The 144,179-nt window shown below is 35.7% G+C and overlaps 3 protein-coding genes across 5 annotated transcripts in view; 1 reads left to right on the top strand and 2 right to left on the bottom strand.

The window, feature by feature from the left end:
• The first annotated feature begins 28,928 nt into the window (after nucleotides 1-28,928).
• Nucleotides 28,929-135,333, top strand: Ipk2 (Inositol phosphate kinase 2). 3 transcript variants are annotated; one of them, XM_069826770.1, is made up of 6 exons: nucleotides 28,929-29,087; nucleotides 111,266-111,458; nucleotides 111,991-112,167; nucleotides 115,820-115,944; nucleotides 120,009-120,144; nucleotides 123,819-135,333. In XM_069826770.1, the coding sequence occupies exons 2-6, from the start codon at nucleotides 111,281-111,283 to the stop codon at nucleotides 124,583-124,585; spliced, it is 1,383 nt and encodes a 460-aa protein (XP_069682871.1). In that variant the 5' UTR covers nucleotides 28,929-29,087; nucleotides 111,266-111,280; the 3' UTR covers nucleotides 124,586-135,333. The 3 variants fall into 3 exon arrangements, with proteins under 3 accessions (XP_069682871.1, XP_069682869.1, XP_069682870.1); XM_069826768.1 differs by lacking the exon at nucleotides 28,929-29,087 and adding an exon at nucleotides 71,984-72,092; XM_069826769.1 differs by lacking the exon at nucleotides 28,929-29,087 and adding an exon at nucleotides 110,997-111,159.
• Nucleotides 42,658-44,915, bottom strand: LOC138700448 (high mobility group nucleosome-binding domain-containing protein 5-like). Its single transcript, XM_069827062.1, has 4 exons — nucleotides 44,541-44,915; nucleotides 43,787-44,492; nucleotides 43,058-43,662; nucleotides 42,658-42,909 (listed from the first exon to the last, which is right to left on the bottom strand). The coding sequence occupies exons 1-4, from the start codon at nucleotides 44,913-44,915 to the stop codon at nucleotides 42,658-42,660; spliced, it is 1,938 nt and encodes a 645-aa protein (XP_069683163.1).
• Nucleotides 135,334-140,486: 5,153 nt separating the features above from the next.
• The window catches only part of LOC138700267 (AN1-type zinc finger protein 4-like), a 9,766-nt gene continuing 6,073 nt past the window's right edge, over nucleotides 140,487-144,179 (bottom strand). Inside the window, exon 5 of the mRNA XM_069826767.1 lies at nucleotides 140,487-142,344. Coding sequence (XP_069682868.1) covers nucleotides 140,803-142,344 — 1,542 coding nt within the window. The 3' untranslated portion in view covers nucleotides 140,487-140,802. The remainder of the gene's footprint in view (nucleotides 142,345-144,179) is intronic.

The following is a 144,179-nucleotide window of genomic DNA, read 5'->3' as shown; positions in this document are numbered from 1 at the left end:
AATGTTTCATATAAAACAATTTTTATGTCGAAAAATTAGCGAAAACAAGCAAAATTGTATTAAACATTTTTGTTTAAAATATCTCAAAGAATAACCCCCTGAAATTAATGACATTACTTACGGTTCAATCTGTATTATCACATTAGGCTGGATGCTGGTAAGAGAGTTACAAATGATCATGTTATTTATTTTTTATACTTCATAGTAAAATATGACGCATTGAATTGTCTGTTATTTTGGTTTTCTTCCGTTCACTTATAAGCAGAAAGGGAGATGGGAGGTAGTTCACTAAGGCGGACAGACATGAATTCGTAGACCTTTTACATCTGTATTCCGAGAAGAAAGAGACGGCGATGTTGTCAGACTGCTTAAACTTGCAACTCAATTTTCTAATTAACCGTACATTGAAACACAAAACGTAATACAGGTTTCCTATTCATTTAAATGTACTCTATCGTCCCTTTCAATCTCCAGGATTATTTCACTTCCACCCCGTAGGCTACAATATTATTCTAAATGAGGGACAGAACAATGAGAGATTATTCAGAAGAAATTTAGCTTGGACTTTTTCCAGTGCTAGTGATAATCTACGAGTATATCAAGGTCCCATACATTTTCCTTTATCCCTTCGTTAATTTCAAACCTAAAACTTATTCAATCTCATAAATCTGAGGAGTTTTTTATTTCACTCGCAATGGAAAAAGCCCAGACTACGTCTGTGGGAGTATACAACAACAGCTAAGTAAGAAAAATTACTTTCGAGACAGGAATATTGCAAATGTGACTTCACTTTAAAGTTACAACGAAGACTAGAAAAATCCGGTTTAAAATAGTTAGCCTTGCCACAGGGACAAGAACATTTGTCACTATGACACTCGACACAGAGGAGGAATACAGAAACTTCTTATGTTATTTGCTTCATAACGCTTTCCATTTCAACCGTTGTTCAGCGCCATTAAGATGGTAAGTTGATCATAATCTAATGATTGTGAAGAGGGCAGTACAAAAAGTATAGATTGGATGAGTCAAATGGATCTAGTTATGTGTAACGACCTTGAGAATAGGATACCCTTGTTGCGATTTGTTTATCTAATATAAATTTATCCAGCCTTGGACACGTTGTGAGTTTTTGCACATTTAATCATCAACGGAAAAAGTACAAACAACACTTATTTTGAAGAAAACTATGCAAATATATAATCCGAAATTTACTATTTACATTTAAAACCTGTTGAGCAAAGGGTTAGAATGAAAAAAAAGAACGTAACATATATAGTAAATGTGCACCTACTTTCAAAGATAAGTCATTCCGCATCCACTGTCTAATTATATGTGATCACTGATCAGGGACATTTCTTAACTCTATGAGGGTCATTCATAACTTTACAACAGGGGAAAATGTGCCAAGAGATCTAAATCTTAAAAATTGTTATGATTATGATAACGACGAGGTAGCCAAGAATGACAACGTAGTGATGACGTCAAGGACGAAGGTAATGATAATCATCGCTAATATGTTTTCGCGGGATATCAGCCGAGTTAAGATTTTGGAATGCTCCAAGCTTTCGACTGCTATCTCTGCAGCCATCTTCAGGGAAGTGATGTCCGAACAGAAAGTCGAAAGGTTATATAGATGTTAGGCTGTCTCAGGTGAAACGGGATTGGTTGGCGGATCGGCCAATCCGGGGCCGGGAATTGTCATCGCTCGTAAGCTCCGCCCCTCCCGGGATTCCTGCGTGAAGTTTGGCGGGCGGCGAGCCCTGTTCCGCCGGTTGGAATCGGTTGCCGTCCTCGGTCCGTGATCTTCATGACCTTGATTGTAAGAGGGCCTGAGTTGGTCTAAGGCCGGTGTCCATGCCTGACTGAGCTGGAGTCCACTGTCTCTGTTAAAGTTGTTTTTCTCCAGCTTGATCTCTATGGCCTCCTTGATTGTACGATCCCAGTAGTGGCTTGATTTGTTAATGACCTTGGTGTGGTCAAACAGTATTTTATGCTCCTTTTCTATGCTGTGTTGCGCCACTGCAGATTTTTCCGGGTAATACAGCCTCAGGTTCCTCTTATGTTCTTTGATTCTGTCTTCTATTGTGCGGCCAGTCTGCCCTATGTATACTTCGCCACACTCGCATGGAATCTTGTAAATCCCTGGAGTCTTTAAGCCCTGACTGTCTTTAACCTGACGTAGATGACTTTCTGTTCGGACATCACTTCCCTGAAGATTGCTGCAGAGATAGGAGTCGAAAGCTTGGAGCATTCCAAAATCTTAACTCGGCTGATATCCCGCGAAAACATATTAGCGAACCAACGCCGAGAAAGCCTCAAATCATACAATGATAATCATGATATTGATAATGAGATGAATAGAAATCATTTCGTAACAAAGGTGTTGTCAACGAAGATGATGACGAAGAAGAAGAGTGGCGTTACAACTTGGTATTTATTTAACTATCATTTCAACCGCTCGTGTTACTTGACATGAATGAGATGATAGAATGAAAGTGACGTTAGTGACGAATAAATTTAAAGGAAACGATCATGGAATATTTTACGTTGATATGAAATTATCTTCAAGTACAGTCGAAACCGTTTATTGCGACATCGCTTTGAACGACGTATTGGATATAACGTCGAAATCTAACGGTCCCGTCTGAATCCTATATAAACACTGTATTTAAAAATAGCTTAGTACGACATCGCGTATTACGACTCATCGTATAAAACGACATATTTTTATCACATTTTCGGATAAATTTATCGGGTATTATATAGCGTGCAGTGTTGATTTTTGTTTGTTACGTATTTGGGGATTACTGACAACAATGCAACGCTATTTTCAAACTCTTCTTTTCAGTTAGATTGTAGATTTCAAAGCGGTATGTCTGTTAAACAGTCAAGGCAAGCATCACTGGGAAAATGTCGCGAAAGAAAAGATAGCCATTTGGTCGTAATTTTATCCCAAATACCTTCGTTTCTTGTGTACCCGACGGATAATTTTCTCAGACAATAATGACTTTAATGACAAAACCTAGCGGTACCACCATCATTTTGCATTACGCGAGATAGCGAATCACTTTCTATCTATCCATCTAACTACGAAAAAGCGCATAATAAAGCATACCAAAAGCTGAACAAACCAAATCTAACCTGTCACTGATCCTCAACCTTAAGAAAACTCGCGGCTTGTAACCTTCACACAAAGCAGGCCACTTCTTAGATAGCCACTCGTCTGTTCACCTTTAAATTTCAGTGTCTTATCTGGGCTCATATTGTAAAACAAGCCAGTTTCATCTGAGTTGAATATATCATGTGTTCGAAAAGAGACTGTATTTTCTCTATTTCCTTCCAAATTGTAGAAATCATTGAGTGTGTTACACCCAACTCCTTCGCGATGCTGACGTTTGTTTCCCTATTTTATAATTGCCATATTATGTGTGACTTTTCATTAGCCATGTAAATATGCAGCCTAAAATTTACAGATATTAAATTTTTAGAAAAAAAAAAAAACAAACACACAAACAAAAACTCAGTTTGTGTGACTATCGGCTACGGTATGGCATAGTTGCGCCCCGCGGTCAATTGGGAGGTCTAGACATGGCATAGTTGCGCCCCGCGGTCAATTGGGAGGTCTAGACATGGCATAGTTGCGCCCCGCGGTCAATTGGGAGGTCTAGACATGGCATAGTTGCGCCCCGAAGAAATCAGGTAGCAGAATAGACATGGCATAGTTGCGCCCCGAACAAATCAGGTAGCAGAATAGACATGGCATAGTTGCGCCCCGAACAAATCAGGTAGCAGAATAGACATGGCATAGTTGCGCCCCGAACAAATCAGGTAGCAGAATAGACATGGCATAGTTGCGCCCCGAACAAATCAGGTAGCAGAATAGTCATGGCATAGTTGCGCCCCGAACAAATCAGGTAGCAGAATAGACATGGCATAGTTGCGCCCCGAAGAAATCAGGTAGCAGAATAGACATGGCATAGTTGCGCCCCGAAGAAATCAGGTAGCAGAATAGACATGGCATAGTTGCGCCCGAACAAATCAGGTAGCAGAATAGACATGGCATAGTTGCGCCCCGAAGAAATGAGGTAGCAGAATAGACATGGCATAGTTGCGCCCCGAACAAATCAGGTTCCTGAACGGACATGGCATAGTTGCGCCCTATGGGCATAGTATACACGAAAGTGATTGTCATAAAATAAATAAATTACTTTAAAATGTTATAAAAATATTGTAGTGGTAGCTGCATTGAAATCAGGTAGCATAATGGAGAGGGCATAGTACACGCGTAAGTGGTTGCCATAAAATACGATACAGGGTTTCGCAAATCGAAACTTAAAACCATTGTGAATTATTAACTCTTTATCCTTTTCACTAAACATAACATTCATTTTAAATTAACCTCACTATACGCCGCAGACTGTGTGGAAATCACTAATAAAAATGTCAAGATTTCTAAAGTTCCATATTCCAACGACTCACTCATTTGAATATGTCAGTACTGCCAACTTCATGGTGTTCACTTTTACGGTAGGCTATCGATAATCAGTGCATAAACAGTAGAAAAACAGCTAATAAAGTACTGCCAACTTCATGGTGTTCATTTTTACGGTAGGTTATCGATAATCAGTGCATAAACAGTAGAAAAACAGTTAATAAAGTACTGCCAACTTCATGGTGTTCATTTTAACGGTATCGATAATGAATATTAAGTCTATTAAGAAATCAGTAAGGTTGGTTGATTACGAGGCTCGAGTTCCCGTAATGTCTTTTTCTCTACCTATTTCATCGGGGTACAACTATGCCATGCCCCTTTTCTCTACCTGATGGGAACGGGGCGCAACTATGCCCACAAAACAGAGACACTTTTTTTATCTTCTGCATCTTACCTGACCGTGGGGCGCAACTATGCCCTGCCCATCGGCTATAATTACCGTAAACTGGCGGTCCCTTCGGAGTCGTTATAACCGGTTTCGACTGTATTTCTATATGAAATTAAAGAAAATCACTAGACATCAGTCAATTGGTGGTTTCGATATTTCATTACGATTCACTGAACATTAATTCACGACACTGACTACCATACTCCTTGTAAATCGTCAAAAACTGTATATTGTTTGATGAAATCCCGTACGTTACTGGAATGGTGGCCATTAGGAAGGGTGTGCCTGATCTTATCGCTGTCGTATCTGTGGCGTTAAAATCCAAGCAGTCCTTTCCTGTCAACCTTTTCTCCAGGTTGTAAGCACAATAGATCTACCAATAGTGGTGGTGTAAAAGGACTTCCGTTAGTCTTTCCGACCGTGAAAAGGACGTAATATTATATAAAATGAACAAATTGCTGGGAAGACCTATTCATCACATTGTACTCGTACACGGAACGTGCGACAGGAATGTGGCATGAAATTACAACTGCAAGAGAGGAAATCCTGTGGTCAAACATAAAGGTAACCACGCCTCTGCAGTATGCAATATCCGTACTCTTCTCATAGCAAGGGCACAATTGGTTTTTAATGAATTATTAATGTCATAATATGACACACACTGATGGTGTCACTAGAGGCATCAGAATTTTATGTTTCCTTTATTATACACCATAACTCTATATTATGCTTATTTTATGGAAGCAGTGAAGTCACGGTAGTATTTTTTTTACTTGGTTATTTAACGACGCTGTATCAACTACGAGGTTATTTAGCGTCGATTGAATTGGTGATAGAGAGATGAGGCCGAGGATTCGCCATAGATTACCTCAGTTATCATACATTCCCGAGAGGAGACACTAACTTACATTCTACATAATTTGTAATCGAAAGCTCACGAACTATCTTCAAATACATCTAGGTTTCTTGCAATCGATACCATTTCTAGGCATGTAGAACAAAAGTTTAGGTCAAGCATACCAATTAATGTCTCCAAATATCTCTTCACTGATTGCGTATTCCTTCCGTTTTGTAAATTCCTAGTCAGATCGGTAGATAGCAGCAATCATCCTATGTACCTATTACACACATTTTAAAATAAATTATTCTATCCCTCTTACATTAAATGCTGATATACTTTGACGTTTTATCTAACAAGATTATCCTTCAATTTTTGAAATCTATCTTCATTCTTTAATCCCTATGTTTAGACTACTCCTATAATTATTTATTCTCTGCGACCCTCTAGTGATCTTCGTTCCTTTACCTATATAAGTAGAAATATCTGTCAAGCTATTGGCGGTTGATGAAGAGGGGGCTTGTCTTGTAATAATTAGTGAAATGAATGGATTTATTTTGAAGGCCTCCTTTCACCCGGAGGTAGTGTACTTAGCTCGTCCTCTTGCTTCAATACGTCTATTATAATATCATACATATTACATACGATTCGCTGTATGGCATTAATCTTTCTTTTTCCTAATAATGCATGATAACCCAATACTTTATACATATATTAAATTCATATCAATGATTTTATCCAGTTATTCCCATTAGTTAAAAAATTAATGGCATTGGTAGGTGTTCACATCCACATTCTAAAATTGAAATATAGGGAAAGTCGCCTAAATCTTACCACAGTAAATCAGCCCTTAGATATAATGTTAACGAATAAATCAAATGGCAAACTGCAGTTTTAATAGAGTCTGCATGTGATACAATAACATAATCTCATTTCCATTTCTAGTAACTCGTGTATTATATATTCATATAGATTTTTAAGTACGCTTCGGCTTACAATCAAAGCACATTAACTCAAAAATGTTACTTCTGACAAGAAGGCGTGTATTATTATGTACATAATTGTATGTTTATAAACGTAGAATTGGAAAAATAAATAGAAACAACTAACAGAAAAATAATATTTTGAGGGTTCAAGTTTTTCATTCCTTACAGTATATTACCGTTTTAATTTTGCTATTGCTCTGATAGATGTCTCTGTAATTTCGAAAATTCTGTGCTTGGGAGTTCCTATAGAATTTGTCTCCTGGTAATAGGAGTATAGTATAATGAGAAAGGAGGTATTAGAATTTAGTTTCTTAACGGAACCAAACATGAAATTCTCCATAGTTTGCAATCGATAACATTTCTAGGCTGGTAGAACACATGTGTAGGTCGAGTACACCAATTGCCTACAAATACATCCTCAGTTACCATACATTCCCGATAGGAGACACTAACTTACATTCTACATACTTTGTAATCGAAAACTCACGAACTATCTTCAAATACATCTTTTCTCAGTCTAGGTTCCTTGCAATCGATACCATTTCTAGACATGTAAAGCAAAATTTTAGGTCAAACATACCAATTAATGTCTCCAAATACCTCTTCACTGATTGCGTAGTCCTTCCGTTTTCTAGATTCTCTGTGAGAACGGTAGATAGCAGCAATCGTCCTATATACCTATTACACATATTTTAAAATAAATTACTCTATCTCTCTTACCTTAAATGCTGATATACATTGGCGTTTTATCTAACAAAATTATCCTTCCATTTTTTAAATCTATCTTCATTCTTTAATCCCTATGTTTAGACTACCCCTATAATTATTTATTCTCTGGGACCCTCTAGTGATCTTCGTTCCTTTACCTATATAAGTAGAAATACCTATCAAGCTATTGGCGGAGGGGAGATTTATTTTGCATAGTAATTAGTGAAATGAGTGGGTTTATTGTGAAGGTCTCCTGTCTCATGGTTGTAGAAAGGAGGCAGTGCACTTAGCCCGTCCGAAAAGAGAATTAAGCATTCCTCTTTCTTCAATAAATTTATTATATCATACACTTCACGTACGTTTCGCTCGCTGTATTACATTAATCTTACTTTTTCCTAATAATGCATGATAATCCAATACTTTATACCAGCGGTGGCGAAAATATAATCATGCGCCGAGCCACTGTGTAACCTGCAACGTGCATAGCACCTATGGAGGAAGGCGGACATCCGAAGGGGAAGTCAAGCAACTGACGGATTTTCATTTTCCTTACGTCAAGCACTTAAATATAATTTTATATAGTACAAGGCTACAAACTAATGTTTAGTACATGTAACGAAGAAAAGAAATGAACAATAAATGAACAATATCACAACCTAAAATTAACTGTCTTCAGAATGTCACTGCGACAAAGTTTCAAAATAAGGAATTATGTCACTTACTGCTAGTCGTAGTTGATCACGAAGGTATTTGTCTGTCAGTCGTGATTTAAATTTGGTTTTTACTATTTGAATTGTTGAAAATAATTTTTCACAAACGTAAGTTGTAGCGAACATGGCTTCAGCAGAGCAAGCGAAAGAACGAAGCTTCGGATATTTATTTTTTGGCAAAGATTTGAAATTCAACATTTGTCAAGTCCTTACATCTAGCTTTCATTTGACATCACATAGTAAATCAGTGAGTTCAAATTGAAGAGCTAACCGTATTATTCGTACATCTGTTGAAAAATGGTCGACGTACAGAGATGATGATGATGATGATGACGATGATAACAACAACAATAACACTTAACCTTTTAATGATTCATCAGAAACATGTAGTATAATGCCGTTTTATGTTATGCAACCGTTTTCCTCGTAATACTTGTGAACAAATCATACATTTAATATTCTCATCATATTGACAGCACAAAAATGCGTCCTCCCATCCTACTTGGAACTTTCGTACATGGTTTCGAGAGAGACATATGCCACTCGCAGGTCAGAGACAAATACAAATGGAACGGAGTTTGACTCCAGTGAGTGAGAGGGTGGAGGTTGGCGGAGGTTAGAAGCAAGCGAAATGCACAGCTATCACTGCGAGCCACAATGTCTCGCGAGTCACGTTCTCGACACGGCTGCTTTATACATTTATTAAATTCATATCAATGTTGATATTCAATGTTATGTTTTATTTAACAAGCTCGCAACTGCAGAGGTTATATCAGCGTCGCCGGATGTGCCGGAATTTTGTCACGCATGAGTTCTTTTAATTCATTTCTCTTTCTTTAAGGGGTTAGGTATTGCTTACAGCAGTACAATTTTTGGAAATATTCAACAGGTAAAAGGGAGTGAGGGAAGAAGAATGAAGAAGGAAATAAAAAGAGAAAATAAACATTATTACGAGATACGAGATTCTTCATGAAGTAGCAACCATTTTGCTAACGTCATTAAGACTACATATAGTGTTTAATGCAGAAATTTGAGTTCGGCGCCAGTGTTCACGGCGGCATCGTGACTGTGACAGGATTGTAAAGCAGGTGCATGTCTACATTAATGTTTGCTGTCGCTCCTGATGATTGATGAATCTTGTGGCTGCAAATGCTGTAATGATTTACAATGGGCATGCTGTCATGGACACAAGGTAAATTAATGTCCTAGTTTTAATTTGTGGAAATCCCTGTATCGTTTGTCAGTGCCTGGACATATCTTAATTTCTCAGAGAAGAGTACTACTTGACCTCTCTAGATAATCGTTTGCTTTTTAGTTATCTTCCGTAAGTTACATATTTGTCACTTTATTGTGATAAATTGATAACAAATATATTTCTAATGAACTGGAAAACTTTGATGTATAGGCCTACAAATGTGAGATACTCTTATTTCTTTAATGATAATGCTTCAGAGAATTTACAGCAACAAATGAAGGTTAAGAGCCATAGTGGGCCAAGCGCCATTTATCAAAAACGGAGAAAACAATGGTTAAAGTTAAGTGAATACCATAGTTTAATGAAGATTGACATATCATTTAGTTTTAATGTGTATACTTGCTATATGTTTCCATTGAATTATGGTAATAACTTCATTTTAACCCTTGTTTTCTACGGTTTTAATAAATGGCGCTTGGCCCACTGTGGTTCTGAACCCTTCAGATAATCATACTCGATCTCAATCTCCGACAGACGAGTGAAGATTCATCTCGCTTTCTTCTGTGTGCGTAGCTTATTTTTGTCCGATATGGTTTCAAGCAAAGATCTTGCGTTATGATGGTCAAATGACCAAGACGTCTGGTACAGATGTTGCATTATATCTCTGCCGGTCACTTAGTGGCTTATCTTGGTCATGGGCGTCTGTGTACTATACCTGGTAAGGTTAATCTTGTCTCAGTAGCAATAAAACCAAGTCCCTTCAAATCAGGGTGGAGATTATAGGAGGGTTGTAAATTTTCAGGATTCCTTTCAAAATCTTGTTATTGTACAGGCTGCCGGAACTCAGTTTCTTGAAAGACAAACTCAGTGACGGAACTACACAGTACGAAGAGAGATATTTTGTTATTTTATTTTGTGCTACAGAATGTATCAACTAGTTCCTTCCGTCACTGGATAGATGGACGGCACCGCTCCACTCCCCCATCGCCATAACGACACAGACGAAGTAAGACATATCTCCTTTCTCTCTCTTTTCACAATGAGACAAGACACATCACACAGCCTTTAAAAAACAAAATAAAGATATGTGGTTGCTTTCATATCAATGCTCTGGTCACTGCTTGTCTAAGTGTAAGGTGAGAAGTTCAGACAGATTTTGTTTCTCACAGATTAATACAACATTTTGCTATCTTTCTTCCCCCTCACCGCAAACTGTGACGTTGCACAAAGTAAAATATATATGTGGAGGGTTTCCGAAAAAGAATGACATTATTTTGTGCTTTTATAACTTTTAATTGTATTCAGCTAGGAAGTTGACTTTGTTCCATATATTCTCACACAGTATGTAGCCTAAGTTTTTTACCTTTATTAATGAGTTTCTATATGAGCATCATTTGTAGCACGGCACTCCAAACTTTCACTTTGGGGGAATCTTGAACAAATTCCACTATTTCATTTGGTTGCTCAGATCCCCAAATTCGGCAGTTATGCCGATTTACGCAACTATTGACGCGAAACGTCGCCTCGTCTGTGAACAGAACACGTAAAAAAAAAAAAAGAAATTTTCATCATCATCATCTACCTTGTCTAGAATAACATTTGCAAACTTGACACGTTTTGGACGATCAGTTGGTTTGATTTCGTGTCTTAGTTGAATTTTGTATGCGTGTAATCGTAATCTCTTTCGCATAACATCATGTAAACTCTCCATCTTTTGTTCGGCCTTTGTTTCTGTGTCCTTTTGGTCTGTAATCTAATGCTCTTCTAGGTAATATCTCAACTGGCATTCGATGTACGTAGTCTAGCCATTTTTCTGTAATTGTCTGTTCTTTCGATTATGCTACATACCCCTAGTTCTTATCTTCTAATTGTAATCGTATCACTCTTAATTCTTTTAATCTCGTTAACCCTATTACTGACCTAAGTAATCTCGTCTCAGTTGCTTGCAATCTACTTCCATCTCTTTTCCTTAGAAACCAACATTCACTCCAATAGTCGGCCTGGGTAGTGTAGTCGGTATAACGCTGGCCTTCTGTGCTCGAGATTGTGCAGGTTGATGACACTTAAGTGTGTTAAATGCGACAGGCTCATGTCAGTAAATTTACTGGCATATAAAAGAACTCCTGCGGGACAAAATTCCGGCACACCGGCGACGCTGATATAACCACTGCAGTTGCGAGCGTCGTTAAATAAACCACAATTTAAATTTACATAATTTCAAATTTCACTCCCATATTGGTGTGACCATAGTTTTGTAAAATTTTATCATTATCATTATTTTGCTTTATTTTTCAACGTTATTTTTATTGTCCCAGGTCATCTGACGTTTCGTTCAATATTATGTTGGAAATAAATTTTTCTTAAGTAGGATGTCTTGCAACCGAGAAAACAGAAGCTACTAACTTCTTAAAACTATTTATTCTTCTATGTATATATTTTTGTTCTTACTGGTGTATCTTCTATAAATGTTCTTAATTTAGTTTTATTTACAACTGTTGACATAACTTATTATATTTTTTCCTATTTTATTTAATTCATGAATTCCTTTCTGTAATGTATCTTCATTATCGGTAATGATATCCCCCGTTCGTCTGATTGACTGGTTTCTTCCGAGGTTTTCCCCAACCATAAGACAAATGCCAGGTAATCTGTTGGCGAATTCTCGGCCTCACCTTATCTCACTATATCTCGCCAAAAAATTGTAAAAAATTGAAATTGTAAAAATTGTAATTGTAATCTTGTAAAATTTTGACTTGTTCCACACCTTAAAGCTTCATTGCTAATGTAAGATCCATGGAATACAATAAATGAAATAAAAAAATGAAAATTATCTCTTGATTATCTGCATACATGAATGATAGGATAAAATTATTTTTATTTAAATTAACTTGAACGTTTACAATTATCAATTTCTGTTTTCATTTCCGGAGAATGTTGTAAATATATACGTAAATTAAATAAAAGAAGGAAGAGCCCACGACCTTGTCTTACACCAGCCGTGGCGAGAACGTGACTCGCGAGACATTGTGGCTCGTAGTGATAGCTGTGCATTTCACTTGCTTCTAATCTCCGCCAACCCCCACCCTCTCACTCACTGGAGTCAAACTCCGTTCCATTTGTATTTGTCTCTGACCTGCGAGTGGCATATGTCTCTCTCGAAACCATGTACGAAAGTTCCAAGTAGGATGGGAGGACGCATTTTTTTGCTATCAATATGATGAGAATATTAAATGTATGATTTATTCACAAGTAGCTATTACGAGGAAAACGATTGTATAACATAAAACGGCATTATACTACATGAAACATTAAAAGGTTAAGTGTTATCGTCATCGTCATCATCATCATCATCATCATCGTCGTCGTCATCATCGTCGTCATCATCATCAGCTCTTCAATTCGAACTCACTGATTTAATATGTGATGTCAAATGAAAGCTAGATGTAAGGACTTGATAAATGTTGAACTTTAGAATCTTTGCCAAACAATAAATATCCGAAGCTTCGTTCTTTCGCTTGCTCTTTTGAAGCCATGTTCGCTACAACTTACGTTTGTGAAAAATTATTTTCAACAATGAAAATAGTAAAAACCAAATTTAGATCACGACTGACAGACAAATACCTTCGTGATCAACTATGACTGGCAGTATGTGACATAATTCCTGATTTTGAAACTTTGTCGCAGAGACATTCTGAAGACAGTTAATTTTAGGTTGTGATATTGTTCATTTATTGTTCATTTCTTTCTTCGTTACACGTACTAAACATTAGTTTGTAGCCTTGTACTGTATAAAATTATATTTAAGTGCTTGACGTAAGGAAAATGAAAATCCGTTAATAAGTCAGACAGTTGCTTCACTTCCCCTTCGGGTGTCCGCCTCCCTCAATAGGTGCTATGCAAGTTGCAGGTTTCACAGTGGCTGGGCGCACGATTACATTTTCGCCACCGCTGTCTTACACTCACGTTAATGTTTCCTCTGTGATTTAACCAGATGCTTGCTTCATACAAATTTTAATATTTTTGTAAATATTTTCCAATACTCGAATGAGGTGTCGAGGAATACCTTTTTATCGAATATTTCCCATAGCTTACTTCTGATTACTTTATCAAACGCCTTGGAATAATCAACAAATAAAATATGTGTTTCACTATTATTTCTATTTGTTTTCGTTAACCAACCATTAAGTACATTACAAGTGAACACGGTTACTATGATGTGAGCTTTTAATAATAACTGATTAAGCTAAACGAGAATTTTGTCATTGAACATGTATCTGTTAAGTAATTTCAGGTGTATGTCCTTGGTTCGAGATCTTTGCAAATACTTGACGGAGACTGCTACTGTGAAGTGTCTTATTACATAAATACCAAAATTATATGGTTATATATAATAATAATAATAATAATAATAATAATAATAATAATAATAATAATAATAACTTCCTCCCATTGGAGCTAGCCCAGAAGGACTCAGTATACTCTCCTACATGAATTTTACAATATTAAATGTTTACATAAATTTTGGAGAAAGAAAATTAAAATAAACATATATGAATTAGGGGAGAGTCGGGTAGTATCGGACAGTGCGTTTCTTTCATCTACCACCATATGGTAGTACCTGAATGACATGGTTACGTTTCTCTATGCGACATCACAGAAACGTAACCATGTCAATCAGGTACTATCATCGTGTGGTAGATGAAAGAAACTCACTGTCCGATATTACCCGATGTCCGATACTACCCGACTCTCCCCTATAAAGTGAAGAAAAAAAAATAATCATAATGAATATGATGACTCAGAATTTGGCAAGAGCGTTTCGAAACTGAAGTTATGATGTCAGCAGTAAGTGTCTGTGGTAGTTCAAATGTCTTCCTGCAGCTTTCAAAGAACTTGGGAATCACACCACGAGCTCCAATAAGAAGATCAATCACCTCAATGTCTTCAAGCTGGTATTTTGCTTTGAAGAAATCAACTGTTGGCAGATAAATGTTGATCTTTTCTTTATTGACATCCTCCGGCTGGCTACTCCCCGTTTCAATCCTCATGGTAGGATCAATTATATATCCTTTCTTGGTAGTCTGGGAATACGCTATGATGTCAATACGTCTAGAGGAGCATTAGTAGCAAGACAAAAAACTTTCTCTTCTACTATCCAAGATTTTTTTCTTAAAGCAGTTGCAATTAAGGATCTAACATGATGGTGTCTGGCATTTCGGAGGAGTAAACCTCTGTTACACTGACCTTGGACGTGGGCAAGGGTTTCAGTCTCCGAGCAGCCATGTCTGCACCGGGATCCGTCCAAAGAGCGACCAGGTACTCCTCTAACTGCTGCTAAATTGTCATTCATTTTGAGGCAGTTTACCCATTCAGATGTAGATAGTCCAGACTTATTAAAAATCCAGGCGTTGGCTTTAGGTACTTGGCTGTACAATTCTACACCTCTGCCTCTTCCAGGCATTACTTTCCATGATTCGAAATTAATAGGCCTATAATTTCTAAACAAATTGAGCAATCAAGATTACTAAGCTCTGTACGATAGAGTGGACGTCAGTTTGTTGACATCTAGCATGAAAACAAACCGCTGGCTATGTTGTCGCCAGTGGCGTATTTAGAAGCTAGTTTGTAAGTAACACAATGCAATACAGAACATTGTAATAATATAATAGAGGCAGTCGCATAATATTATTCGTGTTGAACATGTTCTGAAGAGGAACGCCGATACCTTCTAGGTTTCACCGATTTGTCAATAATATTTCTGGTTGTTTTAGAGATCAAGACAAAATAGTAACTTATACCAAATTTTTTTAAAGTCGTAACGCTTGTGGAGATATCCAAAATTTAATTTCAAAATTGCAAAAAATTATTGGGCAAAAGTGGACTTGAATGGTTATTGATCTCACAGCTTCAATTATTTGTAGGCCTAATATCTCACAACGTCAACGAACTACTTCATCACATTTATCCACTTTTAAACATTTTACTAGAACAAGTGATTATTCTCCATCAAATCATTCATAGTCCGCTTGGTGTTTCAACTCGTAATGCCGTTTTATATTGTACAGGAACATCATTTTATTTTTACTTCAATTTTTATTTTACCTGAGTTTTTGAATGTACTTCACTCCCACCCCTTCTACTAATGAAGTCCAACCGTCCTGCACAAAAGATCCAAGACCGCATATACAGTCATAGTAGCCTTACGGTCATAGTAAACAGTATGTTCCAAAAATATGTTCGCGTTTTCCAGTGACGAAAGAGCTTTCAATATTGAATCATTTTCGCACAGGTACTGTCGTCCATTTGCCTACGTCGTATCCCGGTTTCCCCCACCTGCTTTTATTCGCCAGCTAGTGGCTGGGTTGTCGTCTTAGCTCTTTTGTGAGACCATTAATTTCTGTTAGGAATTTGACGTCTGCGTAATATTATACAACTGTTTAGAATAACTTAACGTCCACACCTGTGGAGTAACGGTCAGCGCGTCTGGCCGCGAAACCAGGTGGCCCGGGTTCGAATCCCGGTCGGGACAAGTTCCTAGTTGAAGTTTTTTCCGGGGTTTTCCCTCAACCCAATATGAGAAAATGCTGGGTAACTTTCGGTGCTGGACCCCGGACTCATTTCACCGGCATTATCGCCTTCATTTCATTCAGATGCTAAATAACCTAGATGCTGATACAGCGTCGTAAAATAACCCAATAAAAATAACTTAAATAAAAGGGCCTCGTTAAGTAATTAACTGTCACGTGATTTCCTCCCTTTCTACGACCCTACGACATAACCACTTGGACGGACACTAATTTTATCTTTTCGGATCGTGCAGAAGTGAAGATTGAATTTACAGTACGTAAGGTACTCTTTTATAGAGTAGGTACAGAATTATTTCAACATGAGCTACTAGTTACGAAGGACATTTTTTTATTTTATTGGGTTATTTTACCACGCTGTGTCAACATATAGGTTATTTAGCGTCTGAATGATATGAAGGTGATAATGCCGGTGAAATGAGTCCGGGGTCCAACACCGAAAGTTACCCAGCATTTGCTTGTATTGGGTTGAGGGAAAACCCCGGAAAAAACCTCAAGCAGGTAACTTGCCCCGACCGGGATTCGAACCCGGGCCACCTGGTTTCGCAGCCAGACGCGCTGACCGTTACTCCACAGGTGTGGACACGAAGGACGAAACTGGTAATTGGGATTAGGTACAATAGTCTATAGTGCGATGATATGCACATTAGAACTGAAGCCTGTATCGAAATGAACGGCCACCATTTTCAAAAATGTGTTTAAATATCTATATTGTGATTATTTTTCAATTTAACTTTATTCTCTATATTGTACGCTAATGTGTTGTAGACACTGCATAATGAATACGTCCACATGGACAGCTCAGTTCATGAGTAAAAACACTCATTGTTAATACTATACTGTATTTTGATTAAACAAAAACCTAATGAAAATTATCAAACTCAAAAGCGCCATATTTTCTAGTTTGCGTAAGTGGATGAACTACTTTTCTTCCCTCCTATTCCTAGTAAAGTGATTTGTTTATATATTAAGAGATTATCATCGAACTCCAGTCGTGGATGGGGGTAGCAAACGACGTTGATACAAAGGTATAGCCAGGTTAATATTAAAAATGTTAGTAAAAATAAAATGATGTCCCTGTACTTTCTTATAAATAAGTACTGTTTCTATACTAAGCACTGTATATGAATTGCTACAAGCCTACATAAGAACAGATTCTCCAATTCTACGTATATATTAAAGTAGGGGATTCACCGCTGATTATGTCTATGGGTTTTCTTGGACGTCTCGCTAGCAGTTCGGACAACGAGAGGCCCTGGGCCAGAGCTCGTGGCAAACCTGTGGCAGCTGCCACCAGTGTGGCCGAGCTTGACATGACTGTCTTACATATGAACTCCAGTCATTGGCATAGAAATGCGGAAGCACTACGTCATTCGGCTAACGTATGCACCAGTTAAGTTAATAACACATCCAGTTATGGTAAACTAACAGCTTTCTGTTCTCTGCTAGTGTAGCGGTGTGGGCAATTCCATTTCTCAGCTGGAAGCATCTGTAAAGGTACGGTCACACGTCGCTACTTTTGCTGCGCAACTTTTGTACTGCAGCTGCAAAAGTTGCGTGTCGTGTTCACACGTAAGCCAAAAGTAGCGCGCTGCACGCTACTTTTCGTGCTGCGCAACCCGAGTACAGCAAAAGTTGCAACTGGAGGTTGCGAGTCTGTCCACACTGAAGGCGCCACTTTTGCAGCCGCAGTAGTGCTGCAGGTTTCCATCTCCGTGTTGACTTCTCAATATACATTTTGTGGTTATGTTCGCATTACTAATAAACTCATGCGAAAGCTTACTTATCTATTACTTGCTTTTCTGTCCTAACTAGTATTCAGAAATTGGCATTATTTTTACTATACAGCTTTTAAAAACGCCTATATACTTAAATGATAACCAACAGCATATTCACGTAATCAATGTTGGCAACCATCCTGTTTGAAACTACGCTACAGAAAATTAAAAAAGTGAATTATATCGTCAGCAAATATGCTCAGACTGTGTTGTGCAAATGCACAAAGTTAAAATTGAATAGATTAGGAAATAAATAATTCATATATTTTCTCCAATATTTACAGCTACTAACATTCACCTTATATGATTAATTGAAGAATATGTTAAAATTTTTCGGATTGAAATTTGATTTAATCCAATAACTGTTACAAATAATTTATTTATGCTCGACCATACCGAAATGTAGTAATTATACACCTGGTAGCAGTCCTTTAATGCATGTCATTAAAGTACACCTACTCATTAAAGTACAGGTCTCCAGCCAATCACAAGTCAGCTTTGTACCGTTATATCGATTATTCTCGGATATGCAATTGACAGACAATTAGCGAAAAGTCACGGAGGCTGAAAATCCAATACTGTCGCAGAAGGTTATGTTCTGTTACTATAATAATTAGCGTTAATTGTGAATAATATTCAAATAAATTCAATTTGTCATCTCGTTTTTCAATTCTAAATCAATTTCCAGGTTATATCAGACTAATGTTCATTCTTATTCTGTGCCAAGGTCAATAACATTCGGCCTCGGAAAAAATCAATACTTTCGCGTCTGCGCACATCTCACAATTCAGGTCAGTTCGCACATAACCATAAAAAGACCTAATTTTCAATACTTTCAAGTTAGAAATATGGTCGAGCATAAAAAGTCGTATGAAACTTGCCTATAATTTTCATACGAGCGTCTTAATTACTACCATTATAGGCTCGTTTCATAATGTAGTGTTTCATCACATCTAACATTAAAATACATCCAAAAAATAAGAGTATCATTGGCACATTTGGATGGCAACACTGGTCGCAACCGCAGCAAAAGTTTCAACAAAACCGATATCAAAAATGCTGCGGCTGCAACCCTGAGAACCCTGTTCACACGTCGCTACTTTTAAGCTGCGAGCAGCAGGTTCGTCAGCCGCTACTTTTCGGGTTGCACCGTTGTTCACACGTCGCAGTACGAGAGTTGCGCAGTTTTTTGTGCTGCATTGCTGCAAAAGTAGCGACGTGTGACCGTACCTTAAGACGGAATTCATTACCTCCGATGATACAATAGCTTTGTTCCAGCACGGTTCAGAATCGATTGTGAGCTGTCTGTTCATGCGCAGTAGATCAATGTGCATTCCAACAAGACTGGAACTGATTCCAAACCGATAGTGAACTCCCAGTTGCCTGTTCCAACGTGCTTTAGAACTCATTCGGAACGAGTGAAATTGGTTCTCGATTAAGAGCTGGAACTGGGAATTCCGAACTGCTGACGCATGCGCAGATGGTTTAATCTGAAGTTATGGTTAAAATACTTCGAGACTAGACAGGTTAAAATAAAAAAAGAATTGTCCATCATGAGTGATTTGGAAGGTGATAGCGATATATTTTACGAAGAATTAAGTTTGGAAGATGAATATAATTTGACATGAGACGAAACTCCGAAGGCCGTGAAAGAAGAGTTCAAGAAATGTTCCAACAACGTAAATTTCCGAACAATGGAGGCTATATTTTATAACAATCCATATGTCTCTGTATTAAATAATCATAACCAGTGTTGCCACTTCAGCGGTTTTCCCCCTAGATCTAGCGTTTTACGGCGTTAGTTTAGCGGGTAAAATTTATGAAATTTGTATTGTTGATATAGGGATTTAGCGGGTATTTTTAGCACTCACAGAGGCAAAATAATATAATTTTACATTGACAATATAGCAATTTAGCGGTTTGTGCACGACTTCACAGCGGATTTTTAAGAATCGAGTTGGGAACACTGATCACAACCCTCATTTTCAAGATGTAGGACAGTGTAGTGAAACATAAGCGTTCAGCTAAAGATAATCTTGTTTATCAAGAGCAAAACATTGAAAACGATGATGATTTTGATAGTGATAACAGCTTAACAGATCCTGATTACTGGAAAACTTCAGTTGGTATAAATAATTCATCAGAAGAAAGTATACAGGTTAGTGTATAGCTATGTGTACCGCATGGTTTCTGATGTGGGTTGTAATTATTTACATGCCAAATGATTATAAAAATACTATTGTGTTATATATTAGCATGACTATTGTTCAAATTATTAATAATACGTATCTCTTTATAATTTCAACACTACACCAGTGAATAGGGATTATAAAGAAAGGACACTGAGCGAATTTTCCTGTGTTTTGTTTTTCTGTGCGCCGGCGTCTAGTTCCACTTTCAAGAGCTAGAGGTTAATGTAATCGAGCAGACGCTAAGATAATAGTTGAACATACAGTTGAGACACAGGATCCAAACATCGCCTACCTTATTGCATAATCCAGTAACGCCTTGCTTCAAATAAATTCAAGTTAACAGTTTTTCCTTATTTCTCAGTGACATACTAGTTGTAATAATATATTTTTTTTTTAATTTCAGATATAATAAATTATATCATAAAATAATATAATACATTATACAATTATGTGTCAAATTCGTTTAATATTTTGTATATAATATAATATAGGTATATGGTTTTACTTCTCATAAGAGTTTTGTTTTTCCATTTTCAGTGCTATCAAATCATTACATATTTTAATTGTTGTTGGAGTCAACATCTCAACTCTCATTATAAAGGAACTCTATAGTCTAGACATTACAGTTAATGCCGGATTTATTATTTTATGGATACAAATTATTTTATTTGAGTACATAATGTACCTACATGTATTAATTATGTGTGTTATATTTCCGCTGTGTCGACTGCCAGCTGGTGTGATGTCAGCGCCAACTGTAGGGAGGAAGCAGAATCTCACGCTCTAGCTGGCTTGAAGGTCATTGAAATCAGTCCGGCTACATCAAAGGTACCGACGCGAAGTGTCCATTATGTATAATATATATACGCTGACTACACCACATTCATTGCTCATTTTATAAATGGGATATGTGGCTTGTCATTTTTTACATTTTAGCATAGAATTCAAGTATAGGTAATGAGATTTTATATCAGTTATTTAAATGAAAAATAATGAGGTACATGGCTACTTAATTACGGTATGTAAAACATATGACCTATTTTTTAATTTGGCCTACTTTTATAGAGAGCATGGTCTCCAACAAAGCCTTTGTGAATGTTTTCAAGGATTTCACTTCCGCCAGTATTTCAACGGTCTCTGAGCAAAGAAAAGGACATTAAAGAAAGAGAGGAGAACGCCAGGCGATGATTTAATGGCAAGCAAAAAAAATTCCGGAGAGTGTTATAAACAGTATCGTGGGAAACGAGCTGAAATGACGTCCACAATTAAAAGCATTGAATTTCATCATTAGTAATGTATTATTAGATCTTAAACCGCTGTAAGACATTCTGTTTGTATTAATTTTTTTAGTAGGTTATTTTACAACGCTTTATCAACAGCTTAGGTTGAGATGAAGGTGAAGCACCGAAAGTTACCCAGCATTTTCTCATATTGGGTTGAGGGAAAACCCCGTAAATAACTTCAATCAGGTAACTTGCCCCGATCGGGAATCGAATCCCGGCCACCTGGTTTCGCGGCTAGACTCGCTAACCGTTACTCCACAGGTGTGGACTGTTTGTATTAATAGTTGTCCACTACTTGTACCATTATTTAATGTAAACAGTTATAACCCTCATATACAGGGACATCATTTTATTTTTACTTCAATTTTTATTGTACCTGAGTTTTTTAATGTACTTCACTCCCGCCCCTTCTACTAAGGAAGTTCCAACTCCACACAGAACCAAGACCGCAGATAGTAAGCAGTACTGAGTTACTGAGTATAGTACGTTCCAGAAATATGTTCGCGTTTTCCAGTGACGAAAGAGCTTTCAATATTGAATCATATTTTCGCACAGGTACTGTCCGTTTGCCTACCTCGCATCCCGATTTCCCCCACCTGCTTCTGCTCGCCCCTCTGTAATAGCTGGGCTGTCTTAGCTCTTTTCTGAAAACATTAATTTCTCTTAGGAATTGGACGTTTACGTAATATTATACAGCTGTTTAATTTAACTTAAATAAAAGGGCCTCGTTAAGTAACTAACTGTTCATATTTTATTTATTTATTTATTTAAATTCAAATATACAGAATAAAGAAATATAATTACAAAACAAACAAAGAGAAATACAAATAAAATAATACAAGCAATATAAAAGGACGATTCAGTAGTATTAACAAAATTTGAGACCGAATGAGCAGCGCTCGTGCTCGGTCGCAGTTCAGATGTCACAGATCACTGTCACGTGATTTCCTCCCTTTCTACAATCCTGCGGCATAACCACTTGGACGGACAGTAGATAGCATGTCTGAGTAATTTTATATTTTCGGGTCGGGCAGAAGTGAAGATTGAATTTACAGTACGTAGAGTAGGTACAGAATTATTTCAACATGAGTTACTAGTACGAAGGACGAAACTGGCAATTGGAATTAGATGCAATAGTCTATAGTTCGATAATATGCACAAAAGAACTGAAGCCTGTATCGAAATGAACGGCCACTATTTTCAAAATTGTGTTTAAATATTCATATTATGATTATTTTTCAATTTAACTTCTTTCTCTATATTGTACCCTAATGTGCTGTAGACAGTATAATATAGCCTACACTGCATAATGAATACGTTCGCATGGATAACTTACTTCGCGAGTAAAAACACTTATTCTTAATACAGTACTGTACTTTGATTAAAGAAAAACCTAATGAAAATGATCAAACTCAAAATCGCGATATTTCCTAGTTTACGTAAATGGATGAACTACTTTTCTTCCTTCCTATACCTAGTAGAGTGATTTGTATTTTACGCCTGTATCATCGAACTCCAGTCTTGGAGGGGGGAGCAAGCGGTATTTCCGGTTCTCTAAAGGTATAGACACGTTAATATTAAAAATGTTAGTAAAAATAAAATGATGTCCCTCTATAAGCACATCTAATGTTGAATATGTTAAAATGTCAATAAATTGATTGTATGTGAACTTTTATGATTTATTTTGCAAATGAGAGTCATATGTAGACTACAATTATATTCAGCAGTAAGATTCCAATATTGAAACTTGTAATAGTAGATATTTTTTGAAAATACAATTCCTCATATCTCTCAACTTTATAAATGTGGATTAACATTTTTTACTCCGGAGGTCTTCAATTAATTCTATTCTAAACTTTTCTTTTGACTCTTCAACACTTTAAGATAGTGCATTGCAGACATATATAAATAGTGAAGCTGCTTTTTTGTAACACCTGATACTAACAGAAGGTAATGGAGATTTGATTTGTGTCTTGTTTTAAAATTGAAGGGTTCAGAGCCATAGTGGGCCAAGCGCCATTTATTAAAAACGGAGAAAGCAAGGGTTAAAGTTAAGTGAATACCATAGTTTAATGAAGATTGACATATCATTTAGTTTTAATGTGTATACTTTATATTACTTGCTATATTTTTCCATTGAATTATGGTCATAACTTCATTTTAACCCTTGTATTCTACGGTTTTTAGTAAATGGCGCTTGGCCCACTATTGTTCGGAACCTTTCAATTATGAATATCCTAAGAAATATTGGAAATGTCTTGATTTTTAACATAAAATATTATTACGGAAAGAATGTACTCACAAATTATTTCTAAATTTTGGAAAATATTTTCACAAGATTTCCTTTTATGCACACCTCTCATTGTTATTATTAAGGTTTTCTTTCGTAAAACAAAGATATGTTTAGCTTCAGATGATTTCGTCCAGATTACTATACTATATTTCATTACGCATGAATGCATGCAAAATATGCCATTTTACGGGTGTTTATATCGCCAATAGAGGATGAAGATCTTAATGCATAACAGGCAGAGCTAAATTCAGGCGTAATATATTCTAAACATATTTGCCAGCTAAAGTGATGATCCAATTTCAAACCAAGAAACTTTGTGCTCACAGACTCTTTGAGATCAATTCCTTTTTATCTAAAAATTAAGTAAAAGTGAGCACTGTAAACTTTTGAGAACAGCGGGGTTAGTCACACAGTCGTCTCTGAATACAATTTTTTGTTTAAGTGTTTTAGTGCCTCGGTTACAAATTGTCTGCAACCTTACAGGTTCTATATTTTTATCTTGGTAGAATTATAAACGAGGTACTGTCGCGAAACTTTGAGGTCAAGGCTGTCAACTTGCTATCTGGAATTGTATACAAAAGGAAATTTCGCATCTCAACAAGCCTTTAAGAATGTTCTCTGTGAGGGCGTGTACTAATCTGTTATATTCTGTGTGTGATGCAACTAGCTATCATTTCGATTATTTATTTGACTTTCATTTTAAGCCACAGAAGCTACCTAAAAAAATTGAAGAAGATACGGCAATTTTTTTTTTGCATATCCTTTAATTCATAGTTCGAGTACCTTCCAGTTAAAACTGAAAACATTGTAATCGTCATTTTCGAGCTCTTCCTTGGTACCTTCTTCCTAATGTTTAACATTTTAGAGCTTGATTTGATATGCGTATGTTGCACCTCTTCAACCTGAAACTTAATTTTAGTTACCGAAGTATTATCGATTTATTAATTTGTCATACAGAATAATATATGTGATATTGACAATTAATATTTGAGGAGAAAAATTCGCTCCGGCACCGGGGATCGAACCCGGGTCCTTGGTTCTATGTACCAAGGGCTCTAACCACTGAGCTACGCCGAATTCAATCCACAGCACCGGACCGAATCCCTCTCCTTCGTTGTTTCCCTTTTTGGCCTGACTCCAAGTTAGACATACATGTTAACGCATATATCCAATGTCAACTGTCATTATACTAGGAGCGCACTCAGCTGAGTGACTTGTTTGGCCGGGATTCCGCAGTTACGTGCACAGTAATCTGTACAAATATATGCACTGCAGCTATGAGAATATTATCGATTTATTAATTTGTCCTGCAGAATAATATCTGTGATATTGACAATTAATATTTGAGTCAGGAGTCAGGCCAAAAAGGGAAACAACGAAGGAGAGGGGTTCGGTCCGGTGCTGTGGTTTGAATTCGGCGTAGCTCAGTGGTTAGAGCGCTTGGTACGTAGAACCAAGGACCCGGGTTCGATCCCCAGCGCCGGAGCGAATTTTTCTCCTCAAATATTAATTTTAAAGTAGCCAGTTGGACTAGTTTCCAACCAGCGTTCGTACTGATTACACTGGTCAACAAAATTAAACATATTTTATGTTGAAAGATAAAGAAAGGGTCATTCATATAGCGTTTTTCGTGCTGATTTCAAATATGTTTTAAAAATGTTTCTATCACGTAGGGTTTTTGAGTAATTATATGAAATGCAATTAAACTTTTTCTAGTATTGATACCCTGTAACATTTTACCTAGAATGTGTGTGAAATAGATTTTAGGCTACACTTCGCTTGGAAAACCTCTTTTGAGTGTTCAGCAGTAGTCTGCCAGAATATTTGGGCTCCATTTTTCCTGGTAGTGCCTCTCTATTTGAGAAAAATCCTGATGAAAACGCACCCCTCGTTTGTAGTTCACTACCCGAAGATTTTGAGGAAAGAAAAATAGATAAGAACCCAAGAAGTTATTTTGAGAGACATAGTATACCCCATCACGTTATAGTTCTGAATCAGCTCGCTGACAAATTCTCTGTAATCTTCTGATATGCGGTTCGTAGAAAGTAACAGTCTGTTGAATGATCCTTAGGTTCCCGGCATATCACTGGAACTGGAAAAGGCATATGACGGAATCCTTTTAGCCAACCAGTTAATAGAATTACATGGAGCACAACAGATTTCAGGGGCCCAGTTCCTGTCCTCATCTATTTTTCAATCAAAATAACACTCGTAAGCTCTTTTAACTAGTTTAGTAAAAATTCGTATGTATGCTTTCAGAGTTAACTAACCAGAAACGTACCGGAAAACAAAAATTGTTTATGTGATTTACACAATATCGTGAGATATGTTTCACTTTATAAGATACTTTTACCATGCTTAAAATTAGGATAAAGAAAACATAGGTTAATGAAACTTGTTTCATGAATGTGAGTTCCAACTCAACTCACAGTCTTACGAGGAATAAAATTTATGTTTATGAATACTGACTTTACAGGCAACAATGATCTAAATTTATAGGTCAATTGCTTTTTTAGTAGATTATTTTACGAAGCTTTATCAACATCTTAGGTTATTTAGCGTCTGAATGAGATGAAGGTGATAATGCCGGTGAAATGAGTCCGAGGTCCATCACCGAAAGTTACCGAGCATTTGTTCATATTGGGCTGAGGGAAGACCCCGGGAAAACGCTCAACAGATAACTTGTCCCGACCAGGAATAGAACCCGGGCCACCTGGTGGTCAATTGTTAAGCAATAAAATTATATTATAGTTGAAATATTTTCTTTCCATTAGCATATTAAGGACTGTATATAGTAATAAGAATAAATGCATTTTTATAAAATTATAAAATAATGGTGGGTGATAGAAAAATTCTGACTTCACTTTTGGAATCAGCGGATGAAATTACATAAGAAACAGCAGAAATTTTACATTTAACAAAATCACTGTTGGCCAGTGTTATTATCCGGTTAGATTTTATCCGAGCATTCTCTAACTGTAGGGCAATGTCAAGTACTGTTCAGATTTCACGAGAAGACCCCTATGAGAGGACTATGGTCCTTGCGGGATAAGAGGAAAGGGTAAGCTAGTAACTGAGCATCTCTGAAGGAGCAGGTGAATGGGGTGGTGTCATTGGCCGTCTGGAACAAAGAAAGCTCAGTCGTTGGCCGGCCGGTTCCGTGTCGAGGATGGTTATAAGAGTGGGAGAAAAACTCGTATTTCTTGCTTGGATTTTCTCCTGAAATGTGAAGGCTAGAACTCATTTCCCCAAAATGCCTCGATGTCACCCAATCCACCAAAATTGTGTCGTTAATAGGCGGTTCAATAAGTAATGCACACATTTTTTTTTTTTCATTCAAAGTTTGTTTTATTACAAATATACCACATTATTCGCCAATGAATTGGCTACAAATACTCATTTTTCCATTTAGACTCCAATGAAATGTATGGCTCTATGCCAACTAGATGTTAGAGCCTTTATGTCATCTCGGTACCATTCAGCTGGTCTTCCTCTCAACCACGTTCTGACGTTCCTAGGACTTGCTCATCGTCGTCATATCGCTTCCCACGGATCGCATCCTTCAAGGAACCAAACAAATGAAATCCAGCTGGTGCGAGATCCGGACTGTAGGGAGGCTGAAGAAGGACAGTCTACCCAAATTTTGTGATTTCTTGACGAGTGCGTACGCTTTTGTACGACCTCTCATTATAATGGAGAAGGAGAATTTTGTTGACATCTTTATGGGGACGAACACGCCTAAATCGTCTCCTTCAAATTTCAAATTATGGTTTATTTAACGGCGCTCGCAACTGCCGAGGTTATATCAGCTTCGCCGGTGTGCCGGAATTTTGTCCCGCAGGAGTTCTTTTACATGCCAGTAAATCTACTGACATGATCCTGTTGCATTTAAGCACACTTAAATGCCATCGACCTGGGCCCCGAAGTGGGTTATGCATAAGCTAACTGCTAGGAAAGAAGACCAGAAACGTCTAAAGACAAGCTGGTGACAGTGGAGGGGGAGAAATTATTATAATTTTATTAAAGAGTGGAGCCAAACTCTAGCCTATGTCCATCTCACAGAACAATTACCCAGGGCTCTAGTTAGGCACGTTCCCAAATTACACGCTGACTACGCTAAGTTTCGTTGAGTATCCAGGTTACAGTGCAGGCAACCGCGCTCCTCCGGCGTTCAGAGAATGAAACCTGGAATGATGATGATGATGATGATGATGATGATGATGATGATGCTTAACGTGGATAAACGAGAGAACTCCGAAAAAGACAGCAAAAGAGATCGTTCGCCAGTGAATATCCCAGACTCGGACCGCCTGTGTGATGGGCTGACAGTCTATACCAAAGGTCGTCAGCACATAGCACCCTGGGGCTAGCATCTCTTATCCGCGGAGAATACAGTGCACCATGGTTATTATTCGGTTGAGAAGCTTTTGTCATCTAGTCTGCTGTCAAAAAATCTGAAAGAATTTATAAAACAGTTGTATTACCGGTTGTTCTTTATGGCTGTGAAACTTGGACTCTCTAGGAACAGAGATTAAGGGTGTTTGAGAATAAGGTTCTTAGGAAAATATTTGGGGCTAAGAGGGATGAAGTTACAGGAGAATGGAGAAAGTTACACAACACAGAACTGCATGCATTGTATTCTTCACATGACATAATTAGGAACATTAAATTCAGACGTTTGAGATGGGCAGGGCATGTAGCGAATCGAGAAATGCATATAGAGTGTTAGTTGGGAGACCGGAGAGAAAAAGACCTTTGTGGAGGTCAAGATGTGGATGGGAATTAATGTTAAAATGGATTTGAAGGAGGTGGGATATGATGATAGAGATTGGATTAATCTTGCACAAGATAAGGACCAATGACGAGCTTATGTGATGGCGGCAATAAATCTTCGGGTTCCTTAAAAGCCATTTGTAAGTAAGTTGTAAGTAAGTCAATTCACAAGTTAGTCTTCTCTCATACATAGTGAGAAGAAAGATTTAGTTCTACGCCAGAATTATGCTGCAGTCGTCCCTTCAGCATCTGCTGGTGCTCGAAATCAGCCCCTTCAATTAAAAGCCGTCAACTAAGTTTATTCACAGCCTTGTAACACAAGCGTTATGAACTAAGATAAGCCACCTCGCGACATTTAAAAGATTTATGAATGCTACGCAGTCGGAAGGCAACCTGAATTTTACTCCAGTTCAGCCCCAGAGCGGGTTAAAAGGCCAGGGGCAGCCGTCCTATCTGCCCCACCTACGTTCAAAGGAGAATGACGCGCCTGTGGAAAGAATTATATCTACTGCGGAATTGGTCGACTCTCCGATGTTGCACACAACAAGAACGAGGGGACAACTACGAAGAGGGATTGAATGCAAAGAAAAAAATAACACACTGAAAATTGTTTTTATATAGTTTTAGAAACATGAGAGGATTGCTATCATCGCTGTATTACGCAGAGGTAGCGAGTTACCTGCAGGCGTCGGCATGGGCTATGTGTTGTACGTGGCTACGTCACGTCGGAGCCAAGGTCGCGCGTGGTTTGTTAGTTTCGCTCGGAGAAGAGGAGATACACGATGAGGAGGGTGTTCCGTTCAGTCGCGTCTTGAGAATCATCGTGTGTCACGAGGAATATCGGTATCTGCGTTTTATTATCAGAACGTAAGTACGAATGTGTACAGGAACATTACTTTAACAACCAATAAGATTGCTGTGATAACGTGCACGTTTTATTACGTTGACATTTGTGCGTACAATACATAAAATGTATACTCTGTGAACGTGAGTTTTGTCCAATTATTGCTGTGTTTTCGTTGTTAAAATTTGCTATTCAAAATGTTTTTTTTTGTAGAATATGAAAACGAATATACCGGTAACTCTGTTTATTAATTATATGGCTTTCTATAGCACGCGACACTGAAGGTTTTTTGATGAAAAAGTGGAAAAATGGTCTAATTTTCAGAGGAAAGGTAGTTTTAAATGTGAAAAATCCATATAGGACGTTAGTTGACTTGAAAGCTTATTAGTACAGCCCGAATGTTTGGTAAAATGCCTTTTTTACTGGGTGAAAATAAATCATTATTTGCATAGATATAAATGTGATTTGGCGTAAACCAAAGTGATAGGGCCAATTTTTATTTTGTGTATTTTGCCTTTTGAAGGTGTTTCTTACTAATAAATGCCTTTATTGTCATTTTAAAGCAATATTTCTTGTTTATTTGCAATTTTCTAATTAATTTCAATGTAATGTGTATGCAATTTAAATATTTGGAACAATAACCAACTTTACTAACAATAGTAAATAAAAGTAGTTTATTTCGGTGCTTAATCTGCTAATAATCGTGCTTTAACAGTATTGGTGTAATATGGATAATGATCTGCAATCCACAGATACAAATATAGTGTTGTTATGTCTTCACGGTACCAATAATCAGCTTTATAATTTTAAATATTAATCTTGTTCTCATAGAAGTTGTCACGTAGCATTTCCAATTGAAGAGTCCACTGCAAGAATGATGGATGTCATTTGGAATACATTTTGCAGGAGAAGCAATTGAAAGTTTGAAATGCTTAGCGCTCAAAGCTTAACTGTGATTTTCCGATCATTACTGGACAATGACTATCAGTGTTAATGCCATATAACTCAGTATGTACATTCTATATGTCTTAAGCTATGCATTGACAGTCTTGGTTATTTTCGACAAGAAAGTGACATCCATCATTCTTGCAGTGGACTCTTCAAATGGCTTTCTATAGCACGCGACCCTGATGGTTTTTTGATGAAAAAAGTGTAAAAATGATCTAATTTTCAGAGGAAAAGTAGTTTGAAATGTGAAAAATTCATATAGGACGTCATTTGACTTGAAAACTTACTAGTATAGCCCTGATGTTTGGCAAAATGCCCTTTTTTTACTAGGTGGAAGTAAATCATTACTTGCATAAACACAAACGTGATTTGGAGTAAATCGAAGTGATAGGGCCAATTTTTATTTACCTATTTATTGTGTTTCTTACTAATAAATACTTTCCTTGTCATTTTAAAGCAATATTTCTTGTTTATTTGCAATTTTCTAATTAATAATTGTAATGTACTTAATCTGCTAATAATCGTGCTTTAATACTAGTGGTGTAGTATGAATAATGATCGACAGTCCACAGTTACAAATATAGTATTGTCATGTCTTCACGATACCAATAATCAGCTTTATAATTTTAAATATTAAGCTCGTTCTCATAGAAGTTGTCACGTAGCATTTCCAATAAAATTGTTTGCGTTCAAATTTTCAAATCTTACTGTTACAGTTTTGTGCTACACGTGTTTATTATTGTCGGATGACAGAAGGTATAAGATCGGTTAGCTAGAATGCCTAAATTCAGTAAAGCATTGAAAAGTAAACTTCATGCTTACGTTAGTGAATTTGGTGCCCATGTGTTTTCAATCGATGGAACAGTTTTGTTATGTAAGGTTTGTGAAAAGACAGTTAATCACGAAAAAAGAGTATTTTATAAGTCAACATATGTCACCTACGAAGTAAATATGTGAGTTATATTGATATAATTTAAATTTATTGCTAAAATATATTATGCTTTTTTAAAGTTTATAATGTATTTTTAAAAGATTATTGTGCCTTTTTTTTACGTTTATACTGCCTTTTTTTTCCTGCCTATTTTAACTGTTATAAGTATCTAAACATCCGGGTTCTACAGTTATTAGAAAATGGGTAAAAATGGGCAAGAATTGAACGTTGTAGGTAACTTAAAAGTGATTATTTTACTCGTGAAATAAAGAGGTAGAACACTTCGAAATGAACGCGAAACGCACATTTCACTTCATTTAGTATAGGCTATGCAAGGCATATTGGAAGTCTAAACTAACCTAACCTGTAACAAATTCGTATTTATGTAAGGCGTATCAAAAGCCTAAATTAACCTAACATTTCATAGATTCGTATATGTAAAGCACACGAAAAGCCTAAACTAACCTAACCTGTTACAGATTCTCGCACCGTAGAACTTAAGAAAAATGCAAGTTAGAAATTTCAGTGTTGTGTGCTATAAAAAGGCCAAATATAGGGTAAGGCGGGTGAATAAGACCACTAAATGGAAAATTGTCTGGAACGCAAACCAATTAAGTTACTCAGTTTCAACTATACTCTAGTTAGGTAGCCTGTTTCTCACTCTATCTCCCATATTAAACTTAAATTCGTTGCTTTCAAATATTAAATGCTCTTTTGAAACAAGTCAACGTACTGCCGACGTCGTGCGGGTGAATAGCTCCACATAAATGAGTGAAAGAGACCGCTTCGAGGAATATGGAATGACTGAACACGCTGTATTTATACCTAGCGGACATATTTAGTATTTTTTTTATAACTTGTTTCAATAATTTTACAATAATTAACATTATTACAATCACTAGGTATGACATGTAAAAGAAACGACAATTTTTGCGTAAAAATAATAGATTTTATATTCTACAAAATTTAAGATAATATTACAGTCTAGTATATACAGTCACGAAGCTTGTGTTGTGAGGGTGCTAGGAACAATAGACTGTGCCGGTACTATTTCGCATTGTCTGTAATGAGGCGATATTAGCGATCCTAGTGGTTAGCAACTATCTATAGATGCATATTTACTACGTATTGAGCTTCGTGACTGCATATACTACACTGTGCTATTACATTAATTCACAGAGGTAATAGATCAAGTTAATCCGAACAAGTTTTGTCCAATATATCCCTCTGAAATTCCCATCTTCCACATTTCATTTCTCGTTGGTTGGGAAGTCTGGTAATTAGATGATCTCTGTGATTGTCAAGAATTAAGGTTGAGTTACGAAACATCAACATCACGGACTGGCATCGTCACCGTCACGTCCAATGGCAACACATTCACATTTAACGGCAAGTGACCGTCAATTTGCCGGCGCCATCAAGAATAGAGAAATGTGCTCCCAAACAATATCGTAGCTCCTATGAGAGACAATCAATTGCACTGTAATTTTTAGGATTCATAGATAAATGTCTAAGGAGAGCATAGAATAAATTTGGAATCAAAATCTTTTTTGGATAGTGAGAAAAAAATTACTAACTTCGAAATCATCCATTCAAAATAGACATTGACACTCTCAAAATTGATAAACAACAAACTTTTTTTATTTTTCACGTTAGATGGGGGTCAAAGCGAGAGAAATGTTTAGAAATAATGGAAATTACTTTTAAAAGTGGCTGATACTCAAAATCTATACCGGTTTGCGAGTTACAGTGAGTTAAATGCGGAGATTTGCATGGCGGACTTTCTTATACAGAGTAACAACTTTTGTCTGTTAGAACTGAGGATTCTCATAGAACTCATCGCTCTGATTTCAAAATGTTTCAATTGCTTAAGGTTTTCGAGTTAATAGTGAGTTTTTAAATGTAATTACTAGACTATATTTCTAGTATATAAATAACATCTATGCTGATTAAACACTAGTATGACATACTTTGAAACTGAGAAAAATGGAAAAGAATGAATTTATTATTATTATTATTATTATTATTATTATTATTATTATTATTATTATTATTAGTGGTGGTGGTGGTGGTGGTGGTAGTAAGAGAAGACAACAAACACCTAATTTATTTGATTTTTATCTGACCGTTATTACTCATCATTATTATTATTATTATTATTATTATTATTATTATTATTATTATTGGTGGTGGTGGTGGTAGTAAGAGAAGACAACAAACACCTAATTTATTTGATTTTTATCTGACCGTTATTACTCATTATTATTATTATTATTATTATTATTATTATTATTATTATTATTATTATTATTATTATTGGTGGTGGTGGTGGTAGTAAGAGAAGACAACAAACACCTAATTTATTTGATTTTATCTGACAGCGTTATTACTCATTATTATTATTATTATTATTATTATTATTATTATTATTATTATTGGTGGTGGTGGTGGTGGTAGTAAGAGAAGACAACAAACACCTAATTTATTTGATTTTTATCTGACCGTTATTACTCATCATTATTATTATTATTATTATTATTATTATTATTATTATTATTATTATTATTATTATTATTGGTGGTGGTGGTGGTGGTGGTGGTGGTGGTGGTAGTAAGAGAAGACAACAAACACCTAATTTATTTGATTTTTATCTGACCGTTATTACTCATCATTATCATTATCATTATTATTATTATTATTATTATTATTATTATTATTATTATTGGTGGTGGTGGTGGTGGTGGTGGTGGTAGTAAGAGAAGACAACAAACACCTAATTTATTTGATTTTATCTGACAGCGTTATTACTCATTATTATTATTATTATTATTATTATTATTATTATTATTATTATTATTATTATTATTATTATTTTGAACAGTATTCAACTCGCCGTAACTTGCAAACCGGTACTTTTAAAAGTAATTTCCATTCTTTCTAAACATTTCTCTCTCTCTAACGTGAAAAATAAAAAAGTTTGTCGCTTATCAATTTAGAGTGTGTCTATGTTTGAACGGCTGACTTCGAAGTTAGTAATTGACTTGTTTTCTTCACTGTCCAAAAAAGATTTTGATTTCAAATTTTTTCTGTACTTTTCTTTGATAGTTATCTGTGAATCCTAAAAATTACAGTGCAATTATTTTTTTCACAGTAGCTGTTAATGTTTAACGGTGCTGCTAGAGTCTAGCTATAGCAGAACAAACCGTCCAAGTACAGGTTCCGTCACGACAAAACATTCACCTCGAAAATCCCAGACTGCTCATGACGTTGCCTGTATATGTGAACGCTACCATACAAAACGCGTTTTGCAATATTTTGATGTAACGTAACCGGTCCGTGACGTGACGTGACGTTGACGTCCCGTATAATGTGAATCGACCTTAACATAAGATGTTTAGTTCAATATTTCGCCAATGCGCAGGTCTGGTAATTAGATGCGCTCTATGATCGTCAAGAATGACGTAAGTCATAAGATGTTTATTTCAACGTTTCGCCAATGCGGCTGGAAACTTGGCCACATTATACATAGCATCAATATCTTTGTTTCCAAATTGCTATAAATATACGTCTTAGCGGTTGTTGAAATGTATTCCATATTTCTACATATACTGAATTTTCGATATCGCTACGCACCATACGTCCCGTAAAATAGGCTTTCCGTCCCGTATTTTAGAGTTATAAATTGAGAAAGAAACGAAAAAGTTAAAATGTCTATTCTATATTACAAATTATTAACATCGCACTTCATGATTGCAGGTGACTGTAGATGAACTATTATGAAACAATTATTGTAAGTTATTAATTTCTCAAGGCGAGTTATGGCAACACCAAACGTTTAGATGAAGTCTGGGTGGATATTTTTAAAAGTACTGAAGGAGAACTCTCAAATTGAAGAGGGTAGTGGAGTTCATTATGTGTATCCCTGGAACAAATGCGTGTGTCGAAAGATTATTTTCTCGCATGAACGCTTTATGGACTGATGAGAAAAATAAATTATCTGTAAAAACAGTAAAAACAATGATTGTTGTAAAATGATTCTTCAGTGAGGATTGTGTTGTTTTTCATGACATGATTCTTCAAAATAAACAATTGGAGACATTATTACAAAAAACAACCCTTGTCACAATTGCTATTTTTCAGGAGAACAATAAAAATAAATAGACCAACACATGTCAGCTGTTTCCGTACATCTGGTGTTTAACCTTGTGGCTGTTGCAACTGACATGTGTCATTTTTGGAGTCTAACTTATAAACATTTGAAATAGTAGTAAGTGTGTCCTTAACTCAATTGCATTAAAAATGACTAGGGTTGTTTTTGTAATAATATCTTAATATTAAGTTAAATTCCTTCTTCAGAGAAATATTGCAAGGCCAAGGCGGATTGATTTATAAGAATGTTGTCATGTGGGTATAGAGTATTTTGTAGCTATTTCTGTAATAACTTAGTAAAAGCAATTTGAAGTCAATTTACATAAAGAACCTTAAATTTAATGCAGAAATGCTCCCTAAGAATTTTGTTTACTATTTGTTTACTAACCCTTAGTAAAGTGTTTATGTAGTAAAGTTTACTACATACACACTTTGAAAGATTGGCATATTTGATGGATGCGCATACTAAACATACTCAGTGATAACTGATAAGTGTCCCGTATTTTTTCCAATATGTCTGGGAAAACTAGACTGGCGTATAATTTATGTTGCATTATTTCATGATGAAATAAAACTGAGAGATTATATAACTTTACAAATATAAATAAATATATCTGAAAAAATAAATGAACTAGTTTTCGTAAGGTCGAGGATTAGTGACATGTTGGGTTCGGCTTGTTCGTGCTTTTGGTATGTCTTGCACATACGCTTTTTGGTAGATAGTTGTCGGTACACAGATTGATTTACCCTGGATCGAAGGAAGAAGTAGGGCAACATAATGGTGTTACTACTGGGTTGCGTGATGATTTTATGTGGAAATGTCTGATAAAATCATGTCAGACGATCCATAACGTAGGTAGATCTACTGTATTTGGAGCAAGTTGGGTGGATTATAACTATAACAATGATCACATCTTGTTTTTAGAGTGGCGTGCTATAATTTTGAGGTTTTTCAATGATTTAAGTAGTTTTTTTTTTCCTTGTAGGCTATTGTGCGTAGCGGGATCGAATGTTCACCCGTATATTTGTTCTCCAACCAGGAGATAAACCGTGAACGGAATGTGCTTACTATTGCGTCACCTAGTGGAGCGAAGTAGATAGATAATATTACCGTTATAACGTCAGCTTAAAACCCATGCGCTCTCCTGGATATGTTATTTCCTGTATGGAGGGATTAAAAGACCAGATTAACCGTGATATAATTTTATAACTAGGGTAGTATAAATATGTGTATCAATGTTATCATTTGTGCTGTGAGAGCTAGCCAATAGAGAGACGAGTACCCACTGTGTGACCTTATGACATCTTATGACACCAACATTCATTCACAGCATTACCCCGCTTCGTCTCATTCCCCAGAGACTTTCTCGTGGTTGGAGTACAGTATTATCTCTTATTCGTTTACAGTGTTCTTTTTAACTAAACGACATTTTATTACTTACTGAAATTGCATTTATCATGAATTTAAAAAAAGACGTTTCGTGTGTAAATAAGTTATATAGATATGCCTTTTTATGCTTTCACGACGAATGTGGTTAGCATTAAGCTCATGGGTATCCCTGGATGCGGAATATTCACAAACTTAATGCTGAAGGTCTGATTGGTTGATTTCTTCCGAGGTTTTCTCCATTCGTGAGGCGGATGCCGGGTGGTCTATGGCGAGTCCTCGGCCTCACCTCACTTCATCCCCGTTTGGCCTGATTACATGTTTGGTTTTTATCTGTGGTTTTCCCCAACCATAAGGCAAATACCAGGTAATCTGTGGCGAATTTTCGGCCTCATCTCACTACATCTCTCCAAAAAATTGTAATGTTGTCAAATTTTGACTTTTTCCACAGCTTAAAGTTTCAATGCTAATGTAAGATCTATGGAATACAATAAATGAAATGGAATACAAGACATTTGAGATATTATAGGTCTATGTGTGCATTTTAATAGATTTCAGAGAAATGTCTGTTTTAGAGCATAGTTTGCAATATACTAAATTTAATAAAGCCTTAATGTATACATTGTAATTATTCTAGATGTACTTATGTTTTGTATTTACACAAGACGTTAATGTCTAGAAGTGTGTGGTTCGGAAAAACTGAGGCAAGCGCTGTTAACATTATGCACTTTGCTCTATTTAAGTATAATTTCACATTGAAAACTGTTATCTAACGAAGCTATATCAACTAATAGGTCATTTAGCATCGATTTTGTGATGGCGAGATGGTATTTGGCGAGATAAGGCTGAGGATTCGTCATAGATTACTTAACATTCGCCTTACATTTGGAGAAAACCTTTGAAGAAGCCAAACCATATAATTAATCCACGCGGGAGTTGAGCCCACTCCAGAACGCAGACTCTGATCAGAAACAAACGCGCTACCGCGTGAGCTGTTATTTCTGTTACTAACTTTTGGAAATACAATTATATATATATGGGTTTATTAACGTCGAAGTTACTTACCAAGAACAATCATTAAAGTCATTAAATTATGACATAAGGTAATACATAGTGAAAGATGAACGTTTTCGCCATAAGTATGGCATTGGCATAGTATTGGTTACCATTTTAACTTTGTCCAGACATGTACTCCAATGACTGTATACATACCGGAGATATAAGTGTTCATCTTGTGTTTCCGTCGCCAAGAGTATAGTCTACTTATGGCGAAAACGCTCGTCTTCCACTGTGTATTACCTCATACCATAATTTAATGACTTGAATAATTGTTAACTTTGACGGTAATAAACCCATATATATTTGAAATTGTATTAATTTTACTTATCGGACCCAACGTGCCTTTGAAACTTTTTGAAAGTCATGACCTTTTTCATATACATTAATGGAGGGTCATTTACATACTGTAATTTACGTTGCTTCAATTTTATCTATTTACAATTATTGATGTTCATGAATTTAACGAGAACTGTTACTAGGTATAATATTTGAAAATATTTTCAGTATTTGAAAATTGTGTCGTTTCGTCTATATAATACAGCTAATTTCTTTTGATGCCATTCTATAATAAGTTCCATTGAAGTAGTGTATACATGCATACATAAGCTACACATACAGGACAGTATATACAAGCAAGTTTTGTAGCTCCCCTGTTTTCTGCTTCGTATTTTCCAGACGATCCAATCTAACTAATCAAATGTTGCGTCCAAATAGTCCGCCACTTTATTTTAGTGCTTTTGCTCGTTCTTCAGAATGAACTCCAGCCTTTTAGGGTCATATTTTCTGTCCCGTCCTCTAAAAATGTATTTTTCATATGTAGAGGATTCATAACAGGGTTTTCCAATTCATATTTGTTTTGAATTTTCTTTGGTATATGTTGCTGTTCATGTATTATGTTTTGGTAAATCGTTGAATTTATTTATTAAAATCTAGTGGGTACGAAGAGCCTCCTTAAAGTATCCATTTGTATAGTCCGGATCAGCTTACTTAATACCGTAAGGGTGAAACCTAACCATTTTTCCCTCAGTACTACATATGCTAGTGGATTGTGATGATTTTCTAGTTTCATGATTGAATTTCCTTTTGCCAACTTCGTTTCGAATTTCGATACTGTGAAATACTACAATTGGTAGTGATTTTCTAACTGTTATGTTGGCAGCAGGAACAGCTGTTGTCGGTAGTACAAATTCTGAAAATTCAAATTGTTCTAGATTTCTGAACCGATTTCTCGAAGCTAGTGAAATTCGAATATAGTAATAATTAATATCGGTATTATATCAATACATAATAGTTATTTTATGTGTTGCATTGTGTCGTGGTTACAATTCAAGATTATAGTGAGATAAGTGTACATAAATATCACATGATGTGATACGTGCATTTGAGTGACAGCAATGCGCATGGGGACAGCAATTATGACTAGAATAGCAAAATTTGCTGGGTAACTTTCGGTGCTGGACCCCGGACTCATTTCACCGGCATTATCACCTTCATCTCATTCAGACGCTAAATAACCTAAGATGTTGATAAAGCTAAATAACCTAAGATGTTGATAAAGCGTCGTAAAATAACCTACTAAAATAAAAAATAGCAAAATTATTTGGAGTAAGTAAGTATTCTTAAGTATATATTTCAAAATGGCATTCGGTTTTCGGAGTTTCTATTAATCATTTCACGTGATCAAACATAATACATTTTTAGGTTAGGTCTCGTGAATCGTGAATTGTTTAGTCAAAGCAATGAATTTCATGTTGTCAGACAAAATAGTACATTTTAATATTAGATCATATTAACCTATTAATTACAAATATAATTTACCATATGTCCAGGAGGAAAATATACTCTTTCACAAATTATTGAATTATTTAGAAAACGCCTCCCAACATAAAGGTGAGATGTAGTAAATAAGTAAATAAGCAAGACATCGTTATTGTTCATAGTATATTATTATTATTATTATTATTATTATTATTATTATTATTATTATTGTACGTGGCGTTGTGATTTTACCCTCTTGGTGAAATCTGGTATTAGTTGGCAACACTGAAGAGACTGCCAAATTAGCCTTTTAGGAACTTCTCTTACGTGATTCTCACTATATTCGTAATACATTCACTTCCTTCTTTTTGTTTGTAGTATTTATCAAGGAAGGAACTCGTATGCAATAATTTCAAGTAAACGAGTGTGTGAGTCGAAACAGTCGACGTATATAATAGGAAGGAGGCAATTTGTCTGCAAATATAGGTGTGGACTTGTAAAGCAGAGAGATTCTCTAATCGGGAGACGTTGTATTATCAGTGACGTATGAAGATTAAAGTACTTTCATTGGCATTCAGATAAGTACATCGTTCTCTAATTCCATGTTGGAATTTTATCTTTTCTCTTTAAATATGCTGGATAAAAAACAGACTTGCATATTGACAGTAAGCGCATTTATGTTTGCAGAGATTTCGAAATGAGCAATTAAGAAGTTTCCAACTAAGGAATTTATGGTTTTCTTAATGAGAAGTGTTTCTTTAAAGTAACAAGTCTGCAAGTAATGAAAGCAGCAAATCCCAACAAATTAGCGGAGACTGTCCATACTCGTTAAAATCATTGCGTTTAATGAATCTGGAGCTCGCATAGTCAAGGATTTAGATCTGGTATTCGTACTCTTTTTCAATCGGTTGTAAATGTACTTAATTGGTGTATGTTACAGTTTTTGATTAGGTGGCACCATAGAGACAGAAGTGTAAAATGTTTTGTTTCATAGAAATGCAAATTTATTTGAGAATTGTTTTTTTTTTATATAACCATAGGTCATATCCAGGCTTCGAGACTTTGGACCCGATACAATAAGTTTACTGTGCATGCACTATAGGTTGTTGACTCGCTGCAAGTAGATAGAGATGTGTTGAGGTAACAACGTTGCTATTTAGAGTAGAGTACGGTAGTATGGGGAAACACACATATGTACATTCTGAAAGTAAATATACGTTACACAATGATAATATCAAAAGAATGTGAAAAACATTTATTCTCCTATCTTTTATAAGCATTTGTGTTTAATTATACATAGTGTTAATGGTGGAAATAAGCATGTAGCAATTTTAATTTTTTCATTTATCCTATTTGTCGTCTTTAGGAAATGCAGTTACAGTACCGAATTGCAATGTACCTACTACAAGATACATTCCCAGTGTCTCAAACGTAAATCTTTTTGGTTATCTACCAAAGTTTGTACTGTAGAAAGCTGCGCTCTACGTCGCATGACGTGATAGGAGCAAAACTAAAAAACCTAACATCATTGCAGTCTCTAAGAGACAGTCCTTTATTCTCGGGTAACTCTATGTCCACTAATTTGCTGTTTATATTACACAATGTTCCATATCCGTTATTTCTACATAAAATTGATTTCCACTTCTGTTTTACACGTTAAGTAACCGGTGTACTTGATGTCTCATTAATTCTCTGTGTCATTTTCTAAATTAATTTGAGGGCTTCCAGCATTTCTTGCTCTGACTTCTCTAACCGTGTAATAGTTTCAAACACAGTTTGTATGAAAACCAAATTATTCGTCAGAACCTTCAAATCCAGAGCGTTTTCCTTTGCGTATTTGTTGGCATTCATTCTACAATACCCCCACCCACTGTACGCTTTACCACTATACTCAGTATGCAATTATGCGTTCAGTTCCCACTGAACTGCTCTATTCGGTCCGAAGTCTCGAAGCCTGGTCATATCATATAATAGAACCAGAATATTTTGATAACTAAGATACTGTTCTGGTTTGTCTTTTTGTCTCATTTAAACATTTATGCTATTAATTTCAATGATGTATGTTATACAAAGTTACGAAATCTTTCCACGCCGACCAAATGCTATTTCGAGAATGACGACCGAGACTCGAAGCGCAGCGAGAACGATGAGCCGAGACTCGAAAGACAAATGCAGCGAACACAGCGAGCGAGAGCGGCAGTTAGTTTTGTTCATCTCTAATGTAATATGCTTTGATACTATAGTTCCAAATTTTGTTCCTTCTGCGTCAAAATTGTAGGTATTTATTCAAACTCCAAATGAGTAAATACCCGGTGGTATTGGTATCTAATTACACTCAATAATGACAATTAATAATAAATTACAATTACTAGTAGTAGTAGTAGTAGTAGTAGTAGTAGTAGTAGTAGTAGTAGTAGTAGTAGTAGTAGTAGTAGTAGTAGTAGTAGAACAAGGAGCATCAAGGTCACATGTGACGCCGTATTCTTTCGGTAGCCGTTGCAGATTAGACCACGAAGTTAATAGTAGTTGGTTGGTGACATGGCGAGTGAGGAGTAATCGTTCCTTTTCTGGGGAAAATGTTGCGTTGCAACGCGTTCTTCATATCTGCACGTTCCCACGGCCACGTTAGGACTAGCTACACGCCGCACTGAACTTTCATTTCGCCACCGACAAGTCGAGCAAGTGATCTAATTTCCGACATCCGCTGGTACTGATGAGGATGCACGGAGAATCGCAAATTCCAGCCTTCGGTGTGGAAAGACAAGCGAGAGTGAGCGCAGGCGCACGAGTGAATGACCGAGTCGGAGGTTGAACACCGAGCTACAGATGCTGTGGTGAGGCTCTTCGGTTCAAATTTTTTTTCCCAAACCGCATACCGGCATTTCATTTTTACTAAAATTGCATATTTTGTTTTCAGTGCTATTTTTCGCAGTTTTCCATAAGTAATTGCGGACTGTTTTAATGATATTGCTCACTCATATGCACACGTCGTGCAGACATAATATTTATTAACTTCGGCATTAAATGAAGCCGTTTACTTCACGTCTCGAGACGAAACTTGCTCGTTTCCTCTCCTTCTCTTTCTTCTCCTCGTCCTTCTCTTCATCATCCTCATCTTTCTCGTCCTCATTTTTATCTTTCCCGTCATTCTCATCTTTCCCGTCGTCATTCTCCTCTTTCCTGTCATTCTCATACCATCCTCTTCCAACTAATCTTTCTCATCCTCATCACCTTTCTCAACCTCATCTTTCCCGACCTCATCCTCCTCATCTTTTCCGTCCTCATCCTTCTCATCTTTTCCGTCCTCATCCTTCTCATCTTTTCCGTCCTCATCCTTCTCATCTTTTCCGTCCTCATCCTTCTAATCTGCCCCGTCCTCACCGTTCTCATCTTTCTCGTCCTCATCCTCATCTTTCTCGTCCTCATTCACCTCATCTTTCTTGTCCTCATTCACCTCATCTTTCTCGTTCTCATTCTCATCCTCATCTTTTTCGTCCTCATTCTCATCCTCATCATCTTTCTCATCCTCATCTTTCTCGTCCTCATTCACCTCATCTTTCTCGTCCTCATTCACCTCATCTTTCTTGTCCTCATTCACCTCATCTTTCTCGTCCTCATTCACCTCATCTTGTCCTCATTCACCTAATCTTTCTCGTTCTCATTCTCATTTTTTCGTCCTCATTCTCATCCTCATCTTTTTCGTCCTCATTCTCATCCCCATCTTCATCTTTCTCGTCCTCATCTTTCTTGTCCTCATTCACCTCATCTTTCTCGTTCTCATCCTCATCTTTTTCGTCCTCATTCTCATCCTCATCTTCATCTTTCTCGTCCTTATCTTTCTCGTCCTCATCCTCATCTTTCTTGTCATTCACCTCATCTTTCTCGTCCTCATCCTCATCTTTCTTGTCACTCACCTCATCTTTCTCGTCCTCATTCACCTCATCTTTCTCGTTCTCATTCTCATCCTCATCTTTCTCGTCCTCATCTTTTTCGTCCTCATCCTCATCTTCATCTTTCTCGTCCTTATCATCTTTCTTGTCCTCATTCACCTCATCTTTCTCGTCCCCATTCACCTCACCTTTCTCGTCCTCATTCACCTCATCTTTCTCGTTCTCATTCTCATTCTCATCTTTTTCGTCCTCATTCTCATCCTCATTTTCGTTCTCATTCTCATCTTTCTCAGCCTCATTCTCATATTTCCCGTAGTCATTCTCATTTTTCCCAGCCTCATCCACCTCATCTTCGTCCTCATTCTCATCTTTCCCGCCTTCATCCTCCTCAACTTTCACTTTCTCAATCTTTCTATCTTCTCTTTTGTTTGATGTCCAAAATTCCGTGTCGTACAATAATTCGCGAACCGCCATCACTTCGTAAAATTGTAACTTGGTTTCTTTCCGAGTGTTTTTAACACGGTTTATTTTACTCCTCATCCTTCTCGTTATCTTCATATTTCTCGTTTTCGTCTTCATCTTTCTCGTCCTCATCCACCTAATTTTTCTTGTCCTCATCCACCTCATTTTTCTTGTCCTCATCAACCTCATTTTTCTCGTCCTCATCCACCTCATTTTTCTTGTCCTCATCCACATTTTTCTCGTCCTCATCCACCTCATTTTTCTCATCCTCATCCACCTCATTTTTCTTGTCCTCATCCACCTCATTTTTCTCGTCTTCATCCACCTCATTTTTCTCGTCCTCATCCACCTCATTTTTCTCGTCCTCATCCACCTTAATTTTCTCGTCCTCATCCACCTCATTTTTATCGTCCTCATCCACCTCATTTTTCTCGTCCTCATCCACCTCATTTTTCTCGTCCTCATCCACCTCATTTTTCTTATCCGTATACTCCTCACCTTTCTCGTCCTCATACTCCTCACCTTTCTCGTCCTCGTACTCATCTTTCTCGTCCTCGTACTCATCTTTCTCGTCCTCATCCACCTCATTTTTATCGTCCTCATCCACCTCATTTTTATCGTCCTCATCCAACTCATTTTTCTCGTCCTCATCCAACTCATTTTTCTCGTCCTCATCCACCTCATTTTTCTTATCCTCATACTCCTCACCTTTCTCGTCCTCATACTCCTCACCTTTCTCGTCCTCGTACTCATCTTTCTCGTCCTCATCCACCTCATCTTTCTCGTCCTCATCCACCTCATCTTTCTCGTCCTCATCCACCTCATCTTTCTCGTCCTCATCCACCTCATTTTTCTTATGCTCGTACTCCTAATTTTTCTTGTCCTCACCCACCTCATTTTTCTCGTCGTCACCCACCTCATTTTTCTCGTCCTCCTCTACCTCATTTTTCTCGTCCTCATCCACCTCATTTTTCTCGTCCTCATCCACCTCATTTTTCTCGTCCTCATCCACCTCATTTTTCTCGTCCTCATCCACCTCATTTTTATCGTCCTCATCCATTTTCTCGTCCTCATCCACCTCATTTTTATCGTCCTCATCCATTTTCTCGTCCTCATCCACCTCATTTTTATCGTCCTCATCCATTTTATCGTCCTCACCTTTCTCGTCCTTATACTCCTCACCTTTCTCGTCCTCATCTTCATCCTCATTCTCATCTTTCTCATCCCGATCCTCATCTTCATCCCTCGTTCCGATCCTCATCTTCATCTCTCGTCCCGATTCTTCATATCTTTTCTTAATGGTTTTATATGAATTGGCGTAAAATAGTTTATAAATAAGTAGCCTATATTATACACGTGACATACAGTATGATAGGTCTAGCCCTAGATTTATACAAATTAATGCTATGAAATAAATATAAATGCCACTATGTTAATATTGAGGTGAATGGTTCCGCACAAAGACTAACAGCATCACTGGGTTTCAGAGCGCAAGGAATGAATGGACATTATTGATAGTGAGCGGTCAATGAGAAATCTGGTGGACTGATGATTAATTGGCATATGCATTTTAAGCAAGACATTGCATTGGTGATATATTTCCTGAAAGTCTGCTTTTCTTGCTGAACATTCTGGTATATCTCCATTATAATGTGTGAAATCGTGGAATAAATTGTTTGTTTTGTATGATCCAACATTGCGACCACTGCTGATCCATTGTACTAATACCCTAGGTAAGTGTTTTCCCAATCCACAGTAGCTGAAGAAGGTGTGGTTCGCTGAATATCCAGGTTTCGAACAGGAAACCTCGCTCCTCCTAGATGAAACCCTCCGCGCGTTTGATAATCGGCGATCGGAAAATAGGTACTATGAAATAATAATGGAGTGAAGCTCGGATGCAATGACTTTGATGCCTAACATGGAGCAATGAGAGAACCCTGAGCAAAGCCCCAACCGCGGCCTTGTCCGTCATAAGGCCTGTGGTTTATTCAAGGAAAAATTCCAGGTCTGACCGAGACTCGAACCAAACCGCCTGCGTGACAGCTGAGGATCTAAGACCACGCAGCCACCTAATATGATTGTAAAGAGCTACAAGGATTCGACAATTAGCCCATCACTTGTGGCGTCATATTATGTTACACGTAATGAATGTCCTTCAAAGGTTACTTGTCGTCCCACATTATCTCAGATTATTTATATATGAACGCCGTCTTTACGATTCGTTCTCCGTTTATACTTAGTAGGTGTTCTATTAAAATTTTCTTGTACTCTTTTGTTTACCTAAAAGTAAATCCTTTAAGTCTCCATTGAAATTTCGTAGAAAAATAATTTCTCCTCTTTTGAAATGAAACTTTTATATTTGAGGACCGTTTTTGCAAAACTTGCTAACTGCAACATTTGCAAAATTGCGATTTTCATGGATTCATTAATATAAGGCAGGCCTCTACATGATGTTCAAAGCGTCTTAGTAAAATTGGGTTATTTCTCTTCATTTTAGTGTGTCAAAGTGTGTTCGTTTTTTCAAAACTTGCTTTCTGCTATAAGTGAGAGATACAGTAAAACTTGCTTACTATAGTGTTTTGTCTCTCCTGTAAAATTTAGTTTTTTCAGTTAGCAAGTTCTGCATAAACGGTCCTCATTTCGACCTGCAAACTGGGAAAATGTATAATGCCTTTTGTAAGATGAAGTTCCTAAACTTGATTATAGAGGCAGCACTATCGCCTTCGTTATTGCATCGCCCGAGAGATGGCAGTTTCCAAATGAAATGTATATAAATTACAATCTTTTGCGTAGATACGTAGATTCTTCACCCAACAGTGCATATTTATGTGGAATCCCGGCCACCAAGTCACTCAATTGAGTGCGCTCCTTGTATAATAGCAGTTGACTTAATATATGTCAACATAATATGTCGGACTTGGAGTCAGGCCACGAAGGGAAAAACACTAGAGAGGGATTCTATCCGGTGCTGTGGATTGAATTTCAGCGTAGCTTAGTAGTTAGAGCACTTGGTACGTAGAACCAAGGATCCGGGTTCGATCCCCGGTGCCAGAGCGAATTTTTCTCCTCTAATAATCAGGGAAGAGTCTAGTTGTAAAAAGAGCTAAGTTGACCGTTATAAGGAGAGTATAATTCAGACTTGTTACAAAATACGCCATAACGACACTGTATGTCGTCCACACCTCTGGAGTAACATCTAGCCCGTCTGGCCGCGAAATCAGGTGGCTCGGGTTCGATTCCCGGTCGGGGCAAGTCACCTGGTTGAGGTTTTTTCCGGAGTTTTCCCTTAACCCAATATGAGAAAATGATGGGTAACTTTCGGTGCTGGACCCCGAACTCATTTCACCGGCATTATCACCTTCATCTCATTCAGACGCTAAATAACCTAAGATGTTGATAAAGCGTCGTAAAATAACCTACTTAAAAATAAAAAACACTGTATGTCCTGAAATATAATAATTGCAATCTAAATAATACATAGAGTATATGGCAACACAGAAATCAGTGACGCAATTCTCGCGCGGTTTGCTACTACTGATGGACGTTTATGTAGAAAGAGACAGGTTATATTTAGTTCAGTATTCAGCGGTCGACTTACTGACTCAAGCGTAATGAATTCTGTAATAAAATGGTTTATATATCTCTGAGTCAATCTCCACTGATGTCCGTTTTATACTTGCACAAGAATTGCCCGCTGTCTGGCTGGCTTACTGCAAAGCCGGACCTCAGATGAGTCCATGTATGTAGGCTCACATTGGCCTATTGTATGCTCTATATCCGATGACAGGTGGCCTGGGTGCCATTCATGAAACCGACGTTGATAGGCGGGCCACATAGCTTCAATACTGGCAGAGCCAGGTCCCACTCCAGTCGAGTAGGCTACCTGATAAGAGCAATGACTATAATCCTTTAAATTCTATACAGTGAAACCTCTCCTTACGGACACCTCCAAGATACGGACACTCCTCATATACGGACAGATTTTTATGTCTCAACTGAAATAATGTAGCAATAATGATAAATTTAACTCTCGTATACGGACACTCTCAGACACGGACACGGACAGCTGTTTCACAGTCCTAAAGCTTGCTTTAGCTCCTGACTGAGGACAGAACTTGGATTTCAAGACCTAATCCGTGGTAAGAGTAAACATGAGTATATAGTATATACTGGACTTTTTTAGTATATACTCTTGTTAGTAAGAATAAAAACATTTGAGTACCTACTCATTTTTGATTACATACTCATAACATGGAAGCATAGTAGAATATACTGTCCGTCTTGTACAGAATATATACTCAAACTTGATAAGAATAAAAGCTAGTATATTCTCATACTTATAAGTTCGTTCTCATGTTATTCTGAGTATGGTTTGTAGCAGGCTCAATTCTGAATATTTGTGTTCAGTTTAAAGTTAAATAAAAAAAATGGCAGAATTTATGAACGATGTAGTACCTCATGGAAAAATATAGAAAAAGACGTGAACTTCAGAAGCCTTTAACGCTTCACAAAAGTGAATGTGAAAAAGGTTAAACACGTATTTGTTCTTCATAAAAAACATAACCTAAAAAATATGAATGGCTATCAAATTATAAGGTTAGATTGTATTGTTAAATATAATTAACAATTAGCCTACAGTTTATTTTGTAAAATTTGAATTGCAAAATGCAATTACTTGTAACTTTAAATTATATATATATATATATATATATATATATATATATATATATATATATATATAACTCTCTATAATAAAAAATAGAATTAGCATAACTGGAATTCTAGAAATGGATTGTAATCGCTATCCAACATCCTGTAATGACGATTTCCCAGTACTATTTCCTTGTTTCCTGTTTATTAACGTCACTTATCTGATTCACTCCTTTTTCATGTTTATTTATTTATTCATTTATTTATTTACTTATTTATTTGTTTATTTTATTATTTTATTTATATATTTCTTTGTTTATTTGTTTACTTATTTATTTATAAAAAGCAAAACACAAACCACTACAGCATGCGGATAGCATGTGAAAGTCTATAAAAAAAAACTGAGCATCACGGTGCAATGTGGTCAAAGAGGATAGGTAACATGAGTACATACTAACTTTTAAACGATCAAGAAGGCTGTAGAGATGAGTATATATTCACGCTAGGTAGAATGTCTTTATTCTTACGAATATGAGTATGTTCTAGTGGTTACGAGTATATAATCACAGGAAGTGCTCATACTCAAAAGTATAAACCTTGAGAAATTCTTACTACCCAATATGTTACAAATATGAAAAATTTAGTTTTGAGAACTGTACAGAAATTCCTTAACATGAAAGAAGACAGTAAGCGTCTCGTAGGCTACCACTAGCCCAGCCGGCTACCCCTTGTTAGCTGGAAGCGGGTGGATAAACAAAGGCATAAAATTTAACCTGTACGATGGGTCCAAGGTTTCCGCGATCGTGAAATTGTATTCCACACATGATAGGGTTAGTACGGTAGGATTATTTTCTTTTCACTTCAATCAGTTATTCTGTTTCGAGAGACATGGCACCTGAACGTAAAGGTTAAGTTCAAAACTGTAAATTACAGTACTGCATAACTGTAAATCTAGAATAAAATTGCATGGCACAGTACTGTATTTTCCTTTTTGGGTCTTATCTACTGTAGTTCAAAGTTGCAAAGAATTTGCTGTAGTACAGTAGACTGTATTTAAAATTAAACTACAGTAATACATTTCATTTAAAGCGTGAAGGGATACATAATGCATATCATAAATTTACTGTTAGATTGGGGAGTCTCCCTCCCAATAAAGGACACCTCTCACATGCGGATAGATTGTTACGTCCCTTCCATGTCCGTAAATGAGAGGTTTCACTGCATTAGCATCGCACACTCATTCTACCTTCAAGACTATTCCACCCTATTTTTTACTATTTGACAGATGATAGATGAAATAAGGAGGAGGATAGGAATGTTGGTGGAGTGAAAGCGGAAATTTCCTTTTTCATTTCATTTCATTTACTGTATTCCATAGATCTTACATTAGCATTGAGGCTTTAAGATGTGGAACTAGTCAACATTTTACAACATTAGAATTTTTTGGCGAAATGAAGTGAGGTGAGGCCGAGGGCTCGCCATACACCACCCGGCATCCGCCCCACGGCTAGGGAAAACCTCGGAAAAAACAGGCAATCAGAGCAAACGGGGATCCAACCCAAGCCCGAGCACAGCTCCGAATCAGCAGGATGGCGATTCTGCCGAGTGAGCTACGTTGGTGGTTCTACAAAAAATATACAGTACATAGAAATCAGATTATTGAATTTACAAACCTAAACAATTATTCATCAGTTAAGGTATAAAATATAATACATAGCAAGTAAGTTAATTCAATTTAAAAGCATACACAATTCAATCAGTTGTTATATACAAAAACTGATAATACATATCATGCAAATTAGTTCAAATTATAAGCATAAAGAATTCATCTTAGGACTATACAGATTACTATTCAATTTAAAGAATATACAATTCATCAGCCAAGCTATACAAAAATATACAATACATAGTAAACAGATTAATTTAATTTACAAGCATACTTTCGTTAATCTATACAAAATTGTACACTTTACAAATATAAACAATCAGTTGAGCTATATAGACTCTTATTCAATTTACAGTATATACTGTATTTATATAATAATAATAATAATAATAATAATAATAATAATAGAGGACATATAATAGTTAGTTGGAAGGTCTGAGGGGGGGAAAAGACCCTTTGAGAGGCCGTGATGTACATGGGAGGTTAATATTAAAATGGATTTGAGGGAGGTGGATATGATGGTAGGGGCTGGATTAATCTTGCTCAGGGTAGAGGCCGATGGCGGGCTTATGTGAGGGCGGCAATGAACCTGCGGGTTCTCTGAAAGCCATTTGTGAGTAAGAAGAAAAAAAACACTTCACGAACACCTTTTACAGATATATCGTGATTACTGATTACCACCTGCTTATAATAGGACACATTGTGGAAACATTTTTTTTTTTTTTTTTTTTTTTGTAATCTGATCAAAGATAACATGGATAAGCACGATGGAAAATAAAAATATCAAAGCTTAATTCTTAAAATCGGTGCTGAGTGTCCTGCATTTTTTCTGATGTTTCTGGGAAGCCTACTTCTAACATACTGTAGATAAAATTGTGGATTAGGGGACAATTTCATATTCTGATTTTATAGTGCGTACATTTCATCTTTCCACGCTCGCAGATGTAGAGAGAATGCAGCTGTACAGAGCGGAGCTGCACGCATGTGAGCGTGGAAAGATAAAATGTATGCACTGTTTACCTTAATCTCATTGAGCGTTGTTCTTATATCCTTCATAGACGGCTCCAGATTGAATTCGAGAGTGAATAAATTGTGTAATTAACAGCGTTATATGAAATTCTACTACAACTGCTGTACGACATTCCCTGAACTTCAGCATAACCTGTTTTTCATTAATATAGGTAGTTTAATGAAACTGAGCTCTTCGATTCTGGTTCACGGTGCATCTCGTGTAAGCATAGCTTTGACATTTTATACGAATTCTGTCATGTCGGTTTATTACACACCGCATTATCGTCACTACCTCTACTTACGCAACTCCCTCGCAGAAATGAAAAGATGTCACGCCTGCTTAAGGAAGATCCGTCGCGTTTCGAGTCATCTGCGAGGTGACGTAACGAACACAAAAGGCAATGAATGAAACATGATTATCATTCCAGCACCGTATGTTCCACCTTTTGAAACAAGATAAGCTATCAAACACCGACTGCCGTTAAAGATATCTGAAAAAGGATTTTCTAATCGTAAAATCCTCTGTAACTATAGCCGTGCGCCACTTTTATTTCATATGTGTAAGTTAAGGCTTAATTGTTAGCTAGCCGCAATAGCTACGACGTAGTTTTAACGCTTGGAATTGTAGTCATGGATCAAATTAAGCATGGAATTCCACAAGGGTCAGTTTTAGGTCCCTTATTTTTTATAGAGTTTATAAACGATCTTCCCCCCCTAATTAAAGATGTATAGGTCATCCCATATTATTTGCAGACGAAACAGTAATTACACCCAATAACTCCAACGTGTTCAAGTCTTCCACAGCGAGAATTCTCCTCAAAATGTGATTGGTTCTTAGCCAGTAAACTAATATTAAATTGTAACAAAACTGACATACTCCAATTTAAATTCTTCCCAAATTCAACCTCGAAAATTTCAAGCGTAATAATTAACAGGTCCGTAATGGAAACAAAAACTAAAAATCTTGGCTTACGAATCGATATTAATATATTAAATTGGAAAAATCGTATTAAAGAAATTACTCTCAAAACTAAATTCAGCAGGTTTTGTTATTAGATCTATGCAAGAGATAGTAAATATCAATATCTTAAAAATAATGTACTTTACATATTTCCACCCCTTCTTCGATAGGTCTACGATTTAAATTCAATTCAATTTATTAAGCCATTAAACATACAGTGATAAGCTTCGTCAAAAAAAAAAAAAAAACACACATAGGCTACATTTGAAAATACACATATAATTGAAAACAGTAATTAGAATGAAAACGCAAAACATTTTGAAACTCTAAAATTAATTAAAACACTTCACTCTTATGTAATAATTGTAACTAATCTAAATAACTTTATTTATTAAAAAACAATTTCGTATTAATTTATGTTAAGAAACTCATCTACAGAGTAGAAAGGATTAATTAAAAGCCAATTATAAAATCTAGCTTCGAGACTATTGGTTGGTAACTTATAATATTGACTGGGAAGCTTATTATATAGGTCCCTAAGGGACCTAAAACCATAGGAACCGCTGAATTCAACAGATAACTTAAGAATCGTTTAGTATGACTCCTTTCCATGTTATTAATGAGAAAAAGGTGACAGTTTTAACAGAAGTAAGGGGGACCAAAGATATTTGCATACGAATGGATGATTAGCTATAGAAACTCCAAGAATATCTATCTATCTGCGATGCGTAGAACTGACACAGGACAAGGTCTCTGAAAGACTACAGCAAAGAATAACCGTTCAATAACTATACAATCTACACATTTGTGCGCAATCCTTGTTATAATTATAGAACTGACAGTTAGTACCTAACAATGTAAAGCATTACAAATTTGTTTTGAGGTTAAGGACTCCATTTTTCATTGTTGCCTATGCAGAATGAACCGTAAGTAACGTCATTAATTTTAGGGCGTTTTTGCTTGAGATATTTCAAACAAAAAAGTTTAATACAATTTTGCTCGTTTTTGCTCCCTTCATCCGAACAAATTTAACTAACTTCTCGTTCTGCAAATGAATTTTACAATGTTACATTTGTTCGGATCAATTTCTTCACATATAAAGGACAAAACTGAAATTCTTTCAATAATTAATTATCATAATATATTGTTCTCTTAAATTGACTGAGCATATTTGGAATTAAATCAATTGCTTTCCCAAAATGGACTCTAAAACATTTCATGTAAAACAAGTTTTATCTCGGAAAAAGAAGCAAAAACGAGCAAAATTATATAAACATTTTTGTTTGAAATATTTCAAAGAATAACCCCATGAAATTAATGACATTACTTACGGTCCACTCTTGTATTTTGTATTTGTCCATTGCGTCGGACCTCATCTGAAACCTTTGATTTTATTCATGTAGTGATATGAGAATTTTAAGTCTTGGTTGATTAAATTTGTGGTTGGTGTCGTTATTGACGCCCCACGCTGGGCGCCATTTGTGGGTGTATGGTTATTGTGACCACACGTTGGGCGCCATTTGAGGGTGGGTGCGTCTCGATGTTGCGTGAGATTCACTCAGGGTAGCCGAGGTACTGTTGTGGTGTAGGTTGATGTCGGGAACAATACCAAGCCGGCTACTTAAATAAAAGGCAGCGTAAACTTCAAAACTATAAGTTTATTGTCGTATCCACTTGGTAAACCCTAGAATATGTATTTCCGGCTGACATATAATTCAATCGTTGGTCGCCTTTTGTATCGACTCTATGGCGGCTCTGAATAAGCTCTATCCGATACTACAAATTCAATACTCTGTCGAGTACACTATGACACGAAGCGAAATAGTAGTCCTGTCGACACCAAACGAAGTAGTTATTCTGCCCTGTATGTAGGGCCGCCGACACGATGTAAAGTTGTTTTTATGATCTCCGCTCCGAAGCGGAATAGTAGTCGTCTTGATGATCTCCGCTCCCCGTCACCCTTATTTATAAAAACCTATCCTACGCTAAAACTAACTATCCTATTGGTTAAAAACTACGTCACTAACTGGCCTAAAATCTATTCCCTATTGGTCCAAAGTGACCTCATAAGCTGGACCAAGATCTCTTCTTATTGGGCGCGAAATATGTCATCTCTAAATTTAAACTTTGGATTTCCCATAACCTCAAATTAGTTTGTATAACTCACAAGAATACCCGTTCTTTGGAAAACCCAAGCTTGGCAGTATCTTTCCCACGGGTCCAGTCTAACTCCGGCTTTAGAATTTTATGCTTCATCGAGTCTCTATACGAAAACCCCGCTCAAGGTGGCCCTAAATCTGTCCGATGCTGACAAGTGACGAAACACCTGTGTGAGGAAGCTAATTCTAACGAAGTCGCCAGAACATCCCCGCGAATACATGTAATAAAAATATGGAGATATCACTTCGCTGATAAATCGGTCTCTCCCTCACCTAATTACTGCTTCAAATGCCCATCTACATAACCACTGGAAATTCCCGAAAGAGTTTCCAATGTTATGAGATGTCCCCGCTTTCTGCCTATAACTAGCCTCATACTTCCCCCACACGATCAGCCGGTAACACATTATTTACAATACAATCTGATTATAATATCACTACAAGCAATTACAATAAATATTACATATATCTTCACAAGCCTTTCTATGTACACAACTCTCACACAATAAGCACAACAATGTACAATTTATATCCACATTTACATATGTACAATACCATTCATTCACATATTTACATTTATTTATTAATTGATCAATTACACACTCTGCGTGCTTGGTTGTACCAGCCGCCCTGTACAGGTTCACCTAGCTGTACGCGTGAGACTAACCATCCTACTCTTTCTCATTCCTGCCTCCTAGCCTCTCCTGTTTGAATGGCCGCAAGAGTTGCTTGTGGTACCTACCAACAGGTTTACTTTTTCCCCTTTCTACCAATTCGAAAGTATGGTCTCCGTATTTACTCTTAATTTCGTAGGGCCCCTTGTACAGTAGCTCCATGCGTGAGTAACGTCCTCTAAGGGCGGAAGATAACTTCACGTCCCTTAGCAATACCAAATCGCCGGGTGAGGGCTCCCATTTGTGGCGATATCTTTTAACTTTACCGAGTCTATACTCAGCCTTTTTCCTGACTCGGTCGAAAGCTAGTTTACACAGTAGTTCATCACTAGGAGGCTCACCCTCCTGTATTGCCTGCGGCAAACTCTTTATCATGGGATCGGGATCGATCCCTAACATAAGTTTGATCGGAGCTATTCCGGTCGTTGGATTGATAGAGTGGTTCATGACTCTCTCAATCACCTCACATTGCCTAAACCAGTCCTTATGGTTTCGGTGACACAGAATACGGAGGTACAATGATATATCCCTAAGCGCTCTTTCGCAGGGATTACCGCTGGGAAAGTATGCGGAGCAATTGTATAGTTTCACGCCCGCATCTTCCAGCCTTTTGCAAAACACTTTCGATTTATGTACCGACACATTGTCACTGAGCACCGCTGTTACCGGGCCGTAAGTCGGTATGTACTCTCTAACCAGCTTGTCAGCACACAATTTACTAGAGATATTTCTTAAAGGGTAAATCTTTACAAATTTTGTGAAGACATCGTACGTAACAAATATGTACCTGTGTCCGAAGGACGATGTGGACATTGGACCGTGTTCGTCCACTGCTACAAGTTCATTCTTTTTACCCCTGATAATGACCTGTGGTACATTGTCATACCTTACATTTAGAGGTTTCGCCCTCTGGCAGACCTCGCAACGAGATATTACCCTTCTAACCTTCTTTGACAGTTGCTTAATATAAAATGATTCTGACATAGTTAAAATGACCCTATCACTCCCAGAGTGACACATAGATAGGTGAAAGTTGTTTATAAGTTCATTCTCCATACTCGCAGGTATGTATATCTTCCACTTCTGGATATCCCTACCATGCAATTTATACAAGATACCAGAGCGCAATCCATACACTTCGTCTTTCACCTGTGAGATTTCTCTAGCTTTGTCCATTAAGGCCCTTATCGTGGAATCCTCCTGCTGCAAATCTGCAATTTTCTGAAATTTTCCCGTCAGAGCTCCATTCCTCGTGGAATCAATTTTCATCACGGCAATTTCATACGCGGGGGCGGTGATAGTTTCCGGTAGCCCCGATTTGGAATTCAAACGAGAGAGACAATCACCAAAGATATTGTCTGCCCCCGGAATATGTCTAATCGTCACATCATGAGCCAAAATTTCGTGCACATATCTAGATATTCTAGAGTTCGTCAATTTGCATCTACTCAGAAACGCTAGGCTTACATGGTCAGTAAATATGATTATCTGCCTATTAAAGATATACTGACGGAACTTCTGTAGTGCGAAGTACACAGCAGAAATCTCTAGTTCCGTGATTGATGCGTTGCTTTCGGTACGCGACAGTCCCCTAGAAGCTGTGGCAATCACATGTCGCTTATTATCTTCATCTGTCTGACATAGAATTGCTCCATATCCATATGAAGACGCATCCGTATAAATCTGAAAAGGTAGGCTGTCGTTAGGCCTTTCCAACAGAATTGAGTCGGCAAAAAGCAGTTTCGTTCGATCGAATGCTTCCTGCTCTGCCGACCCCCACCTGAAGGGTGTATCCTTCTTCAATAATGCTCTGAGTGGGGCTACATGCTTAGCATAATTGACGAGAAACCGATTCTGGTATTGTAGGATACCTAGATATCTACGAACCTGTTTCCGGTTCCGCGGCGGCGGGATCCTCGAAATGCTCTGAATTCTCTCTTGGTCCGGTCTAATTCCGTCAGACGAAATTACGTAACCCAGGAAAACTGTCTCAGCTTTAAAAAATGCTGTTTTCCCCAGCTTGACTGTCATACCAGCCTCTCTCAATTTAGTAAGTACAAAATCAATATCCCTAATATGCCTATCAGCATTATTGCCATATATAAGAAAATCGTCAATGTACTGTGCCAGAAAACCTTTCGTCGAATCACCAAAAATTATGTCAAGTGCTCTTAGTAGCGCAGATCCAGAACTCGCGATGCCGAATGGGCATCGGGTATACTGATAAACTTTCCCGTTATGTAGGAACGCTGTGAATTTTCTCGAGTCCTCGTCAAGCGGAATCTGCCAATACGAACTGGTCAAGTCCAAACTAGTGAATATAGAACAGTCACTGATACGGCCTAACAAAGTGTCCACTGACTCCGTCCTGAAATTATCTTTAACTGAAAACGAGTTAACGTGTCGGGCATCGATCGTTACTCTTAAGCTTCCATTGGGCTTCCTAACCCAGCACAATGCATTTACGTAAGGCGAGTCCGATACTTCTATAACTCCGTCTTTTAACATATCATTTATGACTTCGTCTGCCCGATCCCTTAAAGATAGGGGGATGGGTCTACATTTATGCCGAAATTCCTCCATTCCTACCACCTTAATTTTGTGTGTATACACTCTACACAGACCCGGCGCGTCTGAAAAGACATTTAAATGGCTACCTACAACATCCATTAAGCGTTTTCTTTCACTCTCACTCAGGCCGTGTGCCTGGTTAACTTTATCTCTCACTATTTCGAAAGTATCCGTCTTCCTATTGTTAGACGCGACTACCTGCCTACGATCGCCAAGCGAAATCTCATTACAATATCTGGCCCTACCGCTAATGAGATTACGTCCTATTTGTCTCGCCTGGACTAATTCGCCGATACACAACTCGCATTCTCCGCAGCCTACTTGACACACTCCCCTAGTTACCTCGTTACCTTCCCACGGATTAACCTCTATAATTACATTCTTACAAATTTTGAGGTGCTCTACAAAAAATAACTCTTCCTGTAATTCTATCTCTCCCGCGGTTCTCTCATCTAACTCAGCTCGAGCGTTATTGGTACTGAATGGGACATGGCCTACACTGCCGTTACCTGCCGTAACCCCTAGTCTGTTTTCCCTGAAATCTAATAGCGCGTGCCATTCATAGAAGCTTTCTACTCCAATAATGATGTCGGTAGTCAACCTTTGTATCACAAGAAAAATCGCATTTAATTTCACGTCTCCGCACTCTAACTCGAACCATACTTGATATTTTACCTTTTCCTTCTTCTTGCTTAGGGCGCCCGCACAGTACAGTGAACATATGGGTAACGTTTGCAGTTTTATTCCTGAATCCCTAACCTTTTGAAAAAATTCCAAGCTGCATACATTATTTGTGGAGCCCGAGTCCAACAACACACAACACTTTATCCCAAATATTTTAGCATCTATATAAGGCAATACATAAGTCCCATTATTTTCTAACTCTGGGTTAGTAATCTCGCTCTGTCTCTTCACGCTCACCGCGTTGGTGGATTCTTTTGACAGTGGCTTACTGCACTTAGCTACAGAAATCTCCGAACCCTTGAGACTTCTGTCTAGCAGTTTCCCGAGTGCGATGCAGTCGGTTCCACTGCTACCTCGTCTCTATTTCTACAATTTATAGGGTCCCGGCCCATATTCATTCTGACCGGACTTTGCTGACGCCCGTTCATGTCTCTATTCCTGCTTTGTCCCACGTTACACTGTGTAGGTGGCCTATTGCACCCTTGTGAGGCCATTCCTTGTAGGACGTCTCGCCTATCTCTCTCCTGCTCCTGTCTCCTCCAATCACCTCGATATTGCGGTCCCCTGCTAAAATTAGGCTGCCAGAATCCCTGTCTGTAATTCCTGTTCCGAAGCCAGTGTGGTTGGGTTCTAAGCCTATTATTTCCATTTTCTTGTCTTCCCGTGTACCATCTTATGTGGTTAACCCTACGCACGGGACCAACACCTCCTCTATCGTTTCTCATCCTGTTATGACTACTCTGGTTATTCCTACTATTATTGTAAGGACCCCCAAAGGGCGGGTCAATCCTTCTCTCCCTGTTGGGACTTTTCCCTCCGTTATGGCCATTATGGTACCGACTATGTGCATTGTTGGGGCTCCTGTCACCACCCCAGTTACTCTGATTTTGGGCTCCTGTCCTTGGGGATGAAAAGGCCGTACTTGCCCCCTTCCCCGCTTTCTGGTCGGTGGGGCTTGAACCCTTTCCTTTGCCCTGTTCATAATCTGCCTGTCCACTACATTCATAGTGCGTGGCGTCCGAACCATCCAGCGCAGTTAATAAATCTATTGTTTCCCCGAAGTCTCGGGGCCCTGCTACAATCAGATTATATCTTATGTTCTCGGGATACTGCGAAATCACAGTTTGGATCAGCTCTGAATCCGGTATTGGCGGATTGAGGCTTTTCCCTTTCTTAACAATTTCAAGAAAATAATCTATCATAGAGACGCCTCTTCCCGCGTCAAACCTGCTCTGATTAATTTCCTTCCTAATTCTTTGTTGTTGTCTTTGTCCCCAGTATCTCTCCGAAAATTTTTCTCTGAATTCCTCATAAGTGACATTATCCCCTAGGGCCACTAGCGCCCAGTTGAGTGGTCGGCTCTTTAGGCTCTTTCGTACGACAGTCATTTTTAAGTCATCCGGCACCCCTCTTATTCTAAAGTACGTTTCTAGCTCACTTATGTAGTTATGTGGGTTTGAAAATTCAACCTCATCAAAAATAGGGTAACCAATCTCATTCAAAATGTGAGTGGGGTACTGGGGACGGCCTAAATATGCCTTGTCGTTTACATTTATCAACTCACTACGCACATCATCCCGTGAGGTCTGACATTCCTCACCAACACTATTGTTAACATGTCTTACATTTATGTTGCTACCTGATGCCGGGCTCTCACTTGTGCCCTCTTGTCTAGAAACTGCAGGGTCCGAGCTGCTATGTCCGCTTAAATTTGCGGGACTACCCCCATTTAGTACGTCGTTTATTGAGTTTAGTTTACTTCTTAATTCTTCCAAACATTCGTTATCCGCCCTTTCTTTATTCTTTATGGCTCGCTTGAGACCGTCCACTTCCTGATCCATCTCACCTATTTTCTCTTCCACCGAATTCTGAATTTCTCGAACCTTCTCCACTATCGTTTCCTCAACAGCTGATTTTAGGTCGCTATTCTCTCTAGTAGCGCTATCTCTAACTCTAAATTCTAAATCCTTCATACTTTCTGACATCCTATCCATAGCTATCTTCAATTGGTTCTCCATTCCGATCCCATTCTCGGCTAATTTCCCCTCTAGCTTCTCTATTTTGTCCTCCATCTTGTTTCCTCTCTCCGCTAATTTTGCAATATGATCTCTAATCTCTCTCGAACTTTCCCCCAATCTATTTTCCATTTGTTTTATTTGTTCTCTACTTTCCCTCAGAATCTGCTCTCTACTTTCCCTCGAGTTATTCTCTAATTTAGTTTCCATTTGTTTCATTTGTTCTCTACTTTCCCTTGAATTGTTGTCTAATTTATTTTCCATTTGCTTTATTTGTTCTTTACTTTCCCTCGAGTTATTTTCTAATTTAGTTTCCATTTGTTTTATTTGTTCTCTACTTTCCCTTGAATTGTTGTCTAATTTATTTTCCATGAATTGTCTCATCTGCTCCCATAACTGTTCTAGCGTCATTTCCCCTTTGCCACTGTCTCTACTCTGTTGCTTTTCCACCGTTCGCTCTCCCTCTATTTCTTGTCCTGCGTTATTCTCGACCTCCTCCCTAATTTCCATAATTTCCTCGTCCTTCCTTTGCTCCATGGTTCCCTTGTTTCTATTTCCTCGTCTTTCTCGTATTTTCCTAACTACCTTACTCCTATGGCTACGTAGTATCATCTATATGCTACTCTGTCATCTATCCGACGCTTGCTTTCCCAATAATAATCTAACTAGGCCTGTATTTGCACTCGACTCACTTCCAACAAATTACGCAATACATTTATTTCACTCTTTCCCCCAAAATATCACACACAAAAAAAAAATACATATATATATACACATTTATACGTCTTCTATTCATACTTGCCACAGCCTCTCCGAGTCGCCTTCTCTGGTGGTCCCCGTGTTGTCTTCTCTAGTGTTGTCGTGATGTCGCGACGGCTTGGTTCTGTTCCCGCCTTCCAGCGTCGTTCCTCGGCTATGCAGGGCTGAACTGCTCCGTCCGGTCCTCCTCGTTGTTTGGTGCTGTGTTCGCACCCGGGGCCGGTCACTGGAACAGCTGTCTTCCTTCGAGCCCCACGTTGGGAAGCGCCATTTGTGGGTGGGTGTCGTTATTGACGCCCCACGCTGGGCGCCATTTGTGGGTGTATGGTTATTGTGACCACACGTTGGGCGCCATTTGAGGGTGGGTGCGTCTCGATGTTGCGTGAGATTCACTCAGGGTAGCCGAGGTACTGTTGTGGTGTAGGTTGATGTCGGGAACAATACCAAGCCGGCTACTTAAATAAAAGGCAGCGTAAACTTCAAAACTATAAGTTTATTGTCGTATCCACTTGGTAAACCCTAGAATATGTATTTCCGGCTGACATATAATTCAATCGTTGGTCGCCTTTTGTATCGACTCTATGGCGGCTCTGAATAAGCTCTATCCGATACTACAAATTCAATACTCTGTCGAGTACACTATGACACGAAGCGAAATAGTAGTCCTGTCGACACCAAACGAAGTAGTTATTCTGCCCTGTATGTAGGGCCGCCGACACGATGTAAAGTTGTTTTTATGATCTCCGCTCCGAAGCGGAATAGTAGTCGTCTTGATGATCTCCGCTCCCCGTCACCCTTATTTATAAAAACCTATCCTACGCTAAAACTAACTATCCTATTGGTTAAAAACTACGTCACTAACTGGCCTAAAATCTATTCCCTATTGGTCCAAAGTGACCTCATAAGCTGGACCAAGATCTCTTCTTATTGGGCGCGAAATATGTCATCTCTAAATTTAAACTTTGGATTTCCCATAACCTCAAATTAGTTTGTATAACTCACAAGAATACCCGTTCTTTGGAAAACCCAAGCTTGGCAGTATCTTTCCCACGGGTCCAGTCTAACTCCGGCTTTAGAATTTTATGCTTCATCGAGTCTCTATACGAAAACCCCGCTCAAGGTGGCCCTAAATCTGTCCGATGCTGACAAGTGACGAAACACCTGTGTGAGGAAGCTAATTCTAACGAAGTCGCCAGAACATCCCCGCGAATACATGTAATAAAAATATGGAGATATCACTTCGCTGATAAATCGGTCTCTCCCTCACCTAATTACTGCTTCAAATTGAATATCTTTTACTGAGTCCCTGGAACTGCTGCTAAATAACATGACAGTTGTTTTAATTTAACTCTTAATGATGGCCATTTATTCATGAAATTAATTTTAAAATATATATTTATTTTCTTCCCGTGCATAGTTTGTTGTAATGATGGACTTTACACACATACTGTAAGAACAATTGTACAGAGTGTAAGGGGTATAAGTGCCGTCCTTTCCACAGTCGTCGGGGACGGTCTATGGGATCAAAAATTTTTCATACAACATAGGGTTAAAACTTGATAATTTTCCAAGAAAAAAAATTTCTATCTTATTTTAGTTGCGTTATACTTATTATGTCGTTAGTAAATATACTAAAACAATTATATCAGTAGATATACCTAGCAAAAGTTAATATTAGTTTAAATACATATTTGTGTGTTCTATTACGTTTTCGTGAAATTAAGTAAAAGTGCATGCTTAAATTTGTTTATGCTCGACCATGCCGAAATGTAGTAATTATACACCTGTTAGCAGCCCTTTAATGGACCTCATTAAAGTACACCTATTCATTAAAGTTCAGGTGTTCCACCAATCAGAAAATACCATTGTAGTAATATGAAAGCGCAAGTATCGATTATTCTCGGATATGCAATCGAAAGACAACAAGTTCTGTTACTATAATAATTAGCATTAATTGTAAATAATATTCAAATAAATTCAATTTGTCATCTCGTTTTTCATTGTCTAATTCAATTTCAAGGTTATATTAAGATTAATGTTTATTTTACTCTCTAGATTATATCAAGGTCAATGTCATTTGTTTCTCGGAAAAAATCAATACTTTCGCGTCTGCGCAAATCTCTCAATTTACGAGGTATTGCACAAGGTCAGTTCCGCTCCTCAGTCAGATAAGAATAACAGGAATATTTATGAATAATTTCAAGTTAGAAATATGGTCGAGCATAAAGAGTCATATGAAACTTGCCTATAATGGTAATTAAGGCGCTCGTATGAAAATTATGAAACTCGCTTGCGCTCGTTTCATAAACATACTCGCGTCTTAATTACTACCATTATAGACTCGTTGCATAATGTACTATAATATTCTGGCGTGAGAGACGTGGCAACGTGTTCAGCAGGCAGTACTCTGCACAGACGTAAGTACGAGTCAGTTGAGTTCAAGCTCCCTGTCCATAGGTAGGCTATATTGCTGAGCGGATGACAGTTCAGTACTGGGTATTCAATAAACAACTTACAATATCATTTATAGTTTAGGAATATCATATGTTATTAATTTATAGAGAAAGTCGTCGTAATTCAAGTGAGGCACGAAGAATGTACCGTCAACGTTTTCCTCAAAGAAGGTTACCTAATCGGCGAACTTTTGTAGCAGTTTCTCAACGATTTTTAGAAACTAGGAGTCTCTTATCCCGTTTCGAAAATTACACAACCAGAAATTTATTTAAAAATGATGCTGCTTTACGGAAGCGGGAGAGATTAAAATGTTGCATTAGAAAAAATGTTCGTGTGATTTTGTGCAGAAAACCATTAATGTTTATTTTTTAGACGTACAATAAAAATGGAGCAATATTGTTACATAAAATGTATATTTACCATAATGTTCTGTTAATGAGATTGAAAGTTTGTATTTGCTGCTCGTTTTATGTAACAACAGTATTATTTGATCCGCTCCTGCATTAGAACAGAGCATCTGTTTCGTACCGGTATGTCTGTACCCGCTTGAGCTGTACTATGTACTTTCTGTATAATCCTCCCCCTCCCTATCCAGCAACGTTGCAAAATGTCTAATATTGTAAACTTTAATAAGTAGTTAAATAATTGCAGTTAGAAAAAATTGTAAGGACATTTTTTCTTTCTTTATGACATCAGTAATCACCAGTTAAAATAATGACACTTATACCCCTTACAGCCTGTATATGTGTTAACTTTACAAGTTAAATTTACAGTTTTGTAAAATTAATCCTTAGTTGTGAAACGGAACACTTATGTAGTATACAAAATTTAATTTATAAAGATTTGATCTCTTTTGTAAAGGTCTTCAACTTTACAAGCTCGGATTATGAAATAGAAGTTAACAAAGTTTACAATTGTAAACATTGTGATCCGACCCTTGTAAGTTAACGAAGTTAACAATTGTAAACATTGTGAAACCGACCCTTATGCGTGATCCCGCTTCCCTCTCTCCCACTTATACAGGGACATCATTTTATTTTTACTAACATTTTTAATATTAACCTGTCTATATCTTTGGATTAAAGGTCTAGAACCGGAAACACCGCTTGCTCCCCCTTCCAAGACTGGAGTTCGATGATACTGGCGTAAAATACAAATCACTTTACTAGGTATAGGAGGGAAGAAAAGTAGTTCATCCATTTATGTAAACTAGGAAATTTCGCAATTTTGAGTTTGATAATTTTCATTAAATTTTTGTTTCATCAAAATACAGTACTGCATTAACACTTAGTGTTTTCACTCACGAATTGAGCTATCCATTCGGACTTATTAATTATGCAGTGTATATTGTACTGTTACAGCACATTAGCGTACAATATAGAGAATGAAGTTAAATTGAAAAATAATCATAATATGGATATTTAAACACATTTTTGAAAATGGTGGCCGTTCATTTCGATACAGGCTTCAGTTCTTTTGTGCATATTATCGCAGTATAGACTATTGTATCTAATTCCAATTACAAGTTTCGTCCTTCGTACGAGTAACTCATGTTGAAATAATTCTATACCTACTCTATAAAAATTTAATCTTCACTTCTGCCCGATCCGAAAAGATAAAATTACTCAGAAATGCTATCTACTGTCCGTTCAAGTGGTTTTGTCGCAGAGTCGTAGAAAGGGGGAGGGATCACGTGACAGTTAATTACTTAACGAGGCTCTTTTAATTAAGTTATTTTAAAGAGTTGCATAATATTACGTAGACGTCCAATTCCTAATAGAAATTAATGTTCTCAGAAAAGAGCTAAGACAGCCCAGCTACTAGACTTTACAGAGGGGCGAACAGAAGCAGGTGGGGAAACCGGGATGCGATGTAGGCAAACGGACGACAGTACCTGTGCGAAAATATGATTCAATATTGAAAGCTATTTCGTCACTGGAAAACGCGAACATATTTCTGGAACGTACTATACTCACTAACTCAGTGCTGCATACGCGGCCTCGGTTCTGTGTGGAAAACGGTTGGAAGTTTAGTAGTAGAGGGGGTGGGAGTGAAGTACATTCAAAAACTCTGGTACAATAAAAATTGAAGTAAAAATAAAATAATGTCCCTGTACTTCCATAAAACGCAACGGTAGACATGATATGATATCGATGTTCGTGGTTTTTTGCAAGTTTTCTCAATGATAAGATAAAGATTCTTGAATTTGGGAATATAAACGTAAGAAACAAAGAATAACTTTGACAACTTAAACAAAATGGTTGTCTCATACATAACGATTGTTAGAATATTCCACTTTTCACACAGTATTATTCTCTTAATTTAGCGCTCACTGGTTCACATCATCAAGTCCATCAACTACAGCCGCTAATATATAGTTCATATTTTCTACTGCATTTCGTAATTAGTATGACAAATGTTATGGAAATGACATAGAGGTCAAACAGCACAGCTTCCTTCGAACGTCATCCGCGAGTTCATTTTAACTTGGCGCCGCATAATCAGTTATTGTCAGAAAGTAAAATAAAAGAATGAAGAGTGATAAGCTGAGGACACCGTCGACACAACTACTTTGTGCGAAATTTTTGCACCTACATTACCTACATTGTTATAGGAATGATTGTGTAAGCACAGTGTAGTACAACATGACTGTTGTAAAATGGGTTTAGTGTTTAATACAAGCATCAATTAAGTGAAAAAGACCTTTAGAATAACTCTGTAACAACTGACCTTTCGTCTACAGTTGAATGACCACCATGATAATTTTGTTATTATGTACAAATCTATCGTACATTCTCTTAGTCATGTTGCACTTACAAATCTATCATACGTTCTCTTAGTCATGTTGGGACTTACTGCAAAAGTCACCTTGATAGCTCAGTTTTGTATTGTAACATATTAATTTACATTCCATGGTATTCGTACATCGCTTCACAGCTAGAATATGGGACATGTCAAACGAAAAAAGAAAAAAAAATCTTAATAGTACTACAAAGTCTTAATTATAGTCACAATCTGGTTGAAATATATAATTATGTTACCTCATAGTGTCACCAGTAACATATGAAGAGTCCACTGCAAGAATGATGGATGTCATTTGGAATACATTTTGCAGGAGAAGCAATTGAAAGTTTGAAATGCTTAGCGCTTAAAGTTTAACTGTGATTTTCCGATCATTACTGGACAATGACTATCAGTGTTAATGCCATATAACTCTGTATGTACATTCTATATGTCTTAAGCTATGCATTGACAGTCTTGGTTTCATTTTCGACAAGAAAGTGACGTCCATCATTCTTGCAGTGGGCTCTTCATATCCGAAGTTCATTAAATTTGGTATGAGTTTTCAACAAAATGGAATAGGACTTTTGAATCATCCTATATTTTAAAAAATAGGATGATTATTTTTTTATTTTACATTTTTTCTAAGTATATCATCAATAATACATAACTTGTTTATATTCCAAATGCTTAACAAAGATCGGTGTATGATTTTGGTGGGGATAATTCTATTAATCCCCTTGGTGGTGGTGGTGGTGGTGGTGGTGGTGGTGGTGGTGGTGGCTGTTGTTCGCCTGGCAGAGTTAAGGCTAGAAGGCCTTCTCTTCCACTCAACCAGGTTTCAATAATATACATGAAATGCAAAATTATGTGATTAGATTACAAAACAACACAAAAGAAGATACCTTAGAAATTACATAAAATATAGTAGAAAATTAGAAATAGTCAAGATCAGTTACATAATACAAGGAGAATATAAAATAAAGTATAAAATTACATATAATCAAAATCAGTTGCATATTATATATATATATATATATATATATATATATATATAGTAAGTTGTGAAAATCTTTGGTAGCAGGAGGGTTAAAATTATTGTACTGACAATGACCCTAATTTTACATTTTCCTGACAATTTTCTCCCTTTTAAGCATTTTTCCAGCTTACTGATGTTGGTAAATTTTATAATTATTATATTATACCGATGTATGTTTAGTCAAGAGTCCGAAGACTGGTAGGAACCTCATAAGTGACACCAATAAGGCACCACTCATGAAGCAAATAAGTCAGGAGAGTATGGGATAGGGTGGCCAGTTCCTTTCCCCAACCATTGCATACTTCGCTGACTAGTAATGTATTTCACTAATAATAACTTTCTCAACATTTTTTTTCCTCTAACAAGCATTCTATAGGTTGTGGGGGATGATGGGTATTGTCACAACTATGTACGTGTACCTTCAGTATGTACCACATATACTGTAAGATTGGGCATTCAAAAATCAAATTTTTAACTGTTTGAAGTTCTTGGTTACAACAATAGTAATATGCGTTACAAGAGCGGTATGTTGACGTTTTCATGTTCGAGGAAAAGATTGAAAAAGCGAAACGTAGTTGAGCTTTTTTAATTTCCGAGAACATGAAAACAAACATACCGCTCGTATATCGTACATTATTTTGTGCGAAGATCGTTTATTACATACCTGAAAGAGGAATTTCTAATTAGTTGCAATGAAATCTCAATCTTGGTTTCTGTTCAATGACGGCAACTTTGGAAAACAAATATATCTATCTTCAACATTGTCCCTATAAAATGTTTTCTGTGTTTACTATACTCCAGCAGACCGTGATATACGTCTGTCTTTTTTTTACCCCAGTCTATGATGAGTCTGGAATCTTGTTGATTTTTTCACGGCTTCCTTAATGTTACTTGCATTACAAATGCAGTAACTTTTGTGGTATTTTAGAGTTTAATTTTTGCAAATATTTAAAAACAATAATTAACAGTGCAATTTAGGTGAAATTGCAGTGGTAAGTTTCCAATTTATAATTATTACTATATTGAACGTCTCTAAAAATAATATGTTAAAAGCCTAAAGCAGTAAAATGAATATGACGCTTAAGCGGTAAGAATAGGGAAATTGTTATGTGTGTTACGTTGGGAATACTGAATGTGGTATTTCACACTTACCGCGTATTGGTTTTGTGAGGAAAGCAAGCAATACGCACGATCTCGCACAAAATAAAATATCTAACTCCTGCGTTAATTTTAAAACAACCGAAATGTGCTCCGAATGGTCCATGTCTCCATGTCCTGATGCAAATTGGACAAGAACATAATCTTGGCCAAACAGGTTACAATTTAATCTGTCGTGTATCTTAGAAAATGAGAGTTTTTTGTGGTAGAACCATTGATACTTGATACCCCATTGGTCATCCCACTCATTGCTGGATCCTTTCGCTCTGCATTCCTTTATTAACAGAAAACTGTAAACAGTGGACTCTTTCAATAAAAATATTTGAATCTGTTTGTTTTGAAAAGCTTCAGTCACTAAGTTGCATCATAGTGAAAAAAACATTAAAATAAATCATTAACCCTTAAATTCGCAAAGTATCCTATAGGATACAACAGGTTAATAGGCTATATGCTATAATTTTAATAGAACAATAGAAAAAAAATGCTAGGAAAATTAAAATTTCACAATACTATAATATTGTACAACATATAAAATATGGACATTGCGATAGTTGTTTTCTTTACAGTCCGACACGGTTTAATAAACTAGTGTGAGAAATGAAGTTTTGCCAATTTAATAATTTCGAAGTGTTGCTGGTCTCACTCTTTTAGATCATCAAAAGAACAAAAATATATAACAACTAAATATTTTTAATTTGACTGAGATAATACAACGACAAAAACATAATTGGTACCAACATATAAGAAGAATGAATGACGACCGGGTACCTAAAGTAATACAGAACTATGAACCAAGAGGACACAGAAATGTAGGTAGACCAAGAACAAGATGGATAGACGATATAAACTTTGAAGACGGAACAGGCCAATAGGCCTAATCCCTATGGTTGATGATGATGATGATGATGATGATGAAAAATTCTTCTGAAAATATCTTGTACATGATAAAGAAACAGAAAACCTTTATTTTAGTTAACCCTTAAATTCCCACAGTATTCTATAGCATACAACAGGTTAATAGGCTATATGCTATAATTTTACTACTAAGTTTCATTTAAAATCATCCGTCCTCAAGTGACGTTGACCACTGGGATCCGGAATTAACAAACATAAAAAGATAAAGGAAAATGAAACGAGTAAAATAATTATTCGATTTGTACATTAAAACAAAACTTTACGTATTAGCATATAAATTATAGTGTAGAATTTGAAGAGAGGCCTTCAGAATTTCCATCACAATCTTCTGAACCTCATAAAAGAGAATTTGAAAGGATTTGAGGATATTATATGTAAATTTTGGTAAACAAACCCTCGCGCCAAATAGTAAGCCTGTAACATCCCAGTTGTAAAGCGAAATGCCATATTTTTCACTGAAATATAGAAGACAAAGTACATATTTAGCTCTCTTGTCATCATTTATCTGCAGTGCCTGATTAGTGTTTCGTTCAAAGCAAGTCGTAGGGTCTAAGACAATAACAATAGAAAAAAAAAGGTAGGAAAATTAAATTTAACCAAAATTTCACAATACTATAATATTGTACAACATATAAAATATGAACATTGCGATAGTTGTTTTCTTTACAGTCCGACTAGGTTTAATAAACTAGTGTGAGAAATGAAGTTTTGCCAATTTAAGGGTTAATATTATTTATTTTTAGTTTACATGTTGACAACCCTCATGTAGCAGCCACTCGGAATCTTCCAAACGAAATTGAACATTGCATCAAACAATTACTAATTACCTTGGATTGCTCTGAACGTATTTCTTCTCAAAAACTAAGAAAAGCATTGCGTGAAGATTCTTTTCATCAGTGGCGCAAATTGAAAAGTAAAGGTTTGGGAGTTGTTTTTTATTCTCACTGGAAGAAAGGTAATTCGTGAATCTCAACCAAAAAGGGACTTTCGAGCAGTCGGTAGACGCAAGCCATTAAGATGAATTGTAATACAATACCTGTAGGCCTACGTACTCTCCCTAATAGAACTCTTGACTCAACCCGTTGCAGAAGATGCGACGAGAAAGAAACGCTTCCTCACGTCTTGGGTTTCTGCCATCATGGAGAATTGCTCCGAATCAACAGACATAATACGGTTCGTTTTCTCATCGCATCTTCAATCCGTCAGAATGCTTCCTATGAGGTTTATGAGGAGGTTGGTTGCATCTCTTCTGATGGCTCTACTAGACTTGCTGATATCATTATAATTGATCGACAGAAGGATAAGGGTGTCATTCTTGATCCCACAATCCATTTCGAGATGCATGAGCAACAGCCACAAGAGGTGTGTCGTGAAAAACAAGTCATATATGAGCCTTGTTGTCAGCATCTTGGAGCACAATACCACATCACACATTGGACAGTTTTTGGACTCGTGTTCTGTGCCCGTGGCACGATCCCACGAGAAACTTGAAATCAACTTAAACAATTTAAAATTTCTGATGCAACGATTGATGCCATAGGATCTTATGTGTTAAAATCATCCTTAGCTATAATTAGTAATCATTTGTACCCAACAAACTTTTATTGTAAATGATTTCCTATGTTTTCGTATCATTTATCTTAATGTTTTCTTTTTCCTTTCGAATTGTCACACAATTGGTTTTAATGATTATTCTTTATGAATTGATTAGTAGGCCGATCTATTCGAACCCTTATTTAGGGCGGTTTTTTTTTATTTAAAAAAATACATTCTAAATTTACATCAACTGACTGATGTCCTTTCAAAGAGAGAGAGAGAGAGAGAGAGAGAGAGAGAGAGAGAGAGAGAGAGAGAGAGAGAGAGAGAGAGAGAGAGAGATTTTTGATTATGATCATAATTGTCCCGTGTTGATTCCAGCAAGGAATTCGTGCATACATATTGCTTATGTACAAAATGCTTAATTTAGCTTGCTTATTCTGTATTATCTCAAGCATAGTTCTGCACCATGCTGACTACAGACTAAAGACTTCCATTACTTGGACGATTAACACTGGTTGAAAATTGCCATAGGTAGGCCTATATGAAGACTGGGAACACCATACGACTCAAACCTTGAATGAAAATAATCACGAATACGACGACGTCAACGAAAATAAATTATGCACGCGTACTTCAGAAGCACAAAAGAAGCATTACCATGTCTTTTTGCGTTGTTAGAATTTGAGAAATGTGAAGAATATAAAAGAATAACATTCAAGAAGAACAATGTGCATTTCTCAAACCGGTCTTTGAAACCCCGTCAGGCAGGCTGACCCTCTTGTTTATGTCGTGTTTATGCAAGGTCGTGCATTGTGATCCAACAACTGACGCTGAACCGGTTCCAGGTTTGGCATTCATACGTGTAATCATATTCCGAGGACTTAACTGCCGGCCGGGCGACACGTTCGTAGTGATGAGTACAACAAACGGAGCGTCATTCCACTGATGCCGTGCGTAAACATTCGAAAATAGGAGGAAATTTTGTGTCATTCGCTTAGAAACTTGAGAAAACAAAGCGGGTGTAGTAAAATACGTGCAACAGAGCCTAAAGGTCTCGTTACACATAGTTTAAAACCGTGACACAATAACATTTCCTTGTGTTAAGCAATCTCTTGTGTGTAACGTGTGCAAAGTTGATCTGATAAATATTCAGGCGTTCCCAGGTTAAGATTAAAAATGATTCTATAAGTTGATCTTTCTATACTGCTGTAGCGAAGTCGATTTGAATGATATTTGATGCCAATTGTTCCATTGTAAATAGACTGAAGAATTGTTAGACTCTTATCGCAAGTTGACTGCAACTGGGCATGAAGTTTCTTCGAATCGGACGTCTCAGTAGCAGACCACATTCGAACCCAACCGAAGCGACGTTTACAAATACGTCATGGTGAAGAGAATGGATGGTCAGGTAAAAGACAGCATAGTACTTAATACAAATTTCGAATCAATTGACGTGTATGTGAAATTCATATTTATGGAGTCCTTTTTTACCATATTGAGATATATTTTTTTTATTTTATTGGGTTATTTTACGACGCTGTATCAACATCTCAGGTTATTTACCGTCTGAATGAAATGAAGGTGATAATGCCGGTGAAATGAGTCCGGGGTTACCTAGCATTTGCTCGTATTGGGTTGAGGGAAAACCCCGGAAAAACCTCAACCAGGTAACTTGCTCCGACCGGGAATCGAACCCGGGCCACCTGGTTTCGCGGCCAGACGCACTGACCGTTACTCCACAGGTGTGGACCATATTGAGATATTAACATGCACACAATGCGTTAGTTATTTTCATTTTCTATTAAAGTAAGCGAAAAAGTAAAGCAATGAGATGATAGAAACGTACATTATCTATCATAAACCGAAAATAAGATTATTAAAACAGCTAATCATTCATTTCATTGGCCTATTTTAAAATGTAATATAAATTATTATACATCTTGATTACGCAACTTTTAACACTATATCACTTCTCAAGAAGGCCCTTAACAGGTCGAAACATGTTAGCCAGGTACGATAGAATTTAACATGAGAAAGACATATACAGTAATACATATTCCGAAATAAATTATATATTTAAAATATAATATAAATTATATGTTGAATAAGAGGAAAAATTCAAATATCTTGGAGCAACAGTAACAAATATAAATTACATTAGGGAGGAAATTAAACGCAGAATAAATATGGGAAATACCTGTTACTGTTCGGTTGAGAAACTTCTGTCATCCAGTCTGCTGTAAAAAAAGCTGAAAGTTAGAATTTATAAAACAGTTATAGACGTATTACCGGTTGTTCTGTATGGTTTTGAACTTGGACTCTCACTTTGAGAGAGAAACAGAGGTTAAGTGTTTGAGAATAAGGTGCTTAGAAAAATATTTGGGGCTGAGAGGGATGAAGTTACAGGAGAATGAAGTTATACAACGCAGAACTGCACGCATTGTATTCTTCACCTGACATATAACCATAATTTCTATCATTGTTCATTTGTTCATGTGTAGAAAAGAGAAATGTAGATATTTATGTTTTATTTAACGACGCTCGCAACTGCCGAGGTTATATCAGCGTCGCCTGTGTGCCGGAATTTTGTCCCGCAGAGTTCTTTTACATGCCAGTAAATCTACTGACATGAGCCGCTATCGACCGGGATCGAACCCGCAACCTCGAGCACAGAAGGCCAGCGCTATACCGACTGCGCTACCCAGGCCGACCCTAGTACATGAACAAACATACTGTATTATATAATGAAATTAAAATCATACAAACACACACAACCAGAGATGGTAGGTTTTCTTAAACGATGAATGAGAAATGTGCCCAAAGACTGTCAAAAAGAAGTAATTTTATTTTAAAAGCATGTTAAGTATATTACTGTAGATTTTTAATCCGCGATAAAATGTAACAATGAATACAAAATACGAAATGTGCGTGTTTCTGCAAAACAAGAGCGAAATTATATTTTGAGACATTGTTGTGCTCTTATAAAAAAAGGCCCCGACACGTACAGATTCTTATATATTTTTTTCACACCTTTTACAGTATGAATAACACAGGAATGTGACCTATCTGTTAACCTCTTTGCTGTTATCTGTACCGTTATTTTGAGTTTTCCACTGATGTCTCTGATGGTAGAACATTGGCTGCCTATGCGACCTCTTTAGGCCCAATGTTCACCCACAAACAAGGTCTATTTGGTAGCAGATGATTGTGAATGAATAACAAGATGGATCGGGATAAAATTACACCATTTCTTTTGAAATATTTTTTAATGTTCACAATTCCACTTCAGTTTTTTATATTTATTTATTATTTTCAAGAATTTTAACTGAAAATCTAGAAAATGCACCTGGTAACAGATTGATAATATTTAATGTCTACCACCTAACTTTCTATAAAAAATTTCAGTCCTAAAAGCTATAAAATACTAAATTATAATATTGAAAGTGCTATAAAATGATTAATTTGGTTTTTGGAGTGCTTTTTTTTAATTTTAAGTTACTAAAATCTACCATCTCTACAAATACTCGTAGCATTACATAAGTTAGAAAGCGAGATTCTCTTGTTAATTTTTAGGAGAAACTAGATAGGTTAGTTTATTCTTGTCGTAGGTAAAGATCTTAGTCAACGCTTAGCAATAACATTTTTCATTGCATTTTTACATAATTATTATATATTGATGAGAATATTCTAGTGTTCAAATTCCAGCGTTTGGTTCTGCACTTTCAGGAGATGAAATTGCGATTTGTATAAACGTTAATAAAATCTATAAAATCCAACCGATTGCGCTAATTCCTTCAGAAATTGTTATATTCGTGTGTCTACACCAGTATCTATTATAGGTTTCGATTTTCGACGCAAAGAAAAGAATTGGTGAAAATTTAGTCTTTGCGAGATTTTCAGGTATGTAAACATGAATAAAAACTACAAATCCCAACAGATTCTTCTAATTCCTTAAAAAGATGTTAAATTCAAGTGTCTGCATACATATCTATCAAAAGTTTCACGGCCCCATGCAGAGAAACGTAAGTTTGTTAGTGTATAACTTTCAAATGGGAAAATCGTTCGTTTCAGGGGACAAAATTGCGATTTGTATAAACGTTAATAAAACCTATAAATTCCAACCGATTGTGTTAATTCTTTCAGAAAGTGTTAAATTCGTGTGTCTATACCAGTATGTATCACAGGTTTCGAGGTTGGAAGCAAAGAAAAGAAATTGTGAAAATTAAGTTTTGCGAGATTTTAAAGTATGAAAACATGAATAAAAATTAAAAATTCCAACAGATTCTTCTAATTCCTTAAAATGATATTAAATTCAAGTGTCTGCACACATATCTATCAAAAGTTTCACGGTCCCATGCAGAAAAACGTAAGTTTGTTAGTGTATGACTTTAAAATGGGAAAATCTTTCGTTTCAGGAGACAAAATTGCAATTTGTATAAACGTTAATAAAATCTATAAATTCCAACCGATTGTGCTAAATCTTTCAGAAAGTGTTAAATTCGTGTGTCTATACCAGTATGTATCACAGGTTTCGAGGTTGGAGGCAAAGAAAAGTAATTGCGAAAATTTAGTTTTGCGAGATTTTTAAGTATGAAACATGAATAAAGTTACAATTCCCGACAGATTTTTCTAATTCTTTAAAAGGATGCTATATTCATATGTCTGCACACATATCTATCAAAAATTTTATGGTCCCATGCAGATAAACATAAATTTGTAAGTGTATGACTTCCAAGTGAGAAAATCGTTCGCTTCAGCAGACGTATAAATGGTCACTTTTACAGAGTATGACTACTCTGTATAGGCTATTGGAAATGTGTTTTTGTTTTAAACTGTGCAAACCTTGTTACTTAATGATGAAGGATGAGTGAAGAGGAGAAAAATTCTCTCCGGCACCGGGATTCGAACTCGGGTTTTTAGCTCTAAGTGCTGATGCTTTATCCACTAAGCCAGACCGGATTCCAGTTCCGATGCCAGATTGAAACCCCGGGTTCGAGTCCCGGTGTCGGAGAGAATTTTTCTCCGCTCCACCCATCCCTCATCAAACAGTAATGCAGAATTCCTGCACGGAAATATCACATGTACTTCGGTACATCACAATAATTTTATTGTTACTTAAGATGACTGTTTTAATTGCTTCGTAATATGTATTAGTCCACACCTGTGGAGTAACGGTCAGCGCGTCTGGCCGCGAAACCAGGTGGCCCGGGTTCGAATCCCGGTCGGGGCAAGTTACCTGGTTGAGGTTTTTCCGGGGTTTTCCCTCAACCCAATACGAGCAAATACTGGGTAACTTTCGGTGCTGGACCTCGGACTCATTTCACGGGCATTATCACCTTCATTTCATTCAGACGCTAAATAACCTAGATGTTGATAAAGCGTCGTAAAATAACCCATTAAAATAAAAAAATATGTATTATGATAAAGTGTGTATAATTTTTTTATGCTCGACCATGCCGAAATGTAGTAATTATCAGTGGCGTAGCGTCAATGTAAGCTAAAAAGCTTAGCTTCCCCAGTTAATATTAATTTCATAATAAACCTGCTGTTTATGGAGAAAATTATTTATTAATATTAATAGAATTTATATTTACGCTTTAAATATTGTGATGCGGCAGCTCAGGATGATTTGTGATGCAGCAGTAAACAAGAAGCCTGCACACACCAGCTTCCAAGCAAACTGGTTTCTTCTGTGTAATGCACCCCGCAGATTTTCCATCCCTTTCTAACTAAACTTCCCTAGTCGCAAGGCTCGCAAAAGCTAGCTTTAACATTTAAAATAAGTAGTTTCCGAGTTAGCCCTTTTCGTCAATTGTGTTCAGTTGAAGTGTTAGTGTGCATTGTGACTGATATAATAAATAATGAGCGAAATAACAGTTCCTGACACCAGTTTACTTGAAATTTTTTAGGACAATTTTATTATCAAGACTGACTTACGAACAAAAGTGTGATTTAAAAAACGAATGACCGACTCCCTTGCTGTCAGTGAAGGACACAACCAAAAGACAGACGCATACTTACGTAATGATACTAATATTGTGACTTCTCTAAGTATGACAGGAGTGAGCTAATGTTATACGTATACGTGTCTATATATTTATTTATTATTTTGCTAATGATTGTAACATAAAATATAAAATATACAGAGAAACTTTAGCTTTGTTAAGAGATATGTGTAAACCGTGAAATCATATTTTACTACGTATCATTTGAGGTCATGCCTTATTGGTGTTACTTACGAGGTTCCAACCAATCTTCGACTGCTGACTTGAAGTCGACTACTATTAATTTTAAGACTGTATTTTTGTAATACGTTTTCTCATATTGCATGAAAGACAACTTGAGTTAGCTTCCCCTGCTCAAAATTTCATGCTACGCCACTGGTAATTATACACCTGGTAGCAGCCCTTTAATGGACCTCATTAAAGTACACCTATTCATTAAAGTTCAGGTGTTCTGCCAATCAGAAAGCACCATATGAAAGCGCAAGTATAGATTTCACCAATTGCTCAATAAATAACCTACATTTGAAATAAAGTCAGTTCTGTTACTATAATAATTAGCGTTAATTGTAAATAATATTCAAACAAATTCAATTTCTCATCTCGTTTTTCAATGTATAATTCAATTTCAAAGTTATATCAAGATTAATGTTTCTTTTACTTTCTACATTATATCAAGGTCGTCGACATCTGTTTCCCGGAAAAAATCAATACTTTCGCGTCTGCGCACATCTCACAATTTACGAGGTAGGCTATTGCACAAGGTCAGTTCCGCTCCTCACTTAGATAACAATAACATGAATACTTATGAATAATTTCAAGTTAGAAATATGATCGAGCATAAAAAGTGGTATGAAACTTGCCTATAATGGTAATTAAGACGCTCGTATGAAAATTATGAAACTCGCTTGCGCTCGTTTCATAAACATACTCGCGTCTTAATTACTACCATTATAGGCTCGTTGCATAATGTACTATTATATATTTATCTTAGGGACTCCTTTCCTATAACAGGCCATACATGTTTACGAATTTCACCTCTGTAGAACCCCGACACTACACTGAAAGATTTATTGCAGTTGAGTGTAACGTGAATCTTTCCTACATTTTGCTCCGTTAGGCAGCTGATCGTTATCTTGTTAGCGGTATGAAAGCTGCGACTCATTTTGGTGGTTTCAAATCACTTCCCTACCGCTTGGATTCCAACCATATTTGTTCAAGTGACCTTCAATGTCCGGAATTCTTCCATCTCATAGCCTTGAGTATTCTATTCTCTTAGTAATCTTTCGGTTCTATTCTGTCTTCTAGGTTATGTATTCCACTTTATTCCATGATTCATTCTTCCGACATGACTCATAACTACAGATCTCAGTCTTTTTGTTGTGAAACTGTAATTAATTTATTTATGTAATCTGACAGGATGAAAGCATAAGACCTTCTCTTCCATCCTACCAGATAGCACGTACTGTACAGGACTGGTAACTGTGTCCGCGGTCTTGTTGGTGAGGAAAAGGTTTTCTGAGGGAAGCGAAGAGGGAGGTGGAAGTTGAGCTTATTGGTAAACGTACTATTATACGTGCAAGAAACATTTCCTCTTACCTTGTCTTCGCCTAGGCTTGCAGTGGGTTGCAGACGGAATCGCGTTTCACTCGGATTCTTCAGAAGATGAACTGCCATTTTCACTATCGCTGCTTCACTATCACTATCAGTGTTCAAGTTGATTGATATTTGGTCAATTACATCTGGAACTACTCCGTCCTTTTCCCAGTATTCTGCGTCTAAATTGGCGACGTGGTGGCAGAAACCTGCCCAATCTTGTCGTGCTACCTCCTGTATTGCGTTCTTCGTAGTTTCGCGCAGCTTTGTTAAAGACAAATCTCCTGTAACATTCGTGTCCCTTACAATTCTCTTGATTTTCGACCATGCGAGTTCGATGGCATTTAGATCACACATATATGGAGGAAGACGTATCACAACATGTCCACTACCTGACAACATGTTATCTATTCTATACGTCTTCTCCTTTGGTTTCAGTGGAAGAATCAGTTTATAAAGGTCGTTCTTACGCATTGTCTCATTGCACTCGACTCCTTTCTTTCTCAGCCACTCTATCATGTCCCCTTTGAGGGCATAGGGTGATGGCGCTTTATCAACCTGAATACAATGGTATGGTGCATTGTCTAAAACGACAACAGAATTTGGCTGAAGATTTGGCATAAGTTGATTAACTACCCACTTTTGAAAATTGCCGCTATTCATTTGCCCATGGTAGTCTCCTGTTGTAGAGCCAGCTTTGTATATTAGTTCTGCACCGGCAAGAAAACCACTTGCGCCCCCGGCATGTAGTATTATCAGTCTGTTCCCCGAATTCATATTGTCCTGAACTCCCATTACGTCATCACTTTGCCAACATCTTCGGTGAGTTAGATTGCTATCGACTCACGTCTCGTCTACGTACACAATTTCACGTCCTTCTTCTCGATACTTCTTCATTTTACGCAGATAGTTTGCCCTCCAATCTATAATATCCGGTCTTTCTACCAAGATTTTTCGTTTTGACTGGCATTTCCTCCATCGAAACCCTATGCTTTTCACGACTCTGTTTAGTGATTTTCTGCCCCAAGGAAAATTGATTTTTTCTTTAATTACCGTCAAAAGTTTAGGTATTGTCGGCACTCTCTTTTCTTGTATATAAAAGTCTTGTATTGTATTTCTTATAACACACTTGTCGAAGTCGTCTACATGCAGTATATTACGAGATATTATTCGTCTCTTCTTTCCTGGCGATTTCAGAAGTCTATCCGGACTGTTTTCTTTTCTTATCTTATGTTCCTTCTTAATCTTCTTTATTGTACTATACCCTACTCCAGTGTATTCGGCCGCTCTTTCAGTTGATTTATTTAAGGGAATCCTCAAATGTTTTTGCACTCTTTCCTCATCGCACTTCTCTATGATGTTAGCTATTATTTCTCTTGCTTCACTTCACTATGCTTCACTACTATTTGCCTTTCTATTAGCCATACTAAACAAAAGTGTTTAAGACTATCGTTCTTGCTAATATCACTGCTCTATAATCTCGCGCTATTATTCCTATACTATAGCTATACACATTCTATACTATTTTATCACTACACTACACTACACTATACTAATCCTATACTAGATATACGCACTACACTGAATTACACAGATTTACTGTAATTACTGTATAAGGAAGTTCTGAATTGAACAATGTAAAGAATACTGTAAACTCAAGTTGACTGCACTCTCGCAATATATATTCAGAACTGGTAGTTGTCTGTCAATGTCATAGAAAGGCCACCCCCATCCCGAACCTTTAGTACCTACCCTCTTCCCCGCGGTTGCGGCAGACCCCTCTCACACGGACACAGTTACTAGTCCTCCATCGCCAAGAACGACTGCCCATACGTTGATTGAGAATCGGTGCTGATGCCTTGTTTCTTCAAGTGTATGGGAATTTTCATCAGCCCACACATGCTGGTTACGGAAATTCACAACACCATCTCTGCTGAACCCCGCTCATATCCGCAACCAAACTTTTATTTTCAGTATTCCTTGCGACGTATCAGTATTCCATGCCAGGGGTGTCAACTACGGTATGATTATCTGGTAGTCTGCTGTATTGTAGGATAGAAAAATGCATTGCCATGAATGGACGTCACATTGAGCACCTCCTATGAACAAGTGTTCAGATCTCAGGAAGTATGTGTTGTAGGACCCATGTTTATTATACATTTTTTCTTGTTTTGATGCATACTATCATCTGCTAAAATATTGGACATTTTTAACACCCTGTAGAAAGTGGGTATATTTTTAAATAAAATTTGTAGTTTCAGCACCTGATTTGTAAGTTACTTTGAAGGTTACATTAACAGTCTTTTTCCGTTTCACAGGACACTATGTGAAAAATTAAAACAAATCTTTAAAATAGACGATGTAGTAGTAAGTAATAAAACCTTGCACGTAAAACTTATGTCTCACACTTTAAAATATTCCTAAATGATTCTTTATGCTCGACTATGCCGAAATGTAGTAATTATACACCTGGTAGCAGCCCTTTAATGGACCTCATTAAACTACACCTATTCATTAAAGTTCAGGTGTTCCACCAATCAGAAAACACCATTGTAGCAATATGAAAGCGCAAGTATAGATTATTCTCGGATATGCAATCGAAAGACAACTAGCAAAACGTCACGGAGGCTGGAAATCCAATACTGTCGCAGAAGGTTATGTTCTGTTACTATAATAATTAGCGTTAATTGTAAAAAATATTCAAATAAATTCAATCCGTCATCTCGTTTTTCAATGTCTAAATCAATTTCAAGGTTATATAAAGATTAATGTTAATTTTACTCTCTAGATTATATCAAGGTCAATGACATTTGTTTCTAGGAAAAAATCAATACTTTCGCGTCTGCGCACATCTCACAATTTACGAGATATTGCACGAGTGTGATAAGAATAACATGAATACTTATGAATAATTTCATGTTAGAAATATAGTCGAGCATAAAAAGTCGTATGAAACTTGCCTATAATGGTAATTAAGACGCTCGTATGAAAATTATGAACTCGCTTGCGCTCGTTTCATAAACATACTCGCGTCTTAATTACTACCATTATAGGCTCGTTGCATAATGTACTATTATAACACTGTTAAAATTACATCAAATTATGACCTCAACTTCTTGTGTATAAGCAGTTTAAATATTAGCGAATTTATAATTTTTTTTTTATCGTGCCTTCACGTGAAAGTTCCCTTAGCTTAGCGCCTGAGATAGGATTCATTTTGATTAAGTCTTCATATTGAAAAGAATTGACTATATATAACTTCCACAGGAATTCCGGCTACGGTGATCTTCCCGTGTCACGATAAAAGCTACGCGCTGCTTCCTGGTCATATCTGGGGGAAACCACGAAGAACTTAATAGCTTGGAAGTTCTTGACCTCAATTTAACGTACTGTGTGCAAAACACATTAAATGAAGTTTCAATGAAAAAAATTAGTATTGTTTTATGGTAGATTCACATTACAGTGTACTTCGAAATTTATTTATTTATTTATTTATTTATTTATTTATTTATTTATTTATTTTGCTAATAATTGTAATATAAAATATACAGAGAAAATTTAGCTCACCCCTGAAAGAGTAGAACTCGTGCTCAGGGGCGGATTCCTGAATTGAAATTAATAATTATACAATACAATTATAATTAATAATTATACAATACAATTTGCAATTATAGTATATAAATTTAAATTTACAATTTTTCAATTTTTATAAAATCCATACATAACTTTTTAAATTTAATACTGTACTAGAACTATTGGAATTGACAAGATTAGGATATTTAAATATAAATTTGTTATATATTCTTGGGCCTAAATTACTACTATGATTAAATACTGTAACAGTGTTGCATTTTGGTTCAAACAGTCTTAAAGAATTCATACCTTTTGTTTCATAAGTATGAGAATACAATTCAAAATTATTTCGATTTTTATGTATGAATTTTATTAATACAATATAATAAATTTGTCTTACGTTAAGTACATTAAAGTCTAGAAACAAATTATGAGATGGAAAATCAATAGGTTTATGAAGACATATTTTAATTATTTTCTTTTGTAATAAATAAAGTGGATTAAAATTGGATTTAAATGAACTACCCTATCCTATAATTCCATACATAATTACCGATTGAAATAAAGTTAAATATATTTTACGTAATAAACTTATTGACAAGTAATTCCTCAATAAAACAAAATAATATACTATTTTACGTAATTTATTACAAAGGTAATTAATGTGTTGCTTCCATTTTTAAATGATTATCGAAAATTATGCCTAAATACTTAACTTCAGAGGACTCTTTAATAATCGGACATTTACACTGTATAAGACAACAATCAGAATTATGTAATTTAATACATAATATAGATGTAGGAGGTTTGTTACATTTTTCAGATAATGAGAATGGAATAATTATGGTTTTATTTTCGTTGATAGAAAGATAATTTATGTCAAACTATTTTTTTACACATTGAAAGACACTCTTTCAGCTTTCCCAATGACGGGACTGCCTCATTGGACAAAGCATAATAAACATATTGAGTGAAAACAAAAACAGACGACAAAAGAGAAGTCCAATTTAACTTTATTTATTTAAGAATTTAAGTCCATTATTGCATTATTTGAATTGAATTTGAAATAATTTAGTTATAAACACGAACAATAAAACAGTATATTTTCAGACTCTTAAGGGGGCTCATACAGTTGGGTGCTGCAGATTGTGAACGTTTAACAAAATTTTAAATATCTCGGAGATAAATTAGTGGATCTTTCTCATTTTTTGCACATAAATAAGTGGTATATGGGCCTCTCATTTGGCATAGCCGATGATGAGGGATTTGCCAATGACGATAGCTATCTTTAGAATAGTTTGCTTTCGATTGGAAGTGAAGATAAGCCAATGTCCTACATGTACGTTACATAAGTTCATACGATTCTGGAATGAAAATTACTGAGCGTTGTCGTCCTCGCATGTTTTATCTTCAGGGACAGTGATAATATGAATTGCCTTCTACTTTAGAAGTGAAATTATTCACATTGTTAGACGAACAGATAGTGTAGGAAGGTTTTGTAGGTTACAGCAGTCAATGAATTAGTGAAATATTGTGGTGAAGATGATGGAAAAGTAGTTGCAATATTATTTAACGTTGTTCCCAAATTACTCAAGTTAGTCGGAAACAAAGACGTAATAAGGCAATAGAGGAGTACTGATTAATAAAAGTAACGAAAATAATTGAATTCAATAATTTATTCAAAGTTAGGCTAATGTATTTTAATAGAAAAATTTCGTTTCTTACTTTATCCAATTTTTACATCCCTTTTTTGCACTCGAAACTTGATAATTTTTAGATGCTGAAATTCCTTTATTCCTTTGTTGAGGTTAGATATATATATCTTAAATCATACTGAAGCACTGTTGTTATTGTATAAAAGGAAAGTTTTCCAAAGATGGCAAACACTTTCTCATTATTTGTTAAGATTTTCGCCATTAGATAAGAGTTTCATAAAGTGAGACGTGGAAAATGATTTTCCACTGTCATCTTTAGGAAAGTTTATATTTTGAGGTGTAACCTAGAGGTTCTCCTTATGTCCCTTGTTCTCCTTGTCCTCCCCTTGTTCTCCTTGTCTTCCCCTTGTTCTCCTTGCCTTCCCCTTGTTCTCCTTGTCTTTCCCTAGTTCTCCTTGTCTTCCCCTTGTTCTCCTTGTCTTCCCCTTGTTCTCCTTGTCTTCCCCTTGTTCTCCTTGCCTTCCCCTTGTTCTCCTTGCCTTCCCCTTGTTCTCCTTGCCTTCCCCTTGTTCTCCTTGCCTTCCCCTTGTTCTCCTTGCCTTCCCCTTGTTCTCCTTGTCTTTCCCTAGTTCTCCTTGTCTTCCCCTTGTCCTCCTTGTCTTCCCCTTGTTCTCCTTGTCTTCCCCTTGTTCTCCTTGTCTTCCCCTTGTTCTCCTTGTCTTCCACTTGTTCTCCTTGTCTTCCCCTTGTTCTCCTTGTCTTCCCCTTGTTCTCCTTGTCTTCCCCTTGTTCTCCTTGTCTTTCCCTTGTTCCCCTTGTTCTCTTTTCTTTCCCTTGTTCTCCTTGTCTTTCCCTTGTTCTCCTTGTCTTCCCCTTGTTCTCTTTGTCTTCCCCTAGTCCACACCTGTGGAGTAACGGTCAGCGCGTCTGGCTGCGAAACCAGGTGGCCCGGGTTCGATTCCCGGTCGGGACAAGTTACCTGTTTGAGGTTTTTTCCGGTGTTTTCCCTCAACCCAATTTGAGCAAATGCTGGGTAACTTTCGGTGGTGGACCCCGGACTTATTTCACCGGCATTATCACCTTCATCTCATTCAGACGCTAAATAACCAAAGATGTTGCTAAAGCGTTGTAAAATAACCTACTAAAAATTGTCTTCCCTTGTTCTCCTTGTCTTCCCCTTGTTCTCCTTGTCTTCCCCTTTTATCCTTGTCTTCCCCTTGTTATCCTTGTCTTCCCCTCGTTCTCCTTGTCTTCCCCTCGTTCTCCTTGTCTTCCCCTCGTTCTCCTTGTCTTCACCTCGTTCTCCTTGTCTTCCCCTCGTTCTCCTTGTCTTCCCCTCGTTCTCCTTGTCTTCCCCTTGTTCTCCTTGTCTTCCCCTTGTTCTCGTCTTCCCCTCGTTCCCCTTGTCTTCCCCTTATTCTCGTTGTCTTCCCCTCGTTCTCCTTGTCTTCCCCTCGTTCTCCTTGTCTTCCCCTCGTTCTCCTTGTCTTCCCTTCGTTATCCTTGTCTTCCCCTCGTTATCCTTGTCTTCCCCTCGTTATCCTCGTCTTCCCCTCGTTCTCCTTGTCTTCCCCTCGTTCTCCTTGTCTTCCCCTCGTTATACTTGTCTTCCCCTCGTTCTCCTTGTCTTCCCCTTCTTCCCATTGTCTTCCCCTTGTTATCTTTGTCTTCCCCTTGTTCTCCTTGTCTTCCCCTTGTTATCTTTGTCTTCCCCTTGTTATCTTTGTCTTCCCCTTGTTATCTTTGTCTTCCCCTTGTTATCTTTGTCTTCCCCTTGTTCTCCTTGTCTTCCCCTTGGTATCTTTGTCTCCCTCTTGTTCTTTTTGCATTCCCCTTATATTTTCTTTCTCTTGTATTCCGTTATTCTCCTTGTATTCCCTTGTCTTTATTCTCCTTGGTCTCTTGTATTCCCCTTGTTCTCCTTCCATTGCCCTTGCATTTCCCTTGTTTCCCTTGCATTTTCTTCGTTTTCCTTGTATTCACCTTTGTTCTTCTTGTATTCTCTTTTTCTCCTACTGATCTTCTTTTTCTCTTTGTATTCCCTTTTTTCCTTATATTTAGGCCTACACTCATTTTTATTATATTTAATATAATTAATTTACAGCATCTTCTCCAAAAATTCATTTCTCCATAATTTATTTATTTCAGTGTTTCATTCAGTATATAAATTCCTGCTCCATATGTCATGCAGCTTCCAATAATAATCGTCTTAATCTGAATTTTTCTACAGAAATCTTACAAGAGGTTTTTATGTATCTAAAGAAAAACAAACGTCGAGTGGGATTTAATTGACTATTATACGATTAGAAGAAAGTATTATAAAGATTAGAAGAAATAAAATACTCTAATACAATAAAATATTAATTGATTTACTGTACTTATATACTGAACTGTCTTGAAAATGTATGATTGTACCATCTCATCATTACAAATATGTTGCTAGATGGCAGTAGTGTGTTATGATCAGCTGTTCTCTTGTTACCAGTTGTGTAAACTATACAATCTTCATTGAACTCTGTGGACGATTACTAGTCAAGAAGGCTTTGTTGATTCAGTTCCATTTTTATTAAAACAGGTTGCATTCCACTTCACTTATCAATATATATTAAACACTCTCTGATACGTGACTATCTACGAGTATAATCTCATACAGTAGACGCTATAACATACTTACTTACTTACTTACTTACGGCTTTTAAGGAACCCGGAAGTTCATTGCCGCTCTCACAATAAGCCCGCCATCGATCCCTATCCTGAGCAAAATTAATCCAGTCTCTACCATCATATCCCACCTCCTTCAAAGCCATTTTTATATTATTTTCCCATGTAGCCTATGTTTTGGCCTTCCCAAAGGTCTTTTTCCCTCCGGCCTTCTAACTAACACTCTATATGCATTTCTGGATTCGCCCATACCTGCTACATGCCCTGCCCATCTCAAACGCCTGGATTTAATATTTCTAATTATGTCGAGTGAGGAATACAATGCGTGCAGTTTTCCTTTGTGTAACTTTCTCCGTTCTCCTGTAACTTCATCCCTCTTAGTCCCAAATATTTTCCTATGTACCTTATTCTCGAATACCCTTAACGTCTGTTCCTTTCTCAAAGTGAGAGTCCAAGTTTTACAATCATACAGAACGATCGGTAATATAACTTTTATAAGTTCTAACTTTCAGGTTTTTGAGAGTAGGCTGAAGCTTCTCAACTGAATAATAATAGGCATTTTTCATATTTATTTTGAGTTTAATTTCCTCCCGAGTGTCATTTATATTTGTTACTGTTGCTACAAGATATTTTAACTTTTCCACATAACTTAAATAATATAAAGAAACATTTTTATTAAGGATGACGGAAAAACATTCATTTTAAAGGTACAATTATTGAAAGTACAGTGTTGACAAACAAAGAAACAAATGCTAGGGAGGTGATAAAAACAAACAAATGCGAGGGAGGTGATAAAAATTGTTGGATAAGCAACCATGACTGGTTGAAACACGTCGTTCCGTATCGTTTTATTGGTCAAAAGTAGTATGACGTAGTAAAAGTGTAATAGTCTATTTAATGTAATATTATTATTCCATAGAAGCCAATGCAGTTTCCTTGTAAGAGCTTGTGCTTTATTAGTTTGATTAGCTATACTTTGATAAATATCGGTACCATTTTTATTATAATAAATTTATAAATATTTACATGAATTTTTGTGTTTTATAATTTCTGTTTCTGTAACCAAATCTATTTCAGTTTATCCAATAGCCATCTAGTGGAAGTATCGCTCCACTTTTTTCAAGACCCTACTTCTCATAAACTTCAATTAATTTATTCAACTGTAACTTGCACATCCATAACATAACTTTTTTAGCCATAGGTATAGGTCTATGTAATTTAAGAAGTGTTAGAGAAACAAGTTCTATAAATTAATATATTTTAGTAAAATGTATTGTCAACAGAAATATTAAAATGCATTCTGTACAGAGTGGCGCAATTATTTTAGTCCAGGACTATACAGTGACCCAGTGGTTTAAAATTAAGGTGATCCGTATTTTAAAGTTAAGTGTTTAATAGGAATTTCATGACACTTAAACGGCAGTATAGGGTGAAAGTGCGGTCGTATAACTCAGTTATATATAGTGCATGTTCTGAATCTAGTACGTAATAAATTCAGACTCATAAAATCGTCACAATTGCCTTCGATCTTTTACGCTGATTTGAACCAAATTTGGTAGAATAAACATTCATTAATATGACTGCTCTGACATATATCTTTTCCAAGGCCTTTTACTTAAAAGATAGCGACAAATGGAATATGTCATAAAGAAATGTTATCAACCTTGAATCGACACATAATGTTAGGCTTATATATGTTGACGACCATGCATTGTAAAGATGTGATAGCTTGGTGACTGTAAAGTAAGTTATAGAGTAGACTGGTACTGAAATTTGAAATTTGATAAGAGTCATGTTATTGTTTTATAAATATGGACATAGTAAAACTAGATTCAGAGGGAGGTGGAGGGACTTAAGGGAAGAGGATACTAATAATTTGAAATTCCTTGTTTTCTCCTTGTAACTTATATTTTTTGTGTGTATTGAATAACCGTATGTATAAAATATAAATTTCAATATTAGGTTTTTAAAAACAGCAAAAAGGGCTCAAATTTAACAATTAGCTCCCAATTTGTAACTATTTACAAAACTTGATGCAACTCAGTTTTATTTAGATATTTGAGAAGTTCTTTTAACATTAGATTCACAAGAAGATTTACTACAAAATGACTTCACTTGATTTTTAATATCCTTTACAGAAACATTATAACTAGTTTTAGAATATCATGGATTTCAGTTTTCTAGTCCGCGTCTCTGCATATTATTAATTATTTTCATATTCAGTTTAAACATCAAAATTCTAATGAAGCCAAATCTTTTTAAATAGTCAGTTTAATATCTGTGCAAAATTTGAGCTTCCTATTTTTCATAGTTTCTGAGTTATATCAATTTATGGTGAGGACGGTAACCAAAAAGCAATTCACGGAAAAACACATCTGAAGAGTCACTTGATATAAACTCTCACTTGAAGGGCCAGGCAATGATTGTTGTGGCCTTACTATATTTACTACATTTTTTACATTTTCTTCCTCATTTTTGAGCAGTTGCTCACAGTTTTCATATTATTTACAAGTCTAGCCTTCTATTTGCTAATCCTGCCCATGATTTGTAACTAACTACATATACAAATGCACTACAAAACACAAAACTACATTAACTGCAACTTATATAATGGACACTATTTACATATTAAGTGTTTCAGACACCACAATAGGCCCAATCTGTCAAGATGTAACAACCACATATCTATACTGTAGATCAAAACAATTTTCAAGCATGTCTAACAAAAACAACTCAAGGAATAATACTATCTCCAGCTATCTAGTGAATAAAACGAAAAACTATTGGAGATAGGGTTGCCACGCTATTGAAGAACGAAATTATATAAAATAAACATTCGAAATCAGATTCAGAATACTGTAAATTTGAAACAAATGATATTGAAAAATGAAATGGGCTAACAGAGTTTTAAAATGGCATCATTAAATGTCAAAGCATTGAGTTAGGGTTTAAATTTTTTTTTGTTATGTATTGTCTACAGTCAAAAGATTACTTTAGCGAAAAAAAAATTAATGTGAATTTTAGTCAAATTTCAGTATCCTCTTCCCTTAAACCGGTATATGAACAAGATCCGTCTCAAAGATGTGTGTCTGTGCACCATATGAATTGTACTTGAGTATGCATCTTAGCCTTCATGTGATCTTTGTGGGAGAAGTTGTTTGAAAGGTATGATTTGAGACTCCTAGGCCAATTGTATAAAACTCCCTGACTAAAGATCAACTTTGATCGAAGATCGAAAAGTGAACAGAGTTCAGACACTTTTTCTATTGTATAAAACTTTTCTGCGATCAAATTACCTTGGTTCAAATGCATTCTAAGTTCACGTGAAAAGGATTTGGCAACAGGTGAAATAATAAATTGTGATGCGCGAACTATGTTGTACAAGTTTGTTCAGTGTTGCCAATCTAGTGACTTTAACTCTTTTTCAATAACAATTTCTTTTAACTTTTATATTGCTTAAATATGGATTTAGCGAACTTTTTAGCACCCCATAGTGACAAAATTTAATCTTTCTTTGTTGATAAAGAGAAATCTAGCGACTTTACAACTACTTTTTGGCGACTTTCCGTACACTCTGTTGGAGACACTGGTTTGCTTTGTGCAATGTAAATAATGGCGGACAATAAGAAGAAGGTTGACTGTTCTCCAAATTGTTATGTCATGATGTTTGATACTGCTAAACATAATAAAGCTTTATAAAACGACAAATTGAAAATTTATGAATGTACCTATCATATCCATTAATAATTAATGGTTGTTATAAACATAATATAATTATAGGTTATGTTATTTGATACTGCAGAACACGATAGAGCCTTATAAAATATAAGATTGTTTGTGTATTAAGGCAAGAAATTGAAAGATATATATATATATATATATATATATATATATATAAATGTACCTATCATATCTATTAATATTAATAATAATGGATATTTTATTTGCACAATCTGTCACTCGTATATTTCAAACAGAAAAGAAATAACTGAACTTGGATCATCTAACTTAATCGGAGAAATTTCTCGGTCAAAGTTGACTTTAGTTTGAGACAAATTAATCTCAGATTAGACTTTATACAACACAAAATTCCAAGTTCAGCTAGAACGAGGATCAATTTAACCTCTGATCTAAGGTTAAATGGTTTATACAATCGGTCCCTAAGGTGTCCAGCGTGCAGTGAGGTTTCTTAATATTTGCACCAGTCATAGATGATGCAGCGATGTCAATTTTTTGGAGCTACCTCCATCAGGAGTAAATGCAAGAAAAGGGGACCCACATCTATGACACGTCGTTGTATTCTTCAACATCCCTTCTTAAGATTGATTAAACCTGCTCAGAATTCAAGCATGCGCTTATGATAGTCGGTTTGCAACCCTAGTTTTCAGTATATTATTACATAATACCTAGAACTCTCGGCTATCTTCGTTCGAAAACCATTTTTGAACTATATTTCTCAACTGTTAGACGAACACATGGCTGGACCTCCTTCGAATCGACAAGACGCCGGATCTTTACCGAAACGACACAGGACATCGCATTGCAATGAATACGTTTCAGTTTTCTAAGCATGATTAGAACCTACGACCATGTCTTCAATGGTTGATGATTATAAATGTGATTGGATGAAATATCTTGACATTTGGATTAATATTTCAAACGAAGTTCATAGAATTTAAAGAGATCAGCATTTTGATAAGTGATAAATTTCTTATGAGAAGTCTTATGTCAGTTGTTTGCTTTAACATAATTATTGGGAATTTCCGGATTTTCCCTTTAAAACTGTTACGAAACTCATCAGTGACATCACAATACAAATAATAGATATGAAAGTGACATGTGAATTGTTACTTCTTACTTGTGAATAAAGATAAGGGATCGAGTGTTGACATTTCTAAGGAGTGGTCGGAAATGCTTTTATGTGTCTCTCAAGAGGTTTATATAGATCTTCTCTCTACGACACTTCGACTTCTTTTCAGACCATGATATCCCAAACTTATAATCTTTTTCTTACAATACGTCCTCTTTAATGCTGCTAAAGTTTTCAAGTTCTTTACAAGGAAGAGGAAAACTGCGTCCTTCTGAATGCTGTCCTCCCATCTGTTCCGTGGCCTTCCTCCTAATATCTTCTTTGGGATATAATAGTCTACCATTCTCGTCGCATAACTGACCAAATTAAGTCTCTATTTTTATGTATGTGGAGAGTATGTACGAGTACAATTAATAGATTTAATTATTGTATGTTTAATTCTCCATCTTCTTTGTGAATGATTAGGGTCAAAGGTCTTTCGGAGGATCTTATAGTTCGAAAGAGTCGCTTTTATTCACGGCTTCTCTTTTAACAGTCCACGCTTCACATTCATATATCGCAATACTACGAATGAGTGTCTCATATCACACCCTTAGGCCCAATTGTATAAAACTCCCTGACTAAAGATCAACTTTGATCGAAGATCGAAAAGTGAACCGAGTTCAGACACTTCTTCTATTGTATAAAACTTTTCTCCGATCAAATTACCTTGGTCCAAATGCAATCTAAGTTCACGTGAAAAGGATTTGGCAACATCGCTTAAACAGGTGAAATACGTGATGCGAGGACCATGTTATACAGTTTTGTTCAGTGTTGCCAATCTAGCGACTTTAACTCTTTTTCAACAACAATTTCTTTTAACTTTTATATTGCTTAAATAGGGATTTAGTGACCTTTTTAGCACCCCATAGCGACAAAATTTAATCTTTCTTTGTTGATAATGAGAAATCTAGCGACTTTACAACTACTTTTTGGCGACTTTCCGTACACTCTGTTGGAGACACTGGTTTTTTGTGCAATGTAAATAATTGCGGACAATAAGAAGAAGGTTGACTGTTCTCCGAGTTGTTATCATGTTATGGTGTTTGATACTGCTAAACATAATAAAGCTTTATAAAACGACAATTTTCGTTTAGTAATACAGTTAATTGAAAATTTATGAATGTACCTATCATATCCATTAATAATTAATGGTTGTTATAAACATAATATAATTATAGGTTATGTTATTTGATACTGCTGAACACGATAGAGCCTTATAAAATATAAGATTGTTTGTGTATTAAGGCAAGAAATTGAAAGAAATATATATAAATGTACCTATCATATCTATTAATATTAATAATAATGGATATTTTATTTGCACAATCTGTCACTCGTATATTTCAAACAGAAAAGAAATAACTGAACTTGGATCATCTAACTTAATCGGAGAAATTTCTTCAGTCAAAGTTGACTTTAGTTTGAGACAAATTAATCTCAGATTAGACTTTATACAATACAAAATTCCAAGTTCAGCTGAAACAAGGATCAATTTAACCTCTGATCTAAGATTTAATGGTTTATACAATCGGGCCTTAGAATAATACTGTTGTAACTACCAAAAGTTAGTTTTAAGTAAATGCAAGATAAACATTTCAAAGTCGTATGAAAACTCAGGATTATCAAGTATCAGTTTCATTCTTTTACTGAATACAAAGCTCTTTAAAGCTTATCAGATGTACTGATACTTATTTTTCTTTATTAAACCAGAAATGAATAAAACAATAATTCATGATAGTTACGACAGTTTACTGCTACACAGGAAATTAAAAAAATGACTTACAACAATATTTTATACAATTACCTTATCTTTTATTCATATCCACTGTAACTTTTTATCTATGCACAGTCTTAGAAAAAGGTTTTGTCACTCAGATACTTTATAATTCCCAGAAAGGAGACGGTGCGCATGATCAGACGTACAACGAAACAAAGCTAATTTTATTTCCTCAACTATAGTCTCGCCGCTCTTATTTCAGACAGCCAATCACGTTGCAGGTCGGCTTCATTTAAACGCGTGCGTCTTGTCATTCGGTGCTGATGACGTTATGCACTTTCTAAGGCTCGATAAATGCTTAATATAATCGCCCACCGTTTTGGTTCTTTCGTTGGCTTTGCAGAAAGCACATGAGGACGTTATTTGCCGGTCAACTATTTGCTCAATTACTGTGCGTTTGATTTATTTATCATAGGAACTACGACATGATAATATTTAACGGTGTGGCATATAGATTCCTCGTCTGGTAGCTCGGCAACGAAAGAACAAAAATGGCGAACGATACTACCTATCTAGACTACATAGAGCCTTCACTTCCTAAGGCGTAAGCAAAGAGGAGGAGTCACGCCGGAAATAACAGCGTCGCGATTATAATCCTTCTCTTGTGAATCAGGTCGCTCGTCCTCTGATCCTGCGCACTGCGTCCTTTCTGGAACTTATGAAGTACGTAGCGACAACTTTTTTCTAAGGCTGTACATTAGTACACAGTTATTTATATGCTTTACTCATACTCACAAACAAACAAAAATAACTCAAAGTTTTCAAAAATTGGTTTCCAGTTACTGAATTTTCTAAAACGATTGCGGTATCTAACTCTCCAAATTAAAATGACAATAAAACAGATTAATTAAGTGTACAAAATCAAACCTATTTCTATTAACACACCATTAGCTCTATTAAAAGTAAAGAATATAATATTTAAATCTTTATGAAACAAAACAGAGCCTATTCACTCTCCAATATTTCTGTAGCATTATTAGAGACTGTACACCTCGTGACAAATAATATTCATGGCGAATTCTTGGAGTTAAAGGCCTACCATCCTTGCACAGTAACAATATGCCTACTTTCTTTGAGATAGAAGCGTGCTAGACTGACAAACATTGCATCATTAGATCTTTGACCTTATTGTCGTTCCAAACATCAGTGCTATGGAATAATCAAACTCTGTAGTGAAAGTACTGTGAATTTGCAGTCGTTTGCGACTTTTTAGCATTTGAATTTAATTGCATGATATACAGTCTTGGATTTCATAGACAGTGCAATTCCTTTCAGTTTCCACAGAACATTGTTTAAAATCTTTGAATTCATTATAATTTAATTATTTTATTTTATATGTTGTTCCAGACTTCTTTGCATATTGCACTATGCCAATACATTGTGATGATGCATACAGGAACGTTTTTAAGACTACGTTTATTTGTTTTTTATGTAAGAATATATAGAATCTTCATCATTTTCTGAGTGTCCAACAGTAAAATATTTTTGTATAGTGTCATAAATGATTGAAAATATAATTCCAAACCTCATTATTACCGCTTTGAAGTGACAGTAAATCTTCATTGTTTTCATCATCGGTCTCTTAAGTTTGCACTTAAAAGTTGTCTTTGGTTTATCAGCCTTACTTCAACGTGGTTTATTAACAAAACATTCTCCAGAAGCCAAAATGATTTATTAGTAATTCCTTACTTTGAAAGATAAGCTTACAAGTTTTACACGACACTTTATTGTTACATCAGCATACAAAAACATTGAACAATACATAGAATGGAAAAAAAAAAAAAAATTTAGTGGGGAAAAGTGGGGAAACAACTGTAAAAATTCTTTATGTAATACGAGTAAAAATGTAGTAACTCCATTTACTACATATAACTCAGATGTAAACATTTTCGCATAATGTGCAAGTAGTGAGACTATTATCTGACATACGGCAGTCTTTGTAATTGTAAAGTTAAACATTATAAAAAGCGAGAAGTATTGTGTAAATTCTGCAGACTTTGCACATGAACTTAGAGATACGACAGTTCTACTGTTTCATAGAGGATTAAATGTAAATTATGAAACTTCCTTTAACTCAAAATTCAATTTTTTGGGAGTTACGGCAGTGTTATTCTGGGGTGCGATATTATATGAAGGGTTCAGAACCATAGTGGGCCAAGCGCCATATACTAAAACCGTAGAAAATAAGGGTTAAAATGAAGTTATTACCATAATTTAATGGAAACATATAGCAAGTAAAATAAAGTATACACATTAAAACTAAATGATATATCAATCTTCATTAAACTGTGGTATTCACTTAACTTTAACCCTTGCTTTCTCCGTTTTTAATAAAAGGCGCTTGGCCCACTATGGCTCTGAACCCTTCATATAATGTTACTTGTACATGGAACTTTCCAATAACAGCATGGTATTTGATTAGAGATAATACTGAAAAGTAAAACCTATTTGTAGTTTGAATGTGCTTCTGTATTCTTCGCTATCATTCTGTTGAGTACTTTGGTATGTAAAGCTGCTAGCCACCATAATATTATAATCTCTAGTTAACAGCGTTCTGCTTACTATATATTTTTTTCTTGATTGAATTAGCATCTTTATTTTGTTTTCGTTTATTTTAAATCAACCCTTCTTCCCTTCTTTATTCGAATGTTTAAAAACTTAATTCATGATCTGCCCTTAAGGTTAATATCCGTCCACCGCTGTGGAGTAACGGTTAGCACGTCTGATCGTGAAACGAGCGGGCCCGGATTCAAGTGCTGGTTGGGACAAGTTACCTGGTTGAGGGTTTTTCCGCGGTTTTCCTTCAGCTCATTAAGAGCAAATGCTGGGTAACTTTCGGCGCTGGACCCTGGAATTATCTCGCTAGTATTATCACCTTCATCTCACTCAGACGCTAAATAACCACAGCAGTTGATAAAGCGTCGTAAAATAACTGATTTAGAAAAAGATTAATATCCTCTGGATAGCTATTTCAACCGTTCATGTCAATTTGCATTCAAGTGTGTTTTTGGTGTCAACGTGCAGTTGCTTAACAAATGTTCTAATGAGGACATTAACAAAATTTGTCTAATGGTATTGAGATTCATTAACCATTTTACTCAATCACTTGTATAATACTATGTAATTTTTTTTTCCATTTCATTTCATTACTCTTCAATGTATTTTCATCTCATGTTTCTCCGAAATCAAATTGTACTTTATTTTTAAATTTATCATTGTTCCGTATTCTCTCCGCAATCATATTGTATTTTTCATTTAACCTCCGCTTTGTGTTCTGGATCCTAGTGGTCAGCCGTAGATGTCGGCCAGATGTCCCAAATTGTGGAATTTGACACCAGGTTGAAAAGAAGTTCATCACCTTGTTTCAACATTTTCTTCACTTCCAATCAAATCTTCCTGAATCCGTATAGAGACAAAAGCACTCTCTGTTATCTCAGAATAATGAGAAATCATGGATATCAATAGAGTTATAAACTGGTTGGAAATCAATAAAGATTTGAAAAATGTCTATATTTCCATCCCAACACGTCTCTAAGATTTGCTTGATCATGAAAATCGACTCAATAGTGGAACGACCTTTCTTAAAACCTGTTTGGTACTCTCTGATATTTTCTGCGTATATGGAGATAATCTGTTTCGTAATAAGGTTGTAAAGAGGTTATATGTTAAATATAAAAGTAATATGCTCCTATAATTTTTACTTTCCAGCTTGTCCCCTTAGTTATATCGATAATTTAGCTGAATTTTCACTGTGTTTCTTCTCTGAATAGTGTTATGTAAGATACATATTTAGAGTTCCTGGAGGTTTAACCCACACAACAGAATTGCAGCGTGGTGTATGGAAACGCTTGCTTCCTCGTTTAAATATTCTTCTAGCAGAACTATCTGTATATCATGAGTGATTCCCCGCATTTCAAGATAAAACACTGAAGTGTACTACTACGTCGCCAGCTTTCAATTAGTAGAATTGTGTAATGTTAATTCATCAATGAAACATAAAACTAATCGGTGATGAACAGTCTTTTCTGGAAATGAAACGTCATAAGGTAATTAATATCTCAATCTTAATTCAAAAGTAAAACTTCTTGGAAAATGGCTATGTATCAAACAAATACTCGAAAAAACGCGTTTTGAGAAACTTAACACGATAGCATTTACAGGAAGGAGTGTTCTCCTAGTATAGATAAGTTAGTTCAGTTATCTAGGATGTTATTTTGGCTATAAAAGATCAAAGGTTGCTAATTAAATTAAGTTTTTTTTTCTACGATAGTGCGTGAAGTTGCATTTTACCCACTGTTATCAGTGTGTAAAGTGAGCCTTTAATAGTAATATGCGTTACAAGAGCGGTGTGTTGAAGTTTTCATGTTCGAGGAAAAGTTTGAAGAAGCGAAACGTAGTTAAGCTTTATTAATTTCCGAGAATTGAAAGAAAACATACCGTTCGTGTATCGTACATTATTTTGTGCGAAGATCGTTTATTACATACCTGAAAGAGGAATTTCTAATTAGTTGCAATGAAATCTCCATCTTGGTTTCTGTTCAATGACGGCAAATTTGCAAAACAAACATATCTATCTTCAACATTGTTGCTTTAAAATGTCTTCGGTGTTTACTATACTCCAGCAGGCCGTGATATACGTCTTGTCTTTTTTTTTCCCCCTCAGTCTATGATGAGTCTGGAATCTTTTTTATTTTTTCGCGGCTTCCTTAATGTTACTTGCATCACGAATGTAGTAACTTTAGTGGAGTTGTATAGTTTACTTAATTTTTGCAAATCGATTGGTTTAAACATGCACTAAAACCAGACGTAAGTGCAAGTTTGATCCAATAAATTATTGAGATTTGCGATAAAATAATGAGTCTAGGAAATTGTATTTTTAGTATGTAGAACTACATTTGTTTATAGATCTTTTGTTATATTATTAAGCTTTGTACTTGTGAACTATATCAATAAATCAAATCAAAATCAAATCAAATTTTTGCAAATATTTAAAAACAATAATTAACAGTGCAATTTAGGTGAAATTGCAGTGGTAAGTTTCCAATTTATAATTATTACTATATTGAACGTCTCTAAAAATAATATGTTAAAAGCCTAAAGCAGTAAAATCAATATGTCACTTAAGCGGTAAGAAGAGGGAAATTATGTGTGTTAGGTTGAGAATACTGAATGTGGAATTTTAGATTTTCCGCGGATTGGTTTTGTGCGGAAACCAAGCAAATACGCACGATCTCGCACAAAATACTAACACGTAAAAAAAAAAGTAAGTAATCACTTTAAACAATACTATTCATTTGACGCACTGCCAAAGAAAATGTAATATTCAATCTACAAACTTCATTCAGTAAGAAATTAATGCATTACCTCGATATTTCATTACTTAAATATTACACATAACACAAATAAGTAACAACTTTAACATTCATATCTACATTTTAGTCGACCTGGTTGGCGAGTTGGTATAGCGCGGGCCTTCTATGCCCAAGGTTGCGGGTTCGATCCCGGGCCAGGTCGATGGCATTTAAGTGCGCTTAAATGCGACAGGCTCGTGTCAGTAGATTTACTGGCATGTAAAAGAACTCCTGCGGGACAAAATTCCGGCACATCCGGCGACGCTGATATAACCTTTGCAGTTGCGAGCGTCGTTAAATAAAATATAACATTAACATCTACATTTTAGCCAGGAGAATGAAACTGAGAGAGGATTTTCCGGTAGCAAGACTGTGCAGGCCGTTGTTTTGTTGCCCGATCACCAGAAGCGCTAAACGTTTCAATGGAATCTTCTGATTGGATGCTGGTAGGAAACACCGTTGTATACGAGATATATCTCGTAGGCAACAGATAGCCACACAGAACAACAAAATAACCGCCATATTTATTTTGAGACGAGAGCCTGATGAATATTTTATGAGCCATTTGTATGTTTATGTTATTTAATTAAGAAAATAAGTGAACATTTAATCATACTTGTTCTGTTGAAATTTTCACTTATTATCTTAATTAAATAACAAACACACAAAAATAATATTCATCTTTAACAACGTTTATAATTTGATCAACGAAACCAACAATATCGCGCTTAAATTTTCAAATGTTAAGCTTCACAGCCAGACCACCAGGAGCGCACCAGTTCTCTGCTTCCCTGTCGAAACATGTGCCGTGCACTTCTATTATTTTGTTGTTCTGTGATTTTAGCCCTTATTATTTTGAAATTTACATTAGTACCTACTCATTGTAGCAAGATTTATCATTAAACTGTTCCTAACCGCTTTGTTGATTATATGGCCGGTTTAGACGGCCATGAAATCATGAACATTAATAAAACAGGCTGTCATTTCATGGATACTTAATTCTTAATGGTTCTGAGTTTAGACGGCTATAACATTGTGATAATATAACTTCTCCAACTTGAAGTATTTATTTTTAATGTAAATTCGTGCTATCGTATAAAAACTTGGTATAATACACATTAGTAAAGTAGTAGGCAGTTTTCACTGTTTGTTGAGTTGTTCATTATTTGTTGTTGTTTATATTCTGTATTGTAGGTGGTTTGTTTTCATGTAAATGATAATAGATTTTGATTAATGTTTATGATATTGGTGATTGAGGTTGGTCGGCCACGGGGTTTGAGCCTGGGATCTCCCAAATGCGAGTATCAAATGCTACCGTCTGAGCCAACTCTCTCGGTAAATTCAGTTTTGTGGGACAATACAACGAACATTAAAACATAAAGTACGAAAGGAAACCTTAATGAAACTGTACGAAGTAATCGAATTGCCAATACTGTTATAAATACTGTAGGTAGATATGAAAGCTGGATGTAACGTCAGATCAACTAAGGTGAATTGTATAATCAGGAATGAGATTTCTCAGTTTTACAGCAGATACGCATTAGGCCTATTAGATTATAAAAGAAGTATCGACATCAGATAAGAATTGAATGTCGAATCAATTGCAGCTGCAATTCATAGATACAGAATAAACTGGAGAAATCATGTCTAGCGTATACCAGATACCAGATTAATTATGGCTGTCTTTCAGTGCAGTCATAAGATGAAAGATATTTGGATCGATCTTTGAAAAGATGGCGTGAACAATTTTGAGCCAGAAGTGGCCGAAAGAACTGATCCTTGATATCGATGATGATGATGATGACGATGACGACGAGAAAGAATTTTCTCTTCAGAACCGTAGAGAAAAGTACTCATATCGAAAATTATCGAGACATCTACCTAAAGTTCAGATTGTTTTCACCCATCCCGTAAGTACACATGTCTGTTATTTAGATATTACGAAATTAGAAGTACAAACAGACTTCCTTGTAAACATGTCACTTCTTTTAGCAGTTTAGTTTGGAGCCCAGACATAATGAATCGTGCTAGGTCTTAATTTACATTCGCAGCTGACTTCATGAGTTCGTGTTGTTTATGAGAGATGTATAAAAATCACTGAATTGCTTCTTATTACTGCTTTTTAATGTTTGTGTCCGTGTTATGTGAATTATCAGTAACGCATGATTGCGTGGCCTTTACAGATAAATCGCTATCAGTACTGACTGTGTCATCGTTTCTGTTACCCTGTGAAATATTTAGTCTCGTCTCGCGACGTAATTGTGGTTAGGTCAAAGCATTTCTATGCAGTGTTGTTAGATATTCATAATCATGGAAGGTTTTACAGCATATTTTAATGTCCTTTCGTTCCTAATCTCCATGCAGCTCTGCCATCCCAACTCCCTTCTTCAAGCCTTCTTTCTTCTATGAATAATCGCAAAGTCAACTTTGTCTGGGCCTTCCATGGCGCCTTCTTCTTTGGCGTCAACATCGAGAGCCTTTTCGGTAACCTTTCTTGTGACCTTTTCTGACGTGGCCTTACCATTGCAGTCTTTTGTTCTATCTTATTGAGCCGTTCAGAGCAAAAGTGGTGTAAGTCAAAATTGGGTAATGAGGTTTAAAGTAAAAATTCTGTAAAATACAGCGCAAAGTAGCAATTAATATGTCCTTCTTGCTATGCACTGACTACTAATAGTTTAAATAAATTGAATATCAATGGCTACTTTACGTTGTATTTAACAGAATGTTGACTTTAACCCTCGTTACCCATTCTTGACTTACACCACTTCTGCTCTGAACTGCTCACATCTAAAGTAGTGTCGGCCTCGGTAGCGTAGTCGGTATAGCGCTGACCTTCTATGCTCGAGGCTGCGGGTCCGACACTGGCCCAGGTCGATGGCATTTAAGTGTGCTTAAATGCGACAAACTCATGTAAGTAGATTTACTGGCATGTAAAAGAACTCCCGCAGAATAAAATTCCGGCACACCGGCGACGCTGATATAGCCTCGGCAGTTGCGAGCGTCGTTAAATAAACCATAATTTATTATCTAAGGTAGTTTTTTATTCATTTACATCATCAGTCTTCTTCTTACTTTCTGCAGGCTTAGAACCTATTATTTACAGAATTTAGTGTTCCTCCATCTTTTCTTTGGTCGATTCGGGTTTCTCTTACTTCGTCTGTCGCTATTTTAACTATTCTACATGATTATTCCACTTCTGTTATTCCAATTACCCAGTCATCTATCGCATGATGTTACATTGTTCCTTAATGAAATTATTCTGTATACTGTGAAGTCTGGTTTTCCTATTTATTTTTATAAGTATAGACATTTCATTTGTATCATATCCCTTATAATCTCATGCCGTACTTCTTCCAGTTTGGATTTACGAGCTGCACGCCTTATAAAATCCATTTTACTAGTGAGTACCTTATACCGTTCTCTTTGGTTTAGTTGCCATATTCACATAGGCTACAGATTATACGTGAACTTCCACCACAGTCTAGTATATGCAGTCACGAAGCTTGAGTTGTAAGGGTGCTAGAAACAATAGACTGTGCCGGTACTATTTCGCATTGTCTGTAATGAGGCGATATTAGCGATCCTAGTGGTTAGCAACTATCTATGGATGCATATTTACTACGTATTGAGCTTCGTGACTGTATATACTAGACTGTGCTTCCACCATAAAAAAACCATCTTCTCCATATTCTCGTACGTACTTCTTACGCTACAAAGGTCGTTACGTAGCCAACTCATTTTCAATTGTTCACGTCTTTGTTGAACAATCTATGTTGCTTTACCCATTGGTTTTAAAACTCAGGCGAACGTGCAATATGCTCATTTCCATTTTCATCCCAGCAACTTGAATTAATCGGATCTGCTGTTTTGTGCAGCACCATGTCTGGCGGCTAAATGTCAGAAGTGGTAAAAATGGTCTCGCAGTACGGTACCTAAATATTTTAGTTTGTTAGCTTGTACCTATAACTTGATTTTTGTAATATATTCACGCTCAGAATGTCTTATTAATATAAGAGATGGAAAATATTAATCTTGGCTGTTTCTTATGCCTTTATTGAACTTTAAAACTTGTCACCGATGTATAAACAGAATAAATAATCGGCAGTGTAAATAGTAACTTATTCTATCTTATCTTAGCGTATTATTTCCACTAACCTTTCTGTTTGGATTCCCACCCATTCGTCAAGGTTTTCTTGTATTCTGACGTTTTAAAAGTCATAAAAACTAATTCCATGGCCAAATGTCGGGGATGTCTAAAACACATGTATCATATATGGAAATTTTGTTTAACATATTTATCTTCGAAATTCGTCTAGGACATTGATGTTGTCCATTATCTGAGTTGTCAGCAGTACCTATTTCACGAGCAATTTTATACCGATAGTCTGTACATAACTTCTAGTATATTGCTATTTACTCGGTCGCGACATTCTCCAACTGGGGACCCCTTTGTATGGTAGTGATAGCGCGTATCATTATTCCGCCAGACAGATTACTACCCGGTGACGAATTGGGATTGACACCTTGTTAGCGTGCAGGGTGGTACGTACTTCCAGTGGCGGCTCGTGATAAAATGTTACGTGCGTTCACAATTTTGTGTTCCAAAACCGAAGAGAATTTGAAATCGTACGTTTAGCCTAATATGAAATGTCACTATCGAAAAACCGTATATAATAATAATAATAATAATAATAATAATAATAATAATAAACCCAGTCTTTTTATTTCCAATTTTTCCTGGTAAGTCAGCTTACCCAGTTCTTTACTGTTCAAAATTGCTTGAACAGAGTTCATTGTTTACGTTTGTTAAAAATTGAGTGCCGTTATTTTCAAAGCGTGTGTTCAGTAATACATTTTGGTTCACAACACACTGATACACTAAAGCCTATACCAGTACTGTAATCCCATTCGTATAGATTGATTACTATAAATACATGCCAGTAAATGTTATTCTTAAATAATATACACTACCATACAGGTACTTAAATTCATACCACTATCACAGTCAGCCAGCCAGCACGTGTTTGAAAGCCAAACTATGCTATTATGCTAACACTAATGTATAGTAATTCACAAACTACACTTTCGTAGCAGCACTGTACATACATCCACACAAAGTAAATGTTCCAACAGTGAGAAATGCTGACACTTACAGGCTAAAATACAGACTATTAAATTTCCTCCTCGAGATATAGCTCGTGAACAATAGGCATCGATGCACCTGACATCTGTAGGATAGACCCACTGTTCACTTAACGCTTTGTGCTCTTGACGAGTCATAAGCGGCCAACGAAAGACAATTTTCTCCCGCGCATGCGTGAAATTCCTGTAACCTTCTTGAAAAGAGCACGGCTTGTACGTGAACGCATGTTGCCAAGTTTACATTAGAAGTTTATGCAAGATGCGGGAAGTTTAAAATACTCGATTCATTACATTACGTCAGTACGGTATTAAATAATAAAACTAGTCGTGCATTAATGGAAACAAGGTGTTCACGTGCTCTTGTGCTCTTATTGACGCACCGCCATTGCGTACTTCTAAACTACATACTGTATTTACGCGAATCTAATGCGCACCCCAAATTTGAAACTTAAAATCATAAAAAAAGTTTGTTTTGAATGTAATGCGCATCAGTGGCAGGATATACGGTATTTATTTAAATTTATATTTAATACAACAATGGATCTGTATGTAAACTATCAGAACCAGTGTTGCAAAGTCAGCGGTTTTGTAGCTAAATCTGTAGTTTTCAGAACTATGGTCAGCTACAGAATTTTACCGTCAGCGGCTAGCTATTTATTTGGCGTTATTTCTTATGAGAGATGATAGTTTAAAGTTTTTTTTTTCTGTAAAGATGTTATAATTTTTATATGTACTTTCGGACAATGTTAGGTTAACCATAAACCAGAGTTTAGTATGGTATTAACACATTCTTCATTGTGCGAGTATATAATATCAGCGTTTTATGTGAACTCGATTTGTGCAACTACGTCCATTTCCTGCTTCATCCATTGTTGTTGTACAAATAAGGTATTCCGTATTCGTTAACTTCTTAATCTAATGTATGCATTGTTTTTTTAATGAATTGTATTTAATCATAAAGAATAGATAATGAACTGAATTATTATTTTCACTTATGATATATGATATATTATTTAATTTATCAGTCCGCATTATAGTTTGTGTAACACAGATATACTTAAAACTTAAAACCAGACTCAATGTTAGCAGGCACGTCTCCAGCTCAGTGTGAAATCAGATTTCGAACCGAATGGTGTGACTGTGAATGTGATTATTTCCGAAGTGTCCTGTACATTTTGATCTACTTCATTCAGTTTTGAAGAAATATGCCGCATAAAACTCCATACATACAAAAGTTTAGAGGTGTGTGAAAAAAAAAAACATGTGTTGAAAGATTGGGTGGAAGAAATTACCGGTGATAGTTCAAAAGCTCGATGTAAATGGTGTAAGGTGATATTAAATGCAAAATATTGAGATTTAATTACCCATGCTGATAATTATACACACAAAATAGGGTAGCGAGTGTTTTTCTGTTATTCGACAACATAATATTGCCATTCACAACAAGCTTCTGGGCAGAAGTGAGCATTATAAATATTAGAATTTTTTTTTAAATTTGAAACCTTAAATTCTCCAGTTTCTAAAACTATATAGTTTGTATTTCAAATTTGGAAATTATGTGTTAAGAAAAATCTGGAGTTTTTTTAACTACAGTTTAGCGGTTTTTTAAGCTTGTGCAGCGGTAAATGGAATTCTGAGTTGGCAACACTGATCAGTACACAGAATTTATACAATTGGACTATTGTTACATAAAATACGGTAAGTAAACATTTGACTCACCACTATTCCCTAATGTTTTCATCACTGGAATCCTCGGAGATGTCTACGTCATTAGATTCATTTCCTCTTTCCCCGTCATCCTCGTCGTTCCAGAGCACGTCATCTTCGCTGCCATCCAAAGCATTTGAAATGCAGCATTTCTTGAATTCTTTTACAATCATTCAAACGCTTTATGCAATATAGGTCAACGAATAAATACCGGCAAATGAATAACTGTAACGAAGTCGAGAATCGCAGGAATGCATTATGACGTAACAAACGATGAAATATTTGAATGAAGTTACCGGCGAACTACGTACGGAACGGATTTGCACTCGAATCTAATGCGCATCCCAGTTTTGAATACTACATTTGGACAAAAAAGGTGCGCATTAGATTCGCGTAAATACGGTAATACGAATACGTGACTATTCATATATCAGTTACCGGTAACGTAACATTTTAAATATCAGTGAAATTCAACCTGACTTGCGCTGCATGACGTCATAGATCCTTTCAGTCGTTCACATAGTGGTTGATGTGAATTTAAAATAAGATCTGCGATCTATAGTTCAAAAACTTGTAAAATATTATAGTTTACAAATACGGCAAACTAAATTAATGGAACATAAACATATTCTTTGTGACGATAATAAACGAATCAAGATGAAATAAAGCAGTGGTTCCCAAACTTTTTTAAGGTGCGATCCACTTTTGGACGAGACTTACGTATGTGACCCCCATCAAAAGAACGAAAATATCCGCTAACTAACTATTTTTAATACTTACTGGCTTTTAAGGAACCCGGAGGTTCATTGCCGCCCTCACATAAGCCCGCCATTGGTCCCTATCCTGAGCAAGATTAATCCATTCTCTATCATCATATCCCACCTCCCTCAAATCCATTTTAATATTATCTTCCCATCTACGTCTCGGCCTCCCTAAAGGTCTTTTTCCCTCCGGCCTCCCAACTAACACACTATATGCATTTCTGGATTCGCCCATACGTGCTACATGCCCTGCCCATCTCAAACGTCTGGATTTAATGTTCCTAATTATGTCAGGTGAAGAATACAATGCGTGCAGTTCTATGTTGTGTAACTTTCTCCATTCTCCTGTAACTTCATCCCTCTTAGCCCCAAATATTTTCCTAAGCACCTTATTCTCAAACACCCTTAACCTATGTTCCTCTCTCAAAATGAAGAGTCCAAGTTTCACAACCATAAAGAACAACCGGTAATATAACTGTTTTATAAATTCTAACTTTCAGATTTTTTGACAGTAGACTTGATGATAAAAGTTTCTCAACCGAATAATAACAGACATTTCCCATATTTATTCTGTGTTTAATTTCCTCCCGAGTATCATTTAGGCCTATATTTGTTACTGTTGCTCCAAGATATTTTAACTTCTCCACCTCTTCAAAAAATAAATTTCCAATTTTTATAATTCCATTCCGTACAATATTCTCGTCACGAGACATACAAGATTACAAGATTTTTATTGCTAGCAAAAATTACATACAATAACAAAGATTTTACAATACTATTGTAATACTCGTATATGAATATTCTTCAAAATTCGAAATTGATTACAAATCTCATAGTCAAATAGTCTACACATTACAAATTATTGTATAAATACTAGGTAACTGGGCCATACCCGAAAAAGCAAGATGCTTGAGGTCGGGTGTGACCAATAATGAAAACTGGGTAGAAGAAAAAAAAATTAAATAATAATAGTAGTACAGTAATAATAATAATAATAATAATAATAATAATAATAATAATAATAATAATAATCTGATTAAAACTGTTAAATGTAATTACACATAAAGTTTAAAAAGAATAAGAGAAAAAAAAAAACAAACAAAACGGTACCATAGCTTATACATAAACATACTAAATTAAGAATACAACATTGTTCAAGTGACAGAAAAAAAATAAAGAATAAGAATTTACATGATTATAATTTTAGAAATAGTTGAAGCACTTGTTTTTTGAATAATGTATTGTTTAATAATTTTAATTTAGGATTCCTCTTTATAAACATATACTTTGTCTTTTATTTTCGACTGAAAAAATACAAAAACATAATTGGTACCACCATATAAGAAGAATGAATGACGACCGATTACCTAAAGTAATACTGGACTATGAACCTAGAGGACACAGAAATGTTGGTAGACCAAGAACAAGCTGGATAGACGACATAAACTTTGAAGACAGAACAGGCCAATAGGCCTAATCCCTGTGGTTGATGATGATGATGATGATGATGATGATGATGATGATGATGATGATGATGAAGAAGTTGAAGTGAACTTTCGCTATATCCCGTTCATAGTATATTATTTAAAAACATATTTTTATTGGTAGTCACTGACGTATCTACGTCTCTTTCAGAGAGGAATTGCTGCCCTTGGTGTAGTTAAAATTGTTATTAAGAGGGTTAACTGGCACATTAAACGAAGACCAATAAATCTGGGTTCAATTCTATTGAACGATAGGATTCTCAGGTGTCCTCGTCAGACGATCAGTCAAGCTGCAATTGTGTACATAAAATATTGCAGTCGTGAGTGCCAGTTGCAATTTATTGCAATTTATTTTCCATTTGTAACGTCTGTTTATCGAGAACAGGTTTATGACCAGTTTGCTACTTGCTTGTAGCCTACTACATCAAGATCGTAATGGAAAGGCTTCAGTTAGTCAGTAGCTAGCAACGAATATCTCTAATTCATTCTAAGACGAGTTCTTTCATGCCTGATTCACGATACTGTAATAATGTAATACGTATTAGTGTCTTAAGGGGGGATAAGCTTATACAGGTTTGAGCACTAAAATATTATGGAAATTCAATTTAGTTTTCTCAGCAACTAATGACTTTCACCTTGCAATTTAACATTTTCAGTATTGACTGCTTCTGCAATTAGAGATTCTTTTCAGATTTACTGAAAGTTTCACCATTCATAACAAAAAATGACTTTTTGTGCACTGATATGCCGTTTTATGATAATGTCCACAATAATATGAATATTTCTGAGCCATTCTTTTTCTTATTCTGGCTTCCAGGTAGTAGCTCCCTGCAAAGCAGATTTGAATAATTTCAAGGAAAAATTGTTCCGGGGCCTGGTATCGATCCTGGGACCCTCGTGTCGTGTATAGTTCCTATGGTAGCTCAGTCCGGAGAGCATTCGTGCGCTAAGCGAAGGGTCCCAGGATAGATACCCAGCCCCGGAACAATTTTTCCTTGAAATTATTCATTCTTTTTCTATTTATTCCTGAATGTCAATCTTTGAAACGTCTACAATAGAAGTATTTTTTATTTTTTATGAGAAGTTAAATTTTTAATGTTTTTAGGTAAAAAGAATTTAAAATCTATATAATATAATTTGAACTGGTAATGGAAATTACGGGAAAACGGCTAAACGGATTTTAATAAATGACCCCTCATTTTGAAGCTTGGAACCCGAAGTTTTTCAGAAAAATAGCAACTTTCAGTGAAACGTTAGGTTTTCCTACATAATTATCCTATTTTCAAAAATCCATCTTTCGCCAGTTTTGAGAACTAATTGTATTTCAGAATAAAACAAAATACACACTACAATAAACACTAGGCTATTACACGAAGCCCATGATCTGCAGGATTGCCGACATATTTAGAGCTCAAATTCAATTGGTTATTAAAAACTTCAAGGCTTACTAAAAATAATTTACAGGTCTGATTCTGCGGTGTGTAATTTTCTGAGTACAGCTGTGTATTGGATGTTGAAATCTACAAAACTTGAGGTGGTTTGATGACTTTATTACCATTAGAAATGAAATATTATTATAGTTAATGCCATGATGTGACTACTTTTCATTAATTATATATATATATATATATATATATATATATATATACATATATAATTTGAACTGATACGATAATATTGTTATTAAAAATCAAATATTTTTATAGTTACTAGTCAAGTGGGATTGGGTCTTTTTCATATACTTAATGGCGGTGTGGTGTAGGTATTGATGTGTTATTCTCTTCAGTATTGGCTCGAGAGAGCGCAAAAATTATAGTTTCTAAGGAAAGACCAAAAGGTATTACTTACTGATAAAATAAGAGGCCTACAAAATTTTGTAGTTTCCCGATCATTTCAGCAAGATCTCTTAGCAGGATAAAATGATTTTACCCTCTACATTTCAAGCTCTAATGCAGCGGCTATATCTATTGTTCGAAAGCATAGCAAACCTGACTTTTTTTTAACTTTCACCTACAATCTACAATGACCTGAAATAGCTATTGGTTTACTCCCACATGAAAAACCCACTGATCGTCCTGACATTGTTACTTGCGTTTTCACGTTGAAACTCAAAAACTGAAGGTGGATAGGTTCAAGAAAAAGTATTTGGCATAAAAAAACATTCAGAGTGAGTATGTTTTATTATTATGGAAGCAAATAACTTTCAAAATGTCTGGTATTCTTCATTGAAAATAAATCTGAAAAATTTTTATTTGAACGTCTAATGAACTTAGTTTGCAGCATTTGCTGCACAAGCCACTAGTAAACTATAAATGTTACAGCAATAATTGTAGTTTATCTTATTCACAAGTATGAAAAACGGTTGCATGCAAAATTTTACTGCGGTATGTTAAAAACTTAGAGTTATCACAAAAACGGTTTCGAAAAATACAAGTTACGGGAAATGAGCGTTAAATATACCTTGTGTGTGTGTGTGTGTGTGTGTGTGTGTAAATACGCGCACACTCGCACGTTTAAGGCCAACAAGACGAAGACCATGGTCGTAGAAAGAAAAGTAAAGAAGGTAAACTTGCGAATTATTAATGAGGCAGAAGAGCAAGTGGACAGCTTCAAATACTTGAGTAACATGAGCTGCTGCTAGGAAATCAAAAGGAGAATAGCAATGGCAAAGGAAGCTTTTAATAGAAAAAGGAATATATTTTGCGGACCTCTGGAAAAAGAACTAAGGAAGAGACTCGTGAAGTGCTTTGTGTAGAGTATAGCGTCATGGTTGGATCCAACCAATCAAAAGGAGTATGCTCATTGTCTCAACTCATTCAATTATTATCGAGGGACTCTACCGAGGGCAACACCTACAGCGGCAAAAAGAACTACAGCTTAGGCGCGTCCCTTCTAAATGGGGACACTTGTACGAGTGACGCGAAGTCAAGTAGGCCTACCCGCCATTTGTTGTTTAGTCAACTGTCCGAAGACAGGTCTGAACCTCACAAGTGATACCAACAAGGCACCAGTTGTGAGGCAACTAGGCCAGGAGATAATGAGGTAGGGTGGCCAGTTTCTTTCCCTCTCCATTGCATACATCGCCGACTAGCTATATATTACACTAGTCAGACTTCAGATGCATACAAACTCTTCCTGTGACACATATCGTCACTGAGATGTACTGCCTGATAATATCAGCCAGAATCTCAATCAGAGGAACCCGCCATTTGATAAAAAAAAAGAACAAACAATTTTCTAATTAACATTATTTGGACATTGAAAAGAATATGGAAATTAATAAATGACATAATATTAATAGCAACTTTTCCTCATTGAGCTTGAAACTTTAATTTCGAAGACAAGGGAATAAGCAGTCCATGATCATGATCTTGATCGAGATCCATGACCAATGATCAATAATCACATTGCGAGAGAGAGAGAGAGAGAGAGAGAGAGAGAGAGAGAGAGAGAGAGAGAGAGGACGCACGATGCATTGTCAGCTGTTCTCATAGTATAGATACAGAAAAGCCTATTTTCTGTCAAAATCAAGAAATATATTTTTATGCTATAGCACCAAAATATTTTCTGTGTTAACTTCTGAGTAGTGATATATTGGAAGGTATCTTACAAGGTTTAGGATTATTGCGTAATACTGTATCGAGAACGTAATGGATTGTTGGTAGCTTGCGAAAAATTGAGGAAACATTGAAGTATTAAGTTGGTTACCCTGGCGTAATCCAGGACGAGTCTATTTACAGGTGTTGGAAACTGACAGCCATTTAGTTTACAACTCTGAACTCTCATTCATTCACTCACGATGAGCTTGCGTAATAGTGTCCTTGGTGGGCGTAACGTGCTACAAGTGATACAAATACGAAGTTTAAACATAAGGCAAATGTCATCTGGTATAGACATACGCAATAGACATTATGGTATTTATGTATATTTGATAATTCTGCGACATTTTTGTTCACTTCGCTGTTTGACTGTAGGTTTCGAAGAAAGTATGTTTTAACCTAACATTTTCTTAATTTTCAGGTTGAAAGCTGCAAAATGAGTACCGTTTCAGTGAGAAACAAAGCAACCGAGAAGTTTTTGAAGTTAAATGGAATTAAAGCAACACTCTTCGACCCTGGGGATGCAAATCAAAACAGTTCCTTTCCACCGAATACAATCCCTTTGGAAAATCAAGTTGCCGGACATTCATTTGGAGATGGTAAAGACACACTTGGTAAGTGACTTCCATTTCAGTTTAAGATCAATAACTATTTAACGTTTTGAAGCTATTAAAATGGTACATATGCCCAGACTTCGTAAGTTGATACATTGGTACACAAAATTTCATTTTGAAGATAACTTTATGGAACGAAATCGAAGACTGTCCCGACTATTGTTTTTACTGAGTTTGAAGTACTATTACACGAAACGAAATAGACATAAAAGTACAGTTTTCATAGTATAAGGAAGAGGAGAATTTTCTGCCTAGTAGTTAAAAGCTTGTTTGACTGGAGGAAGCAGATAACCGATAAGTAGGAACCACATTAGATAATGTAGAGTATCTAGACCCAATTTAATGAAAAAATCCGTAAGTTGCATAGTAAGTTTTGCTTGAAATTTTAGACGTAGGCCTGTATGTATTTTAGTGTAACGCATTAACTTGTTTGTATGTTAGAGAGAAATTTGACAATTTTACTCTAAGTACCTGTAGGACTTGTTAATGAAAGAAGTTACTTATTAGATTATGTTTTTTTATGATCTCACAGGAATGTTAAAACATAAAGATGGATACGTACTGAAGCCAATAGAAAAACCTCTATATGGAGAACGTGAAATAAAGTTCTATCAAGACTTGCAGCGTGCTACTGATCCGGTATCAGTGGAATTGAGAAAATTAGTCCCGAAGTTTTTGGGTACTACAACTTTGAAAATAAATGAAAGAGGTAAGTTTTGGAGGTATTTCTGTACTACTATGTACGATGTATTTACATCCTTGGCCTCTATTCAAGTCCTATGTATCGTACCAAAAAAAGACTAGTGACGACGCTAATTTCACACCGAAAATAAGGGTCGAAAGATGCTGTGGAAATGGAGACCTGCAGAGATGCTGGAATCTGTGACAGGTTAATTTAATTTAATTTAATTTAGCTTCTCAGTGTGATTTCAATAATACCACTTAATTTTAATAACATTTTACATTTTAGTGACTGCGAATTTTTCGGAGAATAATCCCGGAAATAAAGTTTCCGGGAATTTACCCATCACTAGTCAGCAAATGCTTGCAAACGCCATATAGCACTGTTTGTAAAATTTTACACAAATTTCTGAAAACGTATGAATTGAAAAATTATGAAAAGAAGTACAATTTTTCATGACTTGGACCACGTAGAGTACTAATTAGCTCAGATGAAAATTGAAATGTAATATAGTTACCTCAAGTACAAAGGACAGATGAAGCTCACTTTACCCTTAATGAAGGGGTCGATACTCTCAATTGCCAAATATGGACAACAGACAATCCTGTGTGCAGACAAAATTTCATTCTTAACACATTCTATATATATATATATATATAAAAAAAAAAAAAAAAAAAAAGGTAAAGGTATCCCCGTAACATGCCATGAAGGCACTTGGGGGGGCATGCAGGTAGAGCCCCATGCTTTCCATGACCTCGGCACTAGAATGAGGTGGTGTGGTCGTCTTCACGCTCTGACTGCCTTTTACCTCCGGGAAAGACCCGGTACTCAATTTTATAGGAGGCTGAGTGAACCTCGGGGCCATTCTGAAAGCATGGCAATGAGAGAAAAATCCTGTCACCACCTGGGATCGAACCCTGGACCTTCCAGTCCGTAGCCAGCTGCTCTACCAACTGAGCTACCCGGCCACCCCTTAACACATTCTATAGTCATATTAAATTGCATCTTGATTGCTTAATTAGTTTGCGAGTTATATTATTTATTTCAACATGTTAGCCTACTTACTGTACTTTATAACAGCTCTATACAATTTTTGTACACTTAAGAAAGAAGAAAAATGGTTCTTGGGTAGTACAGCTTTGGAATGTGTAAGTGAAATCCAAATGATCTGCCTGTCTGTCCACTACAACAATGTGAAATATGTTGTTGTTTTCTAATGCCAGGCATTTGACAATAAAGTCATTTGACCTCTTGCACTCCAATATTTTTCAAAGATATTGTCATGGTTAGCCACTGACGCACAGATTTTGAGATGTTCTGAATCCATTTCTTGATTTGAGTTGCACAGTGGGCAGTTAGGAGACTGATATATTCCAATTCTATGCAGATGCTTGGCCAAACAGTCATGGCCTACAATGTGAAATATACAGACACACAAAAACACATCCAAATGAAATTCTCAACACACAACTCAATTTCAGAACACACACATACACACACACTCTTTGACTCCACATTCTCCCAATGGCGAATTCTCCCAATGGCGATACACAAAGGCGGGAGTGCCGCAGGGCTCCGTATTAGGACCACTACTTTTCTCTATCTACATTAATGACGTATCAAAGAACTTACAGTATTGCCGATATCACCTCTATGCCGACGACCTACAACTTTACATACATTCCAGACCCAATACGATCAATGAATCGATTGACAAGTTAAATTGTGACCTAGCCACTGTCTCCACTTGGGCGGCCAATTTCGGACTCGCACTTAACCCAAGTAAGACTCAAGCCATAATTATTGGACATAAGCGTGTAGTTAACTCCCTTAATAACAGTAATCTTTCAGTTGTTACCCTTAACAACACGCTAATCCCTTATTCATCTGTCGTAAAAAATCTTGGCTTCTTTTTTGATAATAATCTAAGTTGGAATTTTCAAGTTAAAGAAACGATAAAGAAAATCTGTTCCTCCTTTCACTCTTTGAGTCGCTTGAGAAACTTCTTGCCCCAGCAACTAAAACTTACCCTAGTACAAACCCTAGTAATGCCGCACTTCGATTATTGTGACGTTTTGTTAAGTGATCTAAGTTCTGAACTGTCAGTCAAGTTACAGCGAGCTCAGAATATGTGCATCAGATACGTGTGCAACATCCGATGATATGATCACATATCACCGTCCTTCGCAAGTCTCTCGTGGCTCCGACTTAAAGAACGCAGAACTTTACACTCTTTGTCTTTACTCTTTCGAATTCTGCACACCTCAACACCAAATTACCTTTCGTCTCGTTTCTCTTATCTATACTCTAACCACGACGTAAATACCAGATCACTTATCTGTGGCACGCTAAATATACCTCTTCATAGAACATCTTGTTATTCCTCATCTTTTACAATATCCACCTCGCGTCAATGGAATTTCTTGTCACAAAGTATTAGGGGCTGCAAGACAACAAAAACCTTTAAGAACAGCTTAAAAGATAACCTTATTAGCATTTCACTCCAATCATACTGATTTAAAATATTACTGACTACACTGTTGCTTTTTTTCTTTAGACATCATCCTGATTGTGCTGCATTTTCAAAATTGTCTCATAATAATCTCTTTCTATTATCTAATATAATTTGAAATATATTAACATTCTATGTATTTTAGTTTAATTCTGCTACCCAGTTTATTTCAGTGTTTAATTAATAGTTCATAGTATTTTGTTGTTTAATTCGTAAATAACTCTTGTATACATGTAACTCTCATCTAAATCAAATTGTTGAATTCTTTGTAAGTTCATGCATATGTATATACACTTTTTGCTGGTTGTGTGGAAGAGAAGGCCTTACGACCTTAACTCTGCCAGCTAAAATAAATCATTATTATTATTATTATTATTATTATTATTATTATTATTACACTACACAAACACACCTCCACAGGAAACAAAACAAAAGGCGCCAAGACCAGCAACAACCAGTTCTAAATAAGGCCAATAATAGGTCGAAACATGTTAACCAGGTATGATAGAATTTAACACGAGAAAGGCATATAAATACATATTCCTAAATGTTGTTGTTGTTTTCTAATGCCAGGCGTTTGACAATAAAGTCATTTGACCTCTTGCACTCCAATATTTTTCAAAGATATTATCATGACCAGCCACTGAAGCACAGATTTTGAGGTGTTCCGAATCCATTTCTTGGTTTGAGTTGCACAATAGGCAGTTAGGGGACTGATATTCCTAAATGTTTACCCTGACAATCATGACCTATACAGAATCTGAACATGGCCACAGCAGATTTACGTGGTAGATCAGGAATTAAATGAGGTATAAAGTAGTCAGAAGCATGTCTCCATTACCTCTCTTACATTTTTATCACTGACCTGAGTACAGTAGGCCTATAAAAGCAGAAAATTATTCATTGGAACATACAAGAGTAAAGAAGGTTTTTTGCTCGATGAAAAGTAACAATTTCAGACTGTGTTTCTTCCTCAAATACACGATTCAGTTATAAATACTACAACTTATTGCATGCTGACATAAAATAGTAATCTAGGTTAAATAGTATAAGTTAATGTTGATTATGTCAGTGCAGATTGACTTAAGTACCAGCTAATAATACTAAACTTGTTTCATAATTACTTAGCCTTTGTTAATTTGAATTATTTTTTTTTTTTCAAAACAGATGTGAAATTCATCATTTTGGACAATGTGGCAAATGAATTTGCAGAACCATGTATTATGGATATTAAAATAGGAAGGCAAACTTGGGATCCTGAGGCAACATTAGAAAAGAGAAGAAATGAAGATGTAAGTTGTTACTGTTTTATATACTTTTAATATACAATAATGCGACCAGAATTTCTGAAGCTCAAAATGGGACAGTTAGTAATGCTGCAGCTTCTCAGAAAACTCCTCTCCTAGTCATATAATATTCAGTACCGGAAATAGAAATTGAATTCTTCAATTTTAAAATATAGTGAAAACACTGTAGACATTAACTCTGTAAGGTTATATGTATATGTATGAAGGGGTGATAATATTCTTATTGAATTTGATATTCCCAAGAAACTTACTTAATTACTGGCTTTTAAGGAACCCGGAGGTTCATTGCCACCCTCACATAAGACCGCCATTGGTCCCTATCCTGAGCAAGATTAATCCATTCTCTATCATCATATCCCACCTCCCTCAAATACATTTTAATATTATCTTCCCATCTACGTCTTGGCCTCCCTAAAGGTCTTTTTCCCTCCGGCCTCCCAACTAACACTCTATATGCATTTCTGGATTCGCCCATACGTGCTACATGCCCTGCCCATCTCAAACGTCTGGATTTAATGTTCCTAATTATGTCAGGTGAAGAATACAATGCGTGAAGTTCTGTGTTGTAACTTTCTTCATTCTCCTGTAACTTCATTCCTCTTAGCCCCAAATATTTTCCTAAGCACCTTATTCTCAAATACCCTTAACCTATGTTCTTCTCTCAACGTGAGAGTCCAAGTTTCACGACAACAAAGAACAACCGGTAATATAACTGTTTTATAAATTCTAACTTTCAGATTTTTGACATCAGACTAGATGATAAAAGCTTCTCAACCGAATAATAACAGGCATTTCCCATATTTATTCTGTGTTTAATTTCCTCCCGAGTATCATTTATATTTGTTACTGTTGCTCCAAGATATTTGAACTTCTCCACCTCTTCAAAAGATAAATTTCCAATTTTTATATTTCCATTTCGTACAATATTCTCGTCACGAGACATAATCATATACTTAGTCTTTTCGGGATTTACTTCTAAACCTATCTCTTTACTTGCTTCCAGTAAAATTTCCCTTGTTTTCCCTAATCGTTTGTGGATTTTCTCCTAAGATATTCACGTCATCTGCATAGACAAGAAGCTGATGTAACCCGTTCAATTCCAAACCCTCTCTGTTATTCTGGACTTTCCTAATGGCATACTCTAGAGCAAAGTTGAAAAGTAAAGGTGATAGTGCATCTCCTTGCTTTAGCCCACAGTGAATTGGAAACGCATCTGACAGAAACTGACTTATATGAACTCTGCTGTATGTTTCACTAAGACACATTTTAATTAATCGAACTAGTTTTTTGGGAATACCAAATTCAATAAGAATATCATATAAAACTTCTCTCTCAGTCGAGTCATATGCCTTTTTGAAATCTATGAATAACTGATGCACTGTACCTTTATACTCCAATTTTTTCTCAGTTGTCTGTGGAATACAAAGTATCTGGTCAATAGTTGATCTATTACGCCTAAAACCACACTGATGATCTCCAATAATTTTATCTACATATGGAGTTAATCTTCTCAGAAGAATATTGGACAAAATTTTGTACGATGTCAACAAAAGTGATATTCCTCGAAAGTTACTACAGTTAATCTTGTCCCCCTTCTTAAAGATAGGTACGATTATGGACTCCTTCCATTGTTCGGGTACAATTTCCTTTTCCTAAATAGCAAGTACAAGCTTATAAATTTCGTTAGATAATGCGCTTCTACCTTCTTGTATTAATTCTGCTGGAATTTGATAGATACCTGGAGACATAATTTTTCAGTTCGATTAATTAAAATGTCTCATTGAAACTTATAGCAGAGTCCATAGAGGCCAGTTTCTGTCATACTTTTCCAATTCACTGCGGGCTAAAGCAAGGAGATGCACTATCACTGCTACTTTTTAACTTTGCTCTAGAATATGCTATTAGAAAAGTCCAGAAATACGGGTTGGGGGGAGGTTGGAATTGAATGGGTTACATCAGCTGCTTGTTTATGCGGATGAAGTGAATATGTTTGGAGAAAATTCACAAACGATTAGAGAAAATATGGGAATTTTACTTGAAGCAAGTAAGGAGATAGCTTTGGAAGTAAATCCCGAAAAATCGAAGTATAAGATTATGTCTCGTGACCGGAACATAGTACGAAATGGAAATATAACAATTGGAAATTTATCCTTTGAAGAGGTGGAAAAATTCAAATATAATAACAAATACAAATGACATTCGAGAGGAAATTAAATTCAGAATAAATATGGGAAATGCCTGTTATTATTCGGTTGGGAAGCTTTTATCATCCAGTCTGCTCTGGAAAAAGCTGAAAATTAGAATTTATAAAACAGTTATACTACCAGTTGTTGTGTATTGTTGTGAAACTTGGAACTTTCACTTTGAGTAAACTGAGGTTAAGGATGTTTGAGAATAAGGTGCTTAGGAAAATATTTGGGGCTAAGAGGGATGAAGTTACAGGAGAATGGAGAAAGTTACACAACGGAGAACTACACGCATTATATTCTTCACTTAACATAATTAGGAACATTAAATCCAGGCTTTAAAGATGGGCAGGGCATGTAACACATAATGGGTGAATCCAGAAATGCGTGTAGTGTGTTAGTTGAGAGACCTGAGGGGGGGAAAAAGACCTTTGGAGAGGCCGAGACGTAGATGAGAGGATAATATTAAAATGGATTTGAGGGAGATGGGATATGTTGGAAGGGACTGGATTAATCTTGGTCAGGCTAGGGACCAATGGCGGGTTTATGTGAGGGTAGTAATGTTCCTTAAGTCATTAGTAAGTAAGTGTTATTAGAATTTTATCTCCTTACTACTTGTGCCCAAGCAGTAGCGTTCCTAGATATAAAGGCAATAGACCCAACTTCAATTTACTGTAGTTGTGTTTTATATTTCTTCCATGTATTGTTTTTTTTTCATACCCTTTGTTCGTCTTAAACTATGACTTTTTTTAGCAGTTAAACAAGGAACCTCGCTACTTGTGAATTGTATTGTATTGTATTGTATTTATTAACATTCCATGGTATTCATACATGCTTACAGCTAGAATATGGAACAAGTCAAAAAACTTAATACTATTATAAAATCTTAATTTATAGTAACAGTCTAGATGAAATATAGACGAGGTTTACAACTTAGTCTATATATAATTTATTTCAAGAAATAGTCTGCCCAGGCATCCTGGGTTGCCAAAAACACAGAATAACACACATATAAGAATAGTAATGATTACAGTAAGATAGATGAGTCAAATTGAAATGTGAACTAGGAGCTTAAGTTTAAGAAATAATAAATTTGTACATATATATGTAACAATCACACACTAACGAATAGAAAAGGGGGGGGGATTATGATACAACACAAAGTTTTAGTATCAATTTCATGAAGTGTTATTGAATATCATGAATTCACCTACAGAATAGAAGGCGTGAGAAATTAGGTACTTCTTTAATTTGGCCTAAATAATTTTATGTTTTGAGTTTCATTTTTTATATCGATAGGGAGGCTATTAAAAATGTTTACTGCCATATAACACACTCCTTTTTGATAGCACGATAGACTTGCCGATGGAGTATGAAAGTCATTTTTTTGACGTGTATTTATGCTATGAACTGTTGAATTAGTTACAAAGTTTTCACGTTTACATACGAGGAAGATTATTAATGAAAAGATATACTGACAAGCCATGGGCATTATGTCTAAGGTTACTCAAACATTCTCACAAGTTGGCAGATGAATCTAAGAGGGTCGATTCCTTGAAGGCTATTGATGATGCCGTAATTGTAAGTCTATGTTGGTGAAATATCACGGAGAGTTTTTTCATACCAGTACTCAAGGACGAATTTGGAAAACATATATCAATAAACATCAAATACAGTTCACTTAATTTAAAATAAATGTAAGAAATTTGTGTTATGAAACACTTTTCTCTGTTGAATAAACAGAAAGAAATGACAATTGGAAATAAAATGACGTTTAAAAAAATTTCTCTATTTTCCTTTACCTCATTTCAATTCAGACATTGTAACTGATTCTAATTTATATTTATCTTTAATTTATTTCAGCAAAAGTACAGTGAATGCAAACAGGATCTTGGATTTTGTATTCCTGGATTTCAAGTTCATCGAATAACAACAGGAAAGGTCTTGAAATTGGGCAAAGATTATGGAAAAAAGTTAAACAAGACCACAGTAAGGGATGGTAAGTTTTTTTCTGTAATTTAAAATCAAATATTAATAATATAATTAAAACTGAATTTTAAAAGGTTGAATACTTCAATCTTCAAATTATTGTTGGAGATACATATTTTTTTGCGTTATTTTCCTTTAAATGGACTTTACAAACTCTCAAAAAGAAATTTTGCCATATAAAGAAATTTGGTATATATCTGCGCTTTTATCAGAATGCATTTTATTTACCTATATACAGAGTGTTCCATATAATAATGCTTCTCTCACACCACAAGCTCAGCTGCATTTCCTGTTCCATGTCTTGCATAGTTACCGTGAAATCAGCTGCCACTTCTACAGTAGTAAACCTTAGTTTCTAAAACCTGTTTAGTAGGCAAAATGTTTATAAATAACTTAAAAATGAATGCAAGTGCATCTTACCTGTGTCACAAGAAATAGTATTTAAATTGTCTCTTTCTGCTTCAATACACTTTTAAATGTTTCTGGATACAAGTATCATTAGTGCAAATCTAGCTGAGAGTAATGGATTTATCAGACAGACAAATTATAAGTATGACTTTGTCAGAAATAAAAGCAAGAAATCCTATGTAAGTTACACTAAGCTTCGTGGCATGTAGATGAAACTATGTACATTTATGTGATTGATATTGTAAGCAAAATTGTAGGCATTACTTGAATTTCTGTTAGTCATTATTAAGCTGCGGATTTTTAGGCACTAAAACAGTTGAAATAGGCAGGCAAAATAGGCATTCAAAATTCTAAAATAGGCATTTAAAAAGGCACTAACAATTTCTAATTCTTAATGGTTAACACGACCATAGCGTATTATTATACACTAATTTCTATAGTAATGCCATTATGTCTGTGAATAACTGAATATTCCTCCAAATGTTGTATTGAGAACTGATGGCTGTTGTCTGTAAGAATGTTCTTAAATTGGGAGAAACTTCTCTCCACTTCACATGAAGTGATGGGACAATACTTCAGGGATCCAATCCCAGCTGGGGACCAAACCAGTGGGAATGCAGTAATGTCAATGTCATTTGCAATCAGCAATAACACTTGCTCCCAACCAGGATTTCTTTTCACAATTTTCAAATACTTATTTCTCATTGTTTCTCTCACATTGCTTGGTATTTCTTTAAGATTAGATTCTACTTTCTTCATAAGTTATACAGCACTGTGGAGTGGAATACTTCTCGTTTTCAGTTTCGTTATGTTAGCAGGCAGCTTTCCAAAGTTTGCTTTGATGAAAGCAAGATCAGATGTTAGCTTTGGGTTTTCCAGGATAATATTTTCTGCGGGATAAAAAAGAAACAAATTACAGATTTAAAAAATCGATAGAATAGTCAATAAATTCAAATATAATACATAATACGGATATTTAGGCAGCTTTTAGGCATTTATAAGCAAATAGGCATTTACTAGTGAAATAGGCAATTATAGGCACTATAGAATTCGCATATAATACAATGCCTTAAAATGGATATGTAACCTAAAAGTTTGCGTCTTCAGGTTAAGGATTAAAATAGGCATATAGGCATAAATCCGCACCTTAGTCATTATCTTCATCTATAATCCTATTATCAGAGGTTAACGAATTCTGTCTTACAGATGTCTCCGGCCAAACTCAACAACATCGACTGTAGTAAGATTGTTCCAAGTAGAGGTAGTTTACAAGAATACTAGTGGTTGTGTGTTAAAAAATTAATGTGCTATATATAGGGTGAACCGTAAATAATGTAATGAATTTCAAGGGGTTATTCTTTGAGGTATTTCAAACAAAAATGTTTAATACAATTTTGCTCGTTTTTGTTTCCTTTTCTAGAAAAAATTAATTTCGTAGTGTATTTTTTAAAGAGTTTTAGTTTTGTCCTTGAAGTATGCAGAAATTTGATCCAAATAAATATAACATTTTAAAATTTCTTCTCTAAAAATTCCGTACAATTTTTAGTCACTGAAGTATCAAAATATAACTTTCATTTTATTTAGAGAAATGCCCTGAATATTTACTTCATTGTGCCCTTTACTCCTTACATTTTTTTAAAACCCCTCCAAGCCTCTGAACATCTTTTCCTTCCAGTGTTTGTCCTCAATATTGATTCTTTCCTTCTGTTACTCTTTTGTTTGAGTTTTATGGCTTATGTTCTTAATACGAATATAATTAACTAGTGGCTTGTGCAGCAAATGCTGCAAACTAAGTTTATTAGATGTTCAAATAAAATTTTTCAGATCTGTTTTCAATGAAGAATACCAGACATTTTGAAAGTTATTTGCTTTCATAATAATGAAACATACTCCCTCTGAATGTTTTTTTAATGCCAAATACTTTTTCTTGAACTTATCTACCTTCAGTTTTTGAGTTTCAACGCGAAGATGCAGGTAACAATGTCAGGACGATCAGTGGATTTTTCATGTAGGAGTAAAGAATAGCTATTTCAGGTCATTTTGGATTGTAGATGAAAGTTAAAAAAAGTCAGATTTGCTATGTTTTCGAACAATAGACATAGCATCTTGGTATAGCTGCTGCATGTAGAGTTTGAAATGTAGAGGGTAAAATCATTTTATCCTGCTAAGAGATCTTGCTGAAATGATCGAGAGACTACAAAATTTTGTAGGCCTCTTATTTTATCAGTAAGTAATACCTTTTGGTCTTTTCTTAGGAATTGTAATTTTTGCGCTCTCTCGAGCCAATACTGAAGAGATGACGCATATAAATATCTACACCACACCGCCAATAAGTTTATGAAAAAGACCCAACCCCACTTGATTAATAACTATGAAAATATTTGATTTTTAATAACAATAAGTTATTATTCTCTTACGTAAGTTTTGTAAGTTCATTTGTATAATAGCCGCCACTCAGTAAATTATAGAAATTAAGATCTAATTTAATATATTCTCTACATCTACTTATATAACCCAAAAACGTTTCACTTTCATATCATCAATATAGCATTAATATGTATAATTAATGAAAAATAGTCATATCATGACATTAACTATAATAATATTTCATTTCTAATGGTAATAATGTGATCAAACCACCTCAAGTTTTGTAGATTTTAATATCTAATACACAGCTATACTCAGAATATTACACTCCGCAGAATCAGACCTGTAAATTATTTAGTAAGTCTTGTAGTTTTTAATAACCAATTGAATTTGAACTCGAAATATGTCAGCAATCCTGCAGGTCATGGCCTTCGTGTAGTAGCCTATTGTTTATTGTAGTGTATGTTTTGTTTTAGTCTGAAATCATGGCAGACTGCTGAAATGCAATTAGGTTCTCAAAACTGACGAAAGATGGATTTTGGAAAATAGGAAAATAATGTAGGAAAACTAACGCTTCACTGAAAGTGCCAAGCTTCAAAATGACTGGTCATTCATTAAAATCCGTTCAGCCGTTGTTCCGTAATTTCCATTACCAGTTCAAATTATATATCTAGATTGTCTATAGATCAACTAAAAGGACTGCAAACTGGCTCATTCATTCTCACTTGTAGCCTTAACTTTGAATGATAAAAAAATTCTATATTTTCAATAAAATGCAGTTTGTCCTTCTGCAAAAAGATACTGTGGATATTTGTTCTATAAACTGAAATAACCTGTTTTCTTTTTTTTAATGCTGTGTTCATTGTGTAAAGGAACATCGTTCATCTAACACTTTTGTTCATTGTTTAGCTTTGAAGCTGTACTTGAATTCTGACTCTGGCCTGAATCGTCAGATGATGCTGCAATTTCTTGCTGTTCTGTGGAGAATACTACGGTGGTGCAGGACTCAGCGTAAATTCAGGTTCTATTCAAGTTCTTTGTTGCTTGTTTATGATGCACGAAGACTGAGACAGTGCCTCAAAGTGGAGGGTTACAGTCCAAGTCGTCCGTTGAGTCCCATCTTGGGCCGAGCACTAACCCTCAATGTCTCCAATCCACCAGTATACGGTGGCCAACTTAGTCCAAGTTTTGGTGGACCACCCAGTCCTGGATTTAGCACACAACGAAATTCTGATCAATTCAATTTATCGGTAACGGTAACAGACAAGAAATCGCGTAATTCAGGAAGTTCGAATGGAAGACGTTCTCCCAATATGTTATCCATACCCGGAACACCAACTTCACCATATCCGAAGCCAAACGGTATCTTCAATGATGACAGTTGGCATGCTGGATTTGAGAAGGCGTGTCGTACACACTCTCTTATCAACAATTACGAAAAAGATCTTCAGTCCATGAAAGATAACTATACATTTCAGTTAGATGACCTGAAAAGTGCAGATAAACCACTAGGGAAAGAGGAGTGGGTTCAGGTAAAGATGATTGATTTCGCACATGCCTTTCCATCAGTGAATGATGAAATCGACACGAACTATCTGGAAGGAATTGAGAATCTTGTAAAGTTGTTTGAGAGCTTGATGGAAGAAACGTCTGTGCCAGCGTTGTATTGTGATTGAGTACTCATTGTCACACCTCTCAACACATAATTAGTGTGCAAACCATGTTGGAAGGACAAAAAGCCTAAAAATATTTTTTTGGACATTTTGTTCCCCCTTGTTGCAGAATAGAGATTTGTTAAAAGGAATCGTAAACATGGTGCTGCTTTGTTGATGCAATATTAAGGTTATGTGCGGTTATAAGCCATTTTGGGCTCCAGTTGGTACAAATTTTCAAGCTATGTGTCTTAATTTTAGTTTAATCCTCCTGTGAATTTTATAGTCAGTCTCTTCTAATAGGAATAAGAAATTAGTCTGTTCTCTGTATGGCCTATGATACATTTATAAACATAATGGTGAGAACAGTAGGAGTAACGAAGTTTTAAGTCTTGTAGAAATAATATGTTTTATAAATTCGATTATTTGTATGATAGATTTGTACATGAAAACATTTTACAATGAAGATTTTGTAATATCTTGTTTATATGTATTTCTAAGTAATAATTGAATGGCCTTTATCTTCCTGACAAATATAACTGAAAGTATTTCGTATGAAAATGTAGCACCATTAATCAGAAATATTCATAACGACTCCGATATACAAACTTCTCCCTTTGTCTTTCTCCTCTCCCACTGTGTATTGTGTGTTACGATTTTAAACCAAATTTCTCGATTCAGTAAACCTCCGATGTTATAAGTTGTCAATGCCAAATGTGGGCTTACAATAGTACCACAGTTTAGTATATACAGTTGCGAAGCTCAATACCTACTAAATATGCAAACACAGACAGTTGAAATATGCATCCATAGATAGTTGCTAGCCACCAGGATCGCTACTATCACCTCATCACAGACTCTTTCCATAGCAGACGATAAAATGTATTGTACTTTTGATATCGTGTTCTTTTGAAAAATTAACATCTTCCTTCCACTATTGAAATACGAAATACATAAGGTTTATATATTATATTTTATAAACTCACCTTCCTGGATCTTTCGGAAGAAGGATAACTCTGACCTCTTTTTCTTAGAATTTATAGTGCTACAAACGTCTCCTTGGCCCATATTATTATTCAGATTATTGTATTTTAGCCATTTACAGTTATTACAACCGATAACGAACATTTCACAGTTTACACAAATTTTCACAACAATGCGAAATACGGCACAGTCAATGCCTTTTCGATCTAGACCAGGCCATAATATATGTTCGGGTTTTCTACTTCAGTGTATGGAGCTCAGTGAATTATTATATTATAACTTTATTGCGTATCATAGCTAAGGTTTATTTAGTGTAATGTGTCCATAAGTTCCCTTTACTTCTTGTTGCATAATAGCCTATGTTGCAGAAATAATTACAAAACTGTTATTTTAATGTGAAGAGAATTTTACATGTTAACATAATCTTTTCGAATCAACATTTTAAGTTTAGAATGGAAGCTATTTTGAGGTTTAATAAAAAAGAATTTATATTTTGATTTAATATAGCACATCTACCTTCCTTAATAAAGATAGAAAATTTATCATACCACTCCTTTGAAATTAGTGTACCTACGATTGTTACTTCATCTCTTAGGTAGTAGACAAATACAATAATTCAATACTCAATTGTAGCATTAAAATACAGACAAATTGAATGTGTGGAGTATCATACATGACATTATGCTTAATTATAATGTATAATTGCGAATTTAGGAATATAAGATATAGTAAACATAACCTATAATATTTCCATATGAATGGCAGGGCATTGGAGACCACTAAAATTAGACAGAAAGGGGCAACAGGGACAGTAAACATAACCTATAATTTCAACATATCTAAATATCCGTGCGGTGCAACTGAAAATTATTGAATCGTGCATAAATGAATGTACAAGAATTTCGCAATATTTAATCGCAATAAAGGCAAGTATTACACATACGAACAACGTAATTTTCACACCAAAAATAATATTTCATCTTGACTCGCAAGTGATTTATGTCTGAAGTGTCTCATAATCATAGTTTTAAATTTTATTAATGCAATTACACTACATTTTAGAGAAATATGTGTTACTCTTTATGCATTCCAACTAATTAATATGGTTGAAATGCCGCCCTTCATGATCAGGTTAAGCGAGTTACATGGTCTGCCTTACGGCCTGTATTAGATCACTATGACAGTGACACAGTATTGTTCCTAGTACTCAACAGTGCTCCAAGCAGCTAGCAACTATTGCGAGAAATGCAAAAAATCATCCCAAGCTTCGCAACTGTATATACTAAACTGTGATAGTACCGTATTAAAAGGAAATGTAAGCATCTGAAACTTCTAGATGAGTGTTCCTCACCCTTCTTGATGATGAGACCCCATTTTCTCATTTTATTTTAGTGCAACCCCAACCTAAGATGTAGCGTAGTACAGTGATTCTCAACCAGGGGACCGCAGCCCTTTTGGGGGCCAAAGAGCAGGAAATTCTGTTTTCTACATTTTAAAACTAGAGACTTAATTTTTCTATACAGTAACAACTTACTAGTATTCATGTCTCCAAGCTTCATTAGTATCGATTTAATATTTTTGAATTATTGCATATGTTTTATTTATTTATTTTATTTTTTCTGGCAGAATTAAGGGCATGAGGCCTTCTCTTCCACTGAACTAGAGGATAAAAAGGAAATACATGATAATATAATGTTAATACAAAAGAAAGTTACAGGTATACCTAAGATAAAATCGAAACAGAAAAATATGCATGAGCTAGAGGATTATCGAACTTAAGGGGTTAGGTACAGCTTACAGCAGTAAAATTTAATTTTTGGAAATATTCAACATTTTTTCCTCCATTACTGTATCTTGTACAATAATGAAAATTGGTATGTGTAAAACACTATACTTCTGCTATATGATTTTTTTTCAAAATTCAAAATGATGACCATTCACTGTGCAGTGATGAAGCATTTCCCTCATAACTCATAAACTTGTTAACTTGTTCATGTTCTGTCTCTCTTATTTTATTGCTGAACCTCATGTTTACAATATCATGCTCTTTCAACTATATTCTTTAATAAATAATATATTTTTTTATTTTGTGTTAGAAGAAAATACCGATATTTGACCTTTTTTAAATGAATTTATTTTATTAGACAATCTATCAATGGCAGAGAAGTGATCTTGCATCATATTGTAAATATGACATGCATAAGTACACAAAAAATTTCATTACAGAATGTTGGATAGTTTTTGAGTTATGTGGGAAACACTTCATCACTGCACAGTGAACTGAATTTTGAAAAAAAAAAAAAAAATGTAAATAATTTTTTTTAAAGCGTAAAAATATTTTTTTTCATATAGCAGAAGGACAGTGTATTACGCATACTAATTTTCATTATTGTAAAAGGTACAGTAATGGAGGAAAAAAATGTTGAATATTTCCAAAATTTTACTGCTGTAAGCTATACCTAACCCCTTAAAATACTTATTTAAACTAAATGACAAATTAAAAACATATAAAGCAAATTTTTTACTAGTGCTTCAAAATGTATCTACTCCCACAAAATATAAGTTACAGGTTTGAAAACAAATTGTACAGAATCTTTCATGTTATGTAATTTAACAAGAAAGCCATAATTTGAATTTTGTATGTATACTTCATCTGAGAGTGTCTTAAAAATTAATTTCTTTAGTGTTCAGATAATATATTTTATTTTTTACTTACTTACAAATGGCCTTTAAGAAGGAACCCAGAAGCTCATTGCTGTCCTCATGTAAGCCTGCCATTGGTCCCTATCCTGAGCAAGATTAATCCAGTCCCCAGCATCATATCTCACCTCCCTCAAAAATCCATTTTAATATTATCCTCCCATCTATGTCTCGGCCTCCCTGCCCATCTCAAACATCTGGATTTAATGTACCTAATTATGTTAGGTGAAGAATACAATGCGTGCAGTTCTGTGTTGTGAAACTTCTCCATTTTTCTGTAACTTCAACCCTCTTAGCTCCAAATATTTTCCTAAGCGCCTTATTCTTGAACACCCTTAGCCTCTGTTCCTCTCTCAAGGTGAGAGTCCAAATTTCACAACCATACATAACAAGCGGTAATATAACTCTTATATAAATTCTAACTTTCAGCTTTTTTTGAGAGAAGACTGGATGACAAAATCTTTTCAACCAAATAATAGCAGGCATTTATTCCCCATATTTATTCTGTGTTTAATTTCCTCTTGAGTATCATTTATATTTGTTAGCGTTGTTCTAAGTACTTTAATTTTTCCACCTTTTCAAAGGATAAATTTTCAATTTTGATATTTCCATATATTTTTTTTTTATTAGATATACACTTTATCCAAAAAATACAGTGTAGTTTTGTTAACCATAAGTTTCAGAACGTGCAGTAAAAATGTCAACTTCTTAGCATGAAATTTGTTGCGAGCCTCTAGTACAATATTATTTAAAATACATTACAATTTACTTCGGAAATACATTTATTAGAATATCCTCATGACCTAATCCTAAAACATACAGGTTATTGTAATATTGTTAAAATAAACCAAATTTCATAGTACTATATTCTACATTCTAAACCTAAGGCCTGGGGGCCGCATTAATCTAATTTGAAAGAAAGGCGGCCTCAACCAAAGGTTGAGAAACACTGGTGCAGAATGTAGAACACAGTAATATGAAATTTTGCATCAATTTAAAAATAAAACAAATTATGTCTTGTGTTTAAATTTTTCATAGAACAGCTTAAAAAATTATTATTATTATTATTATTATTATTATTATTATTATTATTATTATTATTATTATTATTATTATTATCATTATCTAGGGAGCTGTGGCCCCCTAGTTGAAAATCACTGTTCCAGATTACAGATTAATAAGCAAGAAATGAAAATTACAAATCCTAATGCTATACAACTGTACAAAAAAATCACTCGCATATGTTACAATGTACATTTACGAACATTACAATAAAATTAGAACAGACAAGTCTTCCAATCATGGAAGATTACCATCACACACAGGCTACAGGGATATTATGACTTAGTTCAAATAAACACTAAAACAAGCACGATAAGTCAATGTTTCATTGAAGGTGGGTCTGTCGTTAAAAGAACCTTCCTATATTGTTAGGCTGCAGAACTATTTAACTCTCTGCACCCTACTGATGTTCAAGGAACAAGAACAATGGGCACATTGGAACTCAAGTGTGAAGAATTAACCAAACACCTTTATAAATATCATATTGGAATATGATTTGAAGTAACTCTTTTTTTATATTCGGTATTTTGAACTGGATATTTACCAATCCGAGTAACTTTGTATCTCTACTTAATTTCATATTGAATGTGTTCCATATGTGTACAACATTTTTATACAAGAAATAGAACTTATTGTAAAGAATGGAACAGAAATAATTTGAAACAAAATAGTGATATAAAGGTACCCCGAATTGTAAAAAATTTCCTAGTTAATTGCTCCAGTTTATAAACATAGTAAGCAATACATTAATAGAATTTTGGTGACAATATCCAGTCATTTTCATGGCGCATCATATTGTAGGAGGTTTTTGGTCTTGTTCACAGTTTTCTTCTCACTCTATCCTCTATCTGGTGTTCTTTTCCTCCTAAGGTGATTAGGTGCATTCTCACTTGATCTATCCACTGTAATTTCGGTCTGCCAAGAGATCTGCAACCACCTGAATCGACTCTCCATGTACTCTTTAACAAGATATCATTTTCTTCTGAGGATATGTCACAACCAGTGAATTCACTTAATCTTCTGAACTGCTATGATGTCTGGATCTATGTACAACCTTTTCAATTCACCATTTTTTTTGTAACTCTTCATACTCTTTTTATTAATGGAACCAAAGATGTTTTTTTTTATTTTATTTTAAAGAACTACAAGAGTATTTCCGTTCTTTTTATAATTGTCTTACATTTTGCCTCTTATAGTAATATTGGTCTTATAACATTGCAGTTTAGTATAGCTACTGAGATTATTTTGGAAAAGAGAACTGTTTTTAAAGCATAAAAGCATTTCTTTTGTGGATAAATACTTAAAAAATCTCATTCATATCAAAGTTAGTATCATACGACAACAGTCTTATTACCATTATATCCTGAATTTTCCATATATTTGGTTTTCTCAGCATTAATACGAAGACCTACTTCATATGTTTCATCTATTAAAATCTTCAATGATTATGTAATTTCACCTTTCCTCCCCCTGCTGTCAATAAGGACATCATCCAGATATGCTAAAATGTTGAACTTTCTTTGTCTCATTTTTTACGCCAAAGGGAGATGCATGAACTTTTTGCAATGCATCTTCCAAAACGAGATTAAAAAGGAAGGATAACTGGGTGTCTTTTTTCATATTCCACTAACAACTGAAAAACTGTCTACTCCCGTCAATTTTTTCTCTATGCTTTGTTTTTTAATACATAATCTTATGACATTAACAAGTTTCTCAGGAACTTCATTTTTTTATCCATATTATGTCCTCTTGTTATGCTGTCATATGCTTTGGAAAGTCTACAAACAGAAGACATATATCCTTATTGAATTCCCAGCATTTCGATGTAATTTTCTGAAGTATGAATATTTTAGTTACTAGTATATTATTTCTCTTTCATAAATCTAATTTATTGATATTTTGATAACGCTAGTACAGTAAAATCCCTTGTAACCGGCACCCAAATAACTGGCAATACCAAAACAACAGCACTTTTGGCTGGGCCAAAAAAATGTTTGAATCTGCCACATTGCCACAGTCTGGGCCATCAGTTTTGTCACATTAGGAAGTTAGCACGAACTTTAATTTTCATTGAATAATTTGAAACTAAAATTAGTGTATTATTTGTGTTGTGTGATGTGTTTTAATAGAAAAAATCCACACAGTTTTACAGTTTTTATGTTTGTTTAATTATGTTTGGGACGTCAGTATTGCCACATTAGGAAGTTAGCACGAACTTTCGTTTTTCAGTGAATATTCAGACCTAAAATTAGTTCGGAATATAAGTATACTGTATTTCTTTCACGTGTTAAAATTAGGTACCTTGTTGTTGACTAGTTTCAACCTGTTGTAGGTTGTCTTCAGAAATTAACAATTATGTGTTGTTGATGTGTTTTAATAAAGAAAATGCACACAATTTTTATGTTTAAGGTTCGTTCCAACAAGCGGTTCATGGATCAGTTCATGCACGGTTCCTGTACCATCTTATGCACATTCGCTAGTTGAGCATCTGCTATGGGATTGAAACTGGACTGGACGCTGTTGGAACGCTTTCGCGGATCATTATGTACTAAATCCAGAGATGCTATAACTGTGATCGTCTTTGCTAAGAACGGGATGCTTAATTATTATTGTTTCACAGCTAATTCTAGTTGCAGAAAATAGAATTTCGACCACTTTCTATAAAAACGTGACAAAAAATATGGGAGGCAAGAATTCCGCTAATTCATTGTCTTGTACTGGGGGATTCTCATCTAAAAATAGTTCTTTTTTTTTTAATATTAATTTATGTACGTTATTTATTGTACTTTTAATGAAAGCTGCATGTTGAAATTGTAATTAACTATTTCAATACCCAAATAATTTCCATTCCCCTTCTTTTTGGCGAAAATTTAAATTAAGTCTCTAGTTTTATTATTCGTCTGCACTGTCGCTTTTCATCTTAACCTCATTGATGTGAACAGTCGATCATGTCTTTCTTCAGTATCCAGGAGATGTTTGTGAGCTTATGCGTATGCGCGTCTTGCGTAATCTGCCGTACATGCCTCAATCCACTGACTACTTATGACTGTTCCGAACCCGTGTCAAAAGTTTGTTGGAACATCCGACTGCAGTTCATGTTTCCAGTTCAGGACTGGTTCGGATTGTGTTGGAATGCTTTTTCTGTACTGCGCATGTTCACAATAGTTACGGACGGTTTCTGACTGTTGTTGGAACGAACCTTTAATTATTTTTGGGCCGTCAGTGTTGCCACATTAGGAAATTCACACGAACTTTCATTTTCAATAATATTCAAACCTAAAATTTGTGTATTATGTGTGTTGTGTGATGTGTTTTAATAAATAAAATCTACACAGTTTATTTAGTTTTGTTCAGACCGTCAGTGTTGCCACATTAGGAAGATTGCACGAACTTTAATTTTCAGTGAATATTCGAACCTGGAATTAGTGTATTATTTGTGTTGTGTGATGTGTTTTAATAAAGAAATCTACACAGTTTTTATGTTTATTTAGTTATAAACAAGTGATAGAGAAATAAGTTTCACATGCCTGCAGTTTCAATATTTTTAGCACCATGAAATACGAACTTATTTTTTGTATATACCGGTATTTATTCAATTATTCGGCAAAATCTCGTATCCGGAACTAGCCTGGGCCCTTTGGTGCCGGATAAGAGGGATTCTACTGTTATATGTTTCATTTACTTTTAATTGTATGTGTTTATCTTTGTATGCCTGAACAAACTTGATGACAAAACACACAAACTATTGTTATTCCGAACAATAATACTATAGTTCTCTGTATTATTCCTTCTTGTGTTGTAATAGACCTCAGGTTCAGTTGAAGGATTTTCACGGACCTGGGTGGTCACTGGACTACATTTTGAGAATCGCTGCTATGTTGAATTCAGAAAGTTCTAGTTATATCTGTATATAAACAGATTTTGAAAGCTTCCTGCCAAATCATGCTTTAATTAATAAGATAGATGTTTTAGAAATTTTGTAAAGTTTTATATTATTGTACATAGGGTTCTCATATTTGGGACCAATTAAAAGTTTTAGAAGATAGATTAATTTAATCTAGCATGGTAGCTATACAGGTCATAGTCTCTTAGCCACTGAATCCTGCCTAAGGCACGGATGTCTTTTGTGTGTGATTTTTTATGTTTTATATAATATATTGTTAAAATTATATTGGTGTGTTTGACTTATTACTAATTAACTTAAAATGGCCATAATCATCTTACACCAAATACATTTTCATATGGAAGCCTTAAGACTTAAAACAATGGGGGAAATGATGTGTATGTTAGAATGACTGAATTTTCCCATCTATATTCATTGTGTGTGTGTTATTTATTTAGGATACTATATATAATTTTTGGAGTACCTCGAAGTTCAGAGATGTACTGTGTGAAAGCACTTAACCTACAACAAATCTGAAATGCAGCGAGATTGATGACTTTGAATGATTTTGAGAAAAGTCCATTGTTGCCGGCATAATTATTGCAGAGATCTGCAGATACGGAATTCCAGCTGCCCAATTTTTTTTTTTTTGCTTTTTTTTTTTGCAGAGATTTATCTAATTTGGCATCTTAAGATTTATTTTATAAAAAAGATAGACTTTGCTTTCAATAATGCTTCTGTTAGGTTTTAATCAGAAAAGTTCATAATTGCAGGTCACCCATCACAAATGCTAACCACACCCACAGAGACATCAACACAGACATGGAAATACTACACATCCAACCAAAAAGCCAGAAACTAAACACACTAGAACAATATGAAATATACAGACACAAGAAAACACACCCCAACGAAATTTCTCAACACACAACTCAATTTCAGAACACTCACACTCTATGACTCTACACTACACCACACGAACATACCCTCACAGGAAACAAAACAAGAGGCACCAAGACCAACAACGACCAGTTCTGAGGATGACCCATAAAAGGTAGAAACATGTAAACAAGGGATGTTAGAATTTAACACAAAAAAGTCTTATCATACATATTCCGAAGTGATACAGTGTTAAAAGTTGTGTAATCAAGATGTATTATTTATTTACTTAAATGCTAAATATGAATAGTGCTATGATGTTATGAAAGTTATTCCAATTACATACTTCAAGTGTAATCCAAAATTACAAATTCTCATTAATTTTCAACCTGTTTTGTTAAGGAAAATTTCAATTGTAAAAGTTTCTGAATGAATACAAAGCAAGTGGTAAGTATTAATAGTGCTGAGATTCATTCAAATTACTTTCCCGTACAGTTATACTGTATATAACACGCTCCTAAAGGTAAAACATGCCAGTGATGTCTTGATGGTACGATTTTGACAATTATTTCCAAAAACTCCCGTATTTTCAGTTTCAAAACCTGGAAACCCTACCTTGTAGTGATAATATTAAGTCTGATTAGTGTAATATGTAGCTCATCGGCAATGTATGTAGTGGAGGGAGAAAGGAGCTGGCCACTTTACCTCATTATCTTCTGGCTTAGTTGTCTCATAAGCGGTAACATGTTGGTATCACTTGTGTGGTTCACACCTGTCTTCGGACAGTTGAATAAACAACATAATAAGCCATGAACTATGTAAGAAAGTGACTAGAGTTTTGTGTTTTCATGGTACTCGAATGACGTGAGAGTTTATAGAAAATCATTAATGTCAAATGTCGCAATTTTTCTCTCCTTATAGATCAAGTATAGACTTTTCATGTCAAAAGTAGTAAAATAGCTTTCGTAATGAAAATTAAATCCTGGATCTGGGAGTATTGCAGCATTACCTAACTAATATTTATGCCTGCAGCAATGGAGAAAATTCCTGTTTCTTATTATACCTATACACACAATAAGGTAACATATAGCTACCTACTTATAAAGTTATATATAGTTACTGTGTTGTAATTTTTCTTATTAGTTAAACGTTCTTCCATGTTTTGAATTACAGTATACTGATGTTTATACAAATGAAATGTAATAACCTTCATGTGAGCAGTTCTTAATATATTAATTATTAAATAAATAGATAACTATATTTATTTTTAAGTGTATTTTTTTAACTCATACCGAAATCTAAATCGAAGAAATGTGACCAGGAGAACAGTGATCTACATTTTAGAGAGTTTTACTGAGTGACATTTCTTAAGGATGCACCCACAACAAACTCTTTTTCCCGTTCTTTTTACTTGAACGATGACATATACAGGCAACGTGTAGGCCTACTAACATTTCAACATCCATGTTGAGACTGTAGCATACGCTGGCAGTTTGGTTGGCAGACCCTACAGATGATAGCAGTGCTGTTGCGGCATCCTTGAGTGATACGGGCCTTAATGTTGTATCGTATTGTTTTTACATCATTCTTGAATAAATTATTTTAACACTTGTATCACTGATGTACTGTTAAGTTATTTCAATAAAATATAAATAATCATTTCACTGTGTTACTATTATACATTTTTGGTGTTATGTTACCTGAGTGACTAGTTTCGATGTTCTTTGCATCATCCTCTGAATTCTAGGATTCATAAAATAAAAAATATATGTTAACGTAGTAAACTCGTTATTTATTGAAATAACTTAACAGTACATCAGTGTTTTTATGTTACATTACAGCCGTGTTCAAGAAAGTCAAAATTCTCCTGAACCTCAAAGAAACACCAGGATCTAAGTTACTTTACCTTTATGTTCATCATGACTGAGACTGGACAAATATCCCACTGCTTGCAATATGGATGCATTGCGATTAAAGCTTGTCTGAAAGAAGTATTGTAGTATTTAAGAGATAATATTTAGAGACGTAGTATTTTCGTAGAGTTATTACAATAGGAAACTCAATTTAGTGTATTTTTGATAAACTTTTCAAATCCTGCATTTTCTGCTTCATATATATATATATATATATATATATATATATATATATATATATATATATATATGGATATTAACAAAAAAAAACATAGAAAATGCGTGTATTGGATAAATATGCAGTGTAATTGATAAATTCTGAAATTTCCTAGAACTATCAGGTTATGTTTTGTACTAGTCATGTCAAAACTTTTCCTTAATTAATTTCGTGAATTTATTTTATATTTAATAAATTACAAAAAGGTCGAACTATAGGCCTGCCATTTTTTTCTAAATGTTGTTGTTTCAATGCCTTGTATCTAGCAATGAAGCCATTAGCATTCGTGCTCTCCAATACTTCTGGGCTACAGTGTCTTCTGCAGATAGTGCATTGCAGGTCTTCAATTTTTTCTAAATGTTTGACACACTGGATTCATTGTAAACGAGTATGGCTAATTATTTATTAAAATAAGATTATAAAATTAAATCTAAAATAGTTTATATTTTTAAAATGTATAATTTGAAAATTAAATCAAGGAAAAATTAATTTGAATACTACAAAAGATAGAATAAATTTTGGGAGAATTTATATCCTGAGTGAAAAGGAAAGTGTACTGTACTCCAACCATGAGAAAGTCTTTGGGGACTGAGACGAAGTGGGGTAATGCTGTGAATGAATGTTGATGTCATAAGGTCACACACGTGGGTACTCGTATCTGTATTGGCTAGCTCTCACAGCACAAACAATAACATTGATACACATATTGATACTACCTCAGTTACAAAATTAGATCACAGTTAATCTCCTGGTCTTTTAATCTCTCCATACAGGAAATAACATGTGCAGGAGGGCGCATGGTTTTTAAACTGACATTATAACGGTAATATTATCTACTTCGCTCCAATAGATGACGCAATAGTAAGCACATTCCTTTCACGGTTGATCTCCTGGTTGGAGAACAGTACAAGAAATGGATATGTAGATGTGATGGATATTAGCATATTATAATGAGAATCACGTAAGTGTAGTTACTAAGTCTGATTTGGCCGTCTCTTCATCGTTGCCAACTAATACCAAATATTACCAAGAGAGTAAAATCATACTACTACTACAGGTAAAAGGTATCCCCGTAACATGCCATGAAGGCACTTGGGGGGGGGGGCATGGAGGTAGAGCCCCATGCTTTCCATGACCTCAGCACTAGAATGAGGTGGTGTGGTCGGTACCACACTCTGACCGCCTTTTACCCCCGGGAAAGACCCAGTACTCAATTTTATAGGAGGCTGAGTGAACCTCGAGGCCGTTCTGACATACAGAAATATTATTATTATTATTATACTGACATAATATCAACAGTAACAATGTCTTGCTTATTTACCACACCTCATCTTTATATTGCGAGATGTTTCCTAAATGGTTCAATAATTTATTACTTCTCGCATATTATGTTGGTAATTAGGATTAGTATGATCTAATATTAAAATGTATTTTGTCTGGCAACATGAAATTCATTGCTTTGACTAAACAGTTCACGATTCACAAGATCTAACCTAAAAATGTATTTAGTTTGATCACGTGAGATGATTATTAATGAATTCCGAAAACCACTTTGAAATGTATAGCCTACTTAAAATACTTACAAGAACTTTCTTTCTTGGAGAAGTCGCTACCATGCTATTTCCTGTCTTGGATATTTTAATAAAAATCTAAACATGAAAGAAATTAGTTAAAATGTGAAATATATTTGTCTCATGTTTCATACCAAGTAAGTAGGTCTATATGCTATTTCTTATGTACACTTGCCTGAATATAGAGTTGAATTGGAATCATAACACAACTGAATTATGTTTTGATATTATGTTATGTTTTTTATTTAACGACACAACTGCAGAGGTTATATCAGCGTCGCCGGATGTGCCAGAATTTTGTCCCGCAGGAGTTCTTTTACATGCCAGTAAATCTACTGACATGAGCCTGTCGCATTAAGCACACTTAAATGCCATCGACCTGGCTCGGGATCAAACCCGCAACCTTGGGCATAGAAGGCCAGCGCTATACCAACTCGCCAACCAGATTTTGATATTAATATTAATAGCGGTATTACTAATTAATTCACAAGCTTAGGTACTTGCATTTTCATCAATTTTCTTTACTGCAAACCGAAATTATTGCTGCCAACATAAGAGTTAGAAAATAACTGTCAGTTGTATTTGTCAGTATTCGAAACAAAGTTGGTACAAGAAAATTCAACCTGAGAGCTACAAAATCACCATAATTCACTAGTATTATGTAGTAATAGAGGAAAAGTGGTTAGGTTTCAGGGTATTAAGTAAGCTGATCCAGACTATATACATTAAAATCTCGAGATTTGAGCATCATAATGAAAAAAGTTTTATTGATCAGTAATCACACTGTGTAACTAATGTCTTTCTTAGGGTATTATTATGCAGTCAGTTTGCATTGAGTGACGAGGTTAGTTAATCCTAATTAATGGTAAGTAAAATTCCTGTAAGTTTCTGAAAGAAGTAGTACATATTGTGATTATATAAACAATTCTAACAAAGTAACCATTTTATAGTCGGACCATCAGATCTGTGCCCCCCGTAAGATATGTGAACTGAACCCTAATTCCTTCTCAGCCTCGGTAATTCATTTCCTTCCTTGCATTCCTATCTCTCTCCCTTTCTCTCCCCCACTGCTCACAATTTTGAACCTAGCAATCCAGTGTTGTCAACTCAACATCAATACTGTAGCACGGAGTGGTGAAAAAAATATTATTAAGCCAGTAATAGCAGTTTTCGATGAAGAGAAACAAACAGGTCAATATCTGTTTCCTCTAAATCAGGCAACGAAAAGAGCAGCTGCGATCACAGATGAGGCTTATTTTATTTCAATTGATTACGTATTAAAATTACTTACTTAACTAATACTGATATAATACAACATTTTTATCTAATTTATAAAGACAGGTTAGAGCGCCTAATAAAGAAAAGCAGGCGAGAGGGAGTCTGTGCAGGAAATAAAAAGCTAGAATCACCAGGGAGGAACAGACCAAGGGAACCTTTAATTCTTGTAGATGATATGGAGCGATGTATTTTAAGAAGAAAGATACAAGAATTTTATACAATGCAGAAAGAAGTTCCGACTTTGAAGAAATTATTGAAGGTTATGAGGAAAGCAATAAATTTCCCAGGTGAGAAAGAAACGTTACGGATTAATAGAAGAGGAAGTAGCTAGATTTGTTATCAACTTGGGTGAAGACAGCAGCAATAGTAGTGACTCAGATTCAGATATGTCCGGGATATGCCCTCTGTAATTTCATGCATAATACAAGTCTTGGTCTTTTGTAAATATGTAAATTATTTTCATAAAAATAAATTAGAACTCCAGCACATTATCAGCATGTTACATTATACAGTATGTAAATATGTAAATAAGATCGTAGTATGTATTAACTTCGCCCTAGCCGGGATGAGAAAGAAAGAGGGTACATGACTATGTGTTCATTCATTCCTACAATTTTATAATTTTATTAGGCCTTCAAGATCACGTTCCAAACCTAACGAAATAAGATAATAAGGTGAAGAAAAAGTATTTATGACGAAAACATTTCTTTTTAGAAACGAAATAGATTCCCTTCACGTAAATTCCATTTAACCAACAAATATCCACTGTAATCATATAATTATCTCCAATTAATCGTAGAAGTCAATCAGCCTCATTAGACCTACTTAAATTAAATTATGAATAAGTAATAATTAACCTCACATTATTAATAAGCAATATTCAAGAGACATAACACTGTTTGGCAACACCCCTATTCGGCAAGCTTCGTGGCCTGCAGTTTGACGTGGTGGGAGGAAAGTTGGTGGAATGGAGTGAGTAGAGGCGTTAACTTTTCCAAGAACGATGGCGCTGAAGGGGCAAAGATCTGATGGTCTGACTATAATTTTTAACGAAGGAAAGCAGCACCTATGTGTGACATTAACCCTTTATAGAGTACCTATGTTCTAGAAGTCAAATAAAGAAACTTTCCAAAAATACTGATAAACATTTTGCTTAAAATAAATGTGACTTTCATTAGAACACACTTTGATGGAATCGGAAATAAATTCCATAAGACGCCATTCAATATAAAGGGTTAAGTTGTGGATGCTTTAAATCATAGGTCAAAGTAAACATTCATTTACTTGACCATGATGAAATACATACAAGCCATTAGGTACTATAACGGCAAATTATTGATTTTAACCATGGGAATAACATTCCTTATCATGAGACCTATAAATTTGATAGAATATTGTATAAATTCAAAACTAAAAATTACAAATAATAAATGAGCAGTTATTGTAAATTTGTATTTATATTTCGAAGGAAACTAAATTCTTTATAAAGATTATGAAATCAATAACTCCATTTATAAACCACTTAACTAAAACAAGAAACTAAACTTTGACAATTCTATATAAAATACAAATAAATGAAACCTCTTTCCTACATAAAAGAAAACAAATTACAGAAGAAATATTTAACCTAATATTAATAATGTTCCCTTGAATACAAACAGGAAGATGTAAATAGTACTTGAAAGCAAGAGACACTATAGAAAAACTTTGGGAACAATTCTGTTAAATTTTAATTTATTGCCATTATTAACAGTTTAAATTTTTGGCAATTTTGGTGCTGTAACTAATGGGTTGGTTTGTTCCAGGATTTTACGACCTTCGCTTTTGTAATCAAAGGTGCAGTTATGTAGCTCAGAGTATCTGTGAGCAGCACAAAAGAGTTTTTCACAGCGACAGGTATAGACATTAGTTATATTGAGTCTCTTCTTACATTCTGCACATCGACTCCTAACTGTGTGCGATTTTTTAGGAGGGGTTTGCGATATAGACTGTGAGCCTATTTCCTGGGGAAGATTTTGTGAATGGCCAACTTCCCCAGCTAACTTATGTGCTGGATGAAGCAAACTACCACGGCCGGAAGCAGACAATCGTCGCCTTACTTTCCTAACTGAGCGAGATTCGAGGTTAAGTTCTGTTTGGTGTACGATTGCTGTATCATTTTCTATTCTATCTTGTTTGACATCACGATTTTTGGCTGATGGTAACATGACACTTCTGCGTCCGTACCTTGGAGATCGTATTGTCACATCAATTAATGATGACTGAAGAGGAAGTGTGAGATCTATTGTAGACTTTTTTTCGTGTTGTAGAATCTGTTCAGTTCCATTATCTCTTTGTTTAGGTATATCCCCCGCCATTTCTAACTGAGAATTGCTGTAATGGACTCTATGAGGTCTCTGCCTGTGCCACTTTGTGTCACTGAGAATATCACACAATTCTTGAGTTGCTTTTTGCTGTTGGGTGAGTTCGTCTGGAGATGTTTTTGGCCGGTCGTCATCGTCATCTAAAACGAAACGGGAGACCCTGTAGCGATTTTGTCCACTGCCAAGAGCTGTTGTTACACGCTCCCGAGGTAACTGAGATATCGTAAATGTTGTTGGTTCCTTGGATGGCACTATAATTGGATTTGGAGGAACAGAGAAATCTTCCTTTCCTACCAGAGTATCATTTTCTTCTTCTAAAATTGCTATGTTTGGTGTCGATACAACTGACATACCCGGATTTCCACTAACATTTAAGTCTTCCCTAGAATTTTTTGGTTTACCACTGTGATTTCCACCTCCTACAGGTCTTCCTTGTCCGTAATCACTGTTCCTTCTTGGCTTCATATCCAAGAGCGGTATATTACTTGCAGTGTTATTGCTTTTTTTACTACCAGAATGAGGAACAGATGTTGGAACTATTGCTGGTAAATTTTGGTGTCGTGGTCCTTTCCTACCAAGCTGGTTCACTATCAAGTTACCGTCACGTTCACTTACGTCTTCTGAGAGTCTAGTTTCAACATCTCTATTTCGCCTTACTTTTAAATTATTCTGTGTCTGTATAAGGGAACTCGTTGTCAGATAAGAACCTGTGGCACCTCCACCTGAACGTTGTCTGTTTGGGGTGGCAGATGTTAGATTTCTTTCTGATTTGCTGATTGGAGGAAGCTGCAGGATATTACTCTGGTTCTTCGTCTGCTGAACTTCAATCAAGTCAGGAGATGATTTACGAACGAGATGGGGACGAGGTGTTCCTCTGCGATTATGAAGTAATGGACGTTTAGCTGACAGAACTCGGGGAGATTGCTTCTTTGGCTGTAACAAATAAAAGTGCAATTATTAATCTCATTTCTATTGTAGGCTCTGAATGGCACATAATTATGTGATTAGATTTAACGGTATCAATATTCTTTGATTACAGGTAGTTTTTGGTTTAAAATATGATTTCATTTCTGAAGCAGCTGTTGCAAAAGAATTATACTGTATTTAATCGTGTAATAGTCGCCATTGCATATTGGTCGCATCCTTATTTACAGACAGACTGATCAGAACTTCAATATTTCACTGCATAATTATTGTCGCATGGATATTTCCGTTCATTACAGTCAAGAAGTATTTAAAAACTTGCCTCTACTGCAACACAGAGTACTTTTATGCTCAAGGTGGAATGTGCGAGAAACAGTAGTGGGCGCTAACGAAAGTGAATGGAATGAGGTGTGAGATGTTAGCACCAAGACAATGGCCATAAATGAAATTATTCCAGAAATCCCACGTAAATGTGCAGTAGCAAAATTCAGACTGCATACAGCACACGATTATTTGGCCAAACACTTGAATAAAATAGGAATTTACACAAATCCAAATTGCCCTCTATGCAACAAAGAAGAAGAAATGACTGAAGATCATCTCATAACCTGTGAAGTTCTACCTGATGGATCCACCATAGAGAAATATTGGAGAGCAAGAACGCTAATGGCTTCGTTGCCAAAGCCCGGCATTAGATAACAACAACAACAACATGAAGGGTTCAGAACCATAGTGGGCCAAGCACCATTTACTAAACCGTGACAATGCTTTTTAGTTCTTTGAAGTATTCTGGTTATTGTATTGTGTTTGTGTTTAGTGAAAGATTTTAGATAAGGGCGCAAATAGCCATAGTAGCTGACGCGCCCTTTTTAAACCCCTCTAACTAACTATTTACTAAAACCATAGAAAACAAGGGTTAAAATGAAGTTATTACCATAATTCAATGGAAACATATAGCAAGTAGTATAAAGTATATACATTAAAACTACATGATATGTCAATCTTCATTAAGCTATGGTATTCACTTAGCTTTAACCCTTGCTTTCTCCGTTTTTAATAAATTGTGCTTGGCCTACTAGACTCTGAACCCTTCAAATGTCTTCAGTCCAGTACAGTTTGAGTGGTTGTTGTTTACGAGTGTTCAAATACTTTTTTTTTAGGTCTAGACTAATCATCTTCCCACTGGCTGATCCAGTAGTCAGATAATATCGATTTTAATGTATCACATGTACTGGTAGTCATGTTTTTAGTCAATTAAAAAATGTATAACACCATAGTAATTTTTATTATTTTTTAAGGTATTATTCACGTGGAGGTTCCAGCATCCCACACTGATACCGGTTCTCCTCCTTCCTTCACTATGAATCATCATTCTTCACATAATGGTCGCACCATATACTTTAACTCGGGGTGGGGGGAGGGGAAATTAAAAATGCAATGATTATGCGATGAAATACGGTATAATAAATGTTACTTTGTGCTGACCCTGTGCCAATGGACTTTTCCTTTCTCCATGACAGTGGGTATAAATGCTTTCGAGAGATGGATATTTAAAGCTAGGACCTCACCTCATCTCACTACATCTCGCCAAAATATTGTAAAAAATTGCACAAAATTGTAGAAAATTACTAAATTATGAAACTATAAAAATTTGTAAAAAATTTAATTGTAATATTGTAAAATTTTGACTTGTTCCACATCTTAAAGCTTCATTGCTCATGTAAGATCTATGGAATAAAATGAATGAATGAATAAGTGCTCTGAACGCACAAACATGAATTTTATGAATAAGTATACAAAACTAATCTGAATTTAATTAACGAAATTAAATTCTGTATATTTAT

This window comes from Periplaneta americana, chromosome 5, assembly GCF_040183065.1.
Source record: "Periplaneta americana isolate PAMFEO1 chromosome 5, P.americana_PAMFEO1_priV1, whole genome shotgun sequence".
Taxonomy (NCBI): domain Eukaryota; kingdom Metazoa; phylum Arthropoda; class Insecta; order Blattodea; family Blattidae; genus Periplaneta; species Periplaneta americana.
This window is presented reverse-complemented; position numbering and strand designations above follow the sequence as displayed.

Bases quoted from the DNA above. Each gene is read 5' to 3' on its own strand.
- LOC138700448 (XM_069827062.1), bottom strand. From the start codon at position 44,915: ATGAAGATGAGGATCGGAACGAGGGATGAAGATGAGGATCGGGATGAG. The intron at 44,493-44,540 runs GTGGGTGAGGAC...AAGAAAAATGAG, and splicing joins GTGACGACGAGAAAAATGAG to GTGGATGAGGACGAGAAAGA. The intron at 42,910-43,057 runs GTGAATGAGGAC...GAGGTGAATGAG, and splicing joins ATGAGAACGAGAAAGATGAG to GACGAGAAAGATGAGGTGAA.
- Ipk2 (XM_069826768.1), top strand. From the start codon at position 72,069: ATGGTGAAGAGAATGGATGGTCAG. The intron at 115,945-120,008 runs GTAAGTTGTTAC...AATTTATTTCAG, and splicing joins AAAAGAGAAGAAATGAAGAT to CAAAAGTACAGTGAATGCAA. The intron at 120,145-123,818 runs GTAAGTTTTTTT...TTCATTGTTTAG, and splicing joins CAAGACCACAGTAAGGGATG to CTTTGAAGCTGTACTTGAAT.